Source organism: Geotrypetes seraphini, chromosome 11, assembly GCF_902459505.1.
Source record: "Geotrypetes seraphini chromosome 11, aGeoSer1.1, whole genome shotgun sequence".
Taxonomy (NCBI): Eukaryota; Metazoa; Chordata; class Amphibia; order Gymnophiona; family Dermophiidae; genus Geotrypetes; species Geotrypetes seraphini.
The window spans coordinates 56,522,673-56,666,851 of NC_047094.1; the positions used below are offsets into that span (position 1 = coordinate 56,522,673).

A 144,179-nucleotide genomic window follows, 5' to 3' on the forward strand; every position below is an offset into this window, starting at 1 on the left:
GCAGATGAGGACAGAGCATTGGTGGAATGAGGCATTATGACATCACAGTCTGAGCTCTAGAATGTTGTTACTTATTATTTTAAAGTGTTTGAGGCTTGTGCAGATGAGGACGGAGCTTAGGCATTGGTGGAATGAGGCATTATGACATCACAGTCTGAGCTCTAGAATGTTGCTACTTATGATTTTAAAGGGTTTGAGGTTTGTGAAGATGAGGACAGAGTTTGCAGGTACGGGTCAGGGACAGGAAAATAACTCTCTAGGATGGGATGGGTAAACGAGTTCCCGCGGGGACGGGGAAAAATTTCTCTCCGTGTCAGTCTCTAACTCCAACTTCAGATGTATGCTGACAAAGCAGAAATGAAAATGCCGCTTGCTGCAGCCATGAGAAGAGGCCAGAAAAGCTAATCTGGGCTACTTGTTGAGGATCACAGGGTTCAGTAATGGAGGACGTAACTGGAGATGGCACTGTGACTGTCAAAGTGCCTGGAAAGAGATGGATGAGCTGACAAGAGGCGGCCTGAAGTCTGCATAGATGTTGCAGAGTCTAGCAGGAGGCAGCTGAACATACATGATTACTACAGAGCCAGGTAGATGAGTACTTGTGGTTCCTCTGGAGCTCATGTGTCTGTCATTGGGCCTGAAAGGGAAGAGCTGGAAGGAGAGATTTGAGTGTGTGTGACTGACTGCTATGGAACCTGTGTCTGTGCATGGCCGTTTGGAGGAGGATGGGCAGGGGAGGACTTCAATGGCTGGGAGGGTGTAGATGGGCTGGAGTAAGTCTTAACAGAGATTTCGGCAGTTGGAACCCAAGCACAGTACCGGGTAAAGCTTTGGATTCTCGCCCAGAAATAGCTAAGAAGAAAAAAAAAAATAATAATAATTTAAATTGAATCAGGTTGGGCAGACTGGATGGACCATTCGGGTCTTTATCTGCCGTCATCTACTATGTTACTATGTTAAAAGACAGCTAAGCCTCTCTGGCTGTGGAGCCCAGCAGAAAAAAGAAATATGTTTGCATGGCTGCTTTAGAACCTACCAAGAAACAGCCGAGCCTGTGTAGAGCTCTAGCAGGAGACAACAAACTGCCAGAGGGCCTGGTGGGGGAAAGCTGAGCAAGTGTGGTTGCTGTGGGGCCTGTCAGGAAAGAGTTGAATCCACCCAGCTGATGTGGAGCCCAGCAAAGCAGAGCTGAGCTTATGGGGCTACTCTGGAGAGTAGTTGAACCTACGTGACTGCTCTGGAGCCCAGCAAAGCAGCGCTGAGCTTATGGGGCTACTCTGGAGAGTAGTTGAACCTACGTGACTGCTCTGGAGCCCAGCAAAGCAGAGCTGAGCTTATGGGGCTACTCTGGAAAGTAGTTGAACCTACGTGACTGCTCTGGAGCCTAGCAAGGCAGGGCTGAGCGCTTATGGCAGCTACGAGCAAGAAAGAGCTGATCTTGTTCAGCTGCCATGGAACCTGGGGGAGAAGGACCGAGGGTTAAGATTTTCATAAAAGCGCGTAAAAAACCGGCGGACTGCTATCGCAGCCATTATAGCAGCAACTTTAAAAACGCAAGTCATTCTCCAAAAAACGCTCATGAAAATAAGGTTGGCAGCGAGTAGCGAAGACTTGCTAAATTTGCATGTGCCCATCGCTGGCTATAGTGATGGGCACATGTACAGAATAAATGATTAAAAAAACCCACATCAGCGGGTGAGATGCCCAATCTCTCCCGCTGCCAACCGACACCCACACCCGGCAGCAGGAGAGATGCCCAATGTCTCCTGCCGCAAACCGACACACCTCCCTGGCAGTGGGAGAGATGCCCAATCTCTCCTGCCCAACCAACACCCACCACAGTGGGAGAGATGCCCAATCTCTTGCGCTGCCAAACAACACTCCACAATACCCCTTGGCAGCAGGAGAGTTGCCCATGCTCTCCCACCACCACATAACCCCCCCATGCCTCCGATGACCCCCACCCTCTCCCCCTTAACTTATTTTCAGATGGCTGGCCGGAGAGATGCCTACTCACTCTGGCCAGCCTCTTCAAAATGGCGAGCCTTTGCCCCTCCCCCCCCCGTGCATCCTGAGATGCATGGGGGGGGGCTAAGGCTCTGATTGGCCCAGACGCATAAGGCCCCACCCATAGGAGGGGCCTTAAACAACCTGGGCCAATCAGAGCCTCAGGCCCCTCCCAGGTAGTTGTCGACTTACGACAGCAATTGGTTCCAACTGCTAGGATCTTAAGTAAGTGGATCAGGACATAAGTCGGCCTATGTTAAATTAAGGCAAGAATATTAGACTGGGTAATGATATTTTAATCATTTTAAAGCAATCTGTTAACAACATTTTCTTTCTTCAGATAGCGGAAGTCGCGTCGTAAGGTCGAACAGTCATAACATGGATAGGTCGTAAGTCAATGACTATCTGTACTGGATAGAGAGAGGGAACAAGGAGCAGAGCTGGGGCCCAGGGCAGAAACTGAAGGTGGGGTCCAAAACCCACCTGCTGGATATGCTTCTTTCAGCTTGAGGCAGGTTTGAGACCCCCTATGGCATGGGGACAGAGAAGAGTATATTAAGAGAGAGAGAGAGAGAGGGGGAGGGAGAACAGGAAACACTGGATAGAGAAAAGAGATAGGTATGAGCGACATATAGAGCTTGTACAGTATAGATATGAGCGATGCACAAATGGAAGATTAGATTAGATAGCAAGCGAGGAAGGAAAGTGAGGAGTGAGATTCTGAACAGAGGGGAGGAGGGGCAAGATGCTGAACATAAGAAGAGAAGTTACTGAAGGCTAAGGAGTCTCATATAAGCTTTCATGTCATTTTATTTTATGTTATAAGTTGTATTTTATGTCAGTTTTTTTTAAATTGTGCTTGTTATACTGTTGTACTGTAATCTGCCATAAACAGTTGAATGTAAATTTTTAAAATATAACATAGTAGATGACGGCAGATAAAGACCCGAATGGTCCATCCAGTCTGCCCAAATTGATTCAATTTAAATTTTTTTAATTTTTTCTTCTTAGCTATTTCTGGGTAAGAATCCAAAGCTTTACCCGGTACTGTGCTTGGGTTCCAACTGCCGAAATCTCTGTTAAGACTTACTCCAGCCCATCTACACCCTCCCAGCCATTGAAGCCCTCCCCTGCCCATCCTCCACCAAACGGCCATACACAGACACAGACCGTGCAAGTCTGCCCAGTAACTGGCCTAGTTCAATATTTAATAGTATTTTTGATTCTAGATCCTCTGTGTTCATCCCACGCTTCTTTGAACTCAGTCACCGTTTTCCTCTCCACCACCTCTCTCGGGATCCACCACCTCTCTCCATAAAGTAGAATTTCCTAACATTGCTCTTGAATCTACCACCCCTCAACCTCAAATTATGTCCTCTGGTTTTACCATTTTCCTTTCTCTGGAAAAGATTTTGTTCTACGTTAATACCCTTCAAGTATTTGAACGTCTGAATCATATCTCCCCTGTCTCTCCTTTCCTCTAGGGTATACATATTCAGGGCTTCCAGTCTCTCCTCATATGTCTTCTGGTGCAAGCCTCCTATCATTTTCGTCGCCCTCCTCTGGACCGCCTCAAGTCTTCTTACGTCTTTCGCCAGATACGGTCTCCAAAACTGAACACAATACTCCAAGTGTGGCCTCACCAATGACCTGTACAGGGGCATCAACACCTTCTTCCTTCTACTGACCACGCCTCTCTTTATACAGCCCAGCATCCTTCTGGCAGCAGCCACTGCCTTGTCACACTGTTTTTTCGCCTTTAGATCTTCGGACACTATCACCCCAAGGTCCCTTTCTCCATCTGTACATATCAGCTTCTCTCCTCCCAGCATATACGGTTCCTTCCTATTATTAATCCCCAAATGCATTACTCTGCATTGAATTTTAGTTGCCAGGCATTAGACCATTCCTCTAACTTTTGCAGATCCTTTTTCATATTTTCCACTCCCTCTTCGGTGTCTACTCTGTTACAAATCTTGATATCATCTGCAAAAAGGCACACTTTTCCTTCTAACCCTTCAGCAGTATCACTCACAAATGAGCACTTGGCCCTATCTTGTGTTTTTAACCTATGTGGGGGTTCTACTGCTAGTTTAGCAGGGGCATCCTGGATTGTATACCTAGGTGGCCCCTTATGGTAACTGTGCATTATAATTTGTGCATATTTATGTATGGTTATGCACAATAATGTATTTTAAGTTATGTTGTAAATGGCTTTCAGTAATTATAGAAGAAACAATCTACCTATAGAAAGAAATAAGAGGGGAATCGAGTAGGGAGATTATGATAGTGGAAGCGAGGGGGGCAGTGGGGAGGACGAGGCCTGCAGTGGAGGAGAAAGAAGGGCAAAAGGGGTGGAACAGGTGAGGACTGGTGAAAGTATTTTTAGGAACTGAAACGCTAATGCCTCTCAGCATTCTGGGGCCAGGGCTTTCGTTCGAACACACGATGGCCCCCAGCTGCGCCCACCTCCTCCAATGCTTCCGAAGGAGCAAGTGCCACCCTGCAGGGGAACTCTGCCTGCTCGCCTTGCCTTTGAAAGCCGCCTTTTGACTCCCCTCGCCTGGCCACTCGGTCGCCTTTTGTGCCATCGATCGCCTTCCCTTCCGCTCCGTTAGTTACAGACGCGCAGCCAGAGGGACCGGCGAGAGAAACGAAACGAGCCCCCCCCCCGCCGCTTCTGACCTAGATCGGCGGCCGAGGGCGGGCGCTAGGACCCAGGCGGCCGCCGAGCGGGCGGCTCAGTCGGCGAGGCAGCGAAGGGGACCCGGGCACGGCTGCCGGAGGCGAGGGAGCAGGTGTGTCGCGGGGAGGGGGGGCTGCAGTCGGCTGTTGTTCCCCCCCCCCTCCCTCCCTCCCTTCCTCAATTCGTGGCGCGCGGCCATGCGGCTGCAGCGATGGGGGTGAGCCCGGAGCCCCCGGGACACGCAGACTCGACGGGCAGCCGCTGAAGCCGTGGAAGGACGGGCGGCAGAGGCGAGGGAGACGGAGAATCGCTGCCCCCCCCCCCCGGACCTTAAAGAAGGGCGACGAGATCGGGCTGGAAATGAGAACAAAGGGGACGGAGGAGCTCAGCCGAGTGTCCCTGTAGGACGATCCCCCCCCGCGAGCCCAGGTAGGAGATGCCCCCCTCCCTTTGGTTCTCCCTCCGGCTGCAACAACCTGCAGCTTCTGTGTCCCAGGGTGGGGGGTGGGTGCTGCGTCCATCTCTCTCTCTCTACAGTATTATATGGACTCCCAGCCTGGTCCGTACAGAGGGGCCTTGTATTATTACGTTACAGGGACCTGCTGCGTCTGTGTCATCTACCTACCCAGTTAGCACAAAGGACAATGAATGAGGGGGCCCCCCCCCTCCCAGTCTTTCACGTGCAGTGGGTGATCTGTGTATGGGGGTGTCCCTATCCGAAGAGTAATATGTGCCTGAGAGGTGAGTGATATGTGCTTGGCCTTTCAGACTCATAAAAATGCTGTCAAGCTGAGGTAGGTGTGTGTTTGGGGGGGGGGGGTAGATAGAGATTAGGAATAGAGAGGACCACTGGCTAGGGTTATCATATGGCTCCAGAAAAAAAAGAGGACGGATTGACATATCCGGGTTTTACTTTCATTGAAAGTAAGGAGGATGGATAGAGAGACATCTAGGTTTTTACTTCCATTGAGAGCACTGGAAGTAAAACCTGGATGCCTGAATCCAGCCTCCTTTTTCTGACACGGTAACCCTACACTGGGCCCTCGCCAACATGTTCCACAACACAGCATCAGCATCGATTTGTGTGGCCCTCTAAAGAAAAAGGTATCCTGCGGCCCCTGGATTAGGGAGGAGATAAAGGGGTACCGAGTGTTCCCTAAATGCAAAGATGCCCTTCATATGCAGGGCATGGGACCATATCTTTCCTGTCTGCCTGGTCTGGGAGTGTGGAGTCGTGTCCCAATGGTTGTGCTTGCTCTTAAGACACAAGAGCCCTTCTGCTCTTCGTCAAATTAACCTTCAGCCCCCTTTCACTCTCTTTAACAAAATTACATGGTAGCGTCCTTTTGCTAGTGCATATTACACATTTGGTATTGTTGATAGCAGTATCATATTGCCTGTGGTTTTTCACACCAGTAGAAAGCATTGATTTTGCGCTTCTAAAGGACTCATTGATTTCCTTCTTCCGTGGCAGCCAGTTCTAACACCGTAAGTTCCTATTAGCACAGCTGGGTCCTGTTCAAAGGTGTTTCCATTGCTGCTATATTAAAATTGCAGGCCGGTGAAGGACACTCTCTAAATATTATTATTTTGGGGTGATCTGGCGGTGTATGCGCTTAATTTTCTAACAAAGGGCTCTGGCAAACTGCTGCAATGGGTGTCTCTGTATTCTTAAAGTCATTTAATAAGGGCCCTCAAGAGCCCCATCCAGAGTATCACGGTTAATGAGGCCAAAAAATGAATTAAGGCACCGGAACACATAAACAGGCGCTGTCCCATGATACTGGAACAATAATCATGCCTAGCATGATTTGAGTGGTTTCACAGCTCTGCTTATGGCCTTTAGGGATGATACTTGTTTTCCTAGAAAGCCAGACGATTGAGATGGATTTCTTGGCAAAGGACATGGCAGCAAAAGGCAGAACGCAAAGGCTGGAAGCGCCGGACAAAGAGACCTGGATGCGGGTCATTGGCAGCACATCCAAAGAGCCACATTCAGGCTTTACTTCAGAATACCTCTACTTCAGGAAGCAGGTGAAAGCCTGGCTGTTCACCCAAGCCTTTATAATACTGTACATAGGGTGATTGATCATACATTCATTCTGCACCAGGACACACACTGTCTAAATGATCCTTATACATTAACTGTATAAACCACGTCTTGAGTTTAGCTTCCCATCTGTTTATTCCAGCGCACTGTCTAATATTTGCATCTAACCCCTCGGCTATAGGATAAGCTGTATTATAGAAGAACATTAGCGTCATATCTTTGTTTTTTGAATGTTCTGATTTGTGCTTATCACATGCTTCATAAGTATTATGTTTCCCTTTTAGTAGGTGTCATATCTTATTTGAAGTTCTTTTAAAAAAAATCTTTATTCATTTTTACATCTTACATCAAGTGTATCAATAAATTAACAATTGAAATTAGATACCTCACTTGAATTTCTATCATATTTAACAATAATATATATTTGAAGTTCAGTGCTGCTAATAAGTATATTTTTGAAACTGTTTCATGGTAGTCCTATTATGAAGTTTCAGTTTACTGATTTTGACTTGCCTCATTCATTGTATTTGGTCTTTTTACTACTGTGATGCTGTTAACAAAAATTGTAAGTTTTATGTTGAATTATATATACCTTGTGTCCATCGGCTTGGGTGAATCTCTTCATAAAGGCGGTTCATAAATCCCAATAAATAAATAGATTACCAATTCCTTCAAGTTAGCGTACACTATCTGCATTGAAGATTTCTACCTCATTTACCTTCCCCCCTTTTACAAAATCGTAGTGCAGTTTTTAGTGCCGGGCGTGGCAGTAACAGCTCTCACCCTCATAGAATTCCTTTGAGCGTCGGAGCTGTTACCACCACAGCTGGCACTAAAAAAACACGCTATGGTTTTGTAAAAGGGGTGTGTGCGTGTATTAATGTATTGCATTTATTATTTGCCAATCTCACAAGCAGCAGGCAAAGTTTTAAAAACTTAAATTGTATAATATTCACGTCCTCTCTGTCTTCCTGAATCTTTGGGTCCATAGCACTGAACATTTGGGAAGAGGCTAGGATCTAGTGGTACTCCAGCTGTGTGACTTGTTTCCCTGACACTGTGCAAGTCTCTGTGCCCCAGGATACACAAGTATGATGTGCTAATTGCACCAGTAATTATTGCTTGTTTCTTTTGGAAGGTCTCGTGCAGCCCACCTATTAAAACCTGCCAGATTAACCTACCTCAGAGGCTGCTCTATGTATCTTTCATACAGGTTCCATGGTGTTATTGTAGAGTGTAGACATTAAAAGCTAATAGCAGGCAGGTAACTTTAAGTCACGGGCTTTCATTTTGGGGGGGGATGGTTTTCTTTGGGCATTTATGTTTCCGTGCTGTTCATCCAGTTGTTTGTCATCTTTAATGGACATCTGATGCTGTGTTAGTGTTCATGAATATGGAAAGTGTTCTCAATATTTTGTTGACATTCTGCTCCAGAGACCGGCAGCAGACGAGAGTGTGGAAACTGACATCCCATTCTGATGCTGTCGGCAGTGATAGGGGTTTACACACCATTAGAGGAGCAGCAAGAAAAAATTCACATACTGCTCTTATATGGAAATTATGCTGTCTAGTGCGTGTACGCGCCTGGGAGAGTTCTGTTTCTGTGCAACTTTGCAACATTGAATTTGCTGAGAATTGTAGACGTCTACATAGTGATGGCTGCAAGGAGGAGACTACAGAACTGGCATTAGGGTCTACAGTATTGTGGCTGGAAGGAGGAAGCACGGAGTGAGACAGTATTGGCCACATGAGCAGTAGCAGTGACGCCCCACAGCCGGGAGACAGCAAGAGAGGCAATGCTGGGGTGAAGCCTGAGAGACGATCGGTGAGAGCAAACAAAGGGCCTTGCTGGCAGATGGGAATAGAGAACTGGGAGGGGAAGGGCATGGAGTTTAAACTTTGGGTGGGTGCAGAGAGAACCAGTAAGCTGCACAGAGAGAGAGAACTAGGGGCTAGATTCACGAAACTCACTGGTCCGGATCGTTGTTGGGCGATTCATGGCCGAGTTCTGCCAGGTGACTGATTCACTTAAGAGTCCTCGTTTGCATGTGTGGATTGGATGCACGCCCCACGGATAGCTTCAGAGCGATTGTGACGTATGTGCAGACCATCCTGGTTGGCTGTAGATACGATCCGCGCAAGTGCTTGCTCTCCGCACAAGCGAGGTCAAAACAAAGGGGGAGGGGTGGCATAGGTACAGAGCAGCTCCCGAAAGGAATCATTTAAATTTTTGCAGGCAAAATGGAACAGAACACACTTTGCAGCCAAAACAGAACACGCTTTAAACCCGCGGGTTAAAACCATGGGCTCGCATTTTTGCACAATATATAAAAAGGGGGGGGGAGGGGGGAGTATGCATATGTACAGTTTTTTATTTTGTATGTTGATGGTTGTTTTCAGGGTGGCAGAGAGCAGGGAGATTTCAGGGATTTCAGAGCGGCAGAGAGCAGGAGAGTTGGCAAGGAAGTAGCCACTGGTCCTCGGCAGTCGCTTCATTTCGGATCGGCAATCCCAATCGCTGTTCCTTCTTCAGTTTAGTGAATCAATGGCTTCCTACTTATGCATGTCATTTCACAGCTGTTTAATGAATTGGGTCGGGAAACGATCGCAAAACCATCGGTACACGGTTGGTAAGTTTTGTGAATCTAGCCCTAAATCTCTTGCAGAGGTAGACTGAAAACCAGGGAACTGAGTTCTTGTGGAGATGGGGGAAAGAGAAAAGGGGGGAGGGGGAGGTCAGAGCCTGGAGGGGACAGAGAGAGAAGGCAGTGGAGGGGGGGGGGGGGTTTGAACCTAGGGGAAAAGGGAGATCCTGTGGGATATGAGATCAAGTTAAAGGGCAAAAAGAGTGAATTGGGGAGAGTCAAGCCTAGAGATCAAGAAAGAGCTGGGGGTGGGGATGGGGGGGGGGTGTGATAGGGCAAGAGACATTGTAGTCGGGCCTGGGAAAGTGAGTTGGGGAGGAAGAAGCCAGCACTGATGATGGAGGAACTCTTCAAAATGTAAAAAATATGCATCTGTGAATAATAACCTTAAGTGAACTTTAAATTAATTATCACTCAAAGGTAGTGATTATATTGTGTGTTATAGAGAAACTAGTTTTTAAGCCCGTTACATTAACGGGTGCTAGAATAGATGTGTGTGTCTGTCTTTCTTTCTTTCTCTCTCTCTCCCCTTGGCCGCTGTCTGTCTGTCTATGTTTATTTGTTTCTCTCTCCTTGGACACTGGCTGTCTCTCCTTGGACGTTGGCTGTCTGTCTTCCTTTCTGTCTGTCTCTCTGGCCCCCTGTGTGTCATTCTTCGTGTCTGTCTTTGTGCCCCCGCTCCCCCAGAGCAAAGCTGTCTGCCCCCAGCATACCCCTTCCCCCAAAGCAGCCCCCTTTCCCTCTCCCTGATTGTCTCTCCATGGCCCCATTCTGTCTCCCCCCCCAGATCAAAGCTGTCTGCCCCCCAGCACACTCCTCCTCCAAAGCAGCTCCCTTTCCCTCTCCCTGACTGTCTCTCCATGGCCCCCTTCTGTCTCCCCCCCCTGAGCAAAGCTGTTTGCCCCCCAGCATACCTCTCCAACAAAAGCAGCTTCTTGTACCTGCAGCACCGGCACGACACCCTTCAGCCAATCGTGAGTGCTCAGAGCGTGAGAGGGAGTGGGAGTGGGGACCTGGGTGTATTGGGCGTGGCGGGGGAGGCCCCGACTGCCCCAGCTGCAGCGTCTTCGGCGTCGATGAGGAAGGAGAGATTGGCCCGACTCTCTACATGGACTTTGGGGACAGTCTTCTGCGGCTCGAAGCCCTCCTCCTGGCAGCCACTGCCAGCAGCGCTCAGCACTGCCTTCCTCCCGCCGCCCAGAGTAGATGTCTTTATGTCTGGTTTTTTTTTTTATTTGTCTCTCTCTCCTTGGACGCTGTCTGTCTGTCATTCTTTGTGTCTGTGTCTCTCCCTGGTCCCCTGTCTGTCCGTTTTTCTTTCTGTCTGTCTGTCTCCCTGGCCCCCCTGCTTGCCAAAGCAGCCCCCTTTCCCTCTCCCCCTGTTCTGCAATGCCTACCTGCTCCGTGGCCCCTTTCTGTTCCTCCCCACCATGATTACTGTCTGCACTCAGCACAACCCTCTCACCACAACAGCCCCCTTTCCTGCCTGCTCCATGGCCCTTCTTTTTTCCTCTTCCCCTCTCGTTCTTCCCCCTCCCTCCATCCATGGTTCCTGCCGCCACTGCTGCTCCTGTTCAAAGCGGCCCGCTGAGGTTCGCGGCCGGCTGTAGCGAACCTTGCAGGCCGCTGTCCACCTCAGTAGCATGTTCCCTCTGACGCGATTGCGTCAGAGGGAACGTTCTACCATGTGGAGAGCGGCCTGCGAGGTTCGCTACAGCCGGCCGCGAACCTCAGCAGGCCGCTTTGAACAGCAGCGCGAGGGGGGGAGTCGGCGACGTGCAGGCTGCTTTGAACAGGAGCAGCAGCGGCAGGACCATGAGCCCTCCTCCTGCCAGCCGCCGCCAGCGCCGCTCCATGTTGCCCGATGCGCCAAACTGGCGCATGCGCCTCAAGCCACCTAATACGGCCACGGACGGACACAGCATATGTCGGGTCCCCACATCCCCCTAAGTGCACATGCGCGCTTACAGGATTATTATTATAGATAAAGGACACTGAATTTTAAAATATCATTCTACTACTAATCATTTTTATAATGCTACTGGATGTACTTAGTGCTGTACACATTATATACAGGTTCTTTCTCTGTCCCTAGTGAACTCACAATCCAAATTTTTTGTACCTGGGGCAATGGAGGGTTATGTGACTTGCCCAGGGTCACAAGGAGTTGCAGAGGGAATTGAACCAGTTCCCCCAGGATCGCAGTCCACTGCACTAACCATTAGCTACTCCATTTTCATGCAGGGATTAGGCAAGTTTTTGCACAGAATTCTCCCCCAAAGTAATATATAATGCTTTTCCTTGACAACTAACTTCACTGTAAATAAACCTTTCTCTATCTGTCTTGGTATATAATAATACGAGTATTTTGGATGAAGTTTGTAGTCGGAGAAAATCAGTGGAGCTATTTACTGCTGTTAATTATAATGTATAGCACTGGGCAGAATTGTTTTCTACATCAGCAGTGTCTTTTTTTTTTTTCCACACCTGCAGTGTTGTGGTAGGTAGATTGGTTCCGGCGGTAATGGAAATCTTTCTGGACTGTGATATCGTCTGTTAGGCCAAGTTACAAGTATAGTGCCACTGATGATTTTCTCTCCAGTCACCAACCTGGAATCTTTTATGAACTTTTTTCTCCATGAGCCCTAACCTGGTTAAATACATGGAGGGGAATTTTTGATAGGATATCTAAGTCTGATTTTGGATGTTTCCCAGAAAACATCCAAATATCAGGTGGAGAAAATAACCATTCTTTTTCTTGAAAATGACCTATTTAGACATTTTGGCCCTTAGAACATCAAACTTTATTGGCCATTAAAAAAAAAAAAAGGTCCAAATTAAAAACATCCAGTACCAAGCCATTTGGATGTAAGCAGGGCCACCATTTATACTCACTGGTTACAAAGACATGCTAGCAGAGCAGTGAGGCACCTTAGGGGGCACTGCTGTGTGACCTTCACCTAAAGGATACCAAGTGCACCTCTCACTGTAATCCCCATATATTTATATGATGAGCTCTCCAAAACCCACTGTACCCACCTGTGTACTACCACAATAGCCCTTATACCGGCAGTTGTCACCTCTGTGTAGGTATATTGGGTTTTAGGAGGGTTTTAGTGGGCTCACACTTTCCCCCACAGGTATACTAGTTAGGGTGGCATATGGGTCTGGGTCCCCTTTTCTCTTTGCGGATGATACCAAAATTTGCAATAGAGTAGACACCCGGATGGTGTGAATAACACGAAGAAAGACCTAGTGACTCTTGAACAATGGTCTGAAATTTGGTAGCTAAAATTTAATGCTAAGAAATACAAGGTCATGCATTTGGGCTGAAAACCCCCAAGGGAACAGTACAGTTTAGGGGTTGAAGAACTTATGTGCAAAACAGATGAACGGGACTTGGGTGTGATTGTATGTGATGATCTTAAGGTGGCCTAACAGGTTGTAAAGGTGACGACGAAAGCTAGATGGATGCTAGGGTGCATAGGGAGAGGTATGGCCAATAGGAAAAAGGAGGTATTGATGCCCTTGTATAAGACTCTGGTGAGACCTCATTTAGAATATTGTGTGCAATTCTGGAGACCGCACCTTCAAAAAGATATAAAAAGGTTGGAGTCGGTCCAGAGGAAGACTACTAAAATGGTGCATGGTCTTCGTCATAAGGCGTCATAAAGCGTAAAGGGACAGACTTAAAGATCTCGATATGAATACTTTGGAGGAAAGGCGGGAGAGGGGAGATATGAAAGAGATGTTTAAATATCTACATGGCGTAAATGCGCATGAGTCGAGTCTCTTTCATTTGAAAGGAAGCTCTGGAATGAAAGGGCATAGGTTGAAGTTAAGAGGTGATAGGCTCAGGAGTAATCTAAGGAAATATTTTTTTACAGAAAGGGTGGTAGATGCATGGAACAGTCTCCCGGAAGAGATGGTGGAGACAGAGACTGTGTCTGAATTCAAGAAAACATGTGATAGGTACGTGGGATCTCTTAGAAAGAGGAAGAGTTAATGGTTACTGTGAATAGACTGACTGGATGGGCCATTTGGCCTTTATTTGCCAACATATTTCTGTATGGGTTTCTTCTTCAGGTGTTCTGCATGCAAATCTATTTTTTGTTTTGAGACATAATTTTTTTTGGGGGGCAGGGTTCTTTTAATTTTCCCATAAGCAAAGGATGGCAGAAAATCTTTATGTTTATTAAAAATTTACTGAATTTTTTTTAAAGCAGTAGTCCTGTGGTAAAATGTTTGGAAAAATGAGTTATTTTCAACTGAAACTCCTTTAATTACATGAAGATTTTTTTTTTTTTTTTTTACAATGCTCAGTTTACACTTAATAGATCACTCTGTGGTATGGCTGCACCTCGAATACCGTGTGCAATTCTGATCACCATATCTCAACAAAGATGGTGATGAAAAATGATAAAAGGGATGGAACAACTTCCCTATGAGGAAAGGCTAAAGTGGCTAGGACTTTTCAGCTTGGAGAAGAGACGGCTCAGGGGTGATATGATAGAGGTCTATAAAATACTGAGTGGAGTGGAAAGGGTAGATATGAATCACTTGTTTACTCTTTCCAAATATACTAGGACTGGGTGGCATGCAATGAAGCTACTAAGTAGTAGATTTAAAACAGACTGGAGAAAATATTTCTTCACACAACGTGTAATTAAACTCTGGAATTTGTTGCTAGAGAATGTGGTGAAACCAGTTAGCTTAGCAGGGTTTATAAAAGGTTTGGTTAAGTTCCTAAAAGAGAAGTCCATAGGCCATTACTGAGATGGCTTGGGGAAATCTACTGCTTATTCCTAGGATAAGCAGCATAAAATCTGTTTTACTACATGGGATCTAGTTATGTAATTGGGACCTCAGTTGGCCACTGTTGGAAACAGGATACTGCCTTGATGGACCTTCGGTCTGTCCCAGTATGGCAATTCTTATGTTTCCCCTTTACACTAAGTTGAGATCCTAGGTTTTCCACAGATCTGGGTTATTTGTTCTTTGACAAATGTTCAGAAGCCTGCCCTGCTCACAGTTTCGTAGGCTGAAATATGAGCAGTAGTCACTGTAGCATAGTGACCACCCTGAAAAGGTAAAAAGCACTTTTTTATTTTTGGCTTGTTACCTTCTTCCTACTCCTTTAATTATCCAGCTCAGTCAGAACCAGGGCAAGGATCTGGCACAATTTCCAAGCTATTCAGTTCCAGGAAGGAGAATTTTTGGCCCGTCCTAGCTTTGAACTTATATTCCAAAGCAGTGTGGGATTTGTAGTCCCTGATTCTTTCCATCAGTATCAATACTGCAGGATCCATAATGCACCAGGATAGGGGCGTGTCAGAAATCCAGGAGTGGACCAAACTGCCCCTCCTGGAACTGGTTCACTTGACAGTTTTGATCTGGCACCACAAATCTTCTTCAATCACTTGGAGATTGATTATTTCCCCTATGTTGAATCCCCCTCCCAATCCCACCATACCTAGTGTGGTTGTTGCAGGGATGGTCCTGGTAAAGCCCTGCAACATTGGACTCTGAATTTGGCCACCAACTCCTTCCTCACCTAAGGGCTGTGAGCACCTTCTCTGTGGCATCTGCAGCCCAAGCTGACCTGGGGATTGAACCAGGGTCCTTCTGCATGACAGTGCGCAGAACTTAACACCTAAGTCTTTGGGCTATACAAAAAAAAAAAAAAAAAAAGCCTATTAAAAAATTGTCTTGATCCAGGGTTAGTAAGGGCCCTTTCTTAGCAGGGCTCCACTTGGGCTCTTCTAGCAGATACGAGGTGTGAACAGGTAGCATCCTCTCAAAAATATAATTGTCAGCACAAAGAGGATCTCCCTTTGAGGGTGTACCACATTATAGGTTTTTACTCTGCTTGTGCAACGTAATATTCCAGCCTCTTAGTTGAGCAGGCTGAAATGGATCTTCAGTTCATTTCCTTGGTACCAGAGACAGGGCATTTGAAGGATGTCAGCTAATGATAAGAGGGACAATTTTCAAATAGTTTGAAGAGTTGCAAACTGTACAATAGAAAGTTAGTGTAAAAGGTGAGTGCTGAAAATGGCCAAGCAGTTTGAGCTTGGTGTTTGGTGCAGGTAGCTATGGGGCAGGGGGCGTTGGGAGAATGCGTTTAGCACTGTCGTCCTTTCCTAACTTAAACATGCCATGGGAACATCTCCTCAGAGACCAGCTAAAAATATGTTCAGAATGGAAACCAGTAAGCTAGTGCTAGGCAGCTGTGATTAGGGTGCCTAGCGACACCTAAGCAGGGCGCTGTTTATAGAATTCCTCAGTGAGTGTCTTCTGTCAGGGCGCAGATTTACTTCAGCTACAGCTCAGACCTTTTTAGATCTCTGCAGCAGTGGCGTAGTAAAGGAGGGACGGTCCACCCCGGGTGCTGTTTTGGGAAGGGCACAAGCACCCGTCCTCGCTCCTTCCCCGCCCACCCACCCCCACTGCTGCGCTTGTGTGCCGCTTCCCTTCCCCTATACCTCTGCAGCGTTCCTGGTGTGAGAAGCAACCCTCAACCTGCTGTTGCGCCAGCGTTGGCTCTTCCTCTGATGTCACTTCCTGGACCCACGCCTAGGAAGTGACGTTACAGGAAGAGCCGACACTGGTGCAACAACAGCTCGGGGGTTGCTGCTCATGCCAGGAACATTACAAACGTATGGGGAAGTGAAGTGGCACGCTCATGGCAGGAGCGAGCAGGGAAGGAGCATGTGGAGGGGGTGGAGAAGTGGGCGGGGGGGGGCGTGTGTGTGCCACCGCTCCGCATGCCTCTCACACTTGCTACGCCACTGCTCTGTAGGGAAATGTTTTTCTCTCAACATCTTCTCAACAAGTGCAGCAGGGATGGAGAGGGATAAGAACATAAGAATAGCCTTACTGGGTCAGAGCAATGGTCCATCAAACCCAGTAGCCCGTTCTCACGGTGGCTAATCCAGGTCACTAGCACGTGGCCAAAACCCAAATAGAAGCAACATTCCATGCTACCGATACAAGACAAGCAGTGGCTTTCCCTGTGTCTTTCTCAATAACAGACTGGACTTTTCCTCCAGGAACTTGTCCAAATCTTTCTTAAAATCGCTATCCACTCTTACCACATCCTCTGGTAATGCGTTCCAGAGCTTAACTATTCTCTGAGTGAAAAAAAAATTCCTCCTATTGATTTTAAAAGTATTTCCATGTAACTTTATCGAGTGTCCCCTAGTCTTTGTAATTTTTGACGGAGTGAAAAATCTATCCACTTGTACCCGTTCCACTCAGGATTTTGTAGACTTCAAGCATATTTCCCCTCAGCCGTCTCTTTTCCAAGCTGGGTGTTATAGGCCACATCTCATTTTAGCATGCTTTTTCTCCGTCCGCTGAGGCATAATTTAGCTCTGTATACCCCACAGAGAGTGTTTTCATGCTGGCTGATTTGACTCAGTTTGAGATGGGATTAACACGGGAAAGAATATATTTGCTTTAACCTGGTGGAGTTCTTATGTGCTAAGAGTGGCCTAGCGGTTACAGAAATGGGCTGAAACACAAAAAACAAAGCTTCACATCCCAGGTCTTCCACTCTTTTTACTCTTTGTGTCCCTAGACCTTTCATTGCCTTGGAGACCCATTTTGATTGTAAACTCTTCAAGGCAGGTACTTATTGTACTAAATGCATATGGCATCCCATATCTCATTGAACTTTCTATAAAATACTACTTCTACTTCTGGTATTTAAAGTACATACTTATGAAGAACCAACCTATCTCTCATGCCATCTTACCTTCTACCATCCAACTAGAAGTTTAAGTTTATGAAAAATTTCATATACCGTCTAATTGGGCTTCAAGGCGGTTTACATACAGTAGTTAAAAAGGGGAAACAAAAATTGTATATATAATCAATCGGACAGACGGTACCGTAATGGGCTTTGAGGGCTTTCCGTTTGTGCTGTGAGTGTGGGTGGGTAAACCTACAAGTGCTCATGCTCCTGTTGTGGGGGGGGATTAGGGGGAACCCCCCCAGTACAGTGAAAACTCCCATTTTTGTGCTCTTTGGGAGTTTTCAGTATAGTGGGGGGTACCCCCCACACCTCCCCCAATGGGAGCATAAGTACTTGTAAGTTTAGTGTGTGTGGGGGGGGGGTTCCCCCACCCCCTCACAATGCATAGGGGAAGCCCTGATATGCAGCACGCATCTGTCCTGTGCGCAAATGTCACCGTGCACTTTTAACAGGTCACCGGACAGACAGCAGGTAATAATGAAACACATAATAAAACAAAGACTAAAACTGAGACGTTAGGGAAAATGGGGAAAAAGTGGGAAGAGGTAGGGAAGGACAAGGGGAAGGGAGAACACATACGATTGCTACAGTATACTTGACTAATTGTTCCTACCCACAGCGAACACATTAGGCATGCTATCTTCTCCATACAAGGATTACCTTTCCATTTAAGAACCCAACTTTCCCTTGATTGATTCAAGCAACACCTAAAGACGTTTCTCTTTACAGATACATTTAATCAGCATCAAGCTTTTCCACTTAGGCAAGTTTGAAAATTCTTCGACAGAACACAATTCCAGCTCTTGGTCCAGTCCCTAGTCCTAGGTCTTCTAGACTACTGCAACATACTCTTATCTCCCCTGCCCCGCAATCATAATAAAACAACACAGACAGTTCAAAACACAGCGCTAAGAATTATCTATTCACTGGGGAAACACGACCACATTATGGCGGCATACTTCGACTCACACTGACTCCCAATACAAGCAAGAGTACAATTCAAATTCTACTGCCTACTATTTAAACCATAAACGGAGACAGGCCAGCCTACCTAAACTACCTCAACCAGACATAGGAGAACCCACAAACCGTTCACACATCCCCCAATCAGAGACGTCAAATGAAAAAAACTGTACGATGGCCTTCTAGCCACACAAGCAGCAAAACTAGACTACCAACTCTCCAGTTTACTGATAACGACCCCAGACTACAAATCGTTCAGAAAAGAAATAAAAACCATGCTATTCAAGAAATCCTTGAAGACAAACTAACACCGCAAGTTTCGTCCCAATTCTCTGAAGCAACTCGCTCTACAATTCCTCTGGAAATGGCCAGATAACTCCTTTTGTAATCTGCCTTGAACCGCAAGGTAATGGTGGAATAGAAATCACTAATGTAATGTAATACCTTTCTCGCTCTTCTCTGCTGCTAGAAGCAAGTCCTTGGGTAAACATGAGCACCTTTTGTGGTCTCCCCTTCCCCTCTTCTGCTATAATTATAATAGTTTTGTCCCTTCCCCCTCACTATTTTGTATTGTTATATAGTAATCTCTATTTTCCTATTTTAGAATGTAAGCCACGTAGATGGTTCATCCAATTAGAAGGACAAGAAAACATAATAAACTTGAAACTTGAAAACTATAACCTTTGTTTCCATAGTCAGCAATACAATTCAAACAGTGGTCATAGCAAACCATAAGTATATGGTATATAATATATTGGAGTCCAGAGAAAGGGGAAAATATGAATGCCAGAACAAATGAGAGGTGTTGCATAGAAACAGAGAATCATGATGGCAGATAAAGGCCAAATGATCCATCTAGTCTGCCCATCCGCAGTAACCATTATCTCTTCCTCTCTAAGAGATCTAACGTGCCTATCACATGCTTTCTTGAATCCAGACACTGTGTCTGTCTCCACCATTTCTTCCGGGAGATTGTTCCACACATCTACCACCCTTTCTGTAAAAAAAGTATTTCCTTAGATTACTCCTGAGCCTATCACCTCTTAACTTCATCTTATGCCCTCTCATTCCAGAGCTTCCTTTCAAATGAAAGAAACTTGACGCATGCACATTTGCGCCACTTAGGTATTTAAACGTTTCTGTTATATCTCCCTTCTCCCACCTTTCCTCTAAAGCAGTGGTCTGAAACTCGCGGCCCGCCCGGTGTTATTTTGAGGCCCTCGGTATCTTACCATTGTTCTGGAACATTGCCCGCCTCACTGCTGTAACCTCATGCAAGCACTTTCCTGCATCTGTATGTGATTGTGAGGTGGAATGGAGAGGACAATCGCTTAGATGTAGGAAAGCGCTTGCATGGTTACAGCAGTGAGGTGGGCAACATTCCAGAACATGCAGAAAGTGAAAAACTATCTAAACTTCACTTTCTGAATGTTGCGCTTCTTTCAGCTGTGTATAGCTGAAATTATCAGAAGCAATTAAGGAAAGATTTATAAACTATAACGAGTTTTACCTCATGCAAAGTTGTCATTTCTTTAATAAAATATTAAGTACTTTTTTCTGCGGCCCTCCAAATACCTACAAATCCAAAATGTGGCCCTGCAAAGGGTTTAAGTTTGAGACCGCTACTCTAAAGTATATAAATTAAGATCTTTTTATGGCCTCATATGCCTTATGATGAAGACCATGCACCATTTTAGTAGCCTTCTTCTGGACCAACTCCATCCTTTGCTGCCTTTCAGGGTCAAGAGGACCTTAGAGCACTCATTTGCTTCTTTTGGGAATAAGCACATAAGAATAACCTTACTGGGTCAGATCAATGTTCCATCTAGCCCAGTAGCCTGTCCTCAACAGTGGCCATCCAGGTCACTAGTACATGGTAAAACCCCCAAAAGTAGCAACATTCCATGCTAACGATCCAGAGCAAACAGTGGCTTCCCCCATGTCTGTCTTAAAAACAGACTATGGACTTTTCATCCCAGGGAATTGTCCAAACCTCTCTTAAAACCTGCTGCGTTAACCGCTCTTACCTCAACTTCTGGCAATGTGTTCCAGAGTTTAACTATTCTCTGAGTGAAAAAAATATTTCCTCCTATTGGTTTAAAAAGTATTTCTCTGTAACTTCATTGAGTGTCCCCTAGTCTTTGTAATTTTTGATGGAGTAAAAAAATCGATCCATTTCTACCCATTCTACACCACTCAGGATTTTGCAGACTTGTAGGTTTTTTTTTACCTGGACAAGTAATGATTGGGCTGACAATCCATTCACATTCCTCTTTGACCTTATCTCAGGCTGGGGAGACTGGAAGCAATCTCAGAGCACTGCACACTTGCTAGTTCTAGCAGGCAAAATGGTGATTGCTCAAAAATGGAAAACATAGGTCAGGTCTAGCAGGGAGTCTTTTGAGTAATTCATTTGTATGAATGCTTATAACCATTGTACAATGCTCTTTGCATCTGGTAGTTTTGTACAAGGAAGATCATCCATCAGAGAATTCTTAATCCATTACCCTGCCTTTATTCACATTTTTCAGTTCCTTATGCAGTGATCTAATTATTGGTGAATCAATGTGTCTGATACATGTGATTATTATTCCTGCTCAATACCACAAAATACCTATTTTAGGAATCATTTTTATGAGCTGATGTCAGGTATTAAATGGACTTCATAAGGCACAAATATCTTTATATTTCATGATAGCACAGCAATGATCACAGTAAGGCCCACCTTAGACTCTGAGATGGATTTTGAATCTGAGGTTAGGAAGATGCCTGAGACTTTAAGATGGATAATACATGTCTGAGGTAAGCAAGGTGCCTGAAGCACTGAGATGGATTAAGAATCCCCGAGGCTGAACTTGCCTGCGGACACCAGGTAGAGAATCTTTCAGGTGAGGAAGGTGCCTGAGGCTCTCAGATGGATTATGACATCAGAAAAGTGAGAGTGACCCAGAGTAGCAGTTTGCTTTTATGGGGTTTTTTATATTATAAAGTGTAGCTTGTCTTCCTTCAGTGTATGATTGGCATCCCTGATGGGTAAATGACTTGACTGACTCCTGCTACTGCATGAGGCTTTCTGTGACTGGTCTTTGTGTTTACACAGGAATGCTGTGGTAGCTCCCTGTATATACCAAGTGAACGGTTTAAGTATGCCTCTGGAGTTTTGTGCTTGGTTTTCTACTCAGCACAGAAAGAGCATTATTTACAAGTTGGGAAATGTGCAACTGTAGCAATGGAGAAAGAGAGAGAAGGAACAAAACTGGTAAGAGGGCTGGAACACTGCCCATACGCCGAGAGGTTGGATAGGCTGGGGCTCTTCTCTCTGGAAAAAAGGAGGCTCAGGGGAGATATGATAGAGACCTTCAAGATCATGAGGGGCATAGAGAGGGTGGATAGGGACAGATTCTTCAGACTGAGGGGGACAACAGGTACGAGGGGACATTCGGAGAAACTGAAGGGAGATAGGTTCAAAATAAATGCAAGGAAGTTTTTCTTCACCCAAAGGGTCGTGGACACTTGGAATGCGCTACCGGAGGAAGTGATCAGGCAGAGTACGGTACAGGGATTCAAACAGGGATTGGACGGATTCCTGAGGGATAAAGGGATCGTGGGATACTGAGAAAGGTGCTGGGATGTAACACAAGTATAGAAGCTAACCAGGTAATAAGTATAGAGAGCCAACCAGGTCGTGTATGTGCAAGACCGGAGGGCTAGGACTTTGATGGGAAGATAGGACTTCAATGAGGAAGCAAGGGGGCCCCTTCTGGCGATTCAGACAGGTCGTGACCTGTTGGGCCGCCGTGGGAGCGGACTGCTGGGCAGGATGGACCTATGGTCTGACCCGGCGGAGGCACTGCTTATGTTCTTATGAACCTGCTTTTTTGATGAAAGACTGATACTGTGGGGATTATATACTCAGGCAAAATGAGGATTACCGGTAAGACAATAGAGGTGAGCCATGAGGATGTCCTCCAACATATAGATAGATTGAAAAGCGACAAATCACCAGGCCCGGACGGAATCCACCCAAGGGTATTAAAAGAACTAAGAAACGAAATAGCGGAAATCCTCCAATGAGTTTGCAACCTATCCTTGAAAACTGGCGAGATCCCAGAGGACTGGAAGATAGCAAATGTTACACCTATCTTTAAAAAGGGATCGAGAGGTGACCCAGGAAACTACAGACCGGTAAGTTTGACATCGGTTTTCTTTTAGCTTTTAATTTTTATTACATTTGCTTTCCTTCCCATTCCATTTTTTTCTTTTCTCTCATTGGGATTTTAATTTTCTGTAGCATGTTATTGACTGTAGCGTGTGTAGTGGAAACTTGTGTATGTATCCTTGTAACCCGTTCTGGGCTCCTGGGAAGGATGGGCTACAAAAATGAACAAATACATAAATATAAGGGGGCTTTAGTGAAATGTGTACCTGGGATTTTGTGAGGTTCACTGCATTTCCACCTAGGGTACCCCACTATTCTGCTGAAATGTCTGTGGGGTCATTCTACTAAGAATGCTGGCCCCTCCTACATCCCAATGGTTTGTTCTGCACATTTTTGTTTTGGACTTTTTTTTCCCCCCAAAAAAATGGTTCAAAAAGATAGATGCCCTGAACACAAACACATCCGAAGAGAAGGGGTAGGAGCGTTGGTGGAGCCTCCCAGCGCTCGAGCCCCGCAGTTTTTACAGTCGACGACATTTTCCGGCGTCTCCAAAGTGAGTCGATCCGCTTGGGGAATCGCCCGTTGGGAGCGCCGGCTGATAGGAGTGTCTCGGCGGATACCCCCGGGCTAGATGTCACGCTGAGCCCCGACGTCAGGACGCCTCCCTTACAGCCACTGCCGCTGGGAGCCAGCTCTCCGAGGGATGAGAGCATGTCCGAAGAGGCAGAATTTTCATCCCGAGAGGCCAGTGAAGTGGAGGGCTCGCTGCAGGGAACAGCACAAGGGGAACTTCTCCTTGTAAAAGAACCAGCGACCGGGACAACTGTGCTTAAGGGTCTACAAGGCACAGGGGAGGTAAAACAATCAGATGAACTAAATAACTGCACAAATACTTTCCTTTGCCCCTATCCGACCCCCAGAGGTTACACTGGAATCTTTATGGGACTTGGTTTCTAGTCTGGGCAATTCTCTCAGTCCTCAGATAAAGAATTTGGAAAAAGAATTAGATCTTCAGAAGGAAGAAATTAAAAATGTGAAACAGGACATTGTAGTCATAAAAACTGAGATACAAGAAGAAAAGAAGGACTTAAAAATGTTTAAGAGCAACCAAGACTTGATTGTGAAAGATAATCTTAATTTGAGAAGAAAATTAGAAGCACTTGAAAACAATAGTCGGTTTAACAATTTACGTTTGATTAATTTTCCAAAGGTTGTCTCAATTCCTCCAGGAGAAATGATAAAACGCTACTTTCTGGAAAATTAAAAAATTCCTGAAGGTTCACTGCCACCATTGTCAAGAGTGTACTATTTGCTTATTAAAAAAAATCAGGAATCTCAAAAAAAAGATGAGGATGGTGGCCCACAGGAAAATCCTTTGGATGTTACTGCTTTATTGGAACAATCTGATAGAGAGGTGGCTAGTTCAGCCACTCTCTTACTGACTGTAGCTTTGGCTCCAGACAGAGATTGGATTCTTAAACTTTTCTTTAAAAATAGATCCAGAGATTTCCTTGGCTTCCATATTCAAGTTTTTCCTGATGTTTCGAGAGAAACTAAGAAAAGAAGGAGGGAATTTTTATTGTTAAAACCAGGTGTGACTCAGATGGGGGGATTATTTTTTCTTAGATACCCTTGTAAGTGTGTAATAAGGTATAATTCCCTCAAATATATTTTCTTTGAACCGTCTCATTTGACTGCTTTCCTCTCCATGAAGCGCCTTGAAAAAGGAGAAACATCGGTGTCTTAATTATTAAGCTCTCTTTCAGCACAGATGACGTGTTTTGGTTAATTTTGTTATTGTACTAAACTTACTCCTAATTCCTGAATCTTGGATCCATTGTTGAGGACTAGTGTACGATTAAGTTGGAATTATTACCTTTTATGTAATTTAGGTTTATTTTCAATCTTGAGAATAATCAAAGATATGTTTTCTTGATTGCACTTTTCTGTACAAGATGGTATGCTTGTTAAAATTTCAAAAATTTATAAATAAATAATAATAATAAAAAAAAAAAAAAGAGACCTTTTGCAGTTTTGAAAATGGGCATGTTTGGTACTGGATTTTTGTGTGTGTTCCATAAAACACCTAAACTTGGATTTGGGCATCCTATCGAAAATACCCCCTCCACTTGCCTGTATAAAATAAGTTCAAAACAGGCATCTTTTTGCTCAATTAATCTAGGTGCCTTGGAGGTTAAAATTATCCCCCTCCTCCCCCCCCCCAACTTTTTCAGAACCCACATTAGCATTAGAGGACTAAGGACTAGATTCACTAAGCAAACCGATCGTGCCTGCCCCGACTCTCACACCCTTCCCCGCAGTGTTAACCCGGGTTAAAACCACGGGCTGTAAAAAAAGTTTTAAAAAAGTGCCAGGCCGGAGGTCCAGTGCATGCGCAGACCATCTAAAGATGGTCTGCGCATGCGCGGGGATCGCTATAGAGCGATCCATGCCAGCAGATGGGGGCGTTCCTCCGATCGCCCTCATCTGCATGTTGCAGTTTTGTGAATTTGTCGGACCTGCCCAGATTGGGCCCAATCGGGCAGGTTAGTGAATCTAGCCCTAAGGGAGAAGACTCAGAAACATGGCTTACATAGATGTCAGGGGCTTTGAGAGCACCGGAAAAAAAAGTAAGCCAGGGTCACTGAATGCTCTGCTACCTGTAGCATAAATCTGAATGAAACTGGATTCATTTTTCAAAAGTTATTAGAGGGGATAGACAGACAGACTTGTTGAAATGCATTTCCACAAGATGCCAAACTGATAAAATTTAAAACTGTAGACATTTTTAAGTTTTGAGGTAGTTCAAGTATGTTAGTTTTGTTCCTTATACTGGTATCCTTTGTATGACTTTGGATCTTCTGATGCAGTAAATTTGATGTATTATGTAGATCAAGTTTGAGGCTATGATGTTTGGTTGAATTCCTTCTGTTCTTCACTGCTTTTCAGCCCCTTGGGGAAAGTTTGGATATATATAAATCTATCTTATAAGATTTGTTTTCTGTAGGAAAGTAGAATAACCATGTTCTAGTTGCAAAGCAACATGGAATATTGAGCTTGAAAGGCTTCAGCAGCAATTTAATAATAATACTTATCATTTTTTATAGTTCTTCTGGTTTAAGGCAGTGCTGATAAGTATTCTGATACAATATGTCCCTGCCTCAAAGAGCGTGAAGTCTAAGGGGCCCATAATCAAAAAACATAAACGTCCAAAAAGCATCCTAAATCAGCACTTGGATGACTTAATCGCCAGGACGTCCAAGTGCCAATAATTGAAATAATTTTTCTGTACGTTTAACAAGGTGTTCCAGCCTCTGTACGTTCAGAGCACAAGATGGGTGTAGTGGAGATGTGTTATGGGTGGGCTTTGGGCTTTGGGCAGTCTCAAGGGCGGGTTAGACATGGACGTCTTGCAGCGAAAATCAAACATTTTGCAAGACAATCTGGACGGAACTTATACATTTGGACCTAGACATGTTGTAGAAGGGTCTAAGTGCCACAAAGATAACCGAACTGACCATATGACCACTGCATGCATCAAGTACTCTCTGACCCCCCCTTCCACCACACAAAAATCAGAACAAAAAGGTACATACCTGTCTCTAAAACAGCAGCATCTGATATGGGGCATCCTAGTAGAGCTGCACACAGGTGTCTTAAGTAGCCTAGTGGATGAGCTAGTGAATCACAGAGAGGAGGACCCAGGCCCATAAGCCAGTCTAGCTACTACATTTATGGTGGAAAATGTGCGCCCACCAAAGCTCTATTCTACTGCCATATAGGTGCCACTTGCAGACATGGCTTTTGGGGTTGTAGACAGGTGGGTGTAATGGATTTGGGGGGTGTTTTGGGGAGCCCATCATAACATGTAAGAAAGTTCTGATAAGATGTTTATGTGGCACCCTTTTTGTGAAGTTCACAGCAGTGACCTCTAAGGTGTCCAACTGCTCGGTTGCTGTGTCTGGGTGGACAGTCCATTACAGGACTGGCCCCACACACATCCAAATGGTCTTGTTCTGGCCATTTGGTACTTGGATGAAATTTTGTTAGAAAACGTGGTATAAAGATAGACATCCTGACAGTCTGGGTGTCCCAATGACCTGGACATCCAGATAGAGGATTTTCAAAAAATATATATTTCTAGATATTTTATTACTGCCGAGTATAGATGTCCAGCGCCATATGACCAAATCAGACTTAGATGTATGTTTTGAAAATGCCCCTCCATGTGCATACCTGCAGTAATGGTGACTTACCCAAGTTCATAAGGAGTGACAGTGGCAGAATTTGGATTTGGAGTACCTGTGGCAGTGGGAGATAAGGCAAAGTGCCCATAGTCACAAGAAGTGGCAGTAGCAGAATTGGGATGTGAATCTTGACTTCACTGGTTCATAGTCTATTGCTCTAAGTAACCACTAGGCCACTTCCATGCCTAATGCAGGCCTTCCAAACTACATTCATCAGCAAAGAGATCTAGAGTAATCATAAAAAAGATCTAACATTGTTGTGTCTCTATCCTTATTTCTTTGCTGACCATAAGAACATAAGAAATGCCTCCGCTGGGTCAGACCTGAGGTCCATCGCGCCCAGCAGTCCGCTCACGCGGCGGCCCATCAGATCCAGGACCTGTGCAGTAATCTTTTATCTATACCCCTCTATCCCCTTTTCCAGCAGGAAATTGTCCAATCCTTTCTTAAACCCCAGTACTGTTCGCTGCCCTATAACGTCCTCTGGAAGCGCATTCCAGGTGTCCACCACACGTTGGGTAAAGAAGAACTTCCTAGCATTCGTTTTGAATCTGTCCCCTTTCAACTTTTCCGAATGCCCTCTTGTTTTTTTATGTTCTGAAAGTTTGAAGAATCTGTCCCTCTCTACTCTCTCTATGCCCTTCATGATCTTGTAAGTCTCTATCATATCCCCTCTAAATCTTCTCTTCTCCAGGGAAAAGAGACCCAGTTTCTCCAATCTCTCAGCGTATGAAAGGCTTTCCATCCCCTTTATTAGTCGTGTCGCTCTCCTCTGAACTCTCTCGAGTAACACCATATCCTTCTTAAGGTATGGTGACCAATACTGGACGCAGTACTCAAGATGCGGACGCACCATTGCCCGGTACAGCGGCAGGATAACTTCTTTTGTTCTTGTTGTAATACCCTTCTTGATTATCCCCACCTTCCCAGCATCAATCTCTCTCTACTTTCTCATTCCTCTGTCTCTCCCCTTTCCCTCATCTGATTTCTCCATTCCACCCTGACTCTTTCCCCTCCTCTAATCTCCCTGCCAGCTGTTTCCTTCCTTTTTTTGCTCCTCCCCTGTCCAGCAGTATCCTTTCTCCCTTACCTCTTCCCCCTATCCAACAGTACCTCTCTTCCCCTCCTCCCCTCCCAGCAGCATCTCTCCTTCTCTCTCCCTCCCTCCCTCCAGGTCCAGTAGCAGCTCTCCCTTTATCCAGCAGCTTCCCAGCCTCCAACAGTGGCTTCCTCCCCTTCCCTCCCAGCAGCTCTCAGTACTTGCCTGCTTCAATGCAGCGATTCACTTAGGCAGCCTTGGGGCTTTTGCTGAGTCATGGCCCGCCTCTGATGATGCAACTTCCTCTTTCCTCAGAGGCGGTGCGACCCATCAAAGGACCCAAGTCTGCCTAAGTGAATCGCTGCGCTGACGCTATTAGTGCTGTTGCAGGGAAATACTGAGAACTGAGAAGCAAAACGTTGGAGCTCCCCTGATCTCGCCTGCCCTGTGCGGACTGGCAGGAAATTTCTGCGGATCAACACCAGTCCGCGGACCAGCGGTTGAAGAACACTGGTTTAGGATGATTCATCATGGCTTATTCATCGCGGCTGATTCAGCACAGCTGTTTCATCGCTGAATCGACCATGATGAATTGTCCGTGGCAGCACCTGACCTCCTATGTGTGTGTGTGTGGGGGGGGCTATGTCCCCCACACCCCCAACGAGGAACGTCCCCCCCAAAAAAAAATAAGACCACCCCCCTGCATCCCTACCCTCCTGCACACCTCTTAAAAAGTTCATAGGTGCGAGCAGCATCTTCCACCTGCTCGCGCCAGCCACGGCTCCCCTCTGACGTTATGTCCTAGTCCAGCGACTAGGAAGTGACGTCAGAAGGGAGCCAAAGTCAGCCGAGCAGGGTGTTGCCATTTTGCTTAGCTTATGGATTGTGGTGTGGGAGAATCCATGGACTCTGGGGGATGGAGACTGAGAGCCCAGCATTGTTCTCATGCAGACCTCTGTAGTTTGTCCTGGAAGTCACAGTGAGAAAGCCCCAGATGATTTTTCTGGGTCCTACTCTCTTACTGTGGGCAATCACTGCAGTACCTGTTTGAAATGTTGATAAGGGGCCTGGAATTGTAAGGGGGAAAAAATCATACTAATCTTGGCAACCATATGCCCTCTCCCCTCCCCCTACTACTCTATAGAGGAGTGTGTGGCGCAGTGGTTGGATCTATAGCCTCAGCACCCTGGGGTTGTGGGTTCAAACCCCGCGCTGCTCCTTGTGACCCTGGGCAAGTCACTCAGTCCTCCATAGCCCCAGGTACGTTAAATAGATTGTGAGCCCACCGGGACAGATAGGGAAAATGCTTGAGTACCTGATTGTAAAAACCGCTTAGATAATCTTGATAAGCGTTATATCAAATCCTAATAAACTTAACTTAATATAAAACCATGCAGACATCACTTTTGACATACAATGTCTCAGCTTTAATAGGTATACAAATGGAAATCCATCTATGAGCCAGGAACATTATGCCATATCTGTCTGTAAATCCTGCCATCCTCCAGGCCAGCTGATGCCTTGGTCGGTATGGCCTTTCACCCCTAGAATTACCATATGGCTCCAGAAAAAGGATGTCGGATTGTGATATTTGGGTTTTACTTCCATTGCTTTCAATGGAAGTAAAACCTGACTGGCCTCCCTGGGCAGTATAATCTATTTCAAGTTTTGCAAGTTTCTAAGTTTTATTAAAATTTTCTGTCCCGCACTAAGGGTCACAGCCTTCTGGGTGCCTAAAACCCAACAAAGTGACCCCTAGAAAAACCCTGCCCGTTTCCGAGCAATAATCAATGACCCGATTCCCAGGTCTCTTCCTGCTTGATTGAAAGTGGGAGGGTGGAAGCAAGATCAGAAAAGAGGCTGTGCCATCTGACACACCTCCTTTTAATCCTTACCTGCTGTCCATCTCTTGGCTACACAAGTCCACCCTCGTCTTCCCTAGCCCAATTGTCAAAAAGTGACGAGGAGTCACTCTTTTTCTTGGGGAAGGGAGAAGGTTCCATTACTCCTTCCTTCTGGGGAGGGGCAGCGGAGCTAACTTAGCTTTGCATCCTAAGCACTCTGACCCAGGGACTCCTTTATCCTTTCTCTGGTTTTAAGAATCACCTTGGGTCGCAGTTAGGAAAACTAGGGAGGAGGGGGGAGTGTCTGTTTATTGCTGACTTTGTGATTGTATGTTTGAGTATTTATGTGTTCACTTCTAATTCTCAGTTTAAATCTCTTGATACATGCACATCTTAAATGTATTTCTCTGTCTGAGAGCTCTTGGATTTCCAAGACTGCAGAGGTGGAGAGGAAATACTGCCAGTGACCTTGACTTGCTCTTGTTGGTTTGCTGCTTGCTCAGCTGAGCTCTCAGGAAGGGATGGAGGACAGATTTAGCTGCATAATCTTTAGGTGCATGTGTTATAGGAGGGGGTTCATGGGAAACAGAATTCTGCCTTGTGATTATCAGGGAATAGGGCTGTTACTGTACCTCTGGGGTCTTATAACAGCTGTTTTTTGCCCTGAGAAAAACCCATGTGCTTTGTAACTGGGCTGCTATGAGTGCTCATTCACATTTTGACATATCTTGTGATCCTAATGTGTATGTGCAGAAGCTGCTGGTATACATTACCACCTGTTCACTGCCTCGCAAGCCCCTTTATTTTGTTCTTTTCACTCCCCCCCCCATTCTCCTTTTTCTCATTTCCAGATGCTTCATTTTCTTACATGGCCAGGAAGTGACCACAACAAAGGAACTTACCCATTATGAGCAGATGTTCGTCTTTGGCCTTTATACCATAGAAGCTTTGTCTTTACTCCCTCTCTCACTGAGCAAGCAGTTGCTGGCTTGCTGCTTTCTTTGACCCCAGTGTATTAAAGAGTGTATCAAAAAAGTAATAATAATTTGTTAGCACACACTTGCTTATTATTCATGCAGTAAAAAAATCTTATCTAGACTGAGACCAGTGCTTTTTAAACCTATTTGTAAATGACCTTGCAACTGAAATACTATAATTGGTGAGGTGATCAGATTTGGAGATAGCTCAAAATTGTTCAAAGCTCTTAGATCATGAGCGGACTGTGAGGAATTTCAGGGGGGGGGGGGCCTTACAAGACTAGGGGACCGGGGTGTCTAAATGGCAAATTAAACTTACCCCTCCTTTTACTAAGCCGTGGTAGAGGTTTCTACCACGGCTCAGAGCAATAAACGCTCCAATGCTTCTCCGACGCCCATAGAATTCCTATGAGCGCTGGAGCAGCTTCTGAGCATTTGGTGCTTTGGGCTTGTGCATGTGGCTTAGTAAAAGAGGGCCTTAATTTGGACACATGCAGAGTGATGCATGTAAGGAAACATAATAGGAGCATCATCTCTAAGAGCTCCTTTTACTAAGCTGCGGTAGCGTTTTTAGCGTGCGCTGCCCCTACCCGCGCTACATGCTAAGAACTAATGCCAGCTCAATGGTGGCGTTAGCGTCTAGCGTGCGTGGCAATGCAGCGCATGCTAAAACCGTTAATGCAGCTTAATAAAAGGAACCTTAAGTCAATTCAAAACAAAACTAAAAACATTTTTATTTCTTGATGCTTTGGAATCCTAACTGCCCTTGTAAGGGCAATACTACTTTGTTTTCTTTACAGTTACCTCTCCGATTGTCCTTCTCCTACTTGTACTCTTTTCTTAGAACATTATAGTTCTTACCTTTTGTTCCTGTTCATCCAGGGTTTAAATGTCTTTGGATGTACTAACTATCCCTAAAGATGTCAAGCAGTGTTAAATTTTAACCTCGTATTCCAGTCTATGTATATTTTTATTATTATCGTGTACCGCTTACAAGTTTGATTAGGCAGTATAATAAATTTTAAATAAACTTGAAAACCTGAACAGTCTAGCCAGTCTGTCCAACTTTGACACTTTCAAATAAAGTCCATTTAGGAACATCGTCACTCCACATAGTTTTTGTTTTCTCTGGATTTTCTTCTTTGCGGATATTTTGGAGTCAATTCCTTTTGTTTTTTTCAACAGTCACATCCATCATCAATTCAAAACAACAAATGTATAAAATACGTGTACGTGATCGTGGTCTTTCTTTGTCATTTTTGGCACACAGTCCTTACATCTCAACTGCTGGAGTTACTGTTGAAGCCACTTCAACTCATCCTGATCTGTCTTGGGACACAGACCATGGATGTCTGCCTGGATTGGCCTCAGTCCTCAAGGCACTTCTATCATAATCCCAACTATGGATACGTGCTGGGTTCCACATTTAGAGTGACCACCCAGGAAAAAGATTTGGGCATCATTGTAAATAATATAGACCTGATGTGACACCATTGCAAACAATATGGGTAACCTATGTTGGAAATCCAGAAAGATGCCTTTTTAAAGTTTGTTTTATAAAGGCAATAAAAAAATTATACTGTTAACATTTAAAATTCAACAAATCTAATGCTCCGATATTTTTGGATCGCCTCTTGATACTTTATTCTCCATTCAGGGCACTTAGATCAACAGAATAACATTTACTGACTATCCCCTTCTTTAAAAGTAGTAGGGACCAGGAGATCTACTATCTTCTCAGTTATAACACCCCAGCTCTGGAATAATTTACCAATTTATTTATGCAATGAATCCTCTTTAGAAAAATGTAAAAGTTCTTTAAAAAGTTTCCTGTACAAGGATGCATTTGAGATATAGATAGTTTAACACACCAATCATTAAATCTCATGATCCAAAACTTAGATTTTAATTAGACCTATGCATAGGTTGCAAACTTCTCTTCCTTCTTTTCTATGCTTATTTTTGCTTTTCTATCTTTTTTTTTTTGTGTTACCCACCAGATGTGTTTTTTCCCTAAATGTTTCTTCTCTTTCTTTAAAGATTGTAGTTCATCCCCCTCACCTTCTGTACTAGTTATTTATTTGTACTTATATACTTTGTATTTAATTGTATAAAACTGTTTTGTTTTGTCCCCTATTTTTAAAATGTTTTACACATTGAAGTATTTGACATTGCGTGTACAACAAACCTTAATAAAACTTGAAACTTGAAGACGCCTGTGGGCTTTTATAAAATAGGCATCTAGAATCTTCCCCTGTGGCACACAAATGCTAACACAATCAATTATGCCTGATCCAAAGTTGATGAAAATGTTTGTGTGCAATCTATGTATAAAATAGTCACATGACCCAGCAAATCCACCTCAAACACTACCCCCATGAATAGGGTTATCAGACATCCGGATTTCCCCGTACATGTTCTCCTTTCGAGGACATGTCGGGGGGTTAGGATGGCTTTTCCAAAACCCGGCACTTCCCAACATAATTGCGTCGGGAAGGGGCATGCGCAGATGCAACGCGGTGATGTCACGCGCTCGTTCGCATGATGTTATTATGTCAAGTCTGCGCATGTGTGGATGCCGTCTGGGAGCGGGGCTGGGGGGGTGGAACAGGGCAGAAAAGAAGCAGAACTGGGCGATCCTGGGGGCATGGCCAAGGGTCCGGATTTTCCCGAAGGAAAATCTGGTAACCCTACCCAGGAATGCCTATGTGTGGTGGCCCAATGTTACAAAAGGCCTTTTCCATGTGTAATAATGTATGATTTAGATGTGGAAATGCCTTTTATAAAATTGTTTTCCATGTTGGAATCTTTAGCTCAAACAAGCAAATAGAATGCTAGGAATTATTAGGAAAGGAACAGAGAATAAAACAGTGAATATCAGAATACCTCTGTACAATGGCATTCCAAGAGTGGGGCGGTGGGTGCAGTTCACCTCGGGTGCAAGCAGTAAAGGGGTGCACGGAGAAGCTGTACAGCTGCAGTCAACACACGTGCGGCTGTTGGCTCTGCCAGCCGCCCCACCCCTCTGATATCAACTTCCTGTTCCGAGTGCCGCTGAATATCCCTTCAGACTACCCAAGTAAAAAGTGGGCAGGTCAGGGGCAGCACTGGCACCTGCATAGCCTTTTTTTCTAAAGCAAAAAACAGCTCTGGAGCCCCGATCCCCCTTCCAAACCTCCTCGCTTTTGTCCCTTGTGGCGCTTTTGAAAAATGGCTGCTTCAACCTCTCATGGTACTTCTGTAGTACCATGAGTTGCTGTGAGAGGTTGCAAATGGCAGGAGTGAGGAGGCTGTGCTTCTACCCTCATCAAAGCTGCTGGACCACCAGGGATACAGGTAGGCCCGAGGTGGTGTGGGTCTGGGCCTATCTGGACAGCTTTTTTTTGGGGGGGGGGCAATCTCAAGTTGCAACCTGCCTATTCTGACTCTGCTCTCAGAATGGCTGCCATGATTGGGGCATTGCTCCTGCCCTGTCTACATCACGAGACCACCAGGGAATGTAAGAGGGCTACTCTTTGTATTCTTTTTTTGTACTTTGATTGCAAGTAGTTTTCATATCATAGAGTGCTCCAATTAAATGCGTTTGATACAAAGTTTCAGCTGGAATTTAAATCTGTAAATTTGGGATAATAAGATCCTTAGGAATTAGCCTTGCTATGGAGTTATGACGTCAACTGCCACTTCAAGTGTGGCACAGTGTTATCCACTGTAAAGCACCATAGATTCTAATTTTAGTTTTCTTTACCTGCAGTCCATGCGTGTGGAGACTATTTTGCCTGGATGTAAAAGTACAGTCTTTCATTATTTAAATTATTCTGGCTTGGATACTAGGGGTGGGGGGTTAGCAGAGGGAGGCAGACTGCAAGCTCTGACAATCTCCAGTGGCCCCCTCACTGGTTCATATTCACAGAACCAAATTTATTTTTGGTTTTGGCTGAAACTCAGCAACGAGTTTCAGCTGCAGTTTTGTTTTTAGCTGAAAGCTTTGAGACAGTGTCGATGACTTCAGGTTTACGGCTGACGAAACTCCTGCGTATGCAACCTATGATTTGCCTTGCTTTGGATGAAGCTTGCTCAACTTGATTTGCAGACTTCATGTCTTCCCTGACAATCACCCCTAAGTCTCTTTCTGCTTCAGTTTTTGTCAAGATCTCGCCATTTAGGGTGTAAATCTTGCATGGATTTCGGCTTCCCAGGCGCATGACTTTGCATTTTTTGGCATTGAAACTGAGTTGCCAGGACCTAGACCAGTGCTCCAGTAGAAGTAGGTCATGCATCATATCATCTGCCATTGAATTATTGTCTGTTGTGCTCTTGTTCACTACATTGCTTAGATGCCAAGCTAAGTTTCAATGCCAAAAAATGCAAAGTCATGCACCTGGGAAGCCGAAATCCATGCAAGAATTACACCCTAAATGGCGAGATCTTGACAAAAACTGAAGCAGAAAGAGACTTAGGGGTGATTGTCAGGGAAGACATGAAGTCTGCAAATCAAGTTGAGCAAGCTTCATCCAAAGCAAGGCAAATCATAGGTTGCATACGCAGGAGTTTCGTCAGCAGTAAACCTGAAGTCATTATGCCACTGTATAGATCCATGGTGAGACCGCACCTGGAGTACTGTGTGCAATTTTGGAAGCCGCATTACCGCAAGGATGTGCTGAGACTGGAATCGGTCCAGAGAATGGCCACCAGGATGGTCTCGGGACTCAAGGAGCTCCCATACGAGGAGCGGTTAGGGAAGTTGCAGCTCTACTCACTAGAGGAACGTAGAGAGAGGGGAGATATGATTGAGACATTCAAGTACCTCACAGGTCGCATCGAGGTGGAAGAGGATATCTTCTTTTTCAAGGGTCCCGCGGCAACAAGGAGGCATCAGTGGAAAATCAGGGGCGGGAAACTGCACGGTGACACTAGGAAGTTCTTCTTCACCGAAAGGGTGGTTGATCGCTGGAATAGTCTTCCACTTCAGGTTATTGAGGCCAGAAGCGTGCCAGATTTTAAGGCCAAATGGGACAAACATGTGGGATCTATCAGCAAAGATAGATAGGGAGGGTCATTGGAGTGGGCAGACTTGATGGGCCGTGGCCCTTATCTGCCGTCTATTTCTATGTTTCTATGATGGTAATTTTGATTTTAGTCAAAACTGAAAGAAAAGCAGTTTCAGTTGGCCTCTACTGTAAAATAGTAATTAACATAAAACTTACTGTTTTAAATTGAAAAAAAATGGAGGTTCTCTGGTCCAGCCTGGGACACCCAGGCCAGAGACCTTCCGACCCCATGACACCTAATATTGAGCAAACTCCTTCAATTATTTTCAGGAAGGGGTTATTTATATTGTATTTGGCACCCTCAATCATTTAAAAATGTTGATGCCTCTGTAGAGCGGCCCCAACCATATCCCTCATCCACTCACCCTCTTATTCTCTCCCCACCATGAGCCAGCCATTTTAAAAATGGCACAGGTTTAATTGAGGTAATTAACTTCAGTTGGACCAGCTTAGGGAGTAGATTGGTGGGTAGTGGATGGTTGTGGGGCAAGGGAGGCCCAGAAGAATCATTCTGACTCCCTGGTCCTGGGTCAGAGGGTTTCTGTTACGAGGATCCTGGGGCAGTGTGTTGAATTTGGTCTGAGGCTCCCGAAAATACTGTACATGCTAAAACCTTAATGAGGGTTTAGGATTCCCCGCTTTGCTAATGAATACCTCAGAAGCAGAGGGAAATGTGAGGGCTGGCTTTGCAGGTACTGCCAAACAGGCTTCACTGCCATTTAATTGCTTAGTTAAAATCTCTTTTCTGTAGAACTGTTTCAGAGTCTCTCCTCGGCAGGTTTTGAAAAATGTGTTCTTAGTAATACTGTAGTTTTAATGGCCCTACATTGTGGATGCGGACACTTTTAAGAGTTGTTAAACTAGTTCAAATTGATCTCAAAGCACCATTTGCATATCATTTTATTAAACTGGTTTAAGAGTTCTTGAGTAGAGAGGCCTTTGGCGTCCAAACATTTTGTGAGCATACACTGTCTCCCTTTTCTACTTATCCTGAGAAGAGTTATGAAAGGAATGCAGTATAACCCTAGTTAGCAACTAGATGAAATGTAGACTGAAGTAATGCAGAATGAGTTCAGTCTATCTCGGGGGGGTGGGGGGGTGCAAGGACAGTGTCCCCAATTCCACCTGAATATGAAAAGAGTCTCTGGAATTTTGCAGCTAAGTGGGAAGTCTTCCAGCTTAGGAGCCAAGACCAGGCCCTTAAATCTGTGGTGGAGGAATCTGTTTCTTTCTTCTGTCACTTCTTCAGCCTTAGGTCTCCCTGTAACCAATCTCACCAACCCTGATGGGCAAAAAGGCTGTAGGGGTCTTTCTCTGTGGGCTAATCACTTTGAATCAGGTCCCATAGGCACACCCACACTGGTGGTGCCATTCAATGTGTGCAGTTCCCAGCATGCATTTCATCTTAAATCATTTATCTACAGCTATCTTGCAGCTGTGACAGTCGGGTTTTAGGCCCAGACACAGTACTGAGATGATTCTAACAATATATCTTTGCAAAGTTCATAGTACATGTATTCTGTATAGTGGCTGATTTGTTCTGGCAGTACCTTACAGCTGCTTTTGATCTGATCGATCATAAACTGTTATTGTATAGGCTGATATCTATTGGAATCAGTTTGGAATTGGTTTCCATCTTTTATGAAAAATCGTTAATTTTCTGTATCAACAGCTTCCTTATCACTGCACCTTTTGGTATGTGGTGCTCCCCAAGGTTCAGAATTGTTACCATTTTTATTTGATATCTTTCTGAGCTCTTTTGCTAAAATTACTGAATACGAGTGCTGGTGATATTCTACTTGTAGCCTACAATAATAATAATAATAATAATTTATTTTTATATGCTGCAATACCACAAACAGTTCAAAACAGTTTACAGAGGAAGAGACTGTGATATTACAAAAAGCTTCCAAAATTACATCAACATATTAATCAAATTTATCTGGAAGAATTTGAAGGTACAAAGGAGATATATAGGCAGAGAAATTTATTAAAAAGATAAGTTTTGATGGACTTTCTAAAAGTTTGATAAGAAAATGCGTTTGGAATAAATTTAGTTAAACATTTATTCTATTTGCCTGCTTGGAATGATAATGTTCTGTCAAGAAATCTCTTGTAGATACAACCCTTCAAGGGTGGAAAAGCAAACAGATAAGCACTATGGGTACAGGGTTGTGCCTGAGAATTCGAAATGGTGTGATAGATAAATTGGAGGTGAGCCTGTTATAGTTTTGAAACAGGCACGTGAACTTAAAAATGACCCTTGCTTCTACAGGCAAGTGTGATAAGAATCCAAACTGCAATGCCAGTTTTCTTTGATAGTAGATTGGCATTCGTGGCATTGGCTAGGGCTGAAGGCAGAGAAAACAATTGCTTGTTGGATATTGGGCAAACTGTTTTGTCCACTCGATTTTCTAGTTTTATTGTGGCTCACCCGTTAGGGTAGAGTTAGAGAACTTGTCTAGATATCTTGGAGTAACAATTGATTACATGAAAAGAAGCCACAAGGGCAAGGGGAAACCCATATTTTAAGTCCACAAAAAAAAAAAAAAGCACAAGAGTCTAATGCAATGACTCCCAATCGGGCAATTAAAATAAAACAAATGCTTTCACATCAAAGCTTGAGCAGGTGCCGTGTTTCGGCGGAAATCCACCTGCACCAGGAGTTGAGATATCTTGTGTGACGTCAATGTACAAATTGTACTCAAGCAGAAAGTGAACCATCGGCGTACAGAACTGACAACATGTAACTAAAAAGGCACCATATCAAGTCTATGACCTATATGCTCAAGCTTTGATGTGATTAAAACATTTGTTTTAATTTTATTTAATTGCCAATTATTAGTAACAAATCAGTTGCCAGCTTACATTTATGGTACAAGTTTCCAGTGTTGTTCAAAGAGGTTTCTGTATTCTGCATCAGCTGGGTGTGATTTGTTGCGTTTTTGATGAATCCACTCTTCACTGTCTTCTTCACACTTTATTAATTTCACAGTTGGATTATTGTGACAGTATTTATGTGGAGATTATTAATATAACTTGAGTAAAATGGTGTGGTAGCCGCATTAGTCCCATTAAGGCTAAATATGGATCAACCCAGGAAAGTGCATATTTTCAACTGGCTCCAACATCATGGAATACGTCATCTATCTCTTTATGAGAAGAATTTTCATTTAAGAAATTCACAGTGCGGTTAAAGGCACATTTGTTTACTCATGCTTTTGATTTCCAACCTGGAGCCTGCAGTGAGACCAGATAGAATGTATGGGGTATGCTTGTATTTTGTGATCTGTCTGTTTTGAGAGGTTTTGAAGAGATTTTTCACTCCATCAAAAATTACAAAGACTAGGGGACACTCAATGAAGTTACAGGGAAATACTTTTAAAACCAATAGGAGGAATTTTTTTTTTACTCAGAGAATAGTTAAGCTCTGGAACGCATTGAAAGAGGTGTGGTAAGAGCGGCTAGCATAGGGTTTTAAGAAAGGTTTGGACAAGTTCCTGGAGGAAAAGTCCATAGTCTGTTATCGAGAAAGACATGGGGGAAGCCACTGCTTGCCCTGTATCGGTAGCATGGAATATTGCTACTCCTTGGGCTTTGGCCAGGTACTAGTGACCTGGATTGACCATTGTGAGAACAAGCTACTGGGCTTGATGGACCATTGGTCTGACTCAGTAAGACTATTCTTATGTTCTTATGTTTAGTTGTGTCTGTATGATTAGACTTTTTAGTTTCCTATCTGATAATTGAGATCCTTTTCCCCACAGTTTATTATTTACATGTACATTGCCTAAACCTTTTTTTTAAAGATTTATACAGTATCACAAGTTTGAAATAAACCATCTCATAATTGAGTCAAGATGATGGGCATACTGTATATTGGCTGTCATGTATGAACTAGATCTGGTCTACAGAATGCCAGTTACTGACCACTTATATAGGAGCACTGGCCTCATGGAGTTCACAGTTCCTGCAGTACCAGGAGGCATCATAGAAACTAGTGTAATAGAGTTTGCTGTGGAGAGTGGAAATGTTTTTGTTTTTTCAGTCCCAATATTCTTTTCATGCGGCAGCGGCGGCAAAAAGGGCAAACAGAATGCTAAGAATGATTAAGAAGGGGATCACAAACAGATCAGGTTATCATGCCGCTGTACTGGGTCATGGTACGACCCCCACCTGGAATACTGCGTACAAAACTGGTCACCGTACATGAAAAAGGACATGGTACTACTCAAAAGTGTCTAGAGAAGAGCAACAAAAATGGTTAAGGGACTGGAGGAGTTGCTGTACAATGAGAGGCTAGAGAAACTGGGCCTCTTCTCCCTTGAAAAGAGGAGACTGAGAGGGGACATGATCGAAACATTCAAGATATTGAAGGGAATTGACTTAGTAGAAAGAGAGATTGTTCACCCTCTCCAAGGTGAAGAGAATGAGAGGGCACTCGCTAAAGTTAAAATGGGATAGATTCTGTACAAACGTTTAGGAAGTTCTTCTTCACCCAGAGAGTGGTAGAAATCTGGAACGCTCTTCCAGAGGCTATTATAGGGGAAAGCACCCTTCAGGGATTCAAGAAAAGGTTGATAAGTTCCTGCTGGACCAGAACATACGCAGGGAAGGGTAGACTCAAATAGGGCACTGGTCTTTGACCTAAGGGTCGCCGCGTGAGCAGACTGCTGGGCACGATGGACCACTGGTCTGACCCAGCAGCGGCAAATCTTATGTTCTTAAAAAGTTTTTGTAAGGGAGAGAGAATCAAGATGGCGGACAGCAGTTAGCAGAGCTCTGATCGCTCCGATTTCCTTGCCCGATTACCTCAACTTTTCAGCGACATTTTGGCTGTTCTGCTGCTTCTCTCTGTTTCTTTGTTCTTTTTCTACTGGCCGGTATGCCTCATATGAAGAGAAAGGGAACTGTGAGAGCCATACAAACTTCAGCTCTCACATCTTCCCCAGCTCAGCCAATGCTTCAGCATTTTTGGGGGTGGAAGACCCCTGCTGAACCTCAGCCAGCCCAGTGTGGATTGGCTTCCGCTGAAGATTCAAGTGAGGGAGCGCTTGAATCAATGGAACTTTTGACATCTTTGTCTGCACCAGAGATTTCTGCACCCCCAGGTCCAGCAGGGATGCAGAGCAGAGACTATAGCCCCAGGAAAGAGGAGGAGGAAATCCCGGAGCTGAATCTGGGAGGAGCTACACCCTTTGCTGGAGACCAGGACCAGAAGAAGAACTCTGTGGTAGAGAATGACACGGTGGCGGTTTACCTGCGGCCACCGCGTTTAGCCGCGGGTAACCCGCCGAAACGGGGAACAAAAACTAGCAGTCTCTGCGGGGATGGGGACAAGGCCATTCACTGCCCCGTGGAGCAGTGAATGGTCTTGTCCCCGCAGTGAGGCATGAAGGATCGTGCGGTCCCCGCAGCCCACACCCGCCTGCCCAATCGATCCTAGTGATTAGCCAGCTCTCTCCCTTCTCCTCACCTTAGTTTGTAGGTTTTCTTTTTCGGCGACCCGCACGCTATCAAAGAGCTGCGCACCCGCTGCTGCTCATTTTCGATCTTCTGCTCTGACGCAACCGGAAACAGGAAGTTGCAGCAGAGCAGAAGATTGAACACTGAGCAGCCGTGCGTGCAGGTCGCCGAAAAAGAAAGCCTGCAAACTAAGTTGAAGAGAAGGGAGAGAGCTGGCTAAACACTAGGATCGATTGGGCAGGCGGGTGGGGGCTGCGGGGACCATGCGATCACCCGTATTCCCGGCTCATACTGGAAGGAGGGAGTGAAAGGGAAAAGGATTCTGGGCCAAGGGGATGAAGACGGAAAGAAAAACCCACAGCAGGAAAGAAAGGGAAGGACAGGCAGGTGAGCCAAATGCTAGAAGCAGGGGGGGGGGGAAGAAAGAGGGAAAAAAGTTAGATGGGGTTGAAAAGAAGAGACACACTGGTATGGAAGAGGAAGATAGGGGAAATCTGGACACAGGAAGGTAAGAGAAAGAGGGGAAATTATGTGCATGGGGCATAGGGACAGAGACATAAAGGGGACATGCCATGGGGATGGTATATGGACACAGGGGGGGGGCAATGGCAGATACATAGGGGAGATATTAGAAATGGGGAAAATAGGAGCACAGAAGCGAGATGGTTTGTGGGGATGTGACAGGGACCGAGCTCGCAGGCTCCAGTGGCTTGCACAAATTACATTGTAACGTGCCATGAAAATAAGAGGGAGGAAGGTAGATAGATAGGCCACGCGAGAGGTGCTGAAGGGTGGTAGAAAGGAACAGATGGTAAAGGAGGGAGGGAAGGGTGGTGGTGGAAAGGAATAGGACAGACATTGAAGGAGGGTGGAGAGGAACAGACCCTGAAGGGAAATGTGGAAGACAGAGTGGGAAGAAGACAGATGCTAGACTATGGGGGAGCGGAGGGAAGAAGATGGGTGCTAGACCAATTGGGGGGGGGGGGTGAAGGGAGAGGCACAGTAACAGCAAATGGAAGATGCAGAGAAAAGACACACAGTGGATGGAAGGAATTGAATGAGAAGATGTGGAAAGCAGAAACCAGACAACAAAGGTAGAAAAAAAAATTATATTTATTTATTTTTTGCTTTAGGATAAAGTAGTTTATTAGTTATGTTGATAAAAATTTATAAACAAAGCCCTGCCAGCTGAACATCTCTTTCTCTAGTTCAGCAGCAGGAACTTTGATTTATAAGAAAGGAATAAGCTAAATATTACAGTACTAAGGCTTATATGGATGCAGCGGGGACGGTGACGAGGCGGTGAATGGGATGGCAGTGGCGGTGACAGGGCGGTGAAAGGGATGGCGGTGACGGGGCGGTGAAGGGAACGGTGGTGACGGGGCGGTGCAGAGGATGGTGGGCCAGGGACGGGGCGGTGACGGGGACAGATTTTTTCCCCGTGTCATTCTCTACTCTGTGGGACTTGGAGTGCCTGCAGCAAGCCCTGGCATTACACTTGAGACACTCTTTTGAGGCCATAAAGAAAATGGATGATAAACTTGGGAAAACAGTTCAGGACATTGAAGTGCTAGTGGCTAAAGTGGATGCTTTTTCCTTGAGTGTAGAAAAAGTTAAACAGGCATGTTTAGATAAGATTCAGACTGAGTCTACTACTTTAAAAAAATTCTATCTGGTTGTTGAGGAACAAAATTTGTTTGCACGTAAAATTGAACAGATTGAAAACTTCAACCGCAGTCTGAATCTTAGGGCTCCTTTTATTAAGGTGCGCTAACGTTTTTAGCGCACATAGGAAATTATCGTGCGCTACACTGCGCGATATGGGGCTCATAATCGAAAGAGAAAAATGTCCAAAAACCGGCCTAAATCGGCACTTGGAGATGAATATTTCTCTAAAACGTCCAAGTGCCGATAATCAAACCGGGTTTTGGACGTATTTCTAAACGACTTAGGCCTTCATAGAGCCGCTCAACGTCCAAAGCTAAACGGGGTGTTTCTGGAGGCGTGTCGAGGGCGGGAGTTGGGCGGGACGTGGGCCGGCTTAGACTTAGTCGTACAGCATGTATAACTGAAAGTTAAACAGAGCTTAGAGGAAACTTGGATGTTTTGACTTAGACCATCTAAAACATGGTCTAAGTCACTAAAACCCACCTAAACTCACCAGATAATCACTGAAAACACATAACACAGACACTACCCCACACACTACCCCAGTGATCACTAACACCCCCCCACCAGAATAAAAATTTTAATCATAACTTAAAAGTTCAGCCTCCAAACCATCATCACCTGGCTGCCTAGCATAGGAAAGCCTAGTTGTCCAGCCCAGAGGCAGCTTAAGTCATTTTGGGGGTGGGTTTAGGACCCATAGAGAGATGGACCCATGCCCATAAGCTCCTGTAATCACTGCATTGTTACTGAAACATGTGCAGTCCCCTATACACCCCCAAAACCCTTTTGTACTGGCATATAAGTGGCTCCTGCATCCATAAGGGCTATAAGGGTGGTAGATAAGTGGGTCTAGGGGATTCTGGAGGTGGTTTGGGGGGCTCACTGTCACCTATAAGGGAGCTGTAGTGAGGAGAAGTCATGGCACCCTATTTGTGAAGTTCACAGCAGTGCCCTGTAAGGTAACCCACTATTTAGGTGCCCTGTCTGGGTGTTCTGTCAATCACTTTGCAGACCCCTCCCACGTCCAACAGGGCTTGTTCTAGACGTTTTTGACTTGGACGAACATTTGTATGAAAATGGACTATAAAGATAGACGTTTTAGATCAGATCTGCAGGATGTATAATTTGGACAATTTTCGAAAGTCAAAAGAAGTTGGATGTCTCTTTCGAAAATGTCACTTAGGCACTTTTTTACTTTGGACGACTTGCAAAATGGACATAAACGGACTTAGACATCCCTTTTGATTATGCCCCTCTATGCTTCTAGAACCAATGACAGCTCAATGCTGGCGTTAAGGTCTAGCGCAAACGGCATTGTAGCGTGCGCTATTCCACGCGTTAAAGCCCGAGCACACCTTAGTAAAAGGAGCCCTTAGAGTTTTAAACTGTCCAAAAATACCAGCTGAGACACCAATAGAGAAGATGTCTTTAAAAAATTCTTGATAAAAAAATTTGAATTTTCCTCCAGACCAGATTCCACCAATAAATAAAGCATACTTCTTACCTGTTTCAAAAAAGAATTCTGTACCTAATAGTATTCCTTTTGGCGAGAAAGTGGTCACTGAAAATGAGCTACAAAGTCTGACGGCAGTCCTGGAGAATTCCTTTACTGATGTCAAGGAGAGAGCTACCTTGATAGTAAATTTCATCTTTGAACAAGACCTCAATGCTGTCATGAGACTGTTTTTCAGAAATTCTGCAACTCTTTTCTGCGGATAACGCATATGGATATATCCTGATGTATCTAAAACTACATAGGATAGACCAGAGGTAGGCAATTCCAGTCCTTGAGAGCCGGAGCCAGGTCAGGTTTTCAGGATATCCACAATAAATATGCATGAGATAGATTTGCATCTCAAGGAGGAAGTGCATGCAAATCCAACTCATACATATTAATTGTGGATATCCTGAAAACCTGACCTGGTTCCGGCTCTCGAGAACCGAAATTGCCTACCCCTAGGATAGACGAAGACAGTTTCTAGCTATGAGAGATGAAGCGAGGGGGTTGGCTACTTTTTTTTATGTTGGTCTACCCCTGTAAACGTATTGTTAAATACTTGGGTTTAAAATATGTTTTCTTCATTTCTGATTATCTAAGATCTTTTTTGGACCTCAAAGGGTTAATCAGTGGTGAGGGAAGATGCTCCGAAACTTGAAGGCTGACAGAAATAGCTGTATTTTAGCCTATACGTTGAAAAGATTCTTATAATCTTCTCCCTTTAATTTCCATTTTTCTCTCTCACAGACTGTTGTGGTCTAAGGAAGAATTAAATTCCATTTTTTTTCTTTTGAATGTTGTTTCTTGACACTTTGTTTAGGTTTGGATATGATTCTGAATTTCTGTAACAAGTAGATTTACTTGTAATTTATGTTAAATCAATAAAAATTAAATTAAAAAAAAAAAGTTTTTGTAAGACAGCTTTGAATTTAGAGTATTTGCTACAAAGGACCAAAATAAGAGGTAAAATTATAGCAGAGGAGGCAGAGCTTAGGAAGTTACATAGTTTTAACACACAAGATGGGACTGCATGTGGCCTCTGTGAATGACAGATCCAGAGCACAGCAAAGGATAGCAGGTGTCCCTTCCATACAGTACAGGGAAACAACTGATGTTTTTGTCCTTTTAAGAAAGCCATTAATTATACATCACCATGGAGACGCCAGAAAAAGAACAAGAAAAATACATATCCCGCATCTTTCCATGCCTTCATAGAGGAAGAAAGCTGTCATGGGATGTTTTGTGTTTAACTCCTGGAAAGAAGCCATGATAAGATCCTGACAGGAATAAGGGCTTATTGAATATATCGGATACGACTGTAGGTGGAATTGATGGATAAGCCATCTCTCATAAGGCACCTCAAGATACGAAAGTTAAGTGATAATGATTGGGAACACTGAGTTAGGCAATTGGAAAGTGATGTAAGAGGTCTGTTCTTGCCTTTTTAATGAATTGTTCCCTGAGCTTTTTCATAGAGAAGATGACTGGATGCTGGAAGTGATTCTGAACCCTAACAGAGAACTTTCTGGAGCTCTGCTTCAGTAAAGGGTTGGACATCTGAAGTATAAAGATAATGTATGACATCACTGGAACCTTGAGTTCTGTCCCATTTATCCAGTAGACTTATCTGTAGGAGCCATGTCGAGCTCCTAGCTAGAGTGGTTTACATGAGTACTTTGGTAGCCCACATCTTATAACCCAGAAGGAGCAGCAGATTGATTATTTAGCACTCTGTAAATGATCTCAGTACACTCCCATTTGGAAATCCTTTAATTTCCTTTGAAATGTTTCCTCCACTGAGAGCGCAAGTATTGTTTTATCTTATTCTGCCTTCTGACTAGGGTTACCATATGACTCCAGAAAAAGGAGGACGGATTGAGACATCCAGGATTTACTTCCTTTGAAAGCAATGGAAGGAAGTAAGGAGGGCAGATTGAGGCATCTGGGTTTTTACTTCCATTGAAAACAATGGAAGTAAAACCTGGATGTCTCAATCCATCCTCCTTTTTCTGGAGCCATATGGTAGCCCTACTTCTGACCTATCGCCATGGGCATGAATTGTAATTTATTATGACTGTAACATAGTCTCTAGAGCAGGGGTACTCAAAGGGGTCCACAGGATATCTGATATGAATATGTATGAGAGAGGTTTGCATATAATTGAGGTGACGGGCATGGAAATGTCTCTCATGCATATTCATTTTGGATATCCTGAAAACCTGACTGGCCTGAGGCCTGCTTAGACATGTGAATTTTAACCCATTCCAGTAACATGGTCTCCAGAGAGCTGCACCAAACTTTCATGTTAACTGAATAAGCTGGTCTTTGCTGGGGTGGGGGGATTCTGTAACCAGTGTTCTTTTTTGATAGACACCGGTTACAGAATCCAGCTTTTAGGCGAAGGACTGGCCTCTCCTTCGCCTAAAAGCCCTTGTTTTGGACGTTTGTGACTTAGGCTTTTTTTAGGTTGATTATATGGTGTAAGTTTAGATGTAGTGGTGGTCTGGATGTTTAAACAGCTGAACGTAGAGGCAGGCCATTAGCAAAAAAAACCCCTCCTTTTGGACGTTTTTTTTGATAATGGACATTTTCCCTGCTTCTAGTTTCAACGTTTAGGGCCTTAGGCCAAAAGGGGACTTAGATGTTTTTTTTATTATGCCCCTCCACGTATATTGGTAATAGATCCCTGAAAATAAGACAGTGTCTTATATTAATTTTGGGACCAAAAAACGCACTAAGGCTTATTTTCAGGGTGTCTTTTTTTTCATGTACAACAATCATCTCTCTCTCCTCTCCCCCAATTGTTCCCCTTTCCTTTCTCCTCCCCCCCGCCCCCACCATGTGCAGCATCTTTCCTCCCCTCTCACCCATCCCCTTGTGCAGTATTTTTCTATCCCTTCCTCCCATCCCTCTGTGCAACAGACCCCCGCCGACCCTCCCACTATGAGACTGACATACCTCTGCTCTGAGGCCTCCAAAAACAGCAGTGGTGGCAGCGCTCTGAACGGGCTGCTTTGCGGCCTTCCCTACCGTGGCCTTCCTCAGCCGCATCACTGATGATGTCAGAGGACATAAGTGAAAGAGACCAGCAGGGGGATCAAGAGACGGGGAAAGAATGGGAGAGGGAAAAGGAGATAATTGGAGGGGAAAGGAGAACAGGGGAAGAAAAAAGATAAGGGAAAGTCTAGCTGAGAGAATGGAAGAGGAAATTGAGAGAAAAGGGAATCTGGTAAGAGGACTGAGAAAAAGAGGCTGGGAAGGAGGAAGTGGAGAGAGAAAGGAAGGTGAAACTAGTGGGGAGGAAGAGGACTGGTAAGTAAGGAGAGAGTCACACTGAGGGGAGAGAAGCTGGTGGGAGGAAGAGAAGCTGATAGGCAGGTCTTGGCAGATGAATCGGATTGATTTCTTTGACTGGGTGACCAAACAGCTGGATATTGTAGGGGCGCTAGATGTAGTGTACTTGGACTTAGCAAAGCTTTTGACACGGTGCCGCATATTCGATTGATAACTAAACTGAATGCATGTGGCAGTGGCTCTAAATTGACAAACTGGATTAAAAGCTGGTTAAGTGGAAAGAGACAAAGGGTAGTGGTTAATGGAGTTTGCTTGGAGAAAAAGGATGCTATTAGTGGAGTACTGCAGGGATCTGTCCTTGGGCCGGCTCTATTTGCCTGGCAAAGTTTGTCATTTTGTGGATGATATGAAGCTCTAAGAGGGTGGACACCTCGGAGGGTGTGGATAATATGAGGAGGGATCTGGCAAAGCTTGAAGAATGGTCTGGTAATTAACAACTAAGATTTAATGCTAAAAATGCAGAGTATTGCACTTGGGCTGCAATATTCCAGGAGAATAATATAGTTTAGGAGGCAAAGTGCTGGGCATGGAAGAAGAATGGAACTTGGGGGTAATTGTGTTTGATGATCTCAGGGCGGAAAAACAGGTAGAAATGATGACGGTCAAAGCCAGGAAGATGCTTGGGTGCATAAGGAGAGGAATGGCCAGTAGAAAAAGGGAGGTGATAATTCCGTTGTAAAAAAATCTCTGGTGAGGCCCCATTTGGAATATTATGTGCAATTTTGGTGACCCCCACATTCAAAAAGATATAAATAAGATGGGGTCAATCTAGGTCAGTGGTCTAAAACTCGCAGCCCGAGGGCCACATGCGGCTCGCCAGGTCCTATTTTGAGGCCCTCGGTATTTTTATTTTAATCAAAAAAGTAAAATAAGAGTTTCTTGATCATATGTCTCTTTAAGACTTAGCCAAAAGGAAAGATTTATAAATTATAAAGAGTTTTACCTCATGCAAAAATTGACATTTCTTTAATAAGACATTAACTGTTTTTTTTTTCTGAGGCCCTCCAAGTATCTACAAATCCAAAATGTGGCCCTGCAAAAGGTTTGAGTTTGAGATCGCTGATCTAGGGGGGATGCTACAAAATTGGTTAGTGGTCTTTGTCATAAATTGTTTGGGGAAGGACTTAGAGACCTTAATATGCATACTCTGGAAGAAAGACGGGAGAGAAAGGGGATATGATAGAGATATTTAAATATCTCCATTGCATTAGTGTACAGGAAGTGAGTCTTTTTCAAATGAAGGAAAACTCCTGAAGGAGAAGGCACTGGATAAAGTTAAGAGGTGATAGGCTCAGGAGTAACGAAAGAAAATATTTTACAGAAAGGGTATTAGATACGTGGGACAGGCATGTGGGATCTCTTAGGGAGAGGAGGAGATAGATAGCAGGCGCTATGGATGGGCAAACTGGATGGGCCATTTGATCTTTATTTGCCATCATGTTTCTGTGTATGCCCTCTTTGCATTTATGCACTGTGCCACAGGTGTGCCATTACAGAATAGCAGTTACGCATGTATATTCACATATGTGCATCAGTGTCAGTATTCTGTACATTTACGCATCGTAATATGCACATACATTTAAGCGCCCTGCTATAGAAATGCCCCCTATATATTGGACAATTACTAGTCCTTGGAGCTTATAGTCTAGTGAAGACAGACACACAATGAAAAACAGAAAACTCTAATAGTGGGCTATGAGCTGAAAGAGAAATAGACCTGGTAGAACTGCTGGAAGAAGGTATAAAAGCACCCATTATTATTATACGTACTTATGATTCTCTACTGTTCCATTTGTGATTTTAAACAGGGTTTTCTACCAGAGGTGCAGTCTTTGAAGCAGAAAGTTGGAATTTTGGATGTTAAATTGGATTCTCAGAATGTAGTTAATAAGACCCCTTCTGATAATATTAAGCAGTTTCCGGGAAAAGCAGAAGATTTTCAGGAATTTCAATTTTCTTGTCGAAGATGACACAAGCTTGAACAGGAGGGTAGAATATGTTCAGAATTCTTTGTCCTCAAGGAATATTAGAGCTATTAATTTCCCATATGTTCATGCTATTTCAAGGAAGGAGTTCAAAACTGATTTGATGGTGTGGCATTCTGTTCTTAGGGATAAGCTACCTCCTATTGTGAAAGCCTTTCTCCTTACCAGCTAGGACCCCGGATCAGCCACTTTCCCTGATGCAGGAGCTTAAAACATTGGTGAAGACTGATCACTGCTGGAATTTTTCTGCTTATGTTTGTTTTAGAACCAGATAAAGAATGACGTGAGACTATTCTTTGGTAATACTTCATTTTATTGGGATATAAGGTGAAATGACTATTTCAGGATGTACAGTATTTAGAATAATACAATGTAGGAGAGAGGTATTTTTATTACGGATTGAAATTTGGAAGCTATTTTTGTTTTGAGATTACCTGATAAATATAAGTCAGAAGATATTCAGCCAATGGGGGTGAGAGTACTTTTAGTCACTGCTGTCGTTATTCTCGGATATTCAGTCCCGGGCCATGCCTGGCTTTATGAAGCTGGCTATCTTTCATGTGGTTACGTGTGATATTCAGCCCTTAACTGCCTAAGCGACACCTAAGATAGAACTGACCTTTATGTGGTCCGATATGGACACTTAACATAAGTGGTTAAATGGTGACTATCAGAACTTAACCACATAAGTGCTGATTCTGTTCCCAGGCAAACCTCAAAATAGTTAGGGTTCAGTTTAGTGGTCTCAGGTGATAGTCAGTGGCATGAACAAGTGCTACTATATATCAGCAGATAGCCCTGCACAAATGATTTAACCAGCCAGGAACAATTTCTGACTGGTTAAATCACTTTGAATATTGACCTGAAGGATCCCTAAATTATTATAACGCCGAACATGTTTTTTGGACTCTTTTGCAGCTGTTGAGTTTATTTCTAAAAGGCCTCTTTTGTCTATGATGTGTTTTTTTTCTACTTTGTTATATGTTAGGGCTGTAATATATAAAATAGAACCCTGGTTATATTTATTGATGTTTTTCATTGATGTCGTTGTGTTGACGTTCTCTTGGGGCATTGAGTTGACATTATGTATCATCTGCATTCACATCTTTAGCTTTGCCATGGCCATGTAACGTGCTCTTTTCAGACTCCCAAAGATTTGTTTGTCACCTGCACTTCGTGACTTGGACTTTGTTGACTTTTCTTTGTTAGGGCTCCTTTTATCAAGCCGCGCTAGCGGTTTAACGTGCGTAATAGCGCATGTTAAACCGCCGGCCGCGCTAGCCGCTACTGCCTCCTCTTGAGCAGGCAGTAGTTTTTGGCCAGCGCGGGGGTTAACGCGAGATGAAACGTCGCGTGTGTTAACTGAGGTGACAGTGCATAGAGTCATCTGCCTTGACCTCTTTGAAAAAAACCCTGGAATATAAATGATAATTAACATTTTCTCTGCATACAGTGTGCTTTGTGTTTTTTAAAAATTTTATTGTTGGTAGATCATTTTGACTTGGTCATTTTAAAATTAGTTCGCAAGCCCAAAACGTGTGGGCACTCCTGGTTTAGGGTATTGCAAAGGAGGGAGCTAGAGATGAATTTAACAGATTTTCATGACTCCTCGCAAGAGGAAATTGTTACTAGAGCAACCCTCCTTGCAACTTTTTTTTAACAGAACAGGAGAAAATAAATGTTAAAAAAATTTTTTTTTCCCAAAATAAAAATTCTCAGTTTTGTGGTCAGCCCATCCGGATTTTTCCAGATGTGGCTAGGTTCACACAATTACATGACAAGGAATTTTTGAAATTGAAAGATAGAGTTATCTCCGTGGAAGGTAATTTTTTTTCTTCAATTTCCTTATAAATGTGTAATAACTTTACAGTCTAATAGATATATTTACTTTGATCCTTCTCAGCTTGAGAGATTGTTGATTGAAAAAGAAGTCTCTGTTGTGGGTTAGGGGACTTAGAGGATGTATTAAATCTAGAAGGAAGTTTTGGTGTGTAAAGATGATAGGGTCCATATTTCTTGGTTGTTAGTAATAATAGTTAAATAATTTCTTTATTCCCGTTGATGTGGACTATCTCATTTGCTTTATTTCATTTGAAATAAGTAATAAATAATGATTAATTTAAAAAAAACCTCCAATGTACTGGGAATCTCTTTAGATACTTCATTAAGGGCTACTTTTACAAAGGTGCGCTAGCGTTTTTAGCGCAGGCACCGCTGAAGAGGAGGCGGTAGCGGCTAGCGCGCACGGCATTTTAGTGCGCACTATTCCGCAAGGCCCTAATGCACCTTTGTAAAAGGAGCCCTAAGTTTTGAAGATCATGTATATTACTAAGGCACGTTAGCTGTTTTAGCGTATGCTAAATATTAGCGCGCGCTAAACGCTAACATGTCCATAGACTATAATAGACGTGTTAGCGTTTAGCATGCGCTAAAACGGCTAGCGCACCTTAGTAAAAAGACCCCCATGTTAACAACTTAGTCCAAAAATCCTTTCTTACACTACAAAAAATGAACCCCCTTCTTTTACGGACACATAGCGTGGGTTTGAGCGCCGGCAGTAGCGGTAACTGTTCTGACGCTCATAGAATTTCTATGAGCGCCAGAGCTGTTACTGCCGCTGCCGACGCTAAAACCTGCGCTATGCGTTTGTAAAAGAGGGGGAAAGAAGGATAAGATCCTACTGTCAGCATCCACCCTGGGGCTTGTTCAAGGTTGTTAAAATAACTAATTACAGTAACTGAGCGACTGCTTTTCTAAGTCCACAGATTACTGTAAGGAGTTATCTTTTGGAACGTGAATGTAAACAGGCAAACAGGTAACATTCTGGAGATTTCAGAAATAACCATTTCTACTTTTCTTAAATTTTCTAGCAGCTTTATTGACTGAAACTCAGTATAGTCCTGATTTTACAGACAGAGGTGGATAAATACTGTCTGAAAAAAATGATTCCATTTTGTACCTCCAGCACAATTTTTTTTTTTTTTTTTTTTATTACAGAGACTACTGTATAATCAGGAGAAATCAATTCTATTGACCTGTCCAGAAAATATAAATGTATTTTGATACGGATACAATCTAAATGCGTTGGGTACTTCCTTTCCAGGAAAAGCAGTCGGTGGCCTTCACAGAGGTTCTTGTTAAAAATAGTTTTGCATTCATGTGATCAATTTTTTAGTATGCATGGTAAAAGCATAGGGCTTTGATATTCACAATAATAACAAGAGCCCAATATTCAGAGCGATTTTAAGTGGTCCAGAGAGGCTCTGCTCCGCTTAAATCACTGATTTTCAGTGGCACTAAGCTGGGCAGTGTTGCTGAATATCAGCTTTGACTGGCCCCTCAAAAGACCCAAAGGTATTTCTTTTAGGTTTAACAAAATATAATTATTAAATTGCTTAAATTGGAAATTAAATCTTTTAAACATAATTTTTAAAGCTCTTATTTGGCCTCAATACAATGGAGAAACAAAAAAGAAAAAGATAAGGAGCTCTCAATCATCATTATTTTAAAAAAGAAAGGCTTAACGTGGTTCAATAAGACAGGCCTTGTCTTCTAATGTAGCCTTCACCTTGGCATCATAATGTTATTTTGGTATTCTTAAATCTGCTCTGTCATCTCCTAGGATTACCCTAGTATATTCCAAACTACATCTCATTGCATATTTTCAGTCCAGCGCATGACCTTGTTTGTAATGGAGGCCTCTGGGAATCCAAGGCTCTAGACAGCTGTGCTTAAAGATATCACCACTCGCTCTCGGCTGCAGACTCCATTCTGTTCTGTTGACTGTGGACTGTGCCAAGTTGAACCCATACCTGTGCTTGTGATTGCCATATTTTCCAAAGAGCCGTTAAGAACTGTGCCTCTTAATATTCCTCAGATTCCTCCCTTTTCTGCTTCTCTTCTCTGTGATTTTTTTTCCTGTCAGCTTCCGAGACTTAGAAAATTAATTCTCACTTTAAAAAGCCAGACCCCAGGATCCAGAGAGCGGCCTCTGGTAGCACAGTGCTGTCAGCATCCACCCTGGGGCTTGTGCAAGGTTGTTAAAAGAACTAATTACAGTAACTGAGAGATTGCTTTTCTAGGTCCACAGATTATGTAAGGAGTTATCTTTTGGAAAGTGAATGTAAACAGGCAAACGGGTAACATTCTGGAGATTTCGAAAATAACTTTTTCTACTTTTCTTAATTTTTCTAGCAGCTTTTTTGACTGAAACTCAATATAGTCCTGATTTTACAGACAGAGGTGGAGTGAAGTAGAATAAATACTGTCTGAAAAAAAATGATTACATTTTGCACCTCCAGCACAATTTTATTTTATTTTTTTACAGACTACTATATATATAATCAGGAGAAATCAATTCTATTGACCTGTCCAGAAAATATAAGTGTATTTTGATACTGATATAATCTAAATGCGTTGGGTACTTCCTTTCCAGTAAAAGCAGTCAGTGTCCTTCACAACATAACATAACAGAATAACAGATTTCTATACCGCATAACCCTTAGGGCTCCTTTTACTAAGGTGCGCTAGCGTTTTTAGCGCACGTTATAGTGCGCGCTAGCCGAAAAATTACCGCCTGCTTAAAAGGAGGTGGTAGCTGCTAGCACGTGTGGCATTTTAGCGCATGTTAAGCGCACGCTAAAACCACTAGCGTGCCTTTGTAAAATGAGCCCTTAATTCAATGCGGTTTACAAAAGATTATGCTATGAGTGAATGCAGTAAGCAAGAATGAGCTAGCTACAAATTTAGAAAAAAAGAAAAGTTTTCAAAAGTTTTTTATAGTGTTTATAAGATACTGATCTGGTCAGTAATGGGCAGAATTCTTTATCGAATTGAGCTGCTTGATAGGAAAGACAGTGCCCATGATATTTGTTATTTTTACAGCCCTTAACAGAAGGGAACATAAATAGGACATGGGATTCTCTACTGTTCCCGTGAATCATAGTAACAAATCTATCAACAAGGTAAAGCAGAGCGACACCAAAAGAGACTTTATAGTATAAACATCCCAACTTAAAGATCACCCGGGCCTCAACTGGGAGCCAGTGTAGCTCACGGTAATAGGGGTTTATGTGATCATACTTCCTCAGTCCGTATATCATTCTAACTGCTGTGTTTTGGACCAAGGTCAGCCTAGCCAAGTTAAAAAATAGTTTTGCATTCATGTGATCAGTTTTTTAGTATGCATGGCAAAAGCATAGGGCTTTGATAAGTAGCATTGACCAGTGCCATATTCAGATATTACTGCTGAAGATCTTTGCAGACCATCCCAGTGCTCAAGGCAGTCTGGAGCAGTAGCGTAGTAAGAGGGAGGTAGATTGCCCAGGGCGCCAACAGCAGGGATGCCATCCAGCAGCAGTACAGTAGCGATGTGGCTGGTGGGGATCCCCAAGACCCACCAGCTGAAGACTTCTGACATCTCTCCTCTTCCCCCCCCTCAGCGATGATAAGCCTTCCTCCATGGTGCTTTTTAATTCCATCTATTTTTTACTGCTAGCAATTTGCTGCTCATGCCAGCCCTGAGTTCCTGTGACGTAACTTCCTGTTCATGGGACCTGAGAGCAATGTTGGAGGGAAGGCTTGAACCAGTGTGAGCTGTAGGTAGGAGTCCCTGCTTACTGCTGGTGAAAAACAAAAGGTACTTGGGGGAGGGAGGGGGGGTGCAGGTAAGAGACCTCCCAGTGCTGATGCTGGGTGCCATCCCAGAGGAGATGCTGGGTGCCATCTTCCTTTGGCCCCAGGCACCTTCCTTGAATACTGGCTGGGAGTTACGTGATTTTCAGTGCAGTAGCCACCTAACCATATGGATATTTTAAACCAGCAAAAAGCTGATTATTGGGTAACTGCTGAATAATGATATTCTCCAGTAACTCCCTGTGCTGCCCTTTAAACCCAGGTATTCAGTGCCAGTGAATGCCTGAATATCTGGTTGTATAATTTGACCATGGTGGCTGGTGTTTGAAACCAACACTGAATGCCATACTTGAATATCAGGGACACAGCTAACCTACTCTTCTTTTTTTTTTTTTTTTATTATTAAATTTTTATTGAATATTATAGAAAATACAAAACATCAAACATGGATATCAGTAGTAGCATGAATGCGAAACAGTAATAAGACCAGACAACAATCAGCAAACCAATAATACACAAGAGACACTGCCCAGCACCACCTCAATAAACCCGATACCCACTCTTTGAACAGTACCCCACATCCCATCCCATTGAACCTGAGCACTTCAAGAGGAGACCCCCTGTTGTTTCTTCAGGAGATCATCCCATCCAACCCTCCCCCCACTCCTCACCCCGACCCATTGACCTACTCTTCTTTAAGGTAATAAAATGCATTATCACTTAGAAAAAGGAAGAAATTTTGGAACATGTATGCTAAAAATTTCAGAGCGTCATTGTATAATAGCGTACATGTATGCATACTTTTTCCCATGTGGCAAATTTTCAAAATGAAAACATGCATTGACTTCCATTTTGAATCTTATCCCAGGGAATTTGAGCTTATATTTACAGAAAAATGAGAAGAAAACAAGTCTCTGCTGTAAAGTCAGAAACCAGTCTAGAACATATGCACTTATTTTCATAACAATGCATTCAAACCCCTCCTCAATCCCAAATGGAACGTGTGTTGAGCTACTGCTGAAAGATATGAGCTAGATCCAAATCACTCCCATCCCTGGGAACACTTCAGTTCAAATTCTGGTGTACAGCCTGAATGTGTAAAACTTTATATAAATATCGGATGTGCAATTTTGTAAGTGCCTAAGGTATTTCTGCATATAAAACACTAGTTGACATGCCAAAATGGCTATTAAAATCGTCCTTTTGATGCAACAATAAGGGTAAAATTAGAATTGTGGCGTAATATTGGTTGTATAGCATGCTATTTATCAGCAATATGTTTCGCATTTGTGCAGTGTACAGTTTCTACCATGTGGCTACATAAAGGAAGGTAGAATCTGTTCACCACCCAGTAGTGCCTGGACAACACAGCTTGCAAAGGCCTCAAATTATGTGGAAAGAGATGCATTTGTAAACTCATTGACTACAAATGTTGCTAAAACAGGGGTGCCAATGCTCAGGTTTTTAATGGAATCCTGCTACTTTTTCGGGCTTTGCCAGATTCTTATGACCTGAACTTGCTACTGTTGGAAACAAGATGCTGGGCTTGATGGACCTTTGGTCTGACCCAGTAGATCAACTCTTATGTTGTTCAGAGTGAAGGAGTGAAAAGGAATCAATATCGAAATCAACATGATTCTTATTGACCGCTAAATCCCAACAAGGTTCATTCAATGTGGTTTTACATAATCAAAAAGAAAGCACCAAGCAAATAAAACGAGATGATATTCAGCAGCCTAGACACCTCTGCCAAATAACCAAGTTTTAGTCTCTTTCAAAAGGAAAGATAATTCTATTCCGACCCGATAAAAGATGTTAGGGAGTTTCAAAAAGGGACTACACGAACAGGAAACAAAGTATTAAAAATCTGTAAATAACAGACTCCATTACAATTGATTCTGTAAGTGAAAAGAATGTCTATAAATGGTATCCTTATTAGATCAAGGATTAGTTCAGAAGTTAGTTCATAAAAGGGGTCTTTTACTAAGGCGCTAAATCGGCTAGCACGCTTTAGTGAAAGATTACTTGGACACACAAAGTCAGAGGCGTGAAGAAAGTACAAGAAATTTATTACAGTATACCGGACTCTAGTGCAGTTAATAGCCTGCCTACTAGAGTGTCAGAAACAGGAAATACACGGACTTTTATGCCCTTTTTGCAAACTAATATATGCAAAAACTATAATTTTCATTTGTTACTTCTATAACTTTCTACAATTATTATTGGTCCTAAGCTCACACTAGCAGGTCACTTATCTAACTCTTACAGTTCTAAATGTTAAATGTACAGAAGGGCAGGGTACATCATGGCTCAAACTCTTATCTATTTAGCTTACAATGTGGTAAGGTGGGGGGACATACATTTTAGGCAGATGAGGTCAATAGATTGTACACTGTTTTCAGCTATGTAGGCCAGAGCAATATTTTAAACAACAGTTAACCATTTAAAAAAACCCTAAAATGTTTGATAAACTAAACATGCTGAGTTGGAAAAAGATACGCTCACGAATGGAAAGCCAATGCAAATTAACTAAGCAGAAAGCATGGAATCCATAGGGTGATTGACTATATACTTATTCTGCACCGGGACTAGCTTGCCACACACAGTAAATCGGTTCCTTATACCTTGTTTAACTGTATAAACAACTTGCCTTGAGTTTAGCCTCCCATCTGTTTATCCCCAAAACACTCTGTACCACCCATCTTGTCCCCATCTAATGTCTGCATAGCGCGCTTCCGTCTTGCACTCAGTTGTCGGCGCGCGCCTTTGTCTTCCGCGGTTTTGTCTATGAACCCCCATCGGTGTCAGGTCAAAAGCGCGCTGGGACAAAGGCGCACGCAGACAACTGAGCGCAGCGTGGAGGCGCGCGCCGAAGAAAATCATAGTTTTTAGGGGCTCCGACGGGGTGTGTGTGGGGGGAACCCCCCACTTTACTTTATACAGATCGCGCCGCGTTGTGGGGGCGTTGTGGGGGTTTGGGGGGTTCTGTATTAAGTAAACTGGGGCGGGTTCCCCAACAAAAACCCCTGTCGGAGCCCCTAAAAACACTTTTTCTTCGGCGCACGCTTCCATCTTGCGCTCAGTTGTCGGCGTGCTCCTTTGTCTTCCGCGGTTTTGTCTATGAACTGACCCGTCGGCTATAGGATAAGCTGTATTATAGAAAAACATTAGCATCATATCTATGTTTTTTGAATGTTCTGATTTGTGCTTATTAGATGCTTCATAAGTATTATGTCTCCCTTTTAGTATGTATCATATCTCTCTTATTTGAAGTTCAGTGCTGTCAATAAGTATATTTTTGAACTGTTTCCTGGTAGTCCTATTATTACGTTTCAATTTACTGATTTTGACTTTACCTCATTCACTGTATTTATGCTTATATTTGGTCTTTTTACTACTGTTATGCTGTTAACAAAATTGCAAGTTTTATGTTGAATTATACCTGCTGTTCACCGCCTTGGCTGAATCTCTTCATAAATTTATTTATTTATTCAGTTTTCTAGCCCGTCCTCCAAAAAGAGCCCAGAACGAGTTACAAGTATACGTCCTTAATAATAAAACCCTTACCGCTCATGCGCAGTAGAAAATCTGTGATCCCTGCGTCTGTGGGATGTGACTCCGTGCCGAATTCGATTTCCTGCACGTGCGGCAGCTTGAGGCACGTGCGGGTGGAGTTTAGCGGTTTGATTTGCCGATAGTCTAGGGCCTTCCTCGTTGCCGGGTTCTGCTCCTGCCTTCACCCAAAAAGAAAGTAGGACCGAAGCAAGCAGGAGCAGCGACCTACCACTGCCGACCGCTGTGTGAGACCTGGGAAGGGGGGATGAGAGGTCTGCCTGCTGTAATCGCTCCTGCTCCTCGCGGCTGTTGCTGCTGCCGCCGCCAACTGATGGGCTAGGGCTGCCTACCTGCTCGCAGCAGTCCCAGCCGGAGGGCGGCAAAGACCTCTTTGAGCCTCCGGCCGCTGCCACTAGCATGTCGCGCCACTCCTCTTCCACCAGCCCGTCCGACTCCTCTTCGCTGGACGACGGGTCCAACATGTCAGGGGCTTCACAGTCTGGAGGGGGGGGACAATTCCTTCTGCTGTTGCCGGGTTTTGGTTATTGGGGGTGGAGGGTGGGGAACAGCTGGGAGAGGAAGAGTGGCTTCTCTCTGTTGCAAGGCGAAGAGAAAAGTTGGAGCACCTGGGTGGACACGTTAAGTTTTTCTGCCAGCCCGGACTCCTTCCTTGCTGAGAGGAGGGGAGGAAGCCTAGGCCCATTCAGTCCTATAGCAGCAAGCAGCCGACCCGTCACTCCTTCCAGAGTGATGCCACATGCACCTCCCGGCAGCTGGAGCACAGGTGGCAGGAAAACAAAAAAAAACCTGTAGCGCCCATAACAATGCAACACGTGGACAGGGGGAACAGAGAAGGGGTGCTGCTGGACAGGGGGAAGGGAAAAGGGCTACTGTTGGACAGGAAGAACAGAATGGGTGCTGATGGACAGGGGGGAGGTAAAAGGAAGGGGAAAGGGCCACTGCAGGACAGGGGAAACAGGCAAGGGGTGCTACTGCTGCACAAGGAATTGAGGGGATAGGGGGCCAGGGAGCAAACTTGCTATGCTTTGGGGGAGGGGTGTGCTGCGGTGCAGGCAGCAATCTTGATTTGCTCTGGGGGGGAGATGAAAGGGGGCCACGGAGAGAGACAGAAAGAAAGGCAGACATGGCACCACAGAGAGAGGCAGGCAGGCAGAGGGCCACAGAGACAGAAAGACAGGCAGGCAGCGCACGAGAACAAAAGACAGACACACACAGAAAGACAGCAGGCAGGGAGAGAGACAGAAAGCAATAAAGACAGACAGACGGGGCCAGGGAGAGAGAGAGACAGACAGAAAGAAAGACATACAGACAGGGGGCCAGGGAGAGAGACAAATAGAAAGAATGACAGACAGACAGGGGGCCAGAGAGACAGCTAGCCAGCCAGCAGCCAAGGAGAGCGAGACAAAGAAAAAAAGACAGAGGCAGACAGCGGCCAAGGAGAGAGAAAAAAAAAAGACAGACAGCTCACACGGTAAGTTTTCATTAAATTTTGTGATCTGTTAAATCTACACATCTATTCTAGCACCCATTAATCTAACGGGCTTAAACAGTAGTATGTAATATAAGATTAGCAACAAGATTACAAGTTGACATTCAAGCAGACATACATAATAGCAGTTGGCGACATGGTAGCCATATTCTTCATAAAGTACCCTACCATACCATATTGTTTCTTATACCCTGCAGATGTCAATTGGGAATCATTGCGGCTTACATTAGATTAATAAGGTTAGCAACATAGAAATGATGAATCATAGCAAGAATATAATGAAAACAGATACATTCTTAGCATCTTCCTAAATTGAAGATAGGAGGAGGTCTGGAGGCAGTTCCAAATTTTGGAGCCTTGAAACTCAAAGGTGGATTGGAAGAGTGTTTTCCTCCAATGCATTGGTCCTCAATTAAATAGCTTTGTGGACTGTTACTATTTATCAGTGAAGTTGGGCAGAGGTTTTTTAGCTTGGTCGTACTTGGTCTGCACGAAGGGCCCTTTGGCTTGACCCTTCAGCAGGGCCTGCCGACGGTGCAGGCCCGCCTGACACGCAGCCCTTTAAAGGGCTGCTTAATCAGGCCCAGTAGGTAGTAGGTGGGGCCTCAGTTCAGCTGAGAATCCTCAGGTGGAGAGAGGAGTGGGAAATAGTCATACTCTGAGGGGGCTAGATGTTTGGTTAGCAGGAAGCCTGTTTGGCTCAGCCATCATATAGTAGTGAGATAATTTCTATATACAGCATGAGAAAACAAATATCAGGACTGTAAGCGATGTACAGCAACAATAAGATAATTCCTATATCCTTCATCGAAGATTGAAGATATGTTTTGGGAACTAAATACAGTGGTATGGCAATTGATAAGGCACTCTACATGTGGCAACAATAAAATACATTTGATACTGAGGAAACGCTCTCAATTTTTTTTTCATTCTAAATATTAATCGAGCAGAAGTGTTCTGGATTAATTGCATTGTATTTAGCAATTTAGAAGATAGATCTAAATAAAGTGCATTGTAGTAATAATCTAAGTGAGATAATAACGTCTAAACCAGTCCAACAAAAGCATATTGATTAAAATATGTTCTAATCAGTCGTAATTGCCTTAATTTGAAAAAAAGCTTTTTGGGGGCCAGAGGGAATTTACATGAGCCTCTAAGTTTATAGACGAATCTAGGACAACGCCCAGCACTTTAGTCTTATCTTCAATTGGTAAACACTTCCCCGAAGAGAGATGAATAATGCTGGGAATTGAAATGCCAGGGTTTCTAAACTATAAAATTTTGGTTTTACTGGTGTTTACCTTCAACAGATTATCTAAAGCCCAGCACTGAATTCTATCAATGCAGTCGGATAATCTGTTTGTGGTCATTCCTAAATCATCACATACAGAAACAAGTATTAAAATGTCATCTGCATAAGAGAGCAATAGTTCTCCTGAACATACACTTCTCCCTTCGGATTCAGCAATCACAGTTTCGATTATTCGCGGTTTTTAGCTTGCTGGCTCCTCCCCCCAAATGATGTCAGCTTGCATGGAGAAATCGCTAATTCCAAGCGTTTACAGAGAAAATCGCTGATTCCCGGCACTTTCTTCGCCGTGTTTTGCCTCTCCTTCAGGAACAGGCAAGGTCTCCCACCATGTCATTTGCGGTTTCACCATATTCACGATGTTTTTTAATAGAAAACAGTGAATAACATATGAAAAAGTTATTTACGGTTTTTCTGTATTTGCGGGCCTGTTAATCCACTATCACAGCGAATATGGAGGGAGAAGTGTACTGTATACTAATTCAGTGGTTCCCAACCCTATCCTGGAGGACCACCAGGCCAGTCGGGTTTTCAGCTTAACCCTAATGAATATGCACGGAGCAGATTTGCATACCTGGTACCTCCATTATATGCAGATCTCTCTCATGCATATTCATTAGGGCTATCCTGAAAACCCGACTGGCCTGGTTGTCCTCCAGGACAGGGTTGGGAACCACTGGACTAATAGTTATGAGCCCCGGGGAGCACCACAACAAGAAGCCCTAAATTGATAAACAGAATTGCTCCTTTTAACACAATAACTCAGGGTCACACAATGGAAAGAGTTGGAGCCTCTCAGACATTGCCTTGTTCTTGCTGAATTTCTGGGTTTTCTCTCTCAGTGAACAGCAAACAGGATGGGCCCCAGGGGCCACAACCCCACCATTTTTTTTCCACACAGCATCACCTAACAGAGAAATTTGGGGGGAGGGGTGTTAGAAACAAAGCTTGATTTGTTTTCCTCTCCCAAAGTAAAATATATTCTGCTACCCTGCCCTGTATGAGAGGGTGAAAGAACTGAGCTCCCCTACCTCCCTCTCACTATGAGAGGAACGCCAGGGAATCAACATGACCAGTGTCCATGGGTGTTGTTCCGCTGTTTTATTTCTTTGTTTTGACTACATACAGACATTCTTGAGGAAATTCTGTGCAAAACAAATGAAACAAGCAAAAATAAAAAAAAAATTTCTTCCAGATCAAAATAAATCAATCTAATTACATTCTTTGAGTAAAATTAATATAAAAGACAATGCAAACAAGAAGAGGCAAAATTGTTCGTTTTTATGTGCAGCTTTCCTCTTGGAGTACTACCGTATATATAGTATATCATAAGCTCCAGCTTCTTCCAGGCCTGAATCTCCTCCCCCCCTCCTTGCACCATTTGTTTACATGTCCCTCCCTAGGCCCCCTAGTTTGCTCTTGTTATCGGACTGGACTCTTCACCTTCCTCTATTTGTTTTCTCCCTCTCACTCGACTTAATTCTTCAGCTCTCTCTCTCTCTTTCTACCCCCTCTCCCACTGAATCTCCCTTTCTCACTTCCCTCCTGACCCTGAAACGACATTTTCCCCAATGCACTCTCCTTCTGAATCCAGGTTGATTTCTCTCTCCCCTAGCTTCCCAGGTTCAGCCTCTACCCCCCATCTTATTTTCATTCTGTTCCCCCAAGGTTCTCTCTCTCTCCCTCAGCTCACTCTCCAACTGCTCCCAGGCTTGATCCCCTTCCTAGCACTGATTTTGTCTTCTCTGCCCGCTCTCTCTCTCTGTCCAAGGCTTGATCCCTCTAATTCACTGATACTGACCCAGAACTACTTTGTCTTATTGCACACATGCACTGCTGCTTCAGCTGCCGTCTTCTGGCCTGCCACTGATCTTCCTGTGCCTAATTTCCCAAAGGAGTTAAAATTTCAGCCTGAGCGGGGAATGCTACACAAATTCTACACTGTGCAGGTGTGCAGAATTCATAATGAGCTTACTTTTGCAGGGACAGGGGTGGGGTTAGGTCAAGATGAGGTAGCGTCTCTAGTCATAGGGGCCAATTATTCAAAATGATTGGAGGGGAAATTACCCCTCCTTGGACACCATAAAGGAGTTTGTGGTGGTGCTCAGCACCCACTGGCACCTCTGTCCCTGGTGATTTGATTTTTTTTTTTTTTTTTAAATTCCCTGTTCATATTTCTGAAAGATACTTTTGCACCTGTTGCAAGTCAGGTGCAGAGTCAGCTGCTACTTTGGTAGCTATGCACTATGAAAATGAGCTTGTGGATTTGCAGGTGCCCTGCAAGCCGCTTGGAAGCCTGAAATTTGCCCCCTGAAAGTATAAAGTGCATCATTTATGAGTGGCACCTGCTTTCCTTCACCAGAACATTTGTGTATTTGAGCTGCCTCTGCCAAAAGCAGGATTGATGGGTGCTGGGGCTGGTGAGAGTGTGGCTCCATGCTTCAGAGTGAGGTGGGGTGAGGTAAAGAAGAGAATACAAAAGGAAGGGGCACTCATTTTGAGAAGCATAGTTGCCAACGTTTCAGAATGATAGGAGGTGCCAAACACAATACGCATTACCGTTCGCTAGGCACAATGAAGGAGTTTGTTCAGCGTTGGTGGTGCTTAAAACCCACAGAGGTGGCTCCTATAGTTTAGGCAGAACATGTATGGGCCCCAATACTGGAACAGCAGAGGATGTTGCAGGTAAGGACTGAAGTGATGGACGGTATTCAAGGCAGTCTCTATTGTTGACCTACAAGTGTGTTCATTCTGCTGCTCCTTGATATCTCTCCTCTCTTCTCTCTCCTTATACACCTCCCAGAGAACTCCGTTCCTCAGATAAGCCGCTCTTAGCCCTTCTCTTCCATTGCCAATTCCAGACTTTGTTCCTTTCATCTAGTTGTCCCCTATGCCTGGAATAAATTACCTGAGTTTATCCGCCAAGCCCCTTCCCTTACCGTGTTTAAAAGCAGACTGAAAACCCACCTTTTCGATATAGCCTTCAATCCTTAACCATACTCCTCTGCCCTCCAACCCAGCCGGGTGATTATCCGTTCCCCATAACTAGGGTTGCCAGATTTTCCAATCGGAAAATCCAGACCCCCCTAGACCCGCCCCCAGGCCCTCCCAGCTCCGCCCATACCCGGCCTGTAATGCCCCAGTCCCGCCCTAGCCTCACCCTCCCACTGCCTGCTCTTGTCGGGCAGGGAGGAAGTCTGTACATGCGCGGATGCCACACGATAATGTCACACGTGGCATTTGTGCATGCGTGGACTTCCTTCCTGCCCGACATGATTTAAGGAGGCTTTTCAAAACCCGGACATCCAGACATATGGTAACCCTACCCATAACTGTATCCAGGTTATTTGGGAGCCATTAACAAGATACTGTAAAGATTGAAATTACTGCATAGAATAAATATTAATTTTTTCCCCTTTTCATACATGTCCAGGGGGGGGGGGGGGGGGAGAATATTTTATGATTTCTTTTGCTTAGGAATAACTGTTGGGTATAAGGGAGGGGGGCTATTTGATGCGAATTAGAACTTGATGATATATTAAGTGATGTTAAAGTATAAAATAATTGTAATATATATTACACTTATTGTGAGTTTTAAAAATGAATAAAGATTAATTAAAAAAACACAACTATATCCATGACATCCTGTTTCTGTTTAGATTGTAAGCTCTTTGGAGCAGGGACTGTTTTCTTCTTCTTTGTGACTTTGTACAGCGCTGTGTACATTTGGTAACGCTATAGAAATCATTAATAGTAGTAGTCTCTAACTTCTTGTGCATGAGGAGGGAAAAGAAGGATCTGGACTTGCTATTATATTGCCACGTGCAAAGAGACGGAATAACAGAGCAAAAAGCCAAAGAAAAGAAGAATTCCCCTAAAAAAAATATCAGTGCATAGCACAGTTATACCAGTGGTCTCAAACTCGCGGCCCAGGGGCCACATGAGACCCACCAGGTACTATTTTGAGGCCCTCGGTATGTTTATCATAATCACAAAAGTAAAATAAAACAGTTCTTGATCATGTGTCTCTTTAGCTATAAATGACAATATTATTATTAAAGACTTAGCCAAAAGGAAATATTTATAAACTATAAAGAATTTTACCTCATGCAAAATTGTCATTTCTTTAATAAGACATTAAGTATTTTTTCTGAGGCCCTCCAAGTACCTACAAATCCAAAATGTGGCCCTGCAAAGGGTTTGAGTTTGAGACCGCTGAGTTATACACTTGCTTTGCCCAGCCCAAAACAGGGCAGAGCCTGGACAAGGCAACCAATCAAATAGTAAACTATCTCTGAATTCAAGAAAGCATAGGACAAGCATGTAGGATCTCTTAGGGAAAGGAGAAAATAGTGGAAGCTGTGGATGGGCAGACTGGGTGGGCCATTTGGCTTTAATCTGCTGTCATGTTTTATGTTTCTAAGAAATGGAATAATAAGGAGTGCCGTGGGTCAGGATTGAGGTCCATTGAAAGAACTGGGTATATAGGGACTATTCTTGCAGAATGTTTTGAGACTTCACATCAACTGGAAAAGCAAATTAAATAAAGTCAAGTGAAATAACCAGACCAAAATCTAAGATAAAAAACAAAAATGCTGGGCATGGAGATAGGGATAGGGAATGGGTGTTACAGAGTCCAGATATTTTACTCCTGCTTATTCTTTTTTTTTTTTTTTTTTACTGTGAATATAGTGAAGCTTGTCTGGTTTTAGGGTTAAGCTGAATGCAAGTCCAAAATCAATGTCTTAAAAGACACAGGAAATTTGTAAGACTACAGAAGTCTCTCCCCTGAGGGACCACTCACTGATGTACTGTATGAAATTCATTATCCAGACTCATAACCTGATCTTCTGTTTTCAAACAGCTTTGCTAAACACAGACATTACAAGTTTGTTTGCAATCTTTTTAATGTTTTATTCAGCTTGCATTTTGGTAAACAAATAATGCAATTATTAAGATCATTTTCAAAGGTACTTTATGCATAGAAATGGCATCCTACAAAATTGCTCACTCAATATGTGAGTGAATTTAAACACACAGGGCTTAGATTCACGAACCTGCCGATTGGGTCCGATTCGGGCAGGTCCGATGAATTCTCGAAGCCCCAATATGCAAATGGAGGCGATCGGAAGAACGCCCCCATCTGCCTGCCCGGATCGCTCGATAGTGATCCCAACGCATACGCAGACCATCTGTAGATGGTTTGCACATGCGCTGGACCTCCGGGCCTGGCATAGATTTTTTTGGGGGGGTTTAAAAGTTCAGGATCATCACAGTCGTGACTGCTGGAATTGAAAGGCGGATCCTGGAAGCCTAGATCACTTGCTTTAATAGACTACTCTTTGCAGGACTCCCTTTTTTTCAATTCATCCCCTCATTTTCCACAATGCAAGTTGGAGCCTGTGGTTTTAACCCACTTCAAGCCCGCGGGAAATCTGATCGCAAAGGGGTCACAAACCGATCGGTACACGATCGGTTTGCTTTGTGAATCTAGCCCATAGGCCTAAATTCTCTAAACTGCTGCCTAACTTAATCATTTTAATTGGTGTTAATTGGCATGGTAATTTCTTTATACAACAAGTAATTAAACTCTGGAATTTGCTGCAGAGAATGTGGTGAAATCAGTTAGCTTAGCAGGGTTTAAAAAAAAGGTTTGGATCATTTCCTAAAAGAGACGTCCATAGGCCATTATTGAGATGGCTTGGGGAAATCCACTGCTTATTCCTAGGATAAGCAGCATAAAATCTGTTTTACTCCTTGAGATCTTGCCTTGCACTTGAGACGTGGATTGACCTCTGTTGGAAACAGGACGCTTGGCTTGATGGACCTTTGGTCTGTCCCAGTATGGGAATTCTTATGTTCTTATATCATTAAAAAAAATGTAGGCACCCATAGGCGCCTACAAAAGAGGATGCTGTAATCGCATCTATAGAAGCACCTAACAGCACCTGAGGTCAAAGTAGGTGGGGTTTATGCTGGAAATGATCTTGGGCACCACTAGATACCTTGGTAGACGCAATTCTCATCAAACATAGGCACTAGAAATATAGGCCTTCAAAACACTGGCCTACATTACTGTTGCCTTATGTTTAACGGTAGGTGAAATTCTACAAATAGCCCCATAGCATGGTTGACACGAGATCGTGGCGTTTTTGTAGTCGGCACTATTTGCAGAATCCAGCCCATACTGCCTGAAATTCGTTGCTATTTAACCAGCCAGGAACGGCTCCTGGCTGGTTAACTAGCTCTTAGCCGGCTAAATGCTAATATTCAGCGTGAAGTGGCCACTCAATATTAGCGCTTAGTGGATAGCCAACTATGTCATGTGACTTAACTGGCTATTTGCAAAATTTAAAGAGCTAACTGGCTACATTTAGCAGCCAAATCAAGCTGCTGGCATATCTTTGGCTGCTATAAATTTAACTTCCAGCACTGAATATCAACTTAGCTAGCTAGGTTTATAGCGGCCAAAAATAAATCAGATATTCAATGCCAGTTACCAGAAATGGCCCAGCATTGAACAACTGGGCTCAGCGCTGACCACGAGAATCTGCCTGGCTAACTCCTGCAGTCTGAAAATTTGACCCCATACCATCTGTATTAGTGTAAGTTTAAGGAGACATTCCCAAAAGAGAGCTTGAGGGCGGTTTGCTCTTACATACCCACTTTTAAAAATATGAGCATCTGTGTGTAATTCTATCCAGATAAAAAACATGGACGCACCAAAGAGCATCTGTAAATGAAAGTGCATGGTTTTTCTGGATAATTTTCAAAGCAGAAATACTTGCTTACTTTTACGTTGACGGCAAGGTTTACACAGAGACCCATGCGTGCAGTTATACAATTAACTCCTTAATGACTGAACTGGCCCATTGAGTCATTGCCATGTGGAAGGGACCCAATTTGATACCCCAGTTGGATCATCTGCACCCCAGGTTTCCAGAGGCCGAAGATACTGTGGAGGGAGTATTTGTATCCCCTGTGGCTGGGAGGGGGGGGGGAGGATATGGGGAGCCATGGTCTTAATCAATGGTGAAATTAACTGACTGGATATAGAGCCCATGATATAGGGTTCTGGAAGGATTCTTGGTGCTTGCATGGTTCTCAGCTTCAGTAATATTGCTGCAGTAAAGAGATGAGGATGAAGGAAACACGGGTTTTATTAAAATATTCAAAACTGGAAATCTTCCTGGATAGGTGTGGATAATAAAGATTCAGTTCTAATTAAGTCAGAAGAGAAAGGAAAATAAAAAAAAACTTGTGGGGAAAAAAATTAAATGACCCATATATGGCCTGTCTTTTATTGTCCTGTGGCCCTGTAAGTTGAGGCAGTCTTTATTGCTCTGTACTAAGTTATGTTTGGCGAGATGTGTGTAAGTTTACTGTTTTTCCATTTAGAGTATAACTTCTTTCTGCTCTTTTTTGGCAGTGCCAAGATGAGTGTGGGCTCAATTGAGCAGGAGCCATCGCGGAAGCTGGCATGTTGTGGTGTTCCCCTCATCACGGAGGACATGCAGTCTTTGGCCATCCGCACCCTCTCCGGCACGGACATCTATAAGCATTATGACCTCATCCGTGAGCTTGGCAAAGGCACCTATGGGAAGGTGGATTTGGTTTCCCACAAGAGCACAGGTAACTGCAGTCACTGGTTCAGCATACGTCGGAGAGCCTAGTGGTACAGTAAATATATACATATTATTATCATGAGTTGTGTGAGCGGCATTTTAGAATTGATGTTCAACTCAGAACATGGATGTCCAAATCGGAACATCCAGTTCATATATATTTTTGTATAGGACACAGGACGATGAACTGGAAATGCCCAGCATGAACATTCATTTAACAAACTGAAAGGTCCAAATTATGAACAGGGACAACAAGGGGCATGGCCATCTATGTAGCCACTGATGTCCATGCAGAGTAGAGGGATAGCCTACTAAGCAGTGAGTTGTGCAGTGGGGTACCCAGGTTCAAATCCCACTTCAGCTGCTTGTGATGATTTTTTAAACTGTGAGTCTTTCAGGAACAGAAAAATACAGTAGAATCTCAGTTAACTGGTACTCACCGGCACTCTCGCCCAACTGGCAAAAAATTGCCAGGGAAAGAAAAGTCCCCCGACACACCAGCGGCAGCAGTCCTGAGCCATGAAACCCACTCCCTCCCTCAAACCTCAAAGCAGTAGAAGCGGCAGCCGTCCTGAGCTGCGAACCCCCTCCTTTCTGTCCCTGAAGCACCAGCATGGCAGCGGTCCTGAGCTGCAAAACCCTCTCCCTCCCTCAAGCCCCAAAGTAGCAGAAGATGGTGGTCCTGAGCTGTGAACCCTTCCCCCTGCCCTGAAGCATCAGCGCGGCAGCGGTCCTGAGCTGCAAAGCCTTTTCCCTCCTCCCTCCAGCCCCGAAGCAGCAGAAGCAGGCAGCGGTCCTGAGCCATGAACCCCCTCCCTCAAGCCCTGAGCCACAAACCCCCCATCCCATCTGCCCTGAAGCACCAGTGTGGCAGTGATCCTGAGCCGCAAAACCCTCTCCCTCCTTCAAGCCCTGAAGCAGCAGAAGGTGGCGGTCCTGAGTTACAAACTCCCCCTCCTGTCCCGAAGCAACAGAAGCGACAGTAGTCCAGAGCCATGAAACTCCCTCCCTCCCTCCAGCCCCGAAGCAGCAGAAGCCGCAAAGGCCAGTGTGTTGCAAACTTTTGAAGCTGCAGCACACATAATCTCGGTGCAGTGGCTGGAGGGCACCCGGAAATGTGCGGACATTGATGCGATGACATCACATGCATGCATAATGTCATCACGTTGATGTCCGTGCATGTGCGGATGTCCTCCAGCCATGGCCCTGAGCCTCCTATTACTGCCTGTGGGGGGGGGGGGGGGGGGTTTGTTGCAGAAGGAGAGGTGAGGAAAAGGAGCAGAGGTGCCGGCGAGTAAGAGAGGTGCACGTCCCGGCTGACTGACTACAAGACATGCCTCTTGCCGCGAGAGGCACATCCAGTAAGTAGTCACCTGGTGCCGGTGCCTCTCCTTGTCAGCATCTTGCGGCACACCTGGAATCTGGCGGGATACACAATTTGTGATACACTAGTTATCCAGTCGATATACGATTCTGATACTCTTTCCTGGTGATCAGATCCCACAATGCAACATTCTTCCTTGTGGCATTGCTGTTAAGTGTGAGTAGTAGTGTCTATGACCTTTTCAATGAGATGTGAAAACTGCAGTGTGTGTGACTGACTGATGTGGCCTATCTGGACTTGAGGATGTTGTGGCCAAAGCACTGGAATAAAAGTGATCTTTAAAATCAAGTTTTATTAAAAATTTGATACAATCGCTTATCTGGACTTCTAAGCGAGTAATAAGTAAAAATAGGGGACTAAAAAAAACATAAATTAAAAATACATACTAATTTTAACAAAAGGTTTTAAAACAAAAGGGATATGGGTAGGAAATACAATTGTGATAGAAAAGGAGAACAATTAAGGTAAGAGCAAGAGGTTCGAGGTTGCTGAAAATTGTTTCTTATGAATGTTAGACAGTTTGAAAATGGGCAAATATCAAGTTTTGAAAGCTTCTTTAAATAAATGACTCTTGAGATGGCATTTAAAACGGTCTAGATTTTTTTCTTCTCTCAATAAGTAGGGTAGAGTGTTCCAGAGCTGAGGAGCGACTACAGAGAAAATGTCCTAGCCGATTTTCTGACTCCATTCATAATAAAAAGGTTCTTCTCTATCTTTGGTCCCTTCATCCAAAGTTTGATATTGAATAGCCTCTCCACAGGCACTATGCTGAGACTCTAGAAGATGGTTCACGTTAGACCCATCTTGAAGCAGCCCTCTGCCAACCCAGAAGACTGCTCTAACTATCATCCGATAGCTAACATTCCATTTCTTGCAAAGTTAACTATTTTTTCTGCAGCCCTCCTGAGGGCAATTGACTCCTTTCTTCGACCAAACTGACTTTAGACCACATCTTTAGAGCTCTCACTTCTAGGCCTTGTAACTGCTATTAGGAACTTCCTAGATCACAGGAAATCAGTCCTTGTAGTATCATTAGACTTACCAGCCATGTTTGACCCAATTGACCATTCAATAATATTACACATCCTAGGCACTGTCGTCAGACTTGCTCCTTACCATTACCAGGGAGACTCGGGCACAATGATCTTTACTGGTTTTTGTCCCCCTTTTTCTGTCACTGGTCTTTACTGCCATTTTCTGTAGCTCTTTTTATACCTTCCTTTCTTTTTTATATGTTCTTTTCTGTTCTGTCTTGTCGCCTCCCCTTTATGGGTTTTTTTATTCTTTCCCTTTGTTCTCTTCTTTTGTTCTGCTATCATTTTCTGGGTTTTTTTGCAGGGACAATGGAGCTGGGCTGTGTAATTGCTTGATGCAGAGATTGGGAGGGGGGAAGGGTGAGGAGCGTGCTATACTGTGTACTGTTTATTATTTGCTCGCTGATAATGAGATTGCTAATTACATTAGTACCAATGTTGTGTCTGGAATCTCAATGAGATTCACTCCCCCTTTTCACTCTCCTGCATTTATTTTATTTCTCCCATCATTTTTGCTCTGCTTTCTGTGTCTCTCTAAAGTATCTTCCTCCCTTTGATAAATCTTTGCCAGCAATCCATGCTGTACAGCTGCTGGATAGTTTTAACACAACAGCCTGGCCTGGTCAAGCACTTGCAGAAAGCTGTGTTCTTTGACAGGTGGCATAATTTAATGCCACCTCAGGCATTAGGGTCTTTCTGGGAGTGCACAATAGGCATTTAAACATAGGTTGATGCATGGCCAGATTTTAAATATGGGCGCCCGTAGACAAGGGGGTTGTGTTCCCATCCCCAATTGCCCTATCCAGATTTTCTCTTTTCCCTATTACAATCAATCTTTGGCCTGCACAGTGGTAGTCCTGAGTAGCAAAAGCAAGTCCTATGCTAGAATTTAATATGGGGCCTGCGAGCTCTCCCACACTGACATGGCCCTTTTCACTTGGTGTGGGCATCCTGTTGCCATGGCAATCCATGTGAGCAGAGAGGGCAGGTTTAGGAGTTGCTGCCTCTGATCAGAAACTACCATAATGCTTGGCAGGAGGGCCGCGGCCTCATGTCTGAACTGAGACATGACAGTGGTGGCAATGCTCCAACGCCTATATAATTTTGGCACCAGAGGCTTGTCGTTGTTTCCTATTTTGAAATCTAGGCCTGGGTTGGCATAAACTTTGTGTGACAACCAAACACCCTTTTCTGCTGTTTTCTCTGCCAGGTTATGCAATCTTTTTGAATTTGCTTCCTTTTACTGCATTGTAGCTGGAGTGTGAACCCTCCGTTGAACTGGTACCTCTTTTTCTTTAAGAAAATTGCCGCTGTTTTTAGTCTTCTTACAAGGATATTTCCAGCGGGTCTTTCAGTCTACCACAGTCCCCTTCTGATTGGCCCTTATTTTTCTTCTGTCTTCCCCAGAGAGAGACAGTTGGCTCTAAGTAAACCCTTAATTTCACTTGGATATTCTGGACCAGCTTTATGTTAAAGTTCCCTCAGAGTGCAATTCCCAGCCGTCTCCTCTTCTCTGCCCTTCTTTTTGCTAATATGATACATCCTCTTATCTCTGTTTCTCTTTCTAGCAATGCCAGATTATCCAGTAGGCACAGTAGGCACATGCATAGGCACCTCCAAAGTTAAGAGGAACCTCTGCCCCCAACATTTACTTTTTTATTATTGAATGCAAAAAGGATAACTGATGCTGTTCATTTGGTCCATGCAATAGTCATTTATTATTCATTCAATATTCAGCCTGCAGTGGTCAGTGTTTTTTAAGATGCTGACATATATTTAGTGTCAGGTCATGTCTGGCACTGGCATTAACTTTCCATGATGTGCTAGCCACTAGAGCTTAAGCAAGTCCCGGCCGGGACCCACATAAGATTCTTAAGGAGGAAGGTGTGGCTCACCGGTAGAGCTGCTGCTTCTGCACCCAGAGGTTGGTAGATCGAATCCCAATGCTGCTTGTGACCCTGGGCAAGTCACATAATCCTCCAGTGCTCACCACTTTGAATCTCAGCTTTGAATGCTAAAGCCACAAAACAGCAGTATACAGTTCCCTTTCCCTTATGCAGGTTCTGGCTGAACATCATCTGTGACCTGCATAAGAATTTCTAGCCAAGTCCCCATTCCCACCCCCCCCACCACAATATTGATCCCAATCCCACTCTTACTGAACATCCCGAACCCCTTCTTTCTACCCTTGTGGAAGAACATCAACGCCCCCAGGAACCCACATCCCTCCCTTCCACCCACCTGTAAGAATATCAACCTCCCTCCCCCTGGATCCCTCCAGAAGAAAGACTCCCCTCTCTAGGATCCTCTTTCCTCGCTCCCATTTCCTGGATCATCAAGACCCCCTTCCCCCCCCCCCCAGATCGCAGTGGGTCTACCTGCCCTATCCATGATAGTCTAGTAGAAAATGAACAGGAACAATGCCTACTTGCTGCTCCTGTTCAGCATGGCGGCCTCATCAAAATGGCTGCTGCAAACTCTAGTGATAGCCTCATGATACTTTGTGGGGTTGGGGTGAAGGGATGGGCTGGTTGTTATATGGCAGGAGCAGGAACCTGAAATTTATTTTGATTTTATTCTTAAAATTTTGCTTGTTGGGTTTTTTTTTTAAAATTTCAAACCAGCTAACCTCCCCCCCCTTTTTTTACTAAACTGTGGTAGAGGTTTCTACCTTGGCCCAGAGTGCTCAATGCTCCGACGCTGCTCCAACGCTCATAGGAATTCTATGAGCATCAGAGCATTGAGCGCTCTGGGCCAAGATAGAAACCTCTACCATAGCTTAGTAAAAGAGGGCCTAAATGAAACAAATATTAAAATGGGGAAAAAAAAGACTAAACAACCCTATGTATCTGTTCTCCTTATCATTCTCTTCTGAACGGGTGTCATTTCTATATATTCTTTCTCAAAGTCTAAATTCCCCTGTTCTCCATTACATCTCCTTCCATTTTTATTCCTCCTTTTTGAGCCTGAATTTTTTTCCTTTAATTCTTTTTCTCATTATGTTGAACTCATTTTCTCCATTGATTAGCGATATGTTCTCTGCCTCTTTCCTGTTCTATTAGTTTCATTTTTTTTCTCTTTCTGGTTTGTCCTTGGCCTCTTTACTCTTCTTAATAATTGATTCCTGTCTTTTGATTATTTCCTTATTTATGTTTCTGATTTATCTCCCCCCCCTTTTACAAAACTGCAAAAGCGGATTTTAGCGCCGGCTGGCGCATTGAATGCTCTGCGCTGTTCCCGACACTCATAGAGTTCCTATGAGAGTTGAGAGTAGCGCAGAGCATTCAGTGCGCCGGCCTGTGCTTCCACGGTTTTATAAAAGGGGGCGGGGTTATTTTGTTAATAATAACATAAAAATATACATCCCCCTTTTTATAAAACCGCAAAAGCAGTTTTTAGTGCCAGCTGGTGCACTGAATGCGCTGCACTGCTCCCGACACTCATAGAGTTCCTATGAGCATTGGGAGCAGCGCAGAGCATTCAGCGCAGTGGCTTGTGCTAAAAACTGCTTCTGGTGGTAGAAAAAAGACTAATTTTCTTTAGCGCAGTTATTCCTTAATCACTCCTTTCATTTTTCTTTCTGATTAATTCTTTGTATCTCTGAATTGTTTTCTGCTTCCTGGTTTCCTTGTTCTTCTCTGTGCATGATTTATTATTCTCCATTCCTCTGCCTTTGTTTCCCCCTCTGTCCAATCTGTTCTTTCTTTCCTGTTTTTCTTTGCTTTCTTTCCTGCCTCCTACCTCAGTTATTTCATGCTGTTCTGTGCGTTTGGCTCTGCTCTTGTTGGATGTGCAATTTGACTATTCTTAAATCAGAATACAGACATGTTCAAAAATGACAACAAATAAGACCTAAGTTCCTCATCAAACACCTCCAGCTCCCTCTTCTTCAGTCGCCTTTGTATCTCTATGTCAGCTGTTAACTCTACATTTTCTTTCTATCTCATCACTCTCCTATATTTAATCTTTGCTTTTCTGTCTCCTTTTCTCTTTATTTTTTTTCTCTTTCCTTTTTCTCTCATCTAATCAGTCTGAACTTAACTTTCCTTTGTCTTTCCTCGCCTATGTCCCTTTTACTTTCATGATCTTTTCTTTCTTCCCTCTTTCCTCTCCCTTTCTGTCTTGTGCCTTTATTCCTCTCTCTCTGTCTCTTATCTCTTCCTTTTCATTCCTGTTTGCTAGGGACCACCATGTGAGATTGTTCTAAATTTCCCAGCTACAGATATCAGAAACAGACAAGTTATTTTTTAAGTACCTTTTTAAACTTTTTCATTGTCAACGCAAAAACATGTAGCAGAAAGTAACACGGTTCTTTACCAGGAAGTGGCAGTGGAGAAAGATGCTGAATAACTTTCACTGGTGTCAGAATGACAGGTTCATATTCACACCATTAGGAGCCAAGTACCCTAAACATGTGCCACATTGTGTCAGTTTGAAAGGTCAGCGTCCGTGTTAAATGTCAAGGGCTCACAGAGACTAATTTCCAGCTGCTGTGTGAGTGGCCTGACCAATGTTATTTGCATAAAATATCCCTATCACTAATAATAAAACCCTAAGCGCATGCGCACTTAGGGTTTCGTGTTCCCTGCCGCCGTGTATTCTGATCCGTGGCCAGATTCTATTTTAGAACCCAGCAGCAGGGAACACTCTGGCCACTCCCCTCTTCCCGCCCTGTCTCACCGCCAGAGAAACTGCTGCCGCCGCTGATTCAGAACGGGGTGCACAGGTGCCCCAGCCGGCATCTATTTCTCCCCCTCCTCCCTCTTGCTTGCTCACCCGCTCGCAGCGTTTAACTGAAAAGCACTGCACTATGCTGCCATTGGCCTCGCCGTCTTCTCTCCACTGCGGCCCGCCCTGTGACAACTTCCTGTTTCTGCTAGGGTGGGCTGCAGTGGAGAGAAGACACCGAAGCCAGCAGCAGCGCAGCGCTTTTCTTTGAGGCAAGTAGATTTTTGTGAGGCGTATGCACAAGGAGAGCAGGAAAGGGGTGCTGCTGGATGGGGGGAGAAAAAAGGAAGGGAACAGGGGGAGCAGGCAAGGGGTGGGTGCATAGGGAAGGGGGGAATGCTGTTGCTGCTACAGAGGGAAGGGCGGAATGCTGCTGCTGCACAGGGAAGTGGGGGGAGGGGGATAGGGAAAGGGGGGCAGGAAGCAATCTTGGTTTGCTTTGGGGGGGAGGAGACAGAAGGGGGACATGGAGAGAGACAGAAAGATAGGCAGCGCATGAGAATGAAAGACAGATACAAAGAAAGACAGCAGGCAGGGAGACAGAAAGAAAGACAGACAGACAAAGGGGGCCAGAGAGAGAGACAGACAGTGGGAGGGAGAGAGACAAAGAAAGGAAGAAAGAGACAGGGGCAGGGAGAGACACAGAAAGAAAGACAGACAGACATATTTCTAGCACCTATTAATGTAACGGGCTTAAACACTAGTAAGGAATGTCACTCTAAGGGGAGAATTATCAGTATGCGCTACAGGTGTGTTATTTTACTGTTAACCCCAGTTATTTTGACTGTCTTATTGCATAAAATGGTATCTGTGTTAAAATAGCACAAGCTAGAGGTAAAATAACATCTTAACAGTAGCCCACATTGATAACTACACCCATTAGTGTGAAGAGTTACTCTGGTAACAAGAGCTGATATTGTGACGTCATCTCATCAGGGATGTCACCATGGCTTGATTGCTCCATTATAATACTTGGCTTACTTTTATTACATATAGCAGTGACTTGATTTCTAGAGGCATTTCTTTTTACTTTAAGCGGGGAAAGTTATCAATGCGAGCTTCTGTTAAGACGTGTTATTTTGCAGTTAACTCCAGTTATTAGTAACAAATCCAATAACATAAAATGGGGCCTGTACTAAAATAAGGAAAACACTGCAGATGTGATGTACAAGGTATAAAATATTTACTGGAAAAAAATACACTGTAGCAATCCAAATAATGGTTCTCATGTGTGAAGACACAGGACCCGACACGGTTCCTGCTTTGGAAAACACTCCTTCCTCAGTGGTCCGAGATGGTACATAAATGTAGAAAACCTTATAGAAAATCAAATAGCACAGGTAATCCGTAAATGACAGGCAACGTAGAGCTCTTGTCCTGCTGCAACACTGTGGAGTCATATCTCCCCTGTCTCTCCTTTCCTCTAGGGCAGTGGTCTCAAACTTGTGGCCCACAGGCCGCATGCGGCCCGCCAGATATTATTTTGCGACCTGCAGTCTGTACTAGTGCTGCCCACTCTTTGCAGCGTCCTCCAGCTTCCCCCCTGGCCTCCCGCTCTTATCTTCAGATAATTATTGCAGCCTGCAGAGAGGATCGCCGGAGCTGTAGCGATCCTTGCAGGCTGCCGTTGTCCTTAGCAGCACGTTCCTTCTTCTGCAAATTTGCCCCTGACATCAGAGGAGGGGCGGGACCGTGGCAGAGGGAATGTGCTGCGGAGGCCGATGGCTGCCTTCAAGGGTCGCTACAGCACTGGCGATCCTCTCTGCAGGCTGCGATAAGTAGCTGAAACTAAGACCGGGAGGCTAGGGGGGAAGCTGGAGGATGCTGCAAAGAAGGGGGGAACATGCAGGCCTTTGGGGGAGGGGGGCCCTGATGTAGAAGTACATGGAGGGAGAGAAGGGAGAAGGGGTATTGCTGGACAAGGGGAGCAGGGAAGGGAGAAGGCGTACTGCTGGGCAGGGGGAGGAAGGAAGGGGTACTGCTGGACAGGGGGAGGTAAAAGGAAGGGAGAAGAGATACTGCTGGACCATGCAGAAAGGGAGGGAAAGGAAAAGTGCTACACACTGGACGGGAGGATGAGATGGTGCATGGGAAGAGAGCATGGGGGTGGGAAGGAGGGATGCCATTCGAGGGAAGAGGCAAGGATAGAGAGAGAAAGTGTGGAGGAGGCATAAAATGTTGGACTCATGGAGAGGGTGAGATGGATGGGGAAGACAGAAAGGAGGGAAGGAGAAATGTTACACTGGGGAAGGGGGAGAGGGCAGAGGGTGAAAAGTTGGACTCATGGAGGGGAAGAGAGAGAGATATTGGTTGGGGGAAGGAAGGAGGTAGAGAGGAGAAGCATGCAGGAGAAAAAGAGAAAAAAATGTTGGACTGGTGGAAAGGAGGGAGAAATGTTGGACTGAGAGGGGGCCAGAAAGGAGGAAGGGAAGAGAGATGGACTGCAGGGGGAAGAAAGGAGAAAGGGAAAGATAAATATTACACTGCAAGGGGGGGGGGGAGAAGGGAAGGAGAGAGTTGCCAGACCATGGAAATAGGGAGGGAAGGAGAGAGAGATAGGCAGGGAAGGGAAGACATGGAAAAGTAGATTTTGAGAAGAAAACAGAAGAATGAAAAATTGAATGTTAAGTTAATGCCAAAGATGGATGCAAGGCAGAAAATGAAGACGGAGATAAAAACAGTCAAAGGACAAGAAGGCCCTGGAAACATAGTTAAAAGCATAGAAAAATAAAGTCACCAGACAACAAAGGTAGGAAAAATTATTTTATTTTCAGTATAGTGATTGAAATGTGTCAGTTTTGAGAAAGGAAAGATGTTAAACTTTAACTGTGAGGGCCGCAGAAAAAATAGGGTATTTGGAGGGCTACAGAAAAAATAGTTATTGTTTTATCAAAGAAATGACAATTTTGCATGAGGTAAAACTCTTTATAGTTTATAAATCTTTCCTTTAACAGTTAAAGGAAAGATTTATAAATTATAATTATAATAATAACAGTTTATATACCGCAGGACTGTGAAGTTCTATGCGGTTTACAATGATTAGAAATGCTACAGATTGAGTTGAATTAACATAGTTAAAATCTATTGATTAACAGCTCTAGAGATCAGTTATTGTGAGAGAGATTGTGCAAATCAGCTTCCTATGTACTTTAGGAACAGATATGATTTTAGGTGTCTCCTAAATTCCCCATAGGTATTGGCAAGCGTAAGTCATTGTTTCAGATCATTGCCCCATAATTCTGCTTGATAAGAGAGAAGATGCAAAATTGTCATTTTGTTAATAAGACATTAACTATTTTTTCTGCAGCTCCTGAGGGAGGTGGTGGAGAGGAAAATGATGACAGAGTTTAAAAAAGTGTGGGATGAACACAGAGGATCTCTAATCAGAAAATAATGGTATATATTGATGAACTGAGGCCAGTACTGGGCAGACTTGCACGGTCTGTGTCACGTATATGGCCATTCAGTTGAGGATGGGCTGGGATGATTTAGTTGAGCTGGAGTAAGCTTCGACGGAGACTCCAGTAGATGCACAATACCAGGCAGAGCTCTGGGTTTCTGGCCCAGAAATATCTAAGAAAAAGAACAATTTAAATTAAATCATTAAATTATAGAGTATAGTTTGGGGAGACTGGATGAACCATTCAGGTCTTTATCTGCTGTCATTTACCATGTTATTTTTACTTCTTTTATTACTTGTTATGTTAAAGCTCAGTGTCAATTATTCATATTTGGTATTTGTATTCAGGCCAATGTAATGCCGATTTTCAAAAAAGGTTTGAGGGGAGATCCGGGAAATTACAGACCGGTGAGTCTGACCTCGGTACCGGGAAAGATGGTGGAGGCGCTGATAAAGGACTGCATCATTGATCACCTTGACAGACACGGTCTTCTGAGGACCAGCCAGCACGGTTTTAGCAAAAACAGATCTTGTTTGTCAAACTTGCTGCACTTCTGTGAGGGAGTAAACAGGCAGGTAGACAAGGGCGACCCGGTCGACATTGTATATCTGGATTTTCAGAAGGCGTTTGACAAGGTTCCACATGAATGACTACTTCGGAAAATTGCAAGCCATGGAATAGAGGGTGAAATACTCTCGTGGATTAAAAACTGGCTGGAGCATAGGAAACAGAGAGTGGGGGTAAATGGACAATACTCTGACTGGAAGAGCGTCACCAGTGGGATGCCGCGGGGCTCGGTGCTTGGACCTGTGCTCTTCAACATCTTTATAAACAATCTGGACATAGATACAACGAGTGAGGTGATTAAATTTGCGGACGATACGAAGTTATTCAGAGTAGTGAAATTGCAGGGGGATTGCGAAGATCTGCAACGTGACATAATCGGGCTTTAGGAATGGGCATTGACATGGCAGATGAGCTCATGTTCAATGTGGATAAGTGTAAAGTGATGCATGTTGGTAACAAAAATCTCATGCATGAATACAGGATGTCCGGGGCGGTACTTGGAGAGACCTCCCAGGAAAGGGACTTGGGAGTTCTGATCGACAAGTTGATGAAGCCGTCTGCGCAATGTACGGTGGCGGTGAAAAGTGTGAACAGAATGCTAGAAATTATAAAGAAGGGGATCACGAACAGATTGGAGAAGGTTATCATGCCGCTGTATCGGGCCATGGTGCGTTCTCACCTGGAGTACTGCGTCCAGCACTGGTTGTTATACATGAAGAAGGACATGGTACTACTCGAAAGGGTCCAGAGAAGAGCGACTAAGATGGTTACAGGGCTGGAGGAGTTGCCGTACAGCGAAAGATTAGAGAAACTCGGCCTTTTCTCCCTCGAACAGAGGAGATTGAGAGGGGACATGATTGAAACATTCAAGATACTGAAGGGAATAGACTTGGTGGAAAAGGACAGGTTGTTCACTCTCTCCAAGGTAGGCAGAATGAGAGGGCACTCTCTAAAATTGAAAGGGGATAGATTCCGTATGAATGTGAGGAAGTTCTTCTTCACCCAGAGAGTGGTAGAAAACAGGAACGCTCTTCCGGAGTCTGTCATAGGGGAAAACACCCTCCAGGGATTCAAGACCAAGCTTGACAAGTTCTTGCTGAACCGGAATGTATGCAGGTAGGGCTAATCCAATGGCGCTGGTCTTTGATCAGAGGGCCGCCGCGTGAGCAGACTGCTGGGCACGATGGACCACTGGTCTGACTCACCAGTGGCAATTCTTATGTTCTTATAGAATCCTCCTCTAGCACCAGAGTTCAAATGAGTCAATCCTCTTTCTATCTTGTTTCCGTAATGTCCATCTTTCGTATCTGTAATTGACTACTGAGAAAATGAGTGCATTGACAAATCTGATCTTCATTTTAACTGTTATTTCCTTATCTTTAAATATCTTATCAAGAGCATTCATTATACAGCAACCAATTGCTATTCTGCAGAGTATTTCTTCCCTGGTAGTTGCTTCCTTGTTTACCAAACAGCCCGAAAGATTAAAACTCTTTACAACGTCTATTCTATTGCCTTGAAGCTCAAAATCTTCATCATTTTCCAAGTTCATAATCTTTGTTTTATTTATATTCAGTTCTAATTCAATATTACGACTTTTGGCTTTAATTTTTCTTAGTAGGTACAACATATGTATCTTCTTTACTACTGGCAATGAGCATTGTATCATCTGCATAATGCAGGTTGTTTATGTTTTGACCACCAACTTTAAAACCAATGATTTCTTCTTCCAAATTTTGCTTTTGTGAAAATAGCTTCACCATAAAGATTAAACAAATAGGATGACAAAATGCATCCTTTCCTTATGGTATGTTTTATTGAGAACCAATCAGTGTTACCATTTTCAGATCTCACTGCAGTTTCTTTATTTTCATAGAAGCTCTTTATAATCTGATTTATATGTTTTGGTATTCCCAATTGCATTAGAGTGCTCCATAATTTATTGTGATCCATCTAGTCAAAAGCTTTGCTATAAACAATGAAACAAAAATATACAGGCTTTTGATGTTCTTTACTCTTGTCCAATAACCATCTAACATTAGTGATAATGTCTCTAGTTCCTTGATCTTTTCTGAACCCAACCTGAACTTCAGGTAGTTCTTGCTCAATTTGTGTTGATTCGTTATATCATTTTCAGCAATATTTTACTGGCGTGCAGAAGTAGTGTAATCATCCTATAGTTGTTACAATCTTTTGCATTGTCTTTCTTCAGTATAGGTATAAAAAGTGATCTTCTCCCATCAGTTGGCCAAATGTTTTCCTTCCAAATCTGTTGACACAGTTGAGTGAGAGTCAAGACAGCACCTTCTGACGCTTTGATTAATTCAATTGGAATACTGTCGATGCTAGGTGACTTGTTGTTTGATAGAGCTTCAATTGCTACTTTATTCTCTTCTTTTAAAATATATGGCTCTTCTTCAGCGTCAGTGTCCATTTCAATTTTCCCAATATTTCCCACATTGCTTTCCTTGTATAAATTTTCCAGATATTCTTTCCATCTCTTTTTAATGCTATCTGGATTGTTCAATATCATTCCATTGGCATCTTTAAGTATTCTCAATCACGGTTGGAATATAGGTGAAAATAATGCTATTTGAAACATGTATGTCATCTAGATGTGTAAATGTTGATGTTTACTGAGCTGTAGCTGCACCTGTGTGAGTTGTCCACTGGTACCTCCCTTCTGCCCTACCTATTTTGCCACTGCCAGTGAAGGGAAACGGTTGATTGGCAGCAATTTTTGCACCCCTTCATATTTACACCTGATGCAACTGCACAGCTTACACAGCTCTTGGTATGGTGCTGTTTACCTGATTAGATGCTTCTATAATGAAGTCCAGAAGTCATCTTTGCGTGTTATCTACTAATGTGGTAGATAACATAGTACTATCAGCTACTCCTCCAGAAATGCAGCTAACTGCATTCCACATTATCTGTGGTGCCATTAAAGAGCAGTAGCCAGAAGTGCTGCCCGATTCACTTCAGGTGAATCGATTCGAATCGATTTAAATTAAAAAAAATCGGCTTCCCGATTCAGACCCTCTCCCCTCTCCCCCTAAAGCAGGAGCGGCAGCGCTGCTCTTGCTGGCTGGCTGCTGCCGCACCTGTTTTAGAGGGCGAGGAGGGAGGGTCAGTCGGGAAGTGCTGCAGTCCGGCTTCCCTCCTGGCCTCCCCGAAGGACTGCCCCTCTGAAAGACTGCCTCCCCCAAGACTGCACATACCCCCCCGGGAAGGCCTCCGTGTTGCTCCTGGCCTCCCTGAACCATTTACCTTATTGCTGGAGCCTGCAGCCGAAGATCGCGGTTACAGCGCCTTTGTGCTCTGAGCTGTTTCCTCCACTGCAATCCTGCCTCTGACGTCAGAGGAAGGGCGGGACTGCAGCAGAGGAAACAGCTCAGAGCACAAAGACGCTGTAACCGTGATCTTCAGCTGCAGGTTCCAGCAATAAGGTAAACGGTTCGGGGAGGCCAGGAGCAACACGGAGGCCTTCCCGGGAGGGGGGAGGCGCAGTCTTTTGGGATGCAGTCCTTCAGGGGGTGGGACAGGCCTTGGGGGGGTGCAGGCCTTCAAGGAGGGAACAGGCCTTTAAGGGGGGGACGACAGGCCTTCAAAGGGGGGACAGGCCAGGGATGGTGGCATAGGCCTTCAGGGGGTGGGACAGGCCTTGGGGGGTGCAGACCTTTAAGCGGGGGGACAGGCCTTCAAAGAGGGGACAGGCTAGGGTTGGTGGCATAGGCCTTCAGGGGGAACAGGCAGGCCTTCAAAGGGGGGGGGACAGGCCTTCAGGGATGGGGGTACAGATCTTCAAGGGGGAGGTGCAGGCCTTCAGGTGGGACAGACCTTCAGGGGAGGGGGGGCCCTGGTGTAGAAGCACAAGGAGGGAGGGAAGGGGGGTTCAAAGAGACGTGCATATGTCAGACTTTGGGGGGAAGAAATAATGGGTCTAAAATAGAGGAGAGGGAGAGAGATGCTGGACCATGGGATTTAGGGAGGGAAGGAACATAAAGGGAGAGAAGTTGGACACAAGGGATGGTGTGCAAGGGGGATAGAGATATTGGATAGGAGGGTAGTTGAGAAAAGAAAAGGAGAGATGGTGGGCCCTGGGGTGGTGGGGAAGGAAGGAGAGATGCTAGATGAAAGGGTAGTTAAGAGGTGGATCTGTGGATGGAGATGAAAAAAAAGAAAGATGCCAGACCTCCGGAGGAGGGAAGGGAAACAGAAGGGGAGGACAGAGATGGAAGATGGATGGTTAGCAGGCAGAAAGAAGGAGACCCTGGCAAGCAAGTTATCAGAAGACAACCAGAGCCTGGGACCAACAAGATTTGAATAATGACCAGACAACAAAAGGTAGAAAAACTAATTTTATTTTCCATTTTGTGATTACAATATGTCAGATTTGAAACATGTATCCTGCCAGAGCTGGTGTTAGACCGCAAATGTGGGCTAGGATTTAAGAGCGAGAGGAAAAGTGTTTTTTGTTTGTTTATTTTGTTTACACCACAGCGCCAGTATGGTTAGGAGAAGGCAAAGGGGGTGAAGAGGCCATAAAATAAACCCACCAGGATGTTTGAAAAAAAACACCCAATTGGGCAGGAAAATCGAATCGAAAAACCAATTCAGTAAGCTGAATCGAATCTAAATGTTTTTTCCTGAATCGGGCAGCACTAGTAGCCAGAGCTGGACCAAGGGTATCTGACCCCATGTGAACCTTGAACCATATGCTGTTCCCACCTCAGGATGACTCAAGCCTTCCTCCTACATCATTCACGTCCAGCATTTAAATCCCTTCCCTTCTCCTAAGCCTTTCTTATTTTCCTACTCCTCCCCCATGGCGATGTTCAGCATCTCTCTCCTTCCTTACTCCCCCCCCCCCCGGTGTCCAGTGAAGCACAGATCTTTCAAGCCAAACCCCTCATTTTATTAAGCCAAGGTAGAGGCTTCTACTGTGGCCCAGAGCGCTAAGTACACCAACGCTCATAGAATTCCTATGCGCGTTGGAGCATTTAGCACTCCAGGCCAAAGATAGGTGACAGAGACATGTGAATATTATAGCTGTGCCTAATGTCTACATGCTTCTATTATAACAAATATTTGTACAGTGCATTACTAGAGCATCTCTTCCTCTTCTCCCTGTCTTGCATTATTTTTTCTCTTTTCCCTTTCCTATTATGTGTGATTATGTTTCTATCCTATTTTGATCGGAGTTCCTTTTATATTCTCATTTTAATTTAGCCTGTACACCGCTCTGCTCTGCTTGTCAGTGTGAGCAGTACAGTATAGTAAGTTTTCAAGTTTTCACTTAGTATGCTTTTTTTGTAAAGGATCTTACTCAAACAATGTATTTGATCAGGTAGATGATGGTTGAATCAAATCACACTTGCTTCCTTCTAGTAAAGCAAATTGGCAAATCTAAAATCCAAGGTCACATTAAAACTCATAATCGAGAGAACAAAATTGTTGAACATGCCTCCTTTTGAAAGAGAGTGCACTATGCATGCATGCACAGTAGTTCATGCGTGTCCAATAGGCTCCCTCTTTGCAAATATTGGCAATGATAAAATATAAAGTTTTATGTTTTTCTCTGTTTGTTTTCATTTGCTAATGACATGCAACAACATGGGATATATTGCTGATATTTCCCATATCATTGCAAATGAATTCCCTTCTCTACCCCTCTGCTTTTTAAGCTTGGGGCTGCTCTTTTTGGATTGAATTTCTCTTCTAGAATGACGGATATGAACTTAAATTCTTTCTGTCTAATTATCCTTGTGTCCTTCTTCCCCAGGAACCAAAATGGCACTGAAATTTGTGAATAAAAGTAAGACCAAGCTAAAGAACTTCTTGCGTGAGTTCAGCATCACCAACACCCTCTCCTCCAGTCCCTTCATCATCAAGGTCTTCGATGTGGTCTTTGAGACAGAAGACTGCTATGTCTTTGCACAAGAGTATGCCCCAGGCGGTGACCTGTTTGATGTCATTCCACCTCAGGTGATTGTAGACTGAAATGGTAGGAGTAAGGTTTGCTTTGAGGCAATCAAAATGTGATCAAGTTTTATTAATAGTGGTTCACAACAAGCTAGAACTAGAATTCCATCAGCACTGAATTTTCCACATGAGCTAATGACGAGCCTCCATTATCAATGTGTTAGATGTGCCAGGTTTTTAATGTTTTTGCTCACTGGAAGGGGGTTGTTTAGTTTCTTCTAGCCCCTTCTCTTTCCAGAATCTCCCTTTTTCATTAAAGGAAATACAAAGGGGGACCTGGTGGTATTTCTACTAAAAAGCGCTAATAAATAGGCTTAAAATGTGCTAGCACAGGGCTTTCCCATATGCTCCCAGTAATAGAGTGATGTCCAGTGTTTTCTTATCAGCATGCATGTTCTTTTCAGCATGCATGACCTGAAAACAAATTGATAGGAGAGTGCTTACCACTTCCTGTTTAGGAGTTACTAAGGCCCGGATTCTCAAAACGGTGCCGGAAACGGCCAGCACCTGAAAAAAAAAAAAAAAACGGCACCGGTTGCAAGTCACTCAAACTACCGTGCTGTTTTGAGAATTGCGGTCTGTGTCGAAGATATGCACTAGGTTTTATACGCCTACATTTCTGGCACCTATCTTCAATGTAGAATCACACTTAGCAGCACCGATTCTCATCCCTGCCCAAAACTGCGCCTCTTTTAACATTCAGCGTTGGTAAGCATCTGCATAGATGCCTTTTTTTTGTAGGTGCCTAATTTTTTGTCCTAATTATTTTTAATTGGCTTTTAATGGCACAGTCAATTACTACACTGTCAATTGCCCTCCCCCGCCATGCGCGCTCCCCTTTCTCTTTCACTGTACTTTTTTAACTTCTCCAGTGTGAGCAGCATGCCCATGTTGGTGTCGGCTTGCCTTTTGACGTCATTTCCTAGGCGCGGGTCCCAGAAGTGATGTCAGAGAGAGCTTCAATGCTGATGTGGGCAGCAACCTTGTGCAGGTGCTGCGCTCTTAGAAAGACAGCACCCAGGGTGGACCACCTCCCTGGCTCCCCCCCTTACTACGCCACTGGCTGTCCGGGCCCCTACCGGTGCCTTCCAAATGGCACCATTTTGAGAATTCAGGCCCAAGAGTTTCTGCTTTATGGACATGGTATCCAGGTAGCACGCCTGACACATCCCGTCTACAGAAAATAAATACTGTGTGCTTAGCACATGCAAACAAGTTATGTATCACAAAACACTTTAACATGCTTTGCAGTAAGTGTGTGTTAAGCACATGATAGGACTTAACATCCTTTAGTAGACATACTCCCTAGAGTGGAATTTCATAACATATTTTAAACAAGTCAGTATTTTCTGTAGAATTTTTCTATAGGTCAGCACTATAGGGAGCTAGAAGGTGAAAGCGATATGTGTACATATGCACATATCTTATATAACATATATCTAACAGGTAGGGGTACACATGGATGGAGCATAGGTGAGACTCCCACTTATGCACATAACTTTTGGAATACTATAATTTACACATGTCTGCAGCAGTTAGGCGTGAGCACATAGTCCATCTTTCTGGCTGGTGTAAGTGCTTGCATCTACACTCCTCCCTCAATATTCATAGGGGTTAGGGGCAGAGCTGGCCCGCGAATATTGAAAATTTGTGAATAACTTTTGTGCCGACTCTGACCCACCCCCACCTCCCTCTCACCTTCCCCCCGGCATCCCGGATCTTACCTGGTGGTCTAGCGGTCTTTTGGAGCAGGAGCGATCTTCCTACACTCCTTCCCCATGCAGCTCACTCATCCAAAATGGCTACAGTGAGTTCCCATAGTCTCAATGGATAAAAGCCCCATACTCATCTTCCAAAGGTCATGGGCTCAAATCCCAGCACATATTTTAATTGTAGCATTCTACCTTGCAGGTGCACCTTGATGATCTCACAATGAGGTCAGCATTGTGCAGCTGCACACCTCCATTTGCAATGAAGTAGAAGCCATGCTAAGGTCTGTATCTGGTTTTTCTGTTTTTAAGCTTTTGCAAATGAAGTTATGTATGCAATATATATATTTTTTTCATGTGCTTTCCTTGCTTTCAGTAATGAGCTGATTGGAGCACTGTTTAGTCAGAAAAAAAGGATAGCTTTTTAGCAAGAAACCTAAAGCTATGTTTTTTTTTCATATGTTCTGCTTCAGTTAATGGATGTTTTCCTCTAATTAGCAAATAACATTGCTGTTTGTCCACAAAAATAGAAGGTTTTTCATGCAATATATCTGTTTTGATGCGCCCTATTTATGTGGTGCCTTATTAAATGTATTTTGAGCTTAATAAAGCAAAAATAAAAACCCAGAGAACTATTTAGCAGATCGCATTACGGATGTCCAAACTGTGCCTAAGTTCAATCCATAGAATTCAGGTCTATCTGAAGCCCAAATTATGCTCAAAAGTAGACCTGGTTTTTATTCGTCTACAATGTAGGCATGAGATGGACGCACTAGGTACCTCAGCGTTATGCAAATGAATCGAAGGATGGCCATATTGAAGCCTCGCCAAGACCACGCCCATTCCACACCTACACCTATTCCATTAGGCGTGAGTTTTCCCAGTGGGCGTCCATGGAATTGCGAATGCACTTACAAAGTGACGTCCACATCCTTTGGACGTCCAGTTGTCAATTATCGCTCGTTAAGACCCTTAAATGGCTCATTAACCACTTAGTTTGGACACCTAAGTCCCGCTCAGCATTAGGCAGGATTTAGGCGCCCTTTATAGAATCTGGGCCATGGTGTAGGAGTGTGGGAATCAAAAAATGATTAAGAACTCTTGTTCTATACTTTTATAGAATCTGCTTCTATCAGGTGCCCTTTAGAAGCCTATATATAAGTGCATGGTTATGTGATTGCCCCCACATATGAAATGAAAGGGCATTAGTACTGCTTATAGCACATTGCAAAAATCTTTGCTGCTGGCTTCCATGCTGAGCTAGCATCAGACATAGGTTTACGCCACTGAGTCACAGCCTCCCTCCATCACACTGTGATGGCTGCAAGGTATCCTTCATCCCTGCAAAATTTACACAAGATTGCACAGAAAATCCCGCAGCTTCTGCTACTGTGCACAAAAAGAATGCTACAAAGATGTCAGTATAATTGACACTAATCAGTTAGCCTGTGCAGTTTTTAAATACGGTAAAGTTGGTGCATGGCAGAAATCTATGTCCAAAAGGTTCACAGGGAAAAAATCTTGTGTTAGTGCAGTGAAATTGAAAATACAAATTAAAAAAAACCTAGCATAAAAACGCTTCCATCTTACACCAAATTTTGCATCAATATTAATGTTGAAATTCAAAACAACATATAAATGTCTATAATTTATGCTCAAAGACCTGGAGACCACATGGGGGAAACCCCCAAATAAGTCTCACCGCCTAATCATCGCATATCAAGATACAGTATATGTTAATTCCTTTTCATGAACACCAATAGATACTCTTCAATATTGTAAAGAAGACCTTTTGAAAAAACGTATCTCAAAAATGTTTTAGGGCCCTGATGTAGAACACGCTTCGTTTCCTGATTCAGGGAACCCGATTCAAACTTGAAATTGTTTTTAATTTTGTGACAGGTCTCTGTTAATCGTGAGCTTTCTCTTGTACACTGTTGCTTCCGAAAGCGATTAACTGGTCAGTTATTCTGACTGGTGGATTCGATGATCTGATAATCCAGTTTGAACCTTAGAGAAATTGGGGGTGCCAGGTTTTCACCCACACTGACACTGTAGAAGGGGGATGTGGTTACTCTGAAAATTGAAGAACATTTCTAATAGCTTCTTGGGTCTTATTCCTTACAGCACGTCTTGTGAATTTGTCTGGAAGTCAGCGTTGTTCCTTACTGCTTCCTTCATACTGCAATAGAATCCTAGTTCCAGCCATTGCTTTCAGTTTCAAAGGCTAAGCTATTAATGCACTGCAAATCAAGCATTCACTTTACAGAAAAAGACATCAACAAACCAGAAAAGGTTATGGTATAAAAATAAAAGAGAAAAGAAAATTGCCGAGAAGCCTGAAAATTATTGCAGCATGTTCAGTTCTGGGAACCTGATGGCTGGTATTCCCTAAGTTTGATATTCAGTTAAGAGGGGAAGAAGGTAAGATTATAGGGCAGGCCTGGAAGCCCTTGAAGAGGTCTGAATTGATCACTGCTGTCACGGTAGTGTCTTGAAGCCTAAATAAGGGTGAGCCCTGCAGATGGCTCTTCAGTGAGCTACATCCTGCTGGAGGCCACAGATAAACCCTGCTGTGTTTTGTCCTGTCCATTAAATGACCCAAATAACATTCATTTTGTCTCCCAGTTCTCTTTCCTTATTCACTCAGCATTTCCACACTGTTTGCCAATGGGTTGGCTCTTTCCAGGGGGAACTAAACTAAACTAAACTAAACCTTGGGTTTGTATACCGCATCATCTCTACATTCGCAAAGCTCGACACGGTTAACAAGGGTTAGGGTAGAAAGGAACTCCAGTGAAAGGAAAAGACAAAATGAAGAGAAAATTTAGGACAGAGTAACCAGAGAGAGGAAGAGTTACATTTTTGAAAATAACCAGGTTTTCAGATGTTTACGGAAGATTTGGAGGGAGCTCAGATTCCTAAGAGAGGAGGTAAGAAGATATGGGTTGCTCCAGTTAATGTTATTGATGACTTGTGCAAAACACCTTCCATTTTGAGGTAATCTTTCTTTCCTGGAGTTGTACAACATTAAATAAATATTATTGTGTATAGTCACACATCATTCACTTCTTTCATCTGTGTCTGTGATCCTTTTCATAGTTTTTCTTTTTTACTGATCTTCACAAGGCCTTTCCCTCTTCGATGGATCCTCTTCCACAGATTCTTTTCACAAAGGAATCTTTGCCTATAATATTTTCTACATTAGGCTCCTGTGTGGTGCTTTTCTCTACTCCATCTGTATACATTGTAGTTCAAACCCCTCAATCCACTCCTTTCTTTTGCAGTTAAACAGAAAAGTGATAAAATCTCTGATTTTCATGTGTACTTCACAAATGGATGGTATCAATATCGTAAAACTCAAGGGAGGCTTCACACTGGACATACACTAACTAGGCCTAAAAATTGAGTCCTAAATAGCAGCACTGCTCTCATTCCAATTCCAGACATAGTCACCCTAGGGGTTTCTGACTTTTATAAGGACAGGGAGAATATTGAATGGAAAGGAGCTGTAGCAGAATGTTTTTCACTTTTTTGCTATACTGAGGTACTTAGTAGTGTCCCAATGCCAGGCGTACACTAGGCCAGTGAGAGGCCCAAAGGGAATATGAGGGCATGTGTGAGAAAGATAAACAGATCTAGAAGTTTAAGTGGAATGCTCTCTGGAGAGAGATGTTTAGGGAGGAACAGAGAGACTCCTTGCAAAGGAGTTCGGGTAGACAAAAAGAGAACAGATGCTAGGAAGCCGCTGTTCAGTATGAGAGAGGAAAGGACAGCGGCTTATTAAGGAAAGTGGAGGTCAGGCAGATGGAAGAAAAGTATTACATTCACATACACAGTAATTAGACTGTGGAGCTAACTGCCAGGAAATACTTGAGAAATTGGCAGAGGTGAAATGTCCCTCTGATGAGAAAAGCCACATTGTAAGACTGAGACCTCAGGTGGATGATCTCTTCCTCAGGGCACATCTCTTCAGTTCTTGCTCTTAAGACTTGAACATAAACTGCAGATTGTATTTACATGACACTGTTCTGGCCAACCAGTGTGAGGTGGGGCTGCTTGGATATTTACCGGTACTGACATGTAATGCAGCAAGACAGGGGGCAAGATTGGTGCTGAGGTACTGGGACAGGGGGAACGCTTCACTGCTGTGATTGGTGCTGAGGTACTGGGGATAAGGGAAAGATTGGTTTTATGATTGGTGCTCAGGTACTGGGGCAGAGGGAAGGCCTGTGATTGGTTCTGAAGGAGCAGGGTGGGAGGAAGACTGGGCTACTGTGATTGGTGCTGAGATAAGATGTGGCGGGGGGGGGGGGGGGGGAAGGGGAGAATGCTTGAATCTATGATGCAGGGCAGGGGACACAGGCTAGAGCCCTGTAACTGATCATGAGACTTAAGATGGCAATTCTCCAGTGCAGCCTGCATGAGGTGAGAGAACATGCCTTAGCTACTGTCAAATTCTGGTGTTACACAGGAGCACACATTGGACTATTGGTTCTCAACCTAGTCCTTATGACACACCTAGCCAGTCAGATAATCAGGATAGCCACAATGAATTTGCATGAGATAAATTTGCATACAGTGAAGTTCAAATTTATCTCAATCATATTCATTGTGGATATCCTGAAAACCTGACTGGTTGGATGGATCCTGAGGACTGGGTTGAGAACTTCTGCATTAGACAAGTCTCCATCTAAACATCATCCAAGACTGTAATTCAGACTTCAGAACTAACTTGGGAAGTCACTGACCATCTGCATATAGGGAATGATTCCTAGATTCTGTCTTGCCTGCTCCCTTACTTTTCTAACCACCCCTCTCCTTCTGAAAACAAGGCTGCTCTTAAAATTTAGAAGGGGGTAAGGAGAACTGAAGCCTACAGACAGAGTTTTTGGAAACGGAATAAATGCAGCTTGAGGTTGTATAAAATCTTGTTGCATAGTGCTTTATACTGTAATTGGAAAGTAGAAACACTACAGTTTCCAACATTCCAGACCCCTAGCTTTTCCCTTCATATATAGCATTATGACAATTAGGATCAGTATTGTAGCAAAATACATTATTTTTAAAAATATTTTTCTAGGTACTTTGGAATCTTAGTAGGTTGCAAAAATTTTTAATGAATCAACAAAAAAAAAGTAATAACTGGAAATTCAAGACAGCCTAATAAGATTCCAGTTTTCTTCAGAACTGCATAATAGAGGTGCTTTGAGGTTTATTTCATGGAGTTTGTCATTTGTTCTTGCTGTTATTCAGCCTACTCCCCCCATCTCCATTCCCCAGGTTAGACTTTCTTCTCATGTCAGTCTGAGGTTTGATCTTCCTTTCACTGTCCGATAAGCTCTGTCTTCTCCTATGATCCTACCATGGTCATGTACTTTGTCTTTTCATGCTGGCCCTACCACAGACCAAGGCTTTGTCTTCTGTGCCATCATGCTACTATTTAATGTTCATGTTTCCTATGCTGCCCTGTCAAACTGAGGCTCAATCCTCTAGGCCACCCATTGTCCAAAGTATGATCTTCCCATTGAATCCTATTGTGATTTAAGGTTCCGTTTACCCAACCCCCTTCCATTTCCATGGTTTGAGATTCAGTCTTCCTATGTCACTTTATCCTTGGTCTGAGGCTCAGTTTTCCCATGTCATAGTGCTAAACTCAAAATTCCCTTATCTGCTGGTGCTTATGTCTATTATCTCTTGTGTTTTCTCTCAGGTTGGCCTTCCAGAAGATATGGTAAAACGCTGTGTACAGCAGTTGGGGCTAGCACTGGACTACATGCATAGCAAAACTCTGGTGCACCGGGACATCAAACCTGAAAATGTCCTTCTCTTTGACCGGGACTGTCGCCGGGTCAAGCTGGCAGACTTTGGCATGACCCGCAAAGTTGGCTGTCGAGTGAAGCGCATTAGTGGTACCATCCCATACACAGCACCCGAGGTGTGCCAGGCAGGCCGAGCAGAAGGTTTCACAGTGGACACCAGCATTGATGTATGGGCTTTTGGGGTGCTAATATTCTGTGTCCTGACCGGCAATTTCCCCTGGGAGGCAGCCTCACCCTCTGACACATTCTTTGAGGAGTTTGGGCGGTGGCAAAAGGGGCGTCTGGCAGGACTGCCCTCCCAATGGAGGCGATTCACAGACAATGCCTTGCGCATGTTCCAGCGTCTTCTTGCACTGGAGCCTGAGAAGCGTTGTGCTGTGAAAGAGGTCTTCTACTTCCTGAAGTATGATCTGGTGTCAGAGGTGCGACGAAGACCTTCCTACCGCTCACGGAAGCATGCAAGCGACAAGCTTTCCACCACATCCCACCGACATGAGACTCCCACCTCTTGCACTCCAACCCCTCTGAAGAGGACAATCCTCACAGAAGGGACTGGTCCTCGATTATCACCCATGTCAGATGCAACCTTACCTTCCCCAGGACCTAGCAGGACAGATGGACGGCAAGATAAAGGGAAAGGTCAAATGGTCCTGGCTACAGCAATAGAGATTTGTGTCTAGAATTAATAGAACAGTTGTATTACATGCTAGTAACCTACCTGAAGGTTGACTGTTGTATTTTGTCAGAATAGTTTGCAAGTGTAGGTGATGCCCTCGTATGTTGATGGAAGGGTTGGATTTCAGTTATTAAAGGTTGGGAGCCGTGCTCCAGCAAGCAAAAATAATAATAATAATAACAACAACAATTAATCAAGTAACACTATATAATAAAAACAATATGAGATGTTACGAGGTCTGGAAACAAATCTCCAGAGACGTGCTTGAACAGTAATAAGTGGATTCTGACTATACTGAAGAACTGTTCTGAGGTGATGCGTGAACTGCAGACCCGGTTCCGAGCTTGGGCAGGTGTGTAGAAAGCAATGAATCATTTACTGTAATTTATTGTTTAGTGTTCAAAGGAACTGAGAGATGATAAAAGACCATGCTGGAAATCTGCTTCTCTATAGGATAGATACAATTTAGGCAGGGGCAGTATAAGAGTCCTTACTACAGAACAAGCACAGCACAGACAGTGGCACACACACTGCTCTACTTCAGGACAGGTATAGCACAGGTGATAGAGGTACCTGGTTCCCACCCACACTGCCACTGCTGAAAGGGAAGCATAGAGACAGTAGAATTGTTCCGCCAAGATGGTTCAGTCTTGCAGTGAAGGGATCGCATTTAGCAGTGAGAAAGGAGCTCATTTTCTATGTTCTGTGCTGAATTTTTACATTTAGTGCTAGATGAGTTGGTGACACTTCCTGATCTGAGTTCCCCTGGCCAGAGACTGGTGATCTCTTCTTCTTCCTTCCCCTCATCCTCTTTACTCAACTATGTGGTACCCTTAAAGGTTACTGAGAATATTGTAGTCTATGACAAGTACTGGGATTCTTGTTTGGTTGGGGCACAGGAATAATTGTTATTTCTCTCCTTCTGAAAGTCCCATTTTAGAAGACAGGGTGTCCGGCACTAATTAGAATGTACTTCTCCAGAATACTCATCAGAATTGGTTGATTAAGTGTTGTATTCTTTTGTACACCTGGATCAGGTAAGAGCCATCTAAATAAGGTTCTCCATGATGAAAAGTTTAAGTACTGGCATCATTTGTAAGAAGGCAATAGCATGAACAAGGAATAATAAATTATACCCCTTCAATGAAGCCGCGTTAGCATTTTTTATTGCCGGCCACGGTGGTAAAAGTTCTGATGCTCATATGAGCATCAGAGCTTTTACCGCCACAACTGGCGATAAAAATCATCAATGCGACTTCATAAAAAGGGGGTACATTTTCTAACTTCAAGAATCCATACAGTGCTTTAGTATATATAATCTCCAGCTGGCTTGGGCTGGGCATTAATTTACTAGTGATGTTATTGCTGACTTCCTGTGGGGACCATATTAAGACTGTCCACACTAGGGAAAAGACCTTATAAGAACATAAGAATTGCCATACTGGAACAGACCGAAGGTCCATCAAGCTCAGTATCCTGTTTCCAACACTGGCCAACCCAGGTCCCAAGTACCTAGCTAGATTCCAAATAGTAAAAGAGATTTTATGCTGCTTATCCAAGAAATAAGCAGTGCATTTCCCCAAGCCTTCTCAATAATGGCCTATGGACTTCTCTTCTAGGAAATGATCCAAACCTTTTTTAAACCTTGAATACTTTTTACCTGGGGACTTTGTAGTAACTTTTAAAGAGGAGATATCCATGGACATCTGCTCTTTCTTTTTCTACAGGTGCCTTTTCAATGGAAAATAATGCAAAATGTGGGTGCCATTTACCTATTTCACCAAAACATGGCCCCAGGAATCCCCCTCTTCTCAATGGGGCTAAGTGCTTACTTCTAGCTATGTTGAAAAAGAGCAATTTTCAGAAATTTAATATATGCACGAAAATCATTATTTAGCCTTGTAAATGGCTTTGAAAGTCATCCTACCACTGAATTGAGACAGGTAGAAGACCTGGGTTTCATTCTTGAGCCTGGCTTCTGTTGCCTAGGGCTGACTGGGAATGGACATGCTGTAATTTCAGCCCCTAGATGGAAGAGGGAGTCTCAACCATTGTGCAATGGTGAAGCCTGGTGGCCAGAGTCAGAGTGCACCTGTACCAGGTACTAGAATGAGTTGCAGTCTATGGATCCAATTGAGAATTGGTGATGCAGTCATCAGGTCATATATTGGGTGGGGGAGCTTTAATATTTGAAAAGTTGCTAAAGAAGACTTATTTCACTGTAGAAGGGCCTGGTTCAGCTAGAAGTAGATAAGGAGAAAATTGTAGGATCTAAAGAAAGAAAATGAAATAACTTACATAACTACATGATAAGAATGGCAGATAAAGACCTTTTGGTCCATTCAGTCTGCCCAGTGGAGATTCTTCCTCTGTTTTGTTTAATCGCTTTAGGTAGATGAGCATATGCATTTCCAAATGCAAACCAACACCATCTCTCCCCCATCCCAGTACCCCACCTCACCTCTCGGCTCTTCTCCTACCACTGCCTTCCATATTTATTTCAAGCATGTTTCAAATCTGCTACAGCGCTGACCTACACAGCTTATGCAGGGAGGTCATTGCAGACCTTGACATCTTCCTCTTACATTCATACAACATCTAATCTTAATTGGCCACTAGCCTTCTGGTCCCAACTCAGCTGCCACATGGCTTGCAGTGTTGGTAGGTTTTGGTTAATGTTCCCTTGAAACTGAGGGTTTTCTGTTTACATTCCTGTCAATAAGGGGTGCTGTTTCAGTGTCACATTTTCAATAGCAAGGCAAGCTCTGCAGGATCAGTGGCATAGTAAGGGGGTGGGGGTAGGGCAGTTTGCCCTGGGCACCGTTTTGGTAGGGGTGCCGGCACCTGTCCTCTCTTCCCCCCCAGCTCCTTCCCCACCCCCCACTACCGCGTGCACCCCTTCCTTTCCCTGTACTTCTTTAATGTTCCTGGTGTGAGCAGCAACCTCAACCTGCTGCTCGTGCCAGCATCGGTTCTTCCTCTGATGTCACTTCCTGGACCCTCACCTAGGAAGTGACATCAGAGGAAGAGCCGATGCTGGCACGAGCAGCAGGTTAAGGTTTGCTGCTCATGCCAGGAACGTTAAAGAGGTACAGGAAAGGGAAGGGGTGGGCGGCAGGAGGGGGGCGGGAAGGAGCAGATAGGGGTAGGGGCGGAGAAGAGGAGGAGGAGTTCCACTGTACAGGATGCCAGGGAACCTGCCTATTCCTAATGATTGAAAACTAAATATTGAAGCACCACCCTTCACTGACGAATGTGCTGGGAGGGATTCTCACTCAGCTTACAGAGAATAATGGTTACGGTTCCATTCTTTGCCTGTTTCTTTTGTTCTTAGTTACTCTTTTTCTGTAGTGCATTTGCAGAATTCTGTTGAGATTTTTTACAGGGCACATAGTTGGAGCTGAAAAAGGGGATTCTTTTGGCGATTGTCATTGACTGCTGTCTGGTCAAGCGGTTCATAGTCATTCGCGTGCGAGACACCAGCGCGCCGACAATTCGGCGCAAGTCGCAAGACACCAGCACGCTGCGGGAAAACTTACTTTTAAAGAGCTCCAAAGCGAGATGTGAGTGGGAACCCTCCACTTTACTTCATACTGTTCATGCTGCCGTTGGGGGGTTGGAACCCTCTGTTATAGAGAAAACTGAACTTTTTCCAATTTTTTTAGGGAAAAGTTCAGTTTTCTCTATAATGTGGGGGGTTGCACCCCCCACCCCAATGTCAGCGCAAACAGTATGAAGTAAAGTGTGCGGGGTTTCCCCCACACACACCCCGTCGGAGCTCTTTAAAAATAAGTTTTCCCATGGTGCGCTGGTGTCATGCGCCAAATTGTCTGCGCTCGATTGACGGCACGCTGGTGTCTCGCGCGCTTTTGTCCCGTCACCAGTCAAGTGGTATGTAGGCTTTAACACACATCCTCTTGTCAAGAAGGGTTAGGAGTCGGCCCTCTGCTGTTGCTCAGTTTTGAGCCACAAACTGGCCCAAATCAGCTTATCAGCAACCTCCGGGTGTTTGATTCCATTTTGAATTTGTAATCTGGTTTCTTTTTAAGCAATCCCCGGAATGCTATAGATTAAAAAAAAAAAATAGAACTGGGCAGGATAAAAGATTCCATGAACCTTGGAGTTATCTTATATGGTGCAGTTCGCGTAATTTCCTCCTGTAACTTTTTTATTTGCTAACATTTTGAAAACTAATTCTTTTGTACTTTAGCTTATCTTTTAACTTATTGTTAACCGCGTCAAACTTCCTGTGCTTGAAGACCCAGTATATAAAGTTAAGTTTTAGTTTAGTAACTGGCACCTAATATTCCCCCAATAGGTTCTAAGTGGAAGTCTAGTGATGGTTTCAGAATGTAATGTTTATAATAATAATAATAATAATGATTTTATTCTTGTATACCGCCATACCCAGGGAGTTCTAGGCGGTTCACATCAATTAAATAAAGATCCGAGATTACAAGCGGATTCACAACATTATGTCAGAGTTACAAGCAACGATGTAGTTGAGGTTAGAAGGGAAGGGAGAGAGAGAGAGTCAGAAAGGGGAGGGGAGGAAAGGGAAGAGCAGTAAGAGGGGGAGAAGGTGGTTTCGGTTGATTGCAGGAGGGGGAGAGTTAAGGGTCCTGTTCGCGGAATAGGTGAGTTTTAAGTAATTTTCTGAAGCCGAGGTAGGTAGGGGCCTCGAGCACAATTTATATATTCATACTGCAATTAGGATTACATTTCTCAGCTTTGCATTTCATCGTTAGGGTTCATCAGAAAGAACCTTTCAGCACAAGACTAGAGGTCCGACTGCAAGAGTTCAGGCAGACTTAAAAGTCTGTAAAGGGCCCTAGGCTAGTCCTGGCTGGTTGCTTATTTTGCACATAACCCTAAATGGGCTGTCTGAAGTGGAAATCATCACTGCTGAAATAGAGATTCTAAGGATAAAACAGAATGTGTAGGGAGCTATTTACATCAAATTTTCAGATATCATTAACTGAAACAGATTCTTTGAATAGTATCTTTCCTATGCACTTAAGGGAGGAAGGGAAACTTAGCCTATGTGTATTTTAATGACAGAACTGTGACACGTCATATGCTTGGGAAGAAGGGGTTTGAGCAAATGTTGATTGTGCCTGGCAGTTGCTGTTGGCAGGGTGATTGGATTTCCTTTTTTAAAAAATTATTATTATTTCTTTTAAGAGGCAGTCGCTAAGGGCTAGATTCTTAAAAATTTGTGTTATAAACCAATGGGCCACTGTCACAGCTGTTATTGTAGCGTTTTTAAAAAAAAGTGAGCCATTCTCCAAAAAATGCTCATGCAAATGAGACAGGTGGAGAGTAGTGAAGATTTGCTAAATTTGCATGTGCCCATTGCTGATGGTAACAATGAGCACATGCGCAGAATAAATGCAAAAAAAAAAATACCCCAACAACAAACTCCCTCCTGCTGCCAAGCAATGCCCCCATCCGGCAGCAGGAGAGGTGCCCACTCTCTTCTGTCACGTCGCACAATCACCCAACACTGCTAACAACCAACACCCCCCCACCACCCGCAGCAGGAGAGATGCCTACACCCTCCCGCCTCCAAATAGTACCACTACCTGACAGTGGGAGAGATGCCCACTCTCTCCTGCTGCATCACACAATCACCTGCCACTGCTAACAACAAAACCCCCCACAACAGCAGCAGGAGAGATGCCCACTCCCACCACCAAGCAACGCCCCCCCCTTGCACCCCCCAGCAGTGGGAGAGATGCCTACTCCCACTGACTATGTCAAGCATCCCTCACTCGACACCCCCGTGGCAGCAGGAAAGATGCTCACTCACACCCGCTGCCATGCATCCCCCCGTGCCTCCGATGACACCCCCACCACCTCCCCCTTACCTTGCTTACGATGGCTGGCCAGCAGGCCTGCCTCTTCAAAATGGTGGGGCTTCCCCTCCCCATTGCATCCTGGGATGCACTGGGGAGGGGCCTGAGGCTCTGATTGGCCCAGGTTGTTTAAGGCCCCTCCCTGGATGCACTGGGTCTAATTGACTGTTTAAGGTTGTTTAAGGAACCAGTTTAGCGAGCACATTAAAGGCAGATTTTAGTTTTGAGGATTTGCCTCTTAACCCCTCATTCTTTTACAAATCACCTAAATTTAAGCACCATTGGCATGCTAAAATGTATACTGTAGAATACTACTATTCACATGGATAAATGTATATTTACACCTATAATTATGTGCTAAAATGGCTTAGCACGTAATTGAAAAGCTTATTTCCAAATCTATAAGAACACTTACATGTGCACACACAGGCTCATGTCCTGTACACATATGACACCTAAATGTTATGGAGTTTAAAGGTCTTGCCAGTTGCTGCTCTCCCTTAGTGAAAAACTGGCCAGGCCATCTAAATGCTTGACGACCTTACCTGAGGCTGTAAGGAAGAGATGAGTATGCCAGAGATCTTAAGGGGAGTCTAATGGAAGGATGACTCCTCCATCCCAGAATAAGCTAAACAGGAACTGGCACTGACCAACTCTATTGTCTGGTATACAGGTGAAATGTCGTTTCACTTCTGTCAGACACTCTACTGTGTGTGTATGTGTTTGTGACGGGAGCGTTACGGTTTACTTTCAAGCAAGATCCTTAATAATGAGGGTGAGCTAGCTGCTAGTTATGGCTGCTACCCTGTTACAAGATTGAAAACGATTGCTGTTTATTCAGATTTGGCTGTCATTTTGGCTTTTGTTGTACAGTTCAGTGAACAATTTATAGCTGTGAAAAGTTGCCCGTCTACTGACCTGGAATTGAGGGCAGTAGTTCAATAATCCCAGAAGAGGTAAAAGGCCCTGTTCTTTTTAAGTGCTGCTTTCAAGGAACATAAGTGATATTACCCAAGAGTTGCCCCTCCCCCCCCTCCTGCATAAGTGACCACTGGCCAGAGGGTGTAATGGAAAAGTCTAAGGTTAAGAAAAAATTTCCACCCCTAACCTCTGTCACTGGTATTTATTAAACTATCTGTGCAGTGCAGAAATTATGTGGACATTTATGTGAATTGCTAAAATGGGAGTTAAACTGGAGTCCCCTTGCTGTACTGTTCTCTGCTCTGAACACTGGTAGTATTAGGATTTGCTGGGTGGTGCCTGTTCCCAGAGGCGGCACTGTTAAGGGAAGGCATAGTGATGATAAAAATTGGATTACCTCTTCTGTTCTGCCTTCGCTCTCCTGTCGCAATGGAAAGCAAAGGTACTCGTAGCTGTGAACCAGATCCTCTTCTCGTACTCTGTTTACCTTTCATTATGTGCTTTAGGCATTTTATAACACGATGAGAAAAGTCCAAAATGGCGTGAGGAAGATCACCAAAGCGTAATCAAAATACTTCTTGCAGGAAGGGCTGTGGTTCACTGGTTGAGCAAATCCCAGTGCTGCTCCCAGAGATCAAATCCCAGTGCTGCTCCTCATGACCCTGGGCAAGTCATTTAATCCTCCAGTGCCCAGCACTTTTAATGTCAAAGCAACAAAAAGGCAGTATACAAGACCCCATTTCCTTTAGCTAAATTGCGGTGACAGTTGTTGGTGGGCTCTTGGGGCCAGGGTGGTGTTGGGGTGCCGGATATTGCTCTTTATAATCAGGCCTGTCTTTTACGTCATATCCGGGACTGGGTCTTGGGTACGGATCTTTATACTGATGTTTCCATGGAGCGTGATTATTTTTATCCTTTTCATCTTCTTTTTCTCTTGCATGCCCGGTTGGTGGAGTTACCAGTTTCCAGTCGCCGTAGTGTTTTGTTTCGCCCCCTTTGGGAAGTGTGGCGAAGGCTGCTCCCTTTTTGGAGGCAGGATCCTCAGGTCAGTGTATTGTTGCCTCTGACCGGTAATCGTGCCTTTCCCCCGGGGTTGTTTCCCTCTGTCTTTGGGCGCTGGCGCGCTCACGGATTTGAGTTGTTGTTTCAGGTGTTGCGAGAGGACGGAGGACTTCTCTCCTGTGATGAGTTGTTGCGTGGTGGTCTGCCTCCCTCGGGTCTTTTCTTTGCTCATTGCCAACTGAGGCATTATATTCAGTCTCTTCCTCGGGGTTCTCTTTCTTTGGAGTTTGGGATCAGTTTTCACGCTTTTTTAGAGGGGGAGGTGGACCCTGCCTCCCGGATCTCGGTCTCCTTATACCATAAACAACTTGGGGCCCTGAGACCGCCGCGGGATTTTTCCTGGGTGCTGCGGGCTTGGCAGAAGGATTTGGGGCAGGAGCTTGGGGTGGGTCTTTTGCAATTTAGAAATGTAATATAGTGGTAATCTTCTGTTAATATCTGACGCAGTGGTTAAAGCTCCAGCCTCAGCACCCTGAGGTTGTGGGTTCAAACCCACGCTGCTCCTTATGACCCTGGGCAAGTCACTTAATCCTCCCATTGCCCAAGGTACATTAGATAGATTGTGAGCCCACTGGGACAGAGAGGGAAAACTGCTTGAGTACCTGAATAAATGCATGTAAACCCGTTCTGAGCTTCCCTGGGAGAACGGTATAGAAAATAAATAAATTGTAAACAAGAGATCCCATTTCATTCAAGTGATCTCTCAAATCTAACATTGACAGATTTCTGTGATTTATCTCCTCTTATTTTAATATGTATGTATCATCGTTGACAAGATACCATTCAGCAAAACTATGATAACAAAAAAGTACTTTAGATAAATATATGTGGGGAGTTTTTGATTTTGCTTTCATAAATTTTATAAAATATTTTAGGGTAAAAAACCTATGGATGCAACAGAAGACAAAATTTACAACAGTCTGAGGGATATCGTACCTCAGTTTTATCTGTCTCCCTCTCATACGGTCAATGAGGGTGAGATGAGAGTTTGCAGGTTTCCTGGCACTGTGGCCCTGATTAACTTCTAGGTGCCATTGAGTGCAACTGTCAATCATCTACTAGGCACTGTTTATCGAATTGCATCTAGAGGTGTCTAAGTGGGCTTAGGCGTCGGCAGGCATGGAAACCTTAGTTGCACTCCCATTCAATGGCCCTCCCCCCCTGCCACGCACACCCCCTTCCCTTTCCCCATACCTTTTTAACTTCTCCGGCGCGAGCAGCATGCCCACATCGGTGCTGGCTTGCCCTTTGATGTCACTTCAGGCCCCTTGCAACCAGCCACAGAATCCATGAAAAAGCAGCACTGAGTATGCAAAACCCAAGCTCTTTTATTAAAACTTGGGGTCCATGGGTCATTTTTATCTGGCAATGTAAAAGATTCCTGTACTCAGTACCCCTGAGTACCCCTTCAAAAGAGCCCTGGTTGAAACTGAAGCATATGAGTACAGGAAGGGGACCTTGGTACTGGGAAAGATGGTAGAGGCGCTGATAAAGAACCGCATCATTGATCACCTTGACGGACACCAGCCAGACACCTTGATGAGGACCAGCCAGCACGGTTTCAGCAAAGGCAGATCTTGTTTGACGAACTTGCTGCATTTCTTCAAGGGAGTAAACAGGCAGATAGACAAGGGCGACCCGATTGACATTGTATATCTGGATTTTAAGAAGGCGTTCGACAAGGCTCCACATGAATGACTACTTTGGAAAATTGCAAGCCATGGAATCGAGGGTGAAATACTCACATGGATTAAAAACTGGCTGGAGCATAGGAAACAGAGAGTTGGGGTAAATGGACAATACTCGGACTGGAAGAGCATCACCAGTGCCGCAGGGCTCGGTGCTTGGACCTGTGCCGTGCTCTTCAACATTTTTATAAACGATCTGGACATTGGTATGATGAATGAGCTGATTAAATTTGCAGACGATACGAAGTTATTCAGAGGAGTGATGACACAGGGGGATTGCGAAGATCTGCAACGTGACATAATCAAGCTTGAGAAATGGACATCGACATGTCAGATGAGGTTCAACGTGGATAAGTGTAAAGTGATGCATGTTGATAACAAAAATCTCATGCACGAATACAGGATGTCTGGGGCGGTACTTGGAGAGACCTCCCAGGAAAGAGATTTGGGAGTTCTGATCGACAAGTCGATGAAGCCGTCCATGCAATGTGCAGCGGCAGTGAAAAGGGCAAACAATGCTAGGAATGATAAAGAAGGGGATCACGAACAGATCGGAGACGGTTATCATGCCGCTGTACTAGGCCATGGTGCACCCTCACTTGGAGTACTGCGTCCAGCACTGGTCACTGTACATGAAGAAGGAAACGGTACTACTCGAAAGGGTCCAGAGAAGAGCGACTAAAATGGTTAAGGAGCTGGAGGAGTTGCCGTACAGCGAGATATTAGAGAAACTGGGCCTCTTCTCCCTTGAAAGGAGGAGACTGAGAGGGGACATGTTCGAAACATTAAAGATACTGAAGGGAATAGACATAGTAGATAAAGACAGGTTGTTCATTCTCTCCAAGGTAGAGAGAACGAGCAGGCACTCTATAAAGTTGAAAGGGGATAGATTCTGTACAAATGTAAGGAAGTTCTTCTTCACCCAGAGAGTGGTAGAAAACTGGAACACTCTTCTGGAGTCTGTTATAGGGGAAAACACCAGGGATTCAAGACAAAGTTGGACAAGTTCCTCCTAAACTGGAACATACGCAGGTGAGGCTGGACTCATTTAGGGCACTGATCTTTGACCTAAGGGCCACTGCGTGAGCGGACTGCTGGGCATGATGGACCACTGGTCTGACCAAGCAGCGGCAATTCTTATGTTCTTATTGATTTATTTGATAGAATTATGGTGGTGATTAGGGTGTCTCTGATTGTGTTTAATTTGTATCAGAAAGTTAATCCTTAATTTACTTTCCATTCACCCCTCCCCCTTTGGATGCCCAATGGCTATAAACCAAGGTATGAGTAGCTTGAATCATTTGGGAGCCAGTAATGGAGTCAGAGCTTTTCTAAAGATGAGATATTCATCAACACCCTTATGGGCAATTCCATTGTAAGGGGCTAATGGATGAACCAAATAATTGCTACGCTACCCTTGAAGGTCTGTGCTAACAAAGCTCAGTAAAGCTATCTCAATCTTTTACAGGGTTCAGGGGCTGAAAAGAATATTATCAGGCAAAGAATATTCAACCTATATATCCATAAATGTTGCCATTAGTAGAGATGGAAGTTACCTGGTCCTACCAATATATGTTAATTTAATAGATTATTATAGATGAGGGTGTAGTAGATCAACCAGAGGGAGTTTTCACTCTTCATCCTAAATCAGGGATTTGGAAAGTAAGGCTAGCCTGGATGAGGGCTTTCCCTTCCTCTCCTACAATGTTCTGGACTGTTCTTTTATATTCAGCTGTCTTCAAATCTACCTCAAAGGGCAGCTGTTTTTGCCTCCTTAACCCTGTGGCCTGCAGTAAGAGGGGCACAACAGAAGGTGCTGCCAAGTACCAAGACTTTTTTAGAATAGGCAGTTTCCTATTCAGTGTTAGCTACTAGTTTTATGTGGAATGTCATGAGAAACCCAACATAGCAGACAGTAAAATAGTTATTTTTGCATACAGTAGTATTTAGTTATAAGACCATATTTGACCCATCCCTAAAAAGATTATGCATTATCCTAAATGCATACTGTAATGAGTTGTCTCTTATAGGCATCTACTAAAACTAGATATTTCCATAAAGCATGCTGTAATGGTAATCATACTAGGTTGATGTAGCCAAGGCTTCCTTGAAGAGATATGTAAGTCTAGTGTAGGATGTCCCTGGAGGGCTCTCTCACTCTTTGCTGTATCAGTCTGGGTAGGCACATATCTCAGCATACTCATTTTTTTAGAGGGCATTAAACTGGAGCTTGTCTTTTGAAACTTTTCCCAAGGTCTACTATGGCTACAGCCCTCACATCACTGACTAAATACAGTAAGGGCTACAGAATTTTTAAGCAGTAACAGATGATACATTCCTACAATACATTTGTTTCTGCCATCAAGCACTGGTTGATGACAGGATAGATAGGCTTAGGATTGCCTTCAAACAAGAGGAAAGATGGCTGATGTTACATATATAGGCCAATGGCATGCCTACTAGGAAGTACTTAATTCCTTTCCAGGTGTTTATCAGCAAAACATAGGGAAGCAGGAGAAGCCTTTGTGTACGGTAGCCTGGAAGGGACCTTTCTAACAATATTATCTATGTTTACTGAAGAGAATGAAATATGTGTGGCAAATCTCTTTGTGGTTCTTGGCTTATCAGGGTGCCCTTGCTTACCAATAGACTAAATTCTGCTGAGCTCTATGGCACAACTTGGGCTTATTTGCCCTTTATCCCCTCACATCCTGTGCCAGCCAGCTTCAGTTCAAGTAAACATAGATTAGGAGGTCTGCAGTATTTGGGTGTTTCAGAAAAGAAAGATTCATTTAACATACTGTATACTCTCTTCTGGCCCTTCTAGGGCAGACTCAGAACCTGCAGTTGTAGAATTAGATATTGCACTGATGTAGACATTTTAGCAGCAACTTCTCCTTTGCCTTAGGTTCCTCAATGTCCTTGGTCTTCTAGTGCAATAATGTAGATAACCAGATATATAAACAAACTTATTCTGCTGTTGTTTTTCAGCCCTTTCTCTAGGGTAGAATTATTGTCACAGATGTTACCTCAGTTTTAGTCATAAAACAAAAAAGCAAAAAATATACATAGTGAAAATGTTTTTTTTCTTTTTTTTTATAAAATTGGTTTTACTGTTAAAAAGATGCAGTGATCTTTCTTCATTATGACTTTAATAGGAAGGTCATGGAACCTTCCACTGGGCAATGTGCAGTCTAGATGTTTAGGGGTTTGTTTTTTTTTTAAAGTGTGTTGTCTTTGTTTCAAAACAATGTCTTGGTTCAGATGTTTGCTAATGACCTGGAACTTCTCTTGTGACATCATATGTGTATAATGATGTCATTATCCTTACTGCCATCGACTCTGGATTTTCAAATCCTGCTAATGACTTCATTAATTCAAATGGATGCCCTGATCCAGTTGCTATGGCAATGATATGACTACTTCATGGTCTCAAGAATTTGAAAGTCTGTTGACCTTTCCAACTTTATTTTATTGGACTATGGGTTCTTTGCTATGCAGAGTGTAGTCCTAGTGTTATTATCTGCTCTTTGTAAAGGAATCAGTGGGAGAAATCTTCATGCAAATTATATTCCTGTCCTTTAGATAATGATTAAAAAAGCAGCGAATTAGATTATAAATCCTGCCATAATCCAACAAATGTTTAGATACTTATCCAACAAATGTCTCAATACTTATCTAGCTACTGTATATGGTTTTGCTCAGCACTGAACTGTTTAACCATGATATCATATTGTGTATCTATAACAGGCTTGTCTAACCTTTTTCTATCAGGGCCACATTTCTATATTTTGTAACATTTGGAGAGCCAAAGCATGCACTATTGTATTTTGTCACATGTTTTGTCAAATAATGGCAAAATACAATGGTGCAATGTCCCCTCCCCAGCCTTCATCCAAGTCTCTCTCTCTCATGTATCCCTTTTTCCCATCTTCACACAGACTCTTTCCTCTCATATGGTTTCAGCTGCAAAAGAAACAGTGAGATTCCTGCTTCCCTCCCCCCCCCCACCCCACCGTGACACAGCTTTCTGCAAACTTGAGCTGCCTAGTGCCAGAAGTTTGGGTTACTCTTGTGGTTTCAAGTTTTGCAAGACTTGAAAATGCAAAACCAATCCGAATTTCTGGCACCACATGGCTCAAGTTTACAAAGAGCCAAGATGTGGTGGGGAAGCAGGAATCCCGCTGTAAGCACCGCAAAAATTGCCAAGCTCCCGAGGGTCAGAAAAAAGCACTCAGTGGGACGGATTCTGGCCCTTGGACCCTAGGTTGGACAAGCCTGAGCTATAACGTCACATGGGACACCGTGCTTTCCTTATTGTCAGTAGTGTTGGCTACTTAAGATCCTGATATATGCAAATTAGAGATACCTCTTAACATCAGAATAGATTATTGAGACGTACATGCTAATATGCTCACATTTTCTTATTTTTGATAGGCATTGGTAATTTATTGGAAAATTTGTCATATATAGTGGTAGTTGAAAACAAATTATTGTTGGGAATTGGATAAATGTATTCAGGAAAATTGTGTGTGTGTTTGTATGTACCTATTTATCTATACGTATTTTATCAATATATATACAAATGTATGTATGTATGAGCATTTTTCCTAGAGAATTTGTCTAGCTCCTAGCAGCATATGTTTTTATATAACATTTTTATGGCGTTTATACAGGGCTCTGCAGCCGTGGGTGAGCCTGCCTGAAAGCAGCAGACTGGATGAGGCTTTGGACTCTCACAGGTTGCCATCATGGGTAGTTTTCCTGCACTTTAGGCTTATATACAGTCTGTACTCCTAATTATAACATTTAGCACATTGAGGGCCAGATTCTGTAAAAAGTGCCAAGGTTAGTTGCCACAAAATGCACAACTCAAATTGATTTAACAAGCTTAATTGGTATGGCATTTGACCATACCATTGATCTTTAATTTAAAAAAAAAAAGATAAAACAATTAAAAGTTGTGCATGGAATTCTGTGTGCCCTCCGATGCCTAATGATGCCTACCTGAAGAGTAGGTGTGGTTAGGGGTGGAGAATAGACGTGGTAGACTTAGGCGTTGCTAGGTGTCTGTGATAGGCACTGGTACATTAGGCAGAAAAACAACATACAACGAGGCTGAATTATAGTAAGTACCTAGAAAAGAATGAGCCGTGGAATAAGCTGAGATAGTGACTGTATTTGTCAAAAAATACCCAAGCCGTTTCCAGAACGAATGGGACTGCTTTCTACGGCAAATTGGTATTTGAACAGGTGTACTGACATCCAATCGGTGTACAGAACATGGCTAGTTTTAAGAGTACATGGCCTCTTCCACAGATGCTTTGGAGATACTGTGGTAGCTTTACAGAGGTACATATGGCCCTAGCACTTCAAAGGGCTCATTCCCAGGCACAGAAGATGTTATTCCTGTTATATGCACCAGGTGTTGCTAGTACTAAAGCTGGTCTTTGAAAGAGACATTTTAGTTCTTCTGTAGATTACTAAGGTGGTACATGGGAGATTCACTAATGATCTCTATGTATGAAATCTCAGTTCTGAAGCACCATATGATTGAGGTTGAGGGTTCTGGAAGAGGGTGGTGGGTTGTAGTCACTTGCCCCTTTGCTCTACTTGCTAACGATTGAGCCAAAAGTTATGAACATCAGCCTGTAAATCTGTCAATCAAAAATGTTACACAATAAATGAAAAGGCCCTACCTTTCTTTTTCACCTCCCAAGTTTCTAGAACATTTTGGTAAAATAGAAGAAGCAGGGATGGATTGCAGTGGAGAATTCACAAATAATACAGAATTTTTCCAAAAGGCCTCATTACAAAGTCTGCAAGTGATTGTGTGATTCTAAGAATATCCTCTGCAGTGGTGAATTGTCCCCAAGTTAATGATCAATTAATGAGAGTCAGCAACCCCTAAACAACTGAATAACAATCCCAGACGCCAACTCTTTCTAATTAAAGGAAGCACTTTGTTTTTAAAAGCATTTTCTTCAATGTCCTCCAGTGAAATTGCAAAGTAGTGAAAATGATTGCAAGGTGACTGATTTTCCAGTCCTTTCTGAGAACAAAAGAGGACTGTGGTAGCCTTCAGCAGGGAGAATTACCGTAGCTATTGTTTTTCATTGCAAGCTAAACTAAACTGGGAAAGGCCTTGGTTCTACTGGATTTCAACTGGTGTAGTCTCCAAATGAGATGGCCTTTGCGCATACCATGACAGACCATAACAGGAATCAACTTTACTCTTAAGCCACAGTGGGTCCAGTAGTCAAAAGAGTTAACTTGGTCAGGAAAGGCTCATGCCTGGTTAAACCCTGCTGAGCTGGCCATCCCATGATATTCAGCAACATTTAAATGGGTCGAGCTGATGAGTATTGCCTCTGACTGCCATGCTTGGTTAGTGCCAGCGCAGTATAGATGCAGAGCCTGGGGGGTAGTTAGTACTTAATTGTCTAGCAGGGATATTTAGTTCGCTAATCTGTTAAGCAGATAAAGTTAGGACAGCAAAAAGGCTGTCCTAACTTTATTCACTGAGCTAACTGAGCACCAACCTAAATATCATTAATGCCTGGTTAATTTTCAGGAGACGGCATTTACTCGAAAATCACTGGTACCAGGATAAGTCCTAACATCTGCATTATACACTGCTGGTATTTGGCTATGGCCTGGCATTGAATATAACATAAGAACTGCTGCTGCTGGGTCAGGCTAGTGGTCCATCGTGCCCAGCAGTTTGCTCATGCAGCAGCCCTCGGGTCAAAGACCAGCGCTCTAAAAGAGTCCAGCCTCACCTGCGTATCTTCCAATATCTGACTATAAAAAGCCCCTGGCAGTCAGCATAAAAAAAAAAATTGACCAATGGGGGATGAATATTGTATGTTGGCCTCTCTGTTCATGTATAGAGTAGATTTAAGTTAATGCAAAATACAGCTGCTCGACTTATATTTGGAAGAACTAAGTTTGAACATGTATTCCTTCTTTTAAAAGAGCTTCACTGGCTCCCAATTAATGAGAGGAAACATTTGACAATTTCTAGTGTAGCTTTTAAGTATTTGTTTGGGGCAGTATCTAAAGAGCTTATTTTTTTTAGCTTAACTTTTCTTCTAGCACTTTTGATCGGAGACAAACACCATCGTCTTACTTTGATGTTCCCCTCTTTCAATCTGTTCGCTTAAAAAAGACTCTTGAGCAATCTTTCTCCTGTAAGGCATCTTCATAAGAACATAAGAATACCCTTACTGGGTCAGACCAATGGTCCATCAAGCCCAGTAGCCTGTTCTCACGGTGGCCAATCCAGGTCACTAGTACCTAGCCAAACACAAGGAGTAGCAACATTCCATGCTATTGATCCAGGGCAAGCAGTGGCTTCCCCCATGTCTTTCTTAATAACATATTATGGACTTTTCCTCCAGGAAATTGTCCAAACCTTTCTTAAAACCAGTATTCTGGGTGAGATTCATTGTTTAAACTCATATGAATTGTTTTGTCATAGTCTTTAAGACTTTTTATTTTGGTAAATCTGTGAACCAATAGCCCATTTATTTAGCTGAATATTATTTTTTGTTATTGTTTTTGCTTGCAGTCTGTTTTATGCTTTGTAAACCACTTTTGAGTTCTAATTCTGAGGAAAGAGTTGGTAAAGAAAAGCAAGGAATAGGATAGAATATTGACCCGATTGTTATTCAAATTCATATTAAATATCATGAAAGTTTAAATATAATCTAGCGGCATTCTGTGAATGACATATTTTATCTCAGTGTGATTGTCAGTTCTGGGAAAAGATGGCAGAATAGCCTAATGGTCAATTGACCAGTCGTCAAGCAGTACCAGCTTTGGATGCCATGTATTGTACAATGCAATTACCAATCTCTGTGAGAATACACAGTCATGCCCTTCTGCAAGGACCGCTGAGTGTTGGGCTCTTCACTTAGCGAAAATAAACAAAATTGCCTTATTTAAGAAGCTAAGTGGATGGGAGTGTGGGATTTCAATGCTAAGCAATACCTGTGCCCTCCTATTAGTTGAAAAAAAGATCTGTTCATGGTCATTGGCTGTCCATTGTGACAGTTTGGAGCTGAGGAAAGAAGTTATGATTGACTTCAACAATAGAGAAGGGCCATCTATGTTCAGTGGTGCTTTTAACAGGTGTTCCAATGGAAATGGGCCTTGGACCTGGGGTGGGGGAAGGGGAAGGAAATCTGAACGCAAATGGAAATGTTAGACCATTTTCAGCTGTTCTTCATACTGCTAATGTTTGTCTTGCATCTAAGTTTCCAAGCAATACTAATGGATTGGGATCAAATAGCAGCGTATTTTCTCCATTCTAATGTCAGGCCTGTTGAGTAATAGAATATCTTTTTGTAGTGGTCAGATGAAAGGTACATGAGGTCAGCAACGAGGTCATTGAGATTAACCTGTTCACTCCTTGGGTATCTTTCCATCTGCTTACACATTCAACTATCTATTGCGGAATAGAGGGACATGGAACTAGAATACAGAACGCAAACTAAAATATGTTGAAATTCTAGAATTTTGCTAAGAAAATAACTTTACGTTACAATATCCAGAAGTGCCAAACTATGGATTTACTTTAAACCTAGGACAGGGTGAGGTTAGCTATTTCTACTGGGTTGTATGTGTTAGAGAAGGCTAAACCTGCCAGTCATATAGCTGGATCATCTTTCAGAGTTGAATAAAACCAAAATACGGTTTTCTAAATTGACCACATGAGGATTAAAATGGAACCTACCCACCACTGGCTCCTACAGCACAGAAAATTCTAGTAGGGTCTTCTTAACAGAGCTGCCCTCAGAATAAGGCAATTTGAAATAAATCGGTGGGCATTTGCCCTGGACACTGGGCTCTAGGCTCCATCTCCTATCTCCTGACTGACATTGTTTTCTTCCCTAGGAGCACAAGTGGGCTGGGAGTTGCAATAGCCCACAATTTACAGACACATCAGCAATCAGGATCTTGCCCTCCTCTTCCCATTCTTCAATCTTGGGAAGGTGGGGGAAGGGAGGGACAGAAGATGCACTATTATGTGTGTGGCGCAGTGGTTGGATCTACAGCCTCAGCACCCTGGGGTTGTGGGTTCAAACCCCGCGCTGCTCCTTGTGACCCTGGGCAAGTCACTTAATCCTCCATAGCCCCAGGTACGTTAGATAGATTGTGAGCCCACCAGGACAGATAGGGAAAATGCTTGAGTACCTGATTGTAAAAACCGCTTAGATATCCTTGATAGGCGGTATATAAAATCCTAATAAACTTGAAACTTGAAACTATTTGACTCTTCTCTGGCCCATACCCCCTAGATCAGGGCTGCCCAAGTCCAGTCCTCGAGATCTACTGGTGGGCCAGGTTTTCAGGATATCCACAATGAATGTGCATGAGAGAGATTTGTCTGCACTGCCTTATTGGTATGCAAATCTCTCTCTCATGCATATTCATTGTGGATATCCTGAAAACCTGGCCTGCCAGTAGATCTCGAGGATCGGACTTGGGCAGCCCTGCCCTAGATTAGCCTTGTTTATCAACATAATTATTTTTCCAAAGTAAAAGGAAAAAGATCGCTGCATCTTTTGGTAATGTTGTGTGAATTAGAGCTATATGAGGTTGGTGGTGTATAAGATGTTCTTACATTGTATTGCTAAGAGGGGGGGGGGGAGGAGAGACAAGAAAAACACCATCATTCTTCCAATCCCTCTTCTCCCCCAAAATAAACATTTGTAAATAATGTAATCTTTGAATTGTGCAAAGGTTTTTAAATGTGTTATATAATTATATATTGACAATTGTTATAAAATAAAAATAATCTGAAAAGGCTGTAAGGCGTTTGAATTTCTTTACTATAAGCAGGATCCTAGGGCTCCCAAATCTTCCACTCTTATGGCAATGACTGCAAACTCTTGCTCTTAATACAGAATTAACCAGTTCATTTGACTTGCTGTGGATGGTTCTCTTCTCCCCTCCAGCACAGATTGGGCAAGAGGAGGAGAATAAGGCAATGATTAGAGAATGACATGGGGACAAATTTTTCCCCCCATCTCTGCAGGAACTCATTTTCCCGTCCCAGCAAGTTCTTTTCCTGTCCCTGCCCCATTCCTGCAAGCTCCGTCCTCATCTGCACAAGCCTCAAACACTTTAAAATCATAAGTAGCAACATTCTAGAGCTCAGACTGTGATGTCATAATGCCTCATTCCACCAATGCCTAAGCTCTGTCTTCATCTGCACAAGCCTCAAACCCTTTAAAATCATAAGTAGCAACATTCTAGAGCTCAGACTGTGATGTCATAATGCCTCATTCCACCAATGCCTAAGCTCTGTCCTCATCTGCACAAGCCTCAAACACTTCAATATCATAAGTAACAACATTCTAGAGCTCAGACTGTGATGTCATAATGCCTCATTCCACCAATGCCTAAGCTCTGTCCTCATCTGCACAAGCCTCAAACCCTTTAAAATCATAAGTAGCAACATTCTAGAGCTCAGACTGTGATGTCATAATGCCTCATTCCACCAATGCCTAAGCTCTGTCCTCATCTGCACAAGCCTCAAACACTTTAAAATCATAAGTAGCAACATTCTAGAGCTCAGACTGTGATGTCATAATGCCTCATTCCACCAATGCCTAAGCTCTGTCCTCATCTGCACAAGCCTCAAACACTTCAATATCATAAGTAACAACATTCTAGAGCTCAGACTGTGATGTCATAATGCCTCATTCCACCAATGCCTAAGCTCTGTCCTCATCTGTACAAGCCTCAAACCCTTTAAAATCTTAAGTGTTCGAGGCTTGTGCGGTTAAGGCAGAGCTTACAGGAATGGGGCAGGGACAGCGACAAAACTCATCGGGACGGGGAAATTGAGTTCCTGCAGGGACGGGGAAAAATGTGTCCCCCGTGTCATTCTCTAGCAATGATATCTCAAGCCATGTCCTCCTCCCATAACACATGGAAGGTGATGATGGCTTGTCCTGGCATGATTCAAATCAGCAGTCAGGCCTCATGTCACAGAGGAGGAAAATGCAGCCTGAGGCACAGCTGCTGCTCTTCTCTTCCTGCTACCCTTTGCACAGGGCAGGATTAATTCATCGAGGGCCCCTAGGCACACAAGTCCACTGGGCCCCCTGCCCTGCCCCACCCCACCATGCGCCCAGGTGGAAACAGGAAGCTGCGTCAGAGGGAAGCTTTGGGCAAGCAGCACAGCTTGCACAATTACAGTTCCCGTTGCCTTTCTTACCTGCGTTGCTTACATGTCTTACTTTCCATCGATAGGGGGGGCCGCGTTGCCGATCAATGCTGGAGGGGCCCATCACCATTTTGAAAAAAACAATGTTGATGCCCTCCTTCATCGGGCCCCCCTGACCATTTCTGGCTCTGGGCACATGCCTACTTGGCCTATTGGTTAATCCTGCCCTGCCTATGCAGGAGGGGGATGCTGGAAGAAAGTGGGAGTGGGGGATGGTGACTTTTGGAGAAAAGGGAGGTTATGAACAAGGAGCTGGGGATAGGGGTTAAAGGCAATGTTTCTGAAATAGGAATTTGGGGGTGGGAGGGGTATAGAATACCTGAGTGAATTAGATGTATATGAAAGAGGGACCAGAGATAATGGGTGGGTGCACGTGAGTATATTTATACTTGGGATGGGGGAATGAGAGAGGTCACCTGAGGTGGGAAGAGAAAGGACATAAATGGGAATGTGAGAGAGGCAAGGCATCTCCCTCTTCCGTCTCCACATTCCTGCCAAAAGATCTTAGAACCTCCCTTGCCAACTCTTCTCTCTCCCTAATTTTCTCTCCTCATCTCCATCTCCTAACCTAAACCCTTTGCTGTTGATCCTCCTTCCACCTCTTTTCCAAGTTTCTCTCTGCATTCCTAAGATCTCCCTTTCCTCTCCATTCACAACTCTACCCGTAAAACTCCTCACAAAACAAAATTCACAGATGCAGATATAAATGTGCATTATTAAATATGCAAATGATTCAAAAGTATACACGTTACTAAAATATGCATCTCTCTCATGAATATTCATTGTGGATATCCTGAAATCCTGATTGGCTGGGGTGCCTCCAGGACCAGTTTGGGAGCCACTGGTATAAGGTATTTATTATTAGTTTTAATAAACCAACTTTCATTGAACAACAGGCTGCATTGTATATCTAATGACTGTTTCACATCTTCCAATATTGATGCCTTTATAGCATTTATCCAATTCTAGATTCTTACTCCACTATACAAATTATAATTCTTTCTATTGCAAGTTGCCTCGAACCTAGTTAGGCATAGAAGGGTCCTTTTACTATAGTGTATAGACGCTTTAGCATTTACAGCTAGCACGCCATCATAAAAGGATCCCAGAATGATCCAAAAATGACAGATTAGATTAGAATTACTCCCCTTAATCCTTTCTGTAACGTCCTGGATGAGAATCTTGTTCTGCCTAGCATGTCATTGTCTATAGGAGTCTGTAACACTCGAGCTTGTTCCAGATATATTGATGTTCTAGAATCCAGTATAATATTTATAGCATTCTCTTTTCATAGGTGGGTTAGGGCTATTATGACTTGTAAACTTCTTCTATAGGGTTTGAAAGTCTCTTTGCAGTGTTCTTTGTTATTTTGCAAAATGTCTAGTCTGTTTGAAAATTGAACATGTACAGGGCTAGTGGACTCCACATCCGGTAGAACCACTACACAAGCAAAAAAACCATCTTCTTTAAACAAAGGGCCGGATTCTGCAACTCACGCCGGTATCGGCCGGCACCTCCAAAACTGGCAATGGTCGCGCGTCAATCATGTACCGGTGCTGGTTGCAGAATTACGGCTACGTGTCATGTAGACCAGGGTTTTACTGGCCTACATTTTCGGTTCTTACTTTGCACGAGAATCGCATCCACAGGAGCTCCTACCCGCGCCTGTGGTCACTTCCCATGCATGCCACATCCACTTTGACTATAGGCCTCTGGATGGGATATCTGCAGCCTGTTCTGTAGGCACCTACATTTTAAAAAAAAATTCGTTTTTAATTGGTTAAATATGACGTCATCAACTACAGCATCATTTGTCGCCAATTAAACCAATTAAGTTAGGTGGCGGTAGGATGCCTATTACCGCCTAACTTTCGGTGTCCCTACACGAATCAAGGACAAAGTGTCTAGCAGTGGAAGGAGCATTTGCTGTTCCTGAGGTGGTAATCATAATCTGAATATTTTTTGTGTGGCGAGTTGTAAGGGGAACAGTTTCATTTTTGGGAAATATGAAATTCGTAATACAGAACGGAAGCTTCAAGGTTTATGTTGAGATTCTGATCAGTTCTGTAGAGAATCCAAACTCCAAGCCCACAAAGAATTTGCTGAATGATGCTATCAATTATAATGGTGGTTTTGCTGGAGGGAGGAAGGTTTCTTTTATGCTAATTTAAAAGGTGGAGAAGGGGATGATGATGTGCAGAAATGTTGCTTTGACTTGCGCCCCCCCCCCCCCTCACACACATACCTAGCTGGTTCCCATGTTGCCATGCCAAATATTTATGTCTAGAGATCCTACTGCTACCTATATAAAGACTATCTTAAATATTAGAGTAGGCCCTAGAATATCAGTGCAATCATTGGGAAAACTGAATGAGCTAAATTACAGAGAAAGTCCATGGCAACAGAACACCTAGTCTTAGTTATACCAATGCCAGTGTTAGACATGCTCTTCTGCATTTAGACTGAGGCAGGCTTGGGGGTCCCCCTGTGGAATGGAAGCACAGGGCAATTTGCCCTGGTTGCAGTCCCCTAATACCAGCCCTGCATCACACACACAGTACATACATAGATACCAAATACAAAATAAGTGACTACCAACTAGAAATAGAAATGTGTAGATAGCAATTAAACTGAAACTTTGCATGTAGTATAAAAATGGTAGCTATCAAGAATGGTGTTATATGGGGTGCAACCAGGGCAACTACCTTTGGTCCCTTGACTAGAGAAAGCCCCAAGCCTGGCTGAAGCTAAAGAAAGCACAGCCTTGTAGCCCCTCCCAAATTCCCTCCCTGGGCCTCAGCAATGGCTAACAATTGCTCTGGCAAATGTACATTTCAAAACCTGACATATTCTAATCACTAAAATAGAAAATACATTTCTTTTTTCTTGTCTGCTCATTTTCTTTTTCTAATTGTGTTGGTTCTGGATTCTACTTTTCTCTGCTCTAAATTATCTTGCCAAAGTTTCTTGTCCATTTTGACATTTCTCATCTTTCCATGTGCACCGCCCAACTTCCTTCTTTATCCTTCTCCCCTGCCCCTATCCCCCACTCTGTGCCTCTGTTCTGTTTAGTATCACCTCTCAGTGACCATATCACACCCCCTATGTTCAGCACAGCTTATGTCCATATCCTCCCATGTGCAATAGCATCTCTCTGTGCCCCTATCCTTCCTTTGTCCAGTATCAATACCCTGTGTCTCTATCTCTTCCTGTCCAGATACAAGGGTTGGGTTTTTTTTTTACCTATGAGAATACCTACAACCTGATTATAAGTATTAGAGATATTTTTCTGACACTGGGCATCTTGAGGTCATTTCCCTCATTTTCATTATTACTGTTAGCAACACACTATCAGGTTCTTTTATACCACGTTCTATGTTTTGTTGAACATGGATGGTTTTGGGGTTTTTATTGTTTTATTATGACAGGTTTTCTATATAGGTTTGGAATGTGCTTGTTTATTGCAGGGTAACTGGAGTTTTGTTTCTTTTATATAAAATTTGTGAAATAATCATAGACTATAGGTACATGGGGCATTTCTTTCTTCTGAGATGATAAACCTAGTGAAGACAGTTGGTTGTAAAAGAGTTGGGTGGAAGAAGGGTGCAACAGGTGTGGCAAGGGAGGAGAAATCAGGGCAGGTGTGGTTTTTCTTTGTTAACAAGTTAGCAACTCTTATTCCAGGCTGGTGGTGTTTCAGGCCATCCCCTCAGAACCTAATGTCAAAAGTCACTATGGCTGGGATTCACTAACCTGCCCGATCGGGATCCGATCCGGGCAGGTCCAATGAATTCAGGAACAAAAAATATGCAGATGGAGGCAATCGGAGCAATGCCCCCATCTGCCTGCACAGATCGCTCTACAGCGATCCCCGCGCATGCGCAGACCATCTGTAGATGGTCTGCGCATGCCCGTTTGTGACGTAACCTTTTTTTTTTTAACTTAAACTTTTTCTTGTTAGTTTTTAGCCCTGCGAGCCTGTGGTTTTAACCCGTTGATTAAAACCACGGGCTCGCTGGGTGGGGAAGTGCAGGAGAGTTTCGGGGGAAGGGCAGGAGAACAGCAATGTGGCAGGAGAGCTTCAGGGAAGGGCAGGAGAACGGCGATGCAGCAGGAGAGCTTCAGGAAAGGGCAGGAGAATGGCGGTGCGGCAGGAGAGCTTCAGGGAAGGGCAGGAGAACGGCGATGCGGCAGGAGAGCTTCAGGGAAGGGCAGGAGAATGGCGATGTGGCAGGAGAGATTTGGGGAAGATCGAGACAGAGCAGGGCAGCATTCGGGGTGAGCATGCAGGAGAGATTGCAGGGCAGAGAGCAGGGCTTTCAGTCGGAAAGCTGGTCCCCAGCAGTCGCTTCTTCAGGTGATCGGCCGGCCCAGTCGGATCGGAAATTTGATGGTGTGAATCGCGTCCCAGTCTACTTTGCATGCGTTTCACCTCATTTGCATGCACGGATTTGAAGCGGATCGCAGGAGAGGTAAGTGAATCAGGCCGGATGGAAATTTGATAGTAAAGGGGTTGCAAACCGATCGGTACACGATCGGTTAGCTTTGTGAATCTAGCCCTATGCTCCAGCTACACGGACAGACTTATTTCAGCTCCCTGCTAATTATGGAAATTAATCTGGATTTCATTAAAAATGCCTGAGCTGATCTCATTGCAGCTTTGCTGAAAGAGGGGGAAAGGGGAGGCAGGGCAGTGAGGTCTTCTCCTGACAGATAAATCATTACTGGATGAATAGCTGCTATTGTTTAACCCTGCGCTTCAATTTGTGTGCAATTGATTCACAGGATCTGTTCAATTCCCAGGGATTTCTGATGTGAGTGATCTTCCAAAGTACCTGGTTACATGTGTAAAAGCATATTCAGCTTAACATTCACAGACACTCACACTGAGACACCACCCATCACACAAATACAGATAAGCATGTTCAGACATTGAGCTAAACACGGTCATAGACACACACAAACACACACACGTCACCCTACATACACATAAACATGCTCAGACATTCAGCTAAACACACACACACATAGATAAGCATACTCAGACTTTCAGATCAACACACACACAGACACACTACCCTACACACACATACAGATATGCATGCTCACACCAACACACACACACCAGACACATAGAGATAAACATACACAGATATTAAACTAAACACATTCACAGCCATATCACCTTACACACATACACATATAAATAAGCATGTTTAACATTCAGCTAAATACACAGATACACACATACAACTCAGAACACACAAATAAACATACTCAGACATTCAGCTAAACATACTACAGACATACACATACTATAGACACATATAGATAAATATGCTCAGACATTCAGTTACCAGAGAACTCATCCAAGGACTGAACAATTAATGTAATGTAATGTAATTTATTTCTTATATACCGCTACATCCGTTAGGTTCTAAGCGGTTTGAAGAAAATATACATTAAGATTATAAATGAGAAGTAAGAAGGTACTTAAAAAATTCCCTTACTGTCCCGAAGGCTCACAATCTAACTAAAGTACCTGGAAATTAATAAAGAAGAGAAAATAAAGATGGTTGAAAAAAGAAAAATTCTATGTGAACTTATAGGATGGAAATTAAACTGACAGTGAAGAACTGTATGAAAAATACATATGGAATGCAGTTAGAGAGGGTAGGTTACAATCTATTTATGGTATTTGTTTAATTGGAAGGTGTTAAGGTGGGTAATTTGGCGGAAGGTTATCTGAAGGTAGGTGAATCTTCTGGAGGTAAAAGAGGAGGGGTTAAGATATTTGGATGAATTTTTTGAAAAGCAGGGTTTTGATTTCTTTTCTGTACAAAAGAAAGCATTAGTGCATGTAGGCTAGTGTGTGTATGTGTCTGAGCATGCTTATCTGTATGAACTAAGTTGCATGCACTTAAGCATGACAAAAGTCTGCCCTTAACATGGCATAACCAATCACCATGCACCAAGGCCACTTTTGTGTTAGTATTCTGTATCAGGTAACACATGCCTTAATGCCATTATAAAATAGTAAATCCAACACAAGCCCCTCGAAAATCAAAATAATATTAAACTACACTTTTAACCTGGTTTACAGCACAGTACAGCTAATCATGAAAAACCAATGGAACCTACTGAGAGAGATACTAATTAGAGAATGACACGGTGACAAAATTCATCACCGTTCCCGTCCCCGCGGATAACCGCGGGAAATAATCCCATGTCATTTTCTAGTGTCTATTTCAACCTAAGTCCTACTACACCAGCATTCTTCAAAGCAAAGCTTGAGGGTCAGTGGTTGTGGCCATTCATACTCTGATTCTTCCCTCTTTCCTTAAAGAATGACATGAAGATGGTTTCCCGCGGTTATCCGCGGGGACGGGGACGGTGATGAATTTTGTCACCGTGTCATTCTCTAATACTAATGTTATCACGGGCACCAGGTTCTATAACAGAAAAACGGATAGCCCACAAAAAGCACTTCAACACCGCTTTTTCCGTGAAAATTATCAAGAGGAGGGGGGATCTGAGGCTTTTTCCTCCTCTTGATAATTTTCACGGAAAAAACAGTATTGAAATGCTTTTTGTGGGCTATCCGTTTTTCTGTTATAGAACCTGGTGCCCGTGATAACATTAGTATCTCTCTCAGTAGGTTCCATTGGTTTTTCATGATTAGCTGTACTGTGCTGTAAACCAGGTCGAAAGTGTAGTTTAATATTATAAAATAGTGTTACATACGCCCCTTTGTGGCGCCTATATTTTGGTGCAGCTTTATAGAATTGAAACACTGAGTGTGTTATATGTGACAGTGTGCCCAGGCAACTTGCTGCATATAGGAAAAACCATGCAAAAATCCAAGGTTGGCAACCTGGAACGTATAAGAGTTGTATTCAGAGAACAATTTTAGATATACTTTTGGTTGATCTGCTTTGGGAAGTTCTTCAATAAAGTATTTGTGGTTATGTGAGTGAGAGAAGGCCGTGAAACTAGTAGGTAAGACAAGCCACACACTCAGCAAGTTATGGCTCCACCCCTCCTGTGTCACTTCCCCCTTGGGCAGAACTAAGGGTTTTTAAAGTACCCCTGTGTAGGGTTACCAGATGTCTGGATTTACCCAGACATGCCCTCTTTTTAGAGGACTGTCCAGGCGTCCGGATGGTTGTTCAAAACCCAACTGGGTCTGGGTTTTGAAAATCATTGAGCTCGGGGTTGCATCTGCACATGTGATGATGTCACATGCATGTGCGCATGTAAGTGATTTCATCGTGTTGCATCCGCACATGCACAGATGCCTTCCAGATGCAGCCCAGAAGAGACAAGGTTTGTGTGGGGCCATGGTAGGGGCTCAGAATGGGACAGGAACGGGGGTCGGAACGGGGCACATCCTTTATTTTAGAAAAATCTGGTAACCCAGCCCCTGTCACCCAAAAAACCCTTAGTCTCTGAGGGTTTTTATGTTCTACTTCCCCTTAAGAACTCCTTCCCGACACCCCCCTCGCTGCGTGCACCACCCTTTCCCCTGTACCTTTTTCATTTTCCAGCCGCAAGCAACATTACAAACTTACTGCCTGCATCGTGTCAGCTGTCCCTCTGACATCACTTCCTTGGCGCAGGGCCTGGAAGTGATGTCAGAGAGAGGCAACATCACACCCGTAATATCATATGGAAAGAAGTGCTAAACTGTGTGCAACTTAACACAAATGTAATGCCTATCGAACTGAACTATGAACGAACCAGTGGTATTTACCACAACAACACTGAAGACTTTAACATCACAGTTAAATAACTACATTACAGAAGCTGAACAACCCCATGATCTTCACTCATCCTACTCTGAGCAAAGCTTTTTCTTCCAGATACTAATAAGCATATTGGAGACTCTAGTGTTATTTCTGTACTGATTTATTGTTCTTTTTCAATAAAACAGACTTGACATAAAATGTCTTTTTATTAATGAATCATTGTTAAGTGTAAAAACATAAAAGTTATAGCTATTATGCCAAGAAATTTGCTCCATTAGGCAAAAATAATAGCAAATTTTAAGAAAAACAGAGCTTTATGTAATCAGTGGATTTGAGTAGTGCTGCCTGATTCAGGAAAAAAATTTCGATTCGATTCAGCCTATTGAATTGGTTTTTCGATTCGATTCGATTTTCCTACCCAATTGGGTGTTTTTTTCAAACATCCTGGTGGGTTTATTTTATAGCCTCTTCACCCCCTTTGCCTTCTCCTAACCACACTGGCGCTGTGGTGTAAACAAAATAAACAAACAAACAAAGACTTTTCCTCTGTTAAACCCTAGCTCTTGTTTGCGGTCTAATACCAGCTCTGGCAGGATACATGTTTCAAATCTAACATATTGTAATCACAAAACAGAAAATAAAATTAGATTTTCTACCTTTTGTTATCTGGTCATTATTCAAATCTTGTTGGTCCCAGGCTCTGGTTGTCTTCTGATAACTTGCTTGCCAGTGTCTCCTTCTTTCTTCTTTTTTCATGCTAACCATCCATCTGCCATCTCTGTCCTCCCCTTCCGTTTCCCTTCCCTCCCCAGAGGTCTGGCATCTTTCCTTTTTTTCATCTCCCTCCCCAGATCCACATTTTCTTAACTACCCTTTCATCCAGCATCTCTCCCTCCTTCCCTACCACCTCAGGGTCCACCATCTTTCCCTGTCTTTTCCCAATTACCCTCCTATCCACTATCTCTGTCCCCCCCTCCACAACATCCCTTGTGTCCAACTTGTCTCTCCCTTTCTGGTCCTTCCCGCCCTAAATTCCAATGTCCATCATCTCTCTCCCTCTCTATTTTTAGACTCATTATTTCTTCCCCCCCAAAGTTCGGCATATGCACGTCTCTTTGAACCCCCCTTCCCTCCCTCCCTCCATGTACTTCTACACCATAATCCCCCCTCCCCTGAAGGTCTGCCCCCCCCGAAGGCCTGCACCTCCCCCTGAAGGCATGCCACCCCTGAAGGCCTGCCTGTCCCCCCTGAAGGCCTGTGCCATTATCCTTGAAGGCCTGTCCCCCCCCCTTGAAGGCCTGCATCCTCCCTGAAGGCCTGCCTACCCCCCCCTGAAGGCCTGTCCCTCCCCTTGAAGGCCTGTCTCCTCCCTTGAAGGCTTGTCCCCCTCAAAGACCTGCATCCCCCCTGAAGGCCTGCCTACCTGTCCTCCCTGAAGGCCTATCCCACCCCTCCCCTGACCCCCCCCCAGGACTGCTCACCCCCCCGGAAGGCCTGCGTATTCCCTCTTGCCTCCCACTGGTGTCCAGCTTCCACCCTAGTCTCCACGCACCGTTTACCTTATAGGAGCAGCCTGCAGACAAGATCGCGGTGCTAGCGATTTTTGCAAACTGCTTCGAAGCTTTTTCCTCCGCCGCGATCCTGCCTCTGATGTCGGAGGAGGTGCAGGACCGCAACAGAGGAAACAGCTCCGAAGCAGTTTGCAAAGATCGCTAGCACCGCGATCTTGTCTGCAGGCTGCTCCTATAAGGCAAATGATGCGGGGTGTGGGGGGGGAACCAGACGCCAGGGGGGAAGCCGGACACCAGCACTTCCTGACTGACCCTCCCCCCTCGCCCTCTAAAGCAGATGCAGCAGCAGCCAGCCAGCAAAGCAGCGCTGCCACTCCTGCTTTAGGGGGTGAGGGGGGGGGTCAGCTGAATCGGGAAGCCAATTTTTTTTTGTTTTAAATCGATTCGAATCGATTCACCCGAAGTGAATCGGTGAACCGATTCGAATCGTGAATCAGGCAGCACTAGATTTGAGGGACCCCAGGATCGGCTTAAAAATTTTTATTAAAATTTGTTTCTGATCATGCACAATAAAATTCATGGGAAAAACTTCAATTCACACAGTTTATCCAATTTTAGGATTTTCTGAACAACCCTACTCCCTTGCTGTGGGAAAACCGGAGGCTTGCTTTCCAGCTGCCAACTCTGGCACTCATTGCACATGCTCAGTTCAAGCACATGAACTCAGCATGTGCAAAGAGCGCTGTTCTGGGAGATGGAAAGCACAGGGCAAGATTAACCAATAGGCCAAGTAGGCAAGTGCCTAGGGCCTGAAATGGTCAGGGGGACCCGATGAAGGAAGGCATCAACATTGTTTTTTCCAAATGGCGATGGGCCCCTCCAGCATCGATCGGCAACGCGGGCCCCCTCAATCGGCAACACGGGCCCCACCCCAATTGGCAACGCAGCCACCCCCATCGACAGAAAGTAAGACAAGCAAGCAACGCGGGTAAGAAAGGCAACGGGAACTGTAATTGTGCAAGCGGTGCTGCTTGCCCAAAGCTTCCCTCTGACGCAGCTTCCTGTTTCTGCCTAGGCGCATGGTGGGGGTGGGGCGAGGCAGGGGGTCCAGTGTACTTGGGTGCCTAGAGGACCTCGACAAATTAATCCTGCCCTGGGAAAGCACACCACTTTTCTTTATCCTGGGGTTTTTGGCATCCCTGCCAGCAAAGGTAAAAATTTAAACAGCAGGAGGAAGAGAGAGCAGAAAAGAATGCTTGACCCCCAGTCCACCCTAGACCCATTCCCCCTCAAAAGGGCTGCTGTCTATACCCCTGATTTGTACTCTATGAATGTACTTATATATTTTATAAAATATAAGCATACATCCCAACTCCACCCCTGCTATGCCCAAACAATGCCCTCAGGAATGCCTATGCACAAATTCCTTAAGAGCAGAAAACTTTTCACTTGGGCACTTTTTAAGTGCATATGTGGTCACACAATTTCATAAAAGCCCTTTTCCATGTGTAATACATGCAAAACACCTTTAGAAAAGTTTGAGGTTGCATTGGGGAGTTAAGTGACTTACTGAAGGTCACACAGTAAAGAGCTGGAAGATAATTGAACCAGAGCATCATGATTCCCAGAACTGAGCTTTTTCACTAACCACACTGCTGTGCTACAGTTAATTGTACCCTAGTCATTATATAATTACTTGTGTGTTATTGTTGTTATTATTAATAATAATAACAGCTATCCCCTCACTTGTATCCAAATTTCTCTGTTGCACTCATGAGTGGCTCAGCACCTGCAGGAGCCCTTTCTTTTGCTGTCTTGGTTTCACTGTGTGTTCTACAATGTGTCTCTAGTTATATTTAGCATTTTCTAACGATATAGGAGAGTCTAATTAGGAAATCATGCAGGGAAGACTGTGCAATCACTGGAAGAACTAGTTAGGGAGCTATACAATAAAGTGCAGTGTGCACAGAAATGGCCTTTTGTGTACAATGCAAATAGCTAGCTATACATGAAAGCCTTCAGAAGCATGTTAAAGCAATCTGAATATATGTTGGTCATAAGAACATAAGAGATGCCATACTGGGACAGAGTGAAGCATAGTATCTTGTTTCCAACAGTGGTCCATCCAGGTCACCAGTACCTGGCAAGATCCCTAAAGAAAAGAACAGATTTTAAGCTGCTTATCCTAGAAATAAGCAGAGAATTTTCCCATGTCCATCTTAATGGCTTATGGACTTTTCTTTTAGGAAATTAGCCAAACCTTTTTTTAAAACCTTGCTAAACTAACTGCTTTCACCACATTCTCTGACAACAAATTCTAGAGTTTAATTGCACATTGAGTAAAGAAATATTTTCCCTGGTTTGTTTTAAATCTACTACTTAGTAACTTCATTGCATGCCCCTTAGTCCTAGTATTCTTGGAAAGAATTGATATACATCTACCTGTTCCACGCCACACAGTATTTTATAGACCTCTATCATATCTCCCCAAGCTGTTTGTTCTTCAAGTTGAAGACTCTTAGCAGCTTTTGCCTTTCCCTATAGGGAAGTTATCCCACTCCCTTTATCATGTCCATCGCCCTTCTCTGTACCTTTTCTAATTCTGACATGCAGTGACCAGAATTCCCACACACTCTCCCATTGATCACTGACACCCCCCCACCTCCCTAAAAAACAGAATAAAAAATTTACATATCTGCCTCCAGAACATCAGCAGCTGGCATAGGAAAGCCTAGCAGAGCAGCACAGAGGTGGCTTAAGTAGTCTGGAGGGTGGTCTAGTGCAGTGGTTCCCATCCCTGTCCTGGAGGAACACCAGGCCAATTGGGTTTTCAGGCTAGCCCTAATGAATATGCATGAAGCAAATTTGCATGCCTATCACTTCCATCATATGCAAATCTCTCTCATGCATATTCATTAGGGCTAGCCTGAAAACCCGATTGGCCTGGTGTTCCTCCAGGACAGGGTTGGGAATCACTGGTCTAGTGACCCATAGAGAGGAGGACCCAGGCCCATAAGCTACTCTAACCACTGCATTCATGGTGAAACATGTGCACTCCCCAAAAACCCCCCAAATCCTGCTATACTGCCATATATATGCCACCTGCAGCCATAAGGGCTATTGCAGTTGTAGACAGGTGGGTATAGTAGGTTTTGGGGGCATTTGGGGGGGCTCACCTTGACCTATAAGGGAGTTGTGGTGAGATGTTTATATGGCACCCTTTTTGTGAAGTTCGCAGCAGTGCCGTGTAAAGTGCCGTGTAAAGTGCCTCACTACTGTGTTGCCATGTCTGGGTGTCCAGTCCATCACTTTGCTGGCCCCTCCCATGTCCAAAAGGTCTTGTTCTAGGTGTTTTTGACTTGGACGATTTTTTGGACGAGGATGGGGTATAAAGATAGACGACAGCAGTCTGACTGATCAAACGGCTGGACGTATAATTAGACGATTTTCAAAAAACAAAATATTTGGGACGTATTTTTCAAGAATGGACTTTAGACACTGCTGACTTTGAGCGACTTATTGACTTAGGCCCAAAACGGACTTAAAACGTATCTTTTGATTATGCCCCTCCATGGTTGTGTGTGCACTTCGGTGCATATAGCCATTGTGCACACACAACTTAATTGAACAATTGACCTAATCGGCACAGATTATTGGCAATGAACACATCATAATTGATGCTAATTGGCATTAATTAAAAGTTACAGGCATACAACATGGAAAGTGCGATGCTATAAAAAGTATGCACCAGTTTCAGTGTGCAAATTTGAAAAGGGGGTGTGGCTAGGGGGCGAGTCGTCAAATTGTGCATTGTTATACAATGCACCCAATGCACGCCCAACCTAGGCACAGGCATTTAGGCCTGGTTTTAGATGGCCTAAATGGGTGCACCTAATTTATGTGACACACACAGATGCTAAGCATGATTCTATAAAAGGTAGGTGCACCTTGTAGAATCACGCCAAGCGCTGTTCTAGTCGGCATCAATTTTTTAGGCACCTTATATAGAATACGGCCCTCAGTCTTAGTAAATCTTCAGAGGCCAATTTAGAAGCAAAAGTCTCAGAGTTAGGAGAATAAATTCTTTAAATCAGGACTATCCTTTTTTGAGCATGCAGTTGATAGAATATATGGGACTAGTGTTTTAGCCCGTTACATTCATTACAGTAACAGGTGCTAGAATAGCCCCACCTATACCCTGACTCTATCAACCATGCGCTGACTAACTTTAAGTGTGCATTTGTGCAAGGTGGCAGACAGACTACCCTTCAATACCAAGTTTCAGGAATTAATTTTATGATAGCTACAGGGAACAGCAGTGTCCTGTATTAAATAAATGGAGAGCACAGAGTTATTGAGCTTATGGGGGGTGGGCAGTTTCAGTCCTTGAAAACTGGGGCTCCACACCCCTCCGTTCCTATAAACACTGTCTGATTTACTTCAGTGGTGGCTGCAGGCTGGGGATGAAGGAGGACTGGTCTTTATTAGAGAAAGAAGTGAATGAAGGGAAGGTTATGAAGACGGCAGAAGCAACTGTGAGAATGATAGGAAAGGGAGGAGTAGGAGTGAAAGGATGAAGGAAGAGAAGTTGAAAGATGGCTCCGTGCTCGCCCGCCGTGGCCTGCAGCTGCCGGCAGCTGACAGCTGCTGCGGCCTACAGCTGCCGCCGACAGCCGTCTCGGCTGACATCTGCCTCGGGGAAGAGAGAGAGAGAGAAAAAAAAAAAGATTTGCACGCATGCGCACTCCTACCTGCGGTGCCCTACAGCGCATGGAAAACGGGAGCACGCAGGTGGGAGTGCGCATGCGCGGCTTAGGGTTTTATTAGATTAGATGTCATTCATGGAACCTGGTACAGACAGATACCAAGTGCACTGTCACTTTAAATTTTAAGGCACTGCCTGTACCACATATATGCCTATCCTTTCCTTTACAACATTAGCTTACAGAACCTGTGGTTCTTCATTTTCTGCAGATCTGTGAAGCTGTGCTATCATTGTTCTCAGCAAGTCAAACTTTTGCCTTTTTGGTGTCTTACATTTTGGTTTTTTTTCCTCCACCTTTTGTTATAATTTGTTGTTTTTATCCTTTTTCTTCCCATCAGTTAAGTTTTTTCGGGGGGGGGGGGATATTTTACTTTTGCGTTTTTTTCAGGCCACTTGAAGTCTTTGCTCCTCCTGGAAGTATCGTATCTTTTTAGGGAAACATCTACTCAAGTTCTCCAGGCTATTGAGCCCTTTGATTTTGTTCTGGCCATTTTTCCCTCCATGTCCAAATTGCCTAATGGCTTCAAGCGGTGTTCTCGATATTGTGTGACCATCTCAGCCACTGATCCGCACAACTGTTGTGTTCATTGACTCTGTTCTGCCCATTGGGACATTTCTTGTGCCCTGTGCTCTGGCTGGGGGATTCAGAATCTGACGCCCAGCTTACATAGATGCCGGCATCTACTCCTATTTCATCTATTTCAGCCGCCGGCAGCCCACAGCCGCAGCGGCCAGCAGCCGCCGACAGCTGCGGTGACCGACATCTGCCTTAGGGGAGAGAGAGAGAGAGAAAAAAAAGATTTGCGTGCATGCGCACTCCTACCTATGCCTACAGCGAAAGGAAAACGGGAGCATGCGGGTGGGAGTGCGCATGCGCGGCTAGGGTTTTATTATATTATATTAAGTGATAGTGTTAATATACAATTGTGATTTTTACCAATTTGTACACTATTTTTTATGTGAAATCTACTATATAAACCCCTTAGAGACAGTTATAACTAGGCAGTCTTCAAGTCCAAGTTAAAAACCCACCTCTTTGAGACTTCTTTTAACTCCTAACCCCTCTCACCTTGGGTTCTACATCCCCAACCATATATTTATTTATTTTCTGCATATCCTACAATTCTAAGCAGATTACAAATTATTCAGGTACTCAAGCATTTTCCCCTCTCTGTCCTGGTGGGTTCACATTCTATCTAATGTACCTGGGGCACTGGGGGATTAATTGGCTTACCCAGGGTCACAAGGATTTAAACCCACAACCCCAAGGTGCTGGGGCTGTAGCTCTAACCACCGCACCACACACTCTGTCTGCCTGTGTAAGTTAGATTGTAAGCTCTTCTGAGAGGGAACCGTGCAGCGCTGCAAATGCCTTTCAGCACTATAGAAGTGATAAATAGTAGTAGTATTAGTAGTAGGGAGCTGGAGTTGACTTGACTACAATTAGGGTTACCAGATTTTCGGTAACGAAAATCCAAACCCATGGCCCCGCCCCCTCGACCTGTTTGCTCGTTGATACAGCATCTGCGCATGTGCTGGTGATACGTGATGTCACCGCATTGCATCCGTACATGCGCAGATGCCATCCTGACGTCGCTTGCTGCTAGAAGCTTTTCAAAACCCGAACAAAGTGCCAGGTTTTGAAAAGCCTTCCGGGGAAATCTGGACGTCTTGTAACCCTAACTTCAATTCACTGCACTAATAGAAAAGTGTCAAATCCTGCGGTGCATTGGCAATGAGATTGAAGTCCTGCATGGACAGAAAAAATTCCCACCTCGGGCCACTGACAGTAAAAGAAGTGCCAAGTCAGTCCTAATGTGTGGCACAAGGTCTGTGTGATACCAAATTCAAGAATTGAGGGTCCTCTGTACCTTTCATATCGAGACTGTCTGCCAGGCTTCATTTTCTTCTGGCTTTCCATGTAGTAATTCCATCTACTTGAAAGAGACTTAAACAGCTGAAGAATGCCTGCAGGAGAGCAGATAGCAGCAAAATGATACCCTCTGACTGTAAATACAACCCACTCAATATTCAAAGCGATTTAACTGGGTAGGAGAGGCTCCTGCCAAGGTAAATTGCCTGTGGCTGCCTAACCGCTGATTTTCAGTGGCAGTATCACCACAAACCACCCCTTTACTGTCCAGTTGGAGAAGGGTTACCATATGGTTTCAGAAAAAAGAGGACGGATTGAGACATCCTGTTTTACTTCCATTGCTTTCATTGAAAGTAAAACCCAGATTTCTTTATCAGTCCTTCTTACTGCCATTGCGTTCAATGGGAGTAAAACCCGGATGTCTCAATCCGTCCTCCTTTTTCTAGACTCATATGGTAACCCTATACTGGAGTAGTCTGTGGGTGGAGCTTCGGCAGAGTGGGTGCTTAACCAGTTAGCGGCAGTCCAACAGGGGTCTTCAAGGGCAGGAGCGCAGCCTCTCTTGCTCCTGCCCTCTGCAGGAGCGCAGCCTCTCTTGCTCCTGCCCTCTCACAGCGGACTTTCAAAATGGCTGCCTCCACCTCTCACGGCAACTCGCAGTACTTCTTGTAATACCTCAAGTTGCCATGAGAGGTTGCTGCTGCCATTTTCAAAGGCAGGTAAGTTGTGTGTGCACACATAAGTGCCAGTATTCTAGACATTTACATGTGCAAGAGATGCATAGATGTGGACACCTATGTTATAGAATTGCCCTTTATAAATATAGTCAGTGGGCACGATATTCAGAGCAATTTAAGTGGGCCATAGATTTGTGTCTAAGTGCTTTGAAAATGAGCCCCTATGCTTATCAGTTTCTGTACACGCTTGGGTTTCTCCTTTCTCACAATATGTGTTGCCAAATCACCTCTAAACCTTCCCATTTGAATGCCTGTGCCTCCCTCTCACTTGTCCCTCAATTAGAACATCCCTCATTCAACATTTCTCTTTCCCTTCAGGGTGTATTTCCCTCCATCAGAAGCACTGAGTATTACCATTCTTTGTTCCTGGTGTAGGCTCTTTCTGCAGCACCTCTGCTGTGTCTCTAATTGTCTCGTATTTTAAAGAGCCATTGTTGTCTTATTCTCTCCTTCTGCACCGGCCTGTTTAATCCTTGCTGTTCTGAAATACATAGGTAATGTCTGCATTGTATAATAGAGTCAATTTATGGGGTGCACTGGAGCCTTGGATTGGAGCTTATGATCAAAAACTTTTCAGTCATGTGTCTGCTTGCCTCTCACCTATTATATAAATTTATCTATTTTGCTCATAATTTTATAAGCCTCTATCACAGCCCTGCAAGGTGCATGTATTGTTAGGATGGGTTTTCTCAATGTACATTATTTTTGCAATTTACCCCCCCCCCTACTAATACAATAAGTGCCACGTCCCGTCTTGCAAGGTCCCCCACTGCCTGCTTATATTTTCAGTATTTTAAAAACATTTGTTTCTTCTACTGCACGGATCACCTTGCTTTTCATATCGTTTTAGCCTTTTGTTTTAATTTGTTTTGTTCCAACTATTTAAAAGAAAAAAAATAAGCAAAAGCTTTAGAAAGGAAGTTAAAATGAAAGGGAAAGGGGAAATGTTCCAGGATGTCCCTTAAAGTATATTTACTTCTGTATTTTATAATAATAATTATAATAACAATATAGCACCACTTTACTAACCTCTATCCTGAAACACCCCACCACCACCATGAAAAAAAGAGCAGTCTCTCAAGCCCTCTCACCCCACTCTCCTTAACTACGAGGTGTGATCAATAAATACAGTGAATGTTTAAATAAAAACCAAATTATTACAATAAAAGACACATTGCCATTAACCCCCTCAAAATCCCCTCCCTCGCTTCAAACACACTTATCCCATCATTCTTGCCACTTGTTCTGGAAGTCCTCTTTCATGAGTGTCTTTAGTTGCTCTGTTGCGGCTGCCTCGATGTTCTGAATCGATTCAAAACATTTACCTTTCATGGGCATTTTGACTTTGGGGAAGAGTCAGAAGTCGCACGGTGCCAGATCTGGTGAATAAGGTAGATTTGGACACACCGTAATGTTTTTATTTGACAGAAATTGCCATACCAGAAACACTGGTCGCCGTGCATGAAGAAGGACACGGTACTACTCGAAAGGGTTCAGAGAAGAGCGACTAAGATGGTTAAGGGGCTGGAGGAGTTACCGTACAGTGAAAGATTACAGAAACTCGGCCTCTTCTCCCTTGAACAGAGGAGATTGAGAGGGGACATGATTGAAACATTCAAGATAATGAAGGGAATAGACTTAGTGGATAAGGACAGGTTGTTCACTCTCTCCAAGGTAAGGAGAACGAGAGGGCACTCTCTAAAATTGAAAGGGGGTAGATTCCGTACGAACGTAAGGAAGTTCTTCTTCTCCCAGAGAGTGGTAGAAAACTGTAACGCTCTTCTGGAGTCTGTCATAGAGGAAAATACCCTCCAGGGATTCAAGGTAGGGCTAGTCTCAGGGCGCTGGTCTATGACCAGAGGGCCGCCGCGTGAGTAGACTGCTGGGCACGATGGACCACGGGTCTGACCTAGCAGCGGCAATTCTTATGTTCTTATGATGTGTGACGCGGAGTGTTGTCATGACTGAGGATGAAACAGTTTGCCCATTTCTCAGGTCACATTCACTCACCCAGTGGCGTACCTAGGGTATGTGGCACCCGGGGCCCATCATTTTTTGACACCCCCCCCCCCCCTCATGTAAAATTTTTTTTTTTTTTTTTTTTGCAATAACCATGAAATGGAATAAATGGTCAGAATAGAAACAGGCAGTGAAAATTTTCTTTTTTTTTTTTTTTCCAAAGTATTTTTATTGAGAATGGCAAAAGGTCCAGACAAGCAACCATGGTCTGTACAGAAACTTATACATTATCAAAAAGAACACAGAATGAGAGTAACAGCAACAACAAGCATGAACAAGCCTCTCCCAAGAGAAAATTGCCAATGAGAGGCATAGCAATACACAACAAAAGGCCAAAACTTGGGGCAAGCAAACAAATCCCACCCCAGAACCCACAAGAATAATAAGCCGGACTAGACCCTCAGCCATATTTTATAATGAAAAAAACCCCCACAAGCAACAACACCCAGACCGCTCACCAGACACACCAATCCGCACAACAAGCACCCAAGAAACACCCAGCCACCACCCAGACAAAAATACCAGACACACCTACCCCACCAAGCCCAGACCCAACCCCCCCTCCCCAGAGAGTGCAAGCGCAAAGTGGACCGTGAAAAGGGCAGCTGCAGAAGTGGAAAGCCCCAGATAAGTAGGTTAGCTAAAGAAAGCCCACAGATAGAAGAAATCAGGATAACAGAAGTTCCAACAAATGCTCCCACAGAAAATTTTCTTTTATTGAACCTCATTTATGTAACCATTATTCCAAACATAACATAACATAAATTATGTCTGAATTGTCATGACATCAGAAGTACATATGGAGTAGTTGCAGGTGATGCTTGGGACAGTTCTGATTATGTTAGTTTGGTTTTATGTGTTTTTTTAATAGAAGGGTTTTTATTTCTTTTTTTAAGGTTTTGTAGTTTGTGGTCGAGGTCAATAGGTTGTAGAGTTGGGGGTCAAGTGTTGCAGCTCGAATGGCTAGGAGGTTGTCGAACAGTTTTTTTCTTTTGACGTTTTTGGTTGGAGGGTGTGTGAATGGTGCGTGAGTTCTCCTATGTCTGTTTGAAGTGGATTGAATTATTTAGCTGAAGAAATTAGTTACCCCCCCCCATTCCACACACATTAATTCTCTTCCATTTTTGTTCCCATTATAAAAAAACACTGATAAGTTCCCAGGAAAAAAATACATTAAAATAAGAAGTGAAAACAAAGGCCCCTACAGATGAGAACATAACATAAGAATAGCCTAACTGGGTCACACCAATGGTCCATCATGCCCAGTAGCCCATTCTCATGGTAGCCAATAGTGCTGCCCGATTCAGAGAAAAATATTTCATTCGATCCGATTCACCCTGTTGAATCGATTTTTCGATTAGATTCACTGTTAATGACACCGCTTTTTAAGTTTAAACAAAGTATAACAATAAATTTCACAACAACAATAAATTTCACAAAGTACTTAAAAAAAAAAAAATCACATTTTTCCATTAAAGCAGTTCTGGAGACATTTGCTTGAACAGTCTTTTTTCCCAGTCCATAAGCAAGCAATATGAAAAAGATTTCCTTAATTATCTACTCAAACATTTTTGCTATTTACTTTCATTGTACCTATACTATTATTCAGTAGAAAAAATGGACTTAACTGTGCAGGAAATGAATCTCCTCATACACCCACCATATAGTGCAAAAATGTGCAAAGGTCTGTTTTTTTCTTTCGATCACTACATAGCCTAATGCCACACAAGCAGCGCTGTTACAAACATATTCTGAAGGTCAATGCTAAGGTTGACAAAGTTTCCTTCCTTGGACCAGAAGGAGATACTGACAAACCACTGGAAGAGACTCTAAAACAACTACCCAGAAATAACACCCAAAGACCCACTCAGTGTGTGAACCAGTTGAGTGGAGTGGACTAACTGGGGGTGGAAATGGGCCCAGAGTTTGCTCAGCAGAATTTCCCAGACTACCTCTTCCTCTCAACACACTGACATGCTACCACCACCACCAACACTAGGAACACCTCACCGAGTATGCCAGCAATGCTTATAAACTTTATAAAACACATTATTATATTTTCTTATAAAGCATATATTTTAACTGAACTCAGCCTTGCCATTCACAAAAATAGAAAAGTTCCCATTTCAAGCTGTCTCATGTACACTTTTCAAATCTAACATATTGTAATCACAAAACAGAAAATAAAATTATTTTTTCTACCTTTTGTTCTCTGATCAATATTCAAATCTTGTTGGTCCCAGGCTCTTGTTGTCTTGCTTGCCAGGGTCTCCTTTCTCCGTGCTAACCATCCGTCTGCCATCTCTGTTCTCCCCTTCCGTTTCCCTTCCCTCTCCCGGAGATCTGGCATCTTTCCTTTTTTTTGTCTCCATCCACAGATTCACCTTTTCTCAACTCCCCACCACCCCAGGATCCACCATCTCTCCCTTTCTGTTCCCAACTATCCTCCTATCCAGTATCTCTATCCCCCCTCCACACCATCCCCTGTTTCCAAGTTCTCTCCCTTTCTGTTCCTTCCCTCCCTAAATCCCATTATGCACCATCTCTCTCCCACTCCTCTGTTTTTAGACCCATTATTTCTAACCCCCAAAGTCTGGCATATGCATGTATCTTTGAACCCCCCCTTCCCTCTCTCCCTCTGTGTACTTTTACACCAGGACCCCCCTCCCCCGAAGGTCTGTCCCCCCTCCGAAGGGCTACACCCCACCCCTGAAGACCTGCACCCCCCCCGAAGGACTTTACCTCCCACCCGAAGGTCTGTCCCCCTCTGAAGGCCTAAACCCCACCCCTGAAGGACTGCACCCCCCCCCGAAGGCCTGCACTCCCTTGAAGGTCTGCACCCCCCCGAAGGCCTGTCCCCCCCTTGAAGGCCTGTCCCACCCACTTGTAGGCCTGTCCCCCCTTTAAGGCCTGCCTGCCTGCCTTTCCCCCCCTTGAAGGCCTGTCTCCCCCTTGAAGGCCTGCACCCCCCTTGAAGGCCTGCACCCCCCCTTGAAGGCCTGTCCCCCCCCCTTGAAGGCCTGTCCCCCCCCTTGTAGGCCTGCCCCCCCCCCTTGTAGGCCTGTCCCCCCCTTGAAGGCCTGCCTGCCTTTCCCCCCTTGAAGGTCTGCACCCCCCCCGAAGGCCTGTCCCCCCCTTGAAGGCCTGTCCCACCCCCTTGTAGGCCTGTCCCCCCTTTAAGGCCTGCCTGCCTGCCTTTCCCCCCCTTGCAGGCCTGTCTCCCCCTTGAAGGCCTGCACCCCCCTTGAAGGCCTGCACCCCCCCTTGAAGGCCTGCACCCCCCCTTGAAGGCCTGTCCCCCCCCTTGTAGGCCTGTCCCCCCCCTTGTAGGCCTGTCCCCCCCCCCTTGTAGGCCTGTCCCCCCCTTGAAGGCCTGCCTGCCTTTCCCCCCTTGAAGGCCTGCACCCCCTTGAAGGTCTGCACCCCCCCAAAGGCCTACACCCCCCCCCCGAAGGTCTGCACCCCCCTGAAGGCCTGCCTGCCCCCCTTGAAGGCCTGCACCCCTTGAATGTCTGCACCCCCCCCCGAAGGCCTGTCCCCCCTTGAAGGCCTGCCTGCCTGCCTGTCACCCCCTCCCCCTTGAAAGCCTGCTTGCCTGCCCGCCCGCCCCACCCTGAAGGCCTGATGCCCCGACCCACCCCGAAGGACCGCTCGCCCCCCTGGCCTCCCCGCACCACCTATGAACAGCCGCAGCAGGATCGCGAAGTCAGCGTCGGGTACCAGCCCTAAGGGGGTGTTCCCGGCCTTGCCGTTCAGTCCCCCGCCACCCCCGAAGGACCGCTCGCCCCCCTGGCCTCCCCGCACCACCTATGAACAGCCGCAGCAGGATCGCGAAGTCAGCGTCAGCGATCCCTGCTGCTTCCTGCGCCACGGTCCCGCCCCTCCTCTGACGTCAGAGGAGGGGCGGGATCGCGTCGTAGGAAGCAGCGCAGGGATGCTGACGCTGACTTCGCGATCCTGCTGCGGCTGTTCATAGGTGGTGCGGGGAGGCCAGGGGGGCGAGCGGTCCTTCGGGGGTGGCGGGGGACTGAACGGCAAGGCCGGGAACACCCCCTTAGGGCTGGTACCCGGGGCGGCCCGCCCCCCCCGCCCCCCCCCTAGGTACGCCACTGCACTCACCTCATGTTCAAATCTGTTGTTAAAATGTTTTGAACAGAAGCATAAGAGATGTTCAGATCCTCAGAAATTTCCCTAAGAGTCTGTTTGATCAAATCATTTCACTTACTCTTTCAACATTCTCTTGGGTTTTTGATGTTGCAGGACGTTCCGATCTCTCCTCGTCTTCAACCGATTCACAACCATTATGAAATCGCTTGAACCATTTGTAAACTGTCTTCATGGTCACTACAGCATTGCCAAAAACTAATTTTAACATTTCCATGTGTTTCTTTAGCACTTTTTTGCAGTTTGAAACAAAATTTCATGTTGTTCGTGATCCATGATTTACGGCACACTTAAAAAAACACACCTCTCAGCTGTAGCTCACAACCAACTGACTGCACCAAACAAATCGAAACTTGTCATACCCTATTACTAAGGTTTGACGCGCTGTTTCCCATAATAAAGATTCCCTGCCTTGACATGCTGCTTCCTATATTGAGAGCCCTGCCTTTCCGGCAGCAGCATTCACCGTATTTTTTTAAAATCACACCTCGTAAATACCAACCCCTGTTCTTCAAGGAGCTGGTGTGATCTGGTCAAGCAGATGCAGGACTGACTGTATCTGCTGTAGTTTGAAAAAGCAGGCTCTAACAACTGAAAATACCTGGGCCTTGAAGGAGAGATTGAAATCCAGCAGTACATCTAGAACCTCAATTGTATTACTGGGCTGTAGGGATATGTCCCTGAAAGAGGGGTATGACTAAACACATGTACTTGAAAGTGCATTTTTGGCAGATTAAGAATTAATTTGTCTTGAGTCAAGTCACCACCTGCTGTTGCTTGTTGCCGACTGCTACAAAGGTTATACACTTCTCCCTCCGTATTCGCTGTGATAGGGGATTAACAGAACCGCAAATACAGAAACACTGTGAAAAACATTTTCAAATGTTATTCGCTGTTTTCTATTATAAACCATCGTGAATATGGTGAAATCGTGAATAACATGGTGGGAGACCTGGCCTGTTCCTGAAGGAGAGGCAAAACATGGTGAAGAAAGTGCTGGGAATCGGCGATTTTCTCTGTAAACACTTGGAATCAGTGATTTCTCTATGTAAGCTGATGTAATTTAGGGAGAGGAGCCAGCAAGCTAAAAAACGTGAATAATCGAAACCGTGAATGCTGAAACCGTGAACACGGAGGGAGAAGTGTGCTTCAGTGAGTGCTGACCAATCACATGTAGACAGTTCTATATCATGCCAGTTAGTCCAAAGGGTGATTTTATTATCATGTGTAACTGTATTGTGGTGCATTTTATGTAATCTTCTAATGTTATATTATTTGTAATGCACTGTTAAAGTTTGAAAAACAATAAAGATTTTTTTTAAAAAGGGAGCTCTTAGTTTGGAACACAAGCTCCTGTATGAAATGTCTCCTTGAATTACAGATGTTAAATCTTGGGCTCTGAAGCGGTGAATCACTTCCCCCATTGGGAAACCCATGCCAGCTTTGACTAATAGTCCATGAGAATGAGAACTAAAAGTATGTGAACCCTTTAGTTTATTATAAGTACCGGAAGTGGTGCAATAGCTATATTCATTTTTGTGTTTCTTGACCCTTGATTTCTGTGTATTTAAGTGGACCAACATGACAGCCAAACTACTTAACCCTGTTATATGTAAGTTAATTGATTTTTCTTGAACTTCATACCCCGTTCTAACTACAGCAAAGAAGGAAAACAATCTAGTAGAATGGATAGTACGCTATATATATGGGGATTTCTGATGATGCTTGATAGAAGCATGAAAAGCCACAAGGAAATGAGAACATTTAAACCGGGGGTCGGCAACCTGCGGCTCCAGAGCCGCATGCGGCTCTTTTCCACCTTTGCTGCGGCTCCGGTAGTGTGTCACGCAGGCATGCAGTTACAAGTCCGGCGTCGCGGCGGGAAATAGCCATGCTGAGCAGTGAGCTCAGCACATACACAGATGAAAGCCTTGCTTGTTGATTGGTCCGGCGGCCCCGCCCCGCCGTACCAATCAGCAAGCAAGGCTTTCATCTGTGTAGTGCTGAGCTCACTGCTCAGCATGGCTATTTCCCCCGCGACGCTGGACTTGTAAGGTGCCTGAAAAAGAAGTCATCCTGGCCGGGGTCGGTGTCATGCTCCGGAGATCTACAGCCTTCCTATCTCCCTCTCCCTTCTACCTGCTTCCGGCCACATCCCCTGCTCCGCGGCTCTCTTCGGCAACTCAGCAGCAGCTTCTGACGTCGGGGCCTACCCTCTGCGAGTCCCGCTTGTTTCAACTTCCTTTTTCCACAAAGGCGGGACTCGTAGAGGGAAGGCCTCGATGTCGGCAGCTTGTCTTGATCACTGCTGCTGACGAGTTGCTGAAGAGAGCCGCGGAGCAGGGGGGTGTTGCCAGGTGCAGGTAGAAGGGAGAGGGCCAGATGCAGGACTCGTGGGTGAGGGAGGAGAAGAGAGAGAGAAAGAGAGAGGGGAGGGAAACAAAAGGGAATATTTCATACTGTGCTGGGCCGAAGTGGAGGGAGGGTGGAAAGATTCTGGCTACAGGGTACATTAACAAAGGAAAAGGGGGGAAAGCTGAAAATGGAGATAGTGACACAAAGAAGAGAAAGGGTAAGCAGGACCTACTGAATAAGGATAGAGATACAGAGGGGACATGAAGAGGAGGTGAAATAGAGACATAGAAGTAATGCTGAAAAAGTGGGGGGGGGGGGGGAGATAAAGACATTGAAAGGGCAAATGGTGAACATGGGGTAAAGACAAGGACAGAGACAAATGAAGATTCTGAAAAAATGATGAGATAGGGATATAGGTGAGATGGACACAAAGAAGGGTGATGCTGGAAAATAGGTGGAATGGTAATTCTGACAGACACAGAAGGGAAATGCTGGATCAAGGAGAGATGGGGCTCAGGCTGGATGGAATGAGGAGAAATGCCTTGTTGGCCCGGAACTTCCTCTCCTACGTCAGAATTGACGTCAGGGAGCGGAATGCTGGTCAGCGCAACACTTCTGCAGGGAAAGCTTGGGACGGTGGTGGCTTGGGGGCTGTTCCCCGATTGCGGTGGCAGCAAACCGAGTGGCTTGGGGGACGGCACGGAGACAGAAAGAAGGGGGAACAGGGAGACAAAGAAAAAGTTGGGGGAGAGAATGAGGTCTGGAGGAGAGGAAACATACAGGAGGCTGGAAGAAAGGAAGAAAGATTGGATGCACAGTCAGAAGAAGAAAGTGCAACCAGAGACTCATGAAATCACCAAATAGCAAAGGTAGGAAAAATGATTTTATTTTCAATTTAGTGATCCTGTATATAGCATTAAGATAAGAAACAATATATGCAGTGTTAGATTTGTTTTATAATGGTTTTGCGGCTCCAAGTTTTTTTTTTCTTTTCGAAAACGGGTCCAAGTGGCTCTTTATGTCTTAAAGGTTGCAGACCCCTGATTTAAACAATTACAGAAACTCGCATGTATAGAGGGATACTGTATATGGACCCAGCCAACAGGAACCAGAAATAGAGTATGAGAATAATAGAGAAGAAGAAAAAAAAATAGCAAAAGCAGAAAGAAAAAAGATTAGTAAGAGAAAAAAATAACTATTATATAAGCAAATTATGAGACTTCGAAAGTAAATAAGAAGTCACATGAACATTTCCTGATGCCTAGTGATCAAAGTTTGGATTTCTGAGCTCAGCTTCTTAATTGTTTCCCTTTGGATGTGCATTTTTGGTAGATCAAGATCAGCCACTTATTCATAGAGGGTCTGATTATATAAGAGGAGACCTACGCAGGCACCTATTTGAAGCCTATATTGTAAAGGTACATATAGTGGCATAGTAAGGGGGGGTTGGACCACCCTGGAAGCTGTCTTGGTGGGAGCGCTGGCACCTCTCCGCCCCCCTATACCACTTGTGCTCTCTCCCTATCCACATACCTCTTTAAATCGTCACTAGTGCGAGCAACTTCTCCAGCTTGCTGTTCGCACCAGCCTGGGCCCTGGCTTCCCTCTGAAATCAGTTCCTGCTTGCGGGGCCAGGAAATGACATCAGAGGGAAAGCCAACGCCGGCACGAACAGCAGGGCGGAGAAGCTGCTTGCACTGGTGAATATTTAAAAAGGTACGGGGGGAAGGAAGATGCGGAGAGGAGAGCATGGGGGTGGGGTGTCGCTGCCCCAGGCACCTCCTACCCTCACTATGTCACTGGGTACATAGGCGTCTATATCACCTTTATAAAATTGGCTCCCAGTTCCATTCCTAAATTTCAGCACACAAATTTATACCTACTGCAAAGAAAATGTAAATATATGGTTTACTTGTCCATTCATAAACACCTATATTATATAAAATGCACACATGCATCGCAACCTTACCTCAGCTGCACCTAGACTGTGCCTCTGAGAACACCTACGTGTATGCTGTTGCATTATCTGCATGTAAATCTTTAGAAAACTAACCCTAGAAGAAGTAAAATTGGAAGTGGAGAAATAGCCATTTTCAAAACTGCTAGACATCCCAAAAATTTTTTTTCAAAAATCATAAGAACATAAGCAATGCCTCCGCTGGGTCAGACCTGAGGTCCATCGCGCCCAGCAGCCCGCTCACGCGGTGGCCCAACAGGTTCAGGACCTGTGCAGTAATCCTCTATCTATACCCCTCTATCCCCTTTTCCAGCAGGAAATTGTCCAATCCTTTCTTGAACCCCAGTACCGTGCTCTGCCCTATTACGATCTCTGGAAGTGCATTCCAGGTGTCCACCACACGTTGGGTAAAGAAGAACTTCCTAGTATTCGTTTTGAATCTGTCCCCTTTCAACTTTTCCAGATGCCCTCTTGTTTTTTTATTATTCGAAAGTTTGAAGAATCTGTCCCTCTCTACTCTCTCTATGCCCTTCATGATCTTGTAAGTCTCTATCATATCCCCTCTAAGTCTCCTCTTCTCCAGGGAAAAGAGACCCAGTTTCTCCAATCTCTCAGCGTATGAAAGGTTTTCCATACCTTTTATCAAATGTGTCGCTCTCCTCTGAACCCTCTCGAGTATCGCCATATCCTTCTTAAGGTACGGCGACCAATATTGGACGCAGTACTCCAGATGCGGACGCACCATCGCCTGATACAACAGCAGGATAATTTATTTCGTTCTGGTTGTAATACCCTTCTTGATTATACCTAGCATTCTATTCGCTCTCTTAGTGGCCTCCGCGCACTGTGCCGTTGGCTTTATTGTCATGTCCACCATTACCCTCAAGTCCCTACTTAGATATCTTGGCTGTCAGGAAGTCCAACCTTAGAATGCCTAACTGTTCGCCATGTTTGAAAACAGAAATGTCCAAGTTGAAAATGTCCAAATCCAAACCATTTGGATGTGGGAGGGGTCAGTATTGTAAATGAACTGCTCACACAGACATGCCATCAGAGTAGCGGGGCACCTTAGAGGGCACTACTGTGAACTTCATATAAAGGGTGCCAGGTGTACATCTCACCAGAATCCCCTTATAATGTATGATGAGCCCTTCAAAACTCTCCCAAAACCTACTAGACCCACCTGTCACCATCCCAATAGCTCTTATGGCTGCAGGTAGCATCTATATGGCAGTATTGTAGGATTTTGGTGGGATATCACTTTCCACCATAAATGTAGTGGTTAGAATGGTTATGTTCCTGGGTTCTTCTCTCTATGGATCACTAGCCCACACATCAGACTACTTAAGACACCTGTGTGATGCTCTACTAGGCTTCTCATACCAGTTACTGCTTTTCAAGAGACAGGTATGTACTGTTTCATTCAGATTTTTGAGGGATGGGAGGGGGGGGGGGGTCAATGGCCACTGAGGGAGTGTGTGTGGTTCATTACTTAATCAAGTTTCAAGTTTAATGATTTTTTGATTAATCGCTTAATCTTAATTCAAAGCGATGTACAATTTAAAATACATTCAGAGGGAAACAATACAATACAAACTTTAAAAAAGATTAAACATATAATACAAATCAAACTTACATAATAACATAATATTAGAAATAGTTCAACATATTCGTAACAAAAGGTAAAAAGGGGAAGTGAAATACAATTCATGATAGAAAAGTAGAGCAAACAAAGGAAAAGAACATTGGGAAGGTATGTAACAGTAAAATTTAAGATTTAAAACAACAGTTTAAAAATTAATAAATCAAATGCCAAATGCATCTTTAAAAAGAAATGTTTTTAAATTACTTTTAAATTTTCCCAGATCATGCTCATTACGTAGAAAGATTGGGAGGGCGTTCCAGATCTGTGGAGCAGTTACTGAAAAAATGAATTGCCGTC

At 44.0% G+C, this 144,179-nt stretch overlaps 1 protein-coding gene across 2 annotated transcripts; it reads left to right on the forward strand.

Moving 5' to 3' along the window:
- The first annotated feature begins 4,331 nt into the window (after nt 1–4,331).
- On the forward strand, nt 4,332–97,221 carry SBK1 (SH3 domain binding kinase 1). 2 transcript variants are annotated; one of them, XM_033963789.1, is made up of 4 exons: nt 4,332–4,370; nt 68,836–69,038; nt 85,931–86,133; nt 93,553–97,221. In XM_033963789.1, the coding sequence occupies exons 2-4, from the start codon at nt 68,843–68,845 to the stop codon at nt 94,339–94,341; spliced, it is 1,188 nt and encodes a 395-aa protein (XP_033819680.1). In that variant the 5' UTR covers nt 4,332–4,370; nt 68,836–68,842; the 3' UTR covers nt 94,342–97,221. The 2 variants fall into 2 exon arrangements, with proteins under 2 accessions (XP_033819680.1, XP_033819679.1); XM_033963788.1 differs by lacking the exon at nt 4,332–4,370 and adding an exon at nt 4,449–5,122.
- Nucleotides 97,222–144,179: the final 46,958 nt, after the last annotated feature.

What these genes read in the sequence shown, in the direction of transcription:
- SBK1 (XM_033963789.1), top strand. Translation starts at nt 68,843, where the DNA reads ATGAGTGTGGGCTCAATTGAGCAGGAGCCATCGCGGAAGCTGGCATGT. An exon ending in GGTTTCCCACAAGAGCACAG is followed by an intron (nt 69,039 to 85,930) that starts GTAACTGCAGTC and finishes CTTCTTCCCCAG; the next exon opens with GAACCAAAATGGCACTGAAA. An exon ending in TTGATGTCATTCCACCTCAG is followed by an intron (nt 86,134 to 93,552) that starts GTGATTGTAGAC and finishes GTTTTCTCTCAG; the next exon opens with GTTGGCCTTCCAGAAGATAT.